At 37.6% G+C, this 130,716-nt stretch overlaps 3 protein-coding genes across 4 annotated transcripts; all 3 read right to left on the bottom strand.

The window, feature by feature from the left end:
- Positions 1 to 14,057: 14,057 nt before the first annotated feature.
- LOC105194724 (cytochrome b561 domain-containing protein 2) lies at positions 14,058 to 63,509 on the bottom strand. Of its 2 annotated transcripts, XM_039454929.1 has the most exons (4): positions 63,207 to 63,509; positions 22,163 to 22,421; positions 16,062 to 16,374; positions 14,058 to 14,503 (listed from the first exon to the last, which is right to left on the bottom strand). In XM_039454929.1, exons 2-4 carry the CDS (start codon positions 22,415 to 22,417, stop codon positions 14,343 to 14,345), a joined length of 729 nt encoding a protein of 242 aa, XP_039310863.1. In that variant the 5' UTR covers positions 22,418 to 22,421; positions 63,207 to 63,509; the 3' UTR covers positions 14,058 to 14,342. The 2 variants fall into 2 exon arrangements, with proteins under 2 accessions (XP_039310863.1, XP_039310862.1); XM_039454928.1 differs by lacking the exon at positions 14,058 to 14,503 and having other exon boundaries at positions 15,760 to 16,374.
- LOC120358955 lies at positions 39,355 to 40,455 on the bottom strand. The gene is made up of 2 exons (XM_039454930.1): positions 40,213 to 40,455; positions 39,355 to 39,782 (listed from the first exon to the last, which is right to left on the bottom strand). Exons 1-2 carry the CDS (start codon positions 40,420 to 40,422, stop codon positions 39,528 to 39,530), a joined length of 465 nt encoding a protein of 154 aa, XP_039310864.1. The 5' UTR covers positions 40,423 to 40,455; the 3' UTR covers positions 39,355 to 39,527.
- Positions 63,510 to 91,349: 27,840 nt separating the features above from the next.
- LOC113004437 lies at positions 91,350 to 93,020 on the bottom strand. Its single transcript, XM_026137701.1, is given in 5 exon segments — positions 91,350 to 91,486; positions 92,132 to 92,324; positions 92,459 to 92,544; positions 92,547 to 92,623; positions 92,905 to 93,020. Coding segments are annotated over 5 exon segments (609 nt in total).
- Between the last annotated feature and the right edge of the window lie 37,696 nt (positions 93,021 to 130,716).

Genomic DNA, 130,716 nt, shown 5'->3' with positions numbered 1-130,716 from the left:
CACCATCCCATGGGAGGCGGCGTGCGTGCTAGCTGGCTCGACCCCCTGGGTGTACATAGCTCATTTCCTAACGGAAATGTATGAATGGAAAGAAGAGCTCACCCGGAGGGGCGAGCCGGTCACAGCCTAACCTGGTGGCAGCGAGGCGGGAGGCGGCCCGTCTAGAGGAGATCCGGCACTGGCGGGAAAGACTTCCCCATGCCAGGGCCGGACTCAGGGTGACCGAGGCCTTCGGGCCCGTCCTTGAGGAATAGGTTGGGAGGGGGGGCGGGGGTCTCTCGTTCCACACAACGCAGGTGCTCTCCGGGCACGGTTGCTTCGGAGAGTACCTGCACGAGAAGGTTGGGCGGGAGGCCTCCACCAAATGCCACCACTGCCCGGGGGAGAGGGACACGGCGCAGCACACGTTAACGGAGTGCCCCGCGTGGGCCGAAGAGCGCCGTGCCCTCACCGACAGGGTAGGGGTGGACCTCTCCCTTCCCGCTATAGTGAGGAAGATGTTGGGCGGGCCCGAGGGCTGGGATGCGGTGTCGCCTTCTGCCTCGCTGTCATGAGGCGGAAGGAGGAGGCGGAGAGACAAAGGGAGAACGACCCTCTGGCTCCGCCGGAAAGGAGACGAAGGGGGGGGAGAGACGGAGGAGGGTGTATCTGCAGCAACAATAGCAGGTTCACCCCCTCCCTCCCTCTCCAACCCACCCTTCTCACTGGGTAGAACGGGGGCAGGAAGAGGGTGGGCTCCGCCGCACTGTCCCTGCTCACTAGATTTCGCCGGCGTCCCGGCGACGGCACTTGTCGCGACGGCAATTGTCGTTGCCGGGAGAGTCCGCCGGCGCGGCTCATCGCTCCCCTCACCTGATGGTTTGAGTCGAGCCGAGAAGGAACAGTAGGGAGAGGAGACTCTCCCGGACAGAGAGCCCTACCGTCCCCACTGTTGAGGAGGTACGCCTCGGGCGGAATCAGCGGCGGGGTAGTTGCCCGGCTGACCCGTCTCGGGGCTTGGGATGCGGGAGTGCGTACCTAGGGTCCTCTCCCAGGGGGGTCCGACGCACTCCCGGCATCCCGGTTCGGGTGGCTGAGGCTCGACTTCGGTCGAGCCCTGGCCGCTAACTTCGGAGGGGGGTTCCTGCTCTCGGACGGGGACCCGTTTGGGCTAGGACGGATCGCGGTGCATGCTTAGTTCGATTCCGTGATCCGTCCCGAGCTCAGACGCCGGAAAAAGTTGGGTTTTAGTGAGTATGTCGGTTACTAGTTAGGTCAATGAGTCTCACATATTCCGCGTTCCTGTCCCCACAGGATCGGGGATCCATAAAGGCGTTTCCCAACTATAAAAAAAAAAGAAAAACGGAGGGTGGCTTTAGGAACGCGGCCGAAGATTCTGTGGCTATCTCCCACGTCCCAGTGATTTGGTGAAAATATTCTAAACGGGGCGACTGAAGCGCGTTTTTCTTATGCAAAGAACATCTTGAGACAGACTAATCTTCGGAGATTGGAGGAGTTTTCCTCACATAAATATTACGCTGGATATGAACGGAGGAAATATTGCCCGGCCTGCATGCGATTCCACCACAGCATGGCGGCGACGGTTTCGGACAACTGTCTAGAGTGCTGAGAATATCTAATATGACAGTTACTCTTATAATATCATATGCTGCTCACTCCGGAAGGAGTATATTATAGTTGGGACGCATAGGAAAACTATGGAATTAATGTGATAAGTGCAAGAGACAATTATGTTAAAAGTGTCTGCAAGATGCGCAGTAGAAATCTGCGCACACACTACAAGTGGTTGTGCTCCGTCAAAATCAGTCACTGACAAGGGACAACTGATAACTAATATTTAGCTTTTTCTTCAGATGAAGTGAATCTTTATGTGACGGTAAACATACGAGGTGTTTGGAGTCCGCTCCGAATTGAGTCCGGCTCAATATTTATTTTTACCGGGAATAACAAACACGTGTGTAGAGACAGTGCGCAGTGTGCCAGCGCGCATTTCTTCTCGGAAGTGGCTCTAGGAAATGCCAAACGCGTGATATTTCCGAGACATTCAAGCCTGCACATCAGAATTGCAGCTGTTCGTTTGTGCAACTTACGCGGAGTGGAGCATAAGAGACAATAAGAATGCGTATTTTAAGTAAACTGGCTACTGTATGAATATTGTTTTCTTTCTATCCATAAAATATTCATTTAACGGAAACATGTGGCCATTCGGGTGGAGACGCATGCGCGTGCAATATTGTGTTCTAGAGATTTGCACTTCACAGTGTACTGCTTTTTTGGGAAATAGGATTATTTATGCCGCGTAGCTTTGTTATGATAATGCGGATGGCGCAGCGAAGTCCAGGTCTTGTGTTAAATTGGATATATTAGTAATAGCGCGTTGTTCGGGATGGATTGGCTGAGTGCGGTGACTTCGGTGCTGCACTCTGCTGTACGATTCATGTTCCCCCCGTGGAGGAGCATAGTCTGTGTTCCGCGCCTTTTCTGGGTAAACGGCAAAACATAACGGGTGTGAGAAATGTGACTTCGAAATTTATCCTTTTGTGATATATGCATAGGATAGTTAAAACAGAATGAAATAGTACATGTAGTACACATGTAAAATAAATAAAACGCTTTTGGGGAGGATTAGATATATCGTATAACAAACACCTAAATCTATTTCACACTTACATTAATTTAATTTAATTAAAGACATATAGATAATTTAAGTATATTAAGCTTAAGCTTAAACATATTATGTAAATAAGTAAAACTTTTTCCAATGACATTACACTTCTTAGCAGCTGGTTTACATAATGCACTTGTGGAACATAAAAAATAATGAACGTGATGAGATACTTTTTATCACCTACGAAGATAACTGATTATAAGCCCGAAAGGATGACTACAATCTGGCATCCAATTACGAATCCGAGAACATGTAGCAGTCCAAGGTCTTCACTCAATAAGTAGTGACGATAAAGTTACTTTATAAGCAGGGAAAAAAGTGAATTTCATGAGACTTGCGAGTATGAACTATATGTCAGGAAAGGTGATTTGCGATTGTAACATTTTGTCCGTCAATCACTAAATCATTAAATCATTAAATAACAACATATTCATAATTTGGTTAATTTAAGGAAGATCTATAATTTTGTAACAGTATAATTATGATTAGTGATTTTTAAATATAGACAACAGAAAGAAACTTAATCAAAAAAACCTTGACACTTGCTGTAATAATAATTAAAGCATTACATATTACCTGCTATCCGCTGAGGGACAGCCCAAATCAAGGCCAATTATCCTTGTTAAAACTTATGAATTAATCAATTAAGTTAATTTAGTAGAGAGTTTAAACTTTTAAGTTAGTGTTGTACTTATCTTGCACAAATCCGTTATACATGTAATGTATTGTGATTGTCACGGAATGCGATAAAAATATATGAACCAAAAGTGAAATCTATATAGAACCTTGCTTGAAAGTCGAAGTACTTTTCTACTTTAGAGAAACGGAAAATTACTACTGCTAATAATATTTACGAGAGTTAAAAACAATTTGCGTAAAGTGAATTTGTAGTCTACAGAAATAACTTTGAACTTAATACTGATTTTAGTTATTTGTTTTATCTATTTGATTAAAATTCGAGTTCAAATTAGATCAAATAAAATAAAACTAAATTAAAACTAAAATACATTATGTTTATTTAAAAATAAACAGACTGTCTGGATATATAGAGATTAGATAAAATAAGGTGTCGGTAGTCCGGAAGATAGAAGACTCAGCACTGAAAGAAAGACTATTTTTCGTTAATCTGTTTGAGAAGATCTATAGAAGCCCATTTTCCTTCAATGGAAAACATTCTATACCGGGAGAATAGCGGGGATGTCAAAAATTACCCAGAAATCTGAAAGTCAGAAATTTATATTAGGAGTACAAATTGAAAACCGTCGTTTTCCAGTAGATGGCGCCAGCGGTAAATGCAGTGTGGCGTTCTTACACTCTTTCACTTACACTGTTTATTCTTACACTTACACTTTCTACACTTGTTACTTAGCAACACACTAAACAACTTTTGTTAAAAACATTTACTTCTTTATTAATATATTGTCTGTCAAGGAATGAACACGTTTATAATAAATATCTTTCAATTTCGAATAAAACTAGTGATTTATACATTAAGTCGCTACATTTTGGGTGACCCCGACGTGATCACGGTGTGAGCTGAAATATCTCTTGACGCGGGAAGTTTGATTTCCGAAGTGCCATTTGGTGTCTACAAGAATCTTCGAATTTTGATTTCTGGATCGTCTTGGTTCTTCTCTGGAAACATCAGTTTAATAAAATGCCTGTGGACAGAACTCCTGTTAAATCTGAGTCAACTCCGTCAACTTCTACTACTTCAGCGTCAACCGTGAGCCTACAACAACAGGTCGGAACAGAGATTTTAAATTTATCTTCTGGTTTTGAACATCAGTCATCGGGTGAGTCCACTCAGATCCATTCAAATGAATTTCGCCTTTTGAAACTTCCAACCTTTTGGCATAAACAACCTAAGCTGTGGTTTGCTCAGATTGAGAGTGAATTTACTGTATACCGTATCCGTTCTGAGGATATTAAATATAGTTCAGTTATTCGTCATCTTGATGAACAAGCGTTAGTCGCGATTTCGGAGATTGTTGAAAATCCGCCTGAAATTGATAAATATAATCAGTTAAAGAAAGCACTCATTCATCGTTTCACGGATTCTGAAAAAAAAGTTTGAGACAATTATTAGCCGGTATTGAGTTAAATGACAAGAAGCCTTCAGAACTTTCACGTGAAATCCGTTAATTATCCGGTGGTTCTTTAGCAGATAACATTTTACATTCGATTTGGCTACAACGTTTACCATATAAAGTTCAAGCGACTCTTGCAGTGGTTGAAAACGTACCTTTAGTCAAGCTCTCGGAACTCGCGGATAAAATAGTTGAACGTGATACTGGTTTTCAAGTCGCGGACGTTAATACGCAATCAACCTCTAAACAATCTGATTTTGCTGATTTGGAACAAAGAATCGCTGCGCTTGAAGTATCTCATCGTCGTGGCAGATCTTTTAGCCGATCTAGAAGCAAATCAAAATTCAGATCAAATTCACGAAATAAAAGATCTAATTCTAAAGATCAGTCAATTTGTTTTTATCACAAAAGTTTGGTAATAAGGCAAAGAGATGTACCATTCCTTGCTTGATGTCAAAAACTCTTACCGACTCTCAGGAAAACTAGAAGCGCCGTTGAAGATTGAGGCTGCTTACAACGGTTTACCTTGCCATCGCCTCGTAATTTTTGACAAATCAACTAATTTACATTTTCTTGTTGATACTGGCGCTGATATTTCCTTAATACCTAAGAGAGTTTTGTTTAAACCATTATCAGCTAATTTTAAACTTTTTGCTGCCAATGGTACACAAATTCATACTTATGGTTCTAAAACTCTTTCTTTGGATCTTGGCCTCAGGAGAAATTTCCGTTGGAAATTTTGCATCGCGGATATTCAACGTCCCATTTTAGGTGCAGATTTCCTTGGATATTTTAATGCATCACAATGGGGGATATTCCCACACCAAGACAAGGAGGAAGAAGAAGCAATAAACAGACCTATGAGCACTAATTAGAGACGGATGGAACTTAAAGGAGTAAGTAAAAATAAAGGCCAATCAAAAACCAAAAAAGGCCAGAGGAAGGAGACCAAAGCCGCTCCATATGCATTATTAGACGCGGCAAGGATTCCTAAAACTACTGCGGTGACAATCACGCGCGGCAAGGATGCTCCGTCATACGCAAGCTTGCTTAGGAGCGCAAGAGACAAGGTATCACTCAATGATTTAGGGATAGAAAATACTAAAGTTAAAAGAGCAGTAAACGGGGGCATTATTATCGAGCTCCCAGGAGAGAACATGACAGACAAAGCAGATGAATTCGTCAAGAAATTAAAAACCGCCTTCGGAAAAGAGGACGTTGTCGTGGCTCGCCCAACGAGGAGGAGAAAAATAATGGTCACAGAATTTGACGAATCAGTTAGTAGATTCGAGCTTAACTTGGCAATGGCGGAAATTGGCGGATGCCCAGAATCAGAAATCAAGACGGGGCAAATCAGACCTATGAGGAACGGTCTTTATTCTATTTGGTTGAGATGCCCGATCGAAGCGGCGATTAAAATCGTGGAGAAAGGGCACATTAAATTGGGATGGTCATCGGCAAGAGTGACACTCTTAAAGCAGCGGCTGCTTCAGGTGCTTAGCGCTTGGTCATACCAGGAAGCGGTGCCCTTCCACCGTGGATAGAAGCGGATGCTGCTTCAACTGTGGAAGCGACACGCACAAAAGGCATCAATGCAAAAATACCATAAAACCATCGTGCCCCGTCTGTGAATTAAGGGGGAAGAAGCATGACCACAGACCAGGCGACGAACAGTGTGTTTCCGTTCCTCCCAGAAGTCTGGGGGACGGAAGCCCTAAAAGTAGGATTCCTCCAGCTTTCCGAATAGGGGCGATACGCGAGGAACGTGTATATAGTATTGTCCGTCCTACTAGCCAAATATACGTCAATTTAAACCATATCTTGCGTGTAGTGTCTTAAACCGCACCGCCGGCCTTCCTTTTTACCGCGTTGAACCATTTTCGCGGTCTAGCACCGAAAACCCGACGAGCTGATCCGTGCGCGGAAAATCGGTAAATTAAAATGAGTTTAAATTGTATATAAAATAAAATATGTCGTACGATTCAACTATGATCTTGAAAATTGTGGATACGCGCGATTAAACGTTTGCACTTGCAACGGATGTCTTGAGCATCGTCACAAATGTCGGCAAGGTACAGCGTATTACGATGCACGCTACGGGCTGAGAGCTTGTAACAAGACATCGGTATAGCTGACGACAGTGGTACGATGGTGAGCAATGATTCTCTCATCGTGTTACATTTTCCTATTACGGATCAATTGATAAAATTTTGTACCAGGTAACCGTTAAACTCTGGGAAAGGAGTTTGACACTCCCGAGAATACCGTCATAGCTATAAAAAGAGTGCGTGTGGGCGAATTAAACGGTGAGAGGAACTTGACGCTAATAACGTCTTTCGTAATTGTCAAGGATCCCGACCTTTCCAAAGCACAGAGGTAGCGTATATTCAAGTTGACTCTTGATTAGACAATACTCGCGACTCGTTGAAATTACAATTGCAATTTATCTTTAGAGGTGTAACGTTTTTATTCTTTAATTTTTCAATGGTATCCTTCGAATGTCTAAAGATTCAGAAACATGTAACGGTTACACGGGTTAAAATTACGCAATATTTTTATGATACGTCACGTTATACATTTCAGATTGCGCGCATGGTACGCTACAGGCCATTCGAAAACTGGTGAATCCTTGTTGTAGACTACGTGCAACTACCAATTCAAAAGGGAGACCCGTTTTATACTTTCCAGGAAATAATCGATGCTCGATTGGGACAGAGGAAGCTGGAATCGTTCACAGTAGTAGCAACCATCCTGCAAATTATGCAAGAGGATTGCTCATATAAATCTTGTTCCCTAGAAGGTTGCATGAAAAAAGTAAATAGTACGCGAGACGGATTTATATCAAAAGTCTAAATGATGATTCGTCACGTTTCTCCAATCGCCATTCAACGCACGATACTCGTTCAATTTCTAATTGCCGATTGGGGCAAAGAAATCTTTAGATGCAAACAGTGTGACAAGTACCCGAATTTCACGTATCGATTAGTAGTGAAAATACGTATCGTCTCCGTGATGTATATCTCGTTTCTTATTATTCGAAAGTTCGTTTCGCGATGTCGGTTGAGTCAAAATTGTCCATTGTAACTATTTTCAGATCGAATTGGCTGATGAAGCGGCCAGTTGCTGGATAACCGCATTTGACCGAGAGGCGGAAAAGATAATTGGAATGTCCGCTCGAGAGTTGAGGGAATTGAGCGAGAAAAATAATATCGTGTATGAACAAAAAATGGACGAGGCTAAACCAAAGGTTTATCAAATAATTTCAAGGCAAGGCGCGTGTTATTCAAATTACGGTTGTACAAATCTCATATCTCGAGGTAACCTTATTTCACGTAATATTTCGATACTATGTTTCCAACAAATTTCCGCTTTGCAAAGTAACACGAGGATAAAACGCGTCTGTAGGTCGGGCCAATCGATTACGAGACTTACATTCCACATCTAATGGATTAAGTCTCTAACTTGATAAACGTCGAGAAATTGGATTTCAATTGAATAACGTTCGATCCAGTTGGATTCTAGTAAAAACGTTCGTCAAACGATTTTAATATTTGTTACGCAAAATTATATAATAACGATCTTATGTAATTTTGCGTTTCGAACTCTAGAGTGTCGCAATGTCGCGCGTCATTTTCAAATTTCGTGTACTCGAATCATTTCTATTTACACGATCGTTTGGTTTTATCTCTTAACGTAACGAAAGAAAATAGCGTTGCGCTCTCCCCAATTGTTAATTGTACAAAATTGTTAATATGTTTATTGTTAAATAAATATTTAAAAAATGCTTTTTTTGCAATATTTATATTTTTTTGGAAACTAGAAAATTTTCTGCAAAAATTAAAGAAAATTGAACTAACGTTATTAGCAACAGAGTTATAAATTTTTAAACAACGTGGTAGTCAAATTTTTAATTGTTTATATCTCAATTACCCGGGGGTTGAGCTACCTACCGGGCGCGTCTCCGGGCGGATAGGAGAACGACCGGAGGGGCCCGAGTCCCCCGGGGATAAAATCCTGTGTGGGATTAGGGTACCTCCGGTTAGTGCCGGCTATAACTGGTCTAGCAGGTGTAAAACCCTGCGTGGGGTCAGGAAGGCCGCGAACCAGCTTCCTAAGCCAAGCTGTAAGCTATCGTAGCGACGGCTGCGTGGCACTGAGGGAGCAATGTCTCGAACGATGCCTCTAGGGCGACACCCCGGAGTAAATAGCCTTACCCACGCATGCGGGGCTCTGCGTGGGCGGACCTTTATTTCCCTAGCTGCTCTTGGGACTCTTATGGACTCGTTAAATCAACTCAAAGACGTAGTGAAGGAGATGGAGGGCTCGCTGTGCGGGCCCTCCAGTGCGGAGGCGGCGTAGGGGGGTGCGGACGGGGCTCATCTGAGCTTTGGAAGCGCCACCGTCGTTGGATCCGGCACACAGGCGGAGGCGGTGAGTGCGGATGGAGCTCGTCCGGGCTCCGGAGGTGCCACCGTCGCCGCCTCAGAGAAAAGCTCCGCGCCAGCGGCGGGACTTCTTGGTAAGAGGAACCGCTCTGGTGCGGAGAAAAGGAGGGTTAAACGGGAACGAGAGAGGTTTCAGTGCGGGACCTCCTCGGGCACCGTTACTTCCCCGGTAACAACGCCAAGGGAGAGGGAGCAGCACGCCGGCGGCAAACGCCGGAAGGGCTCTACTGACACTCCCCTTTGGCGGAAGGACCTGCTAAGAAGCATAGGGCTCAACATACTGGGACTTATGCCAAAGCGGCGGACCCTTTAACAAGGGTTATCATCCCCGAGGGCTATCCCGAGGAGGAAATTATTGCTGAGCGGCTGGCTCTTTTGAAGCTGGCCGTCAGCAGGGCAATCAGTGGAATCCGGGAAGGACCCATTCCATGCTTCCGTCGCACCTTCCTTAGGGAAGGGCCCGCGGTAGTTCTTGGCAGGGATGAGGCGTCCCTAGTCTGGCTCGCTGAGCAGATGGGGAGCATCTCTCCCTGGGAAAACGCCAAGCTCAAGGTGGTGGGCCCGGAGGTGCTTCAAAGGCAGCACAGGACCGTGGTCTGGGTCCCGGGGGCTCCCGACGAACCGGCCGCGGTCCTGGAGCGGTTGGAGAGGCAGAATCCTGGGCTCAGCACCGGGAGCTGGAAGATCATGGCTGAGAACGTAGGGGCTACCAGGGATGTTAGAACCTGGTATTCAGGATTCCAGAGTCCAGCGTCCTTAAGCTTAAGGCGTTGAACTTTAAGCCCTATCTTGGGCTCGACCAAGTCACCTTCAAGGTGAGCGGTGCCCAAGGTGGAGATAAGGAGGGCGAGAAGGGGCCCCCTATGGACGAATCGTAAAGTTCAATCGTCCCGGGGTGACCTTTACTCAAATAAACTTGCACCACAGCAAAGGGGCCTCGGCGATTCTGTCGAGGAAGCAGGCTGCGGTGCACACAGCCATTTCACTGATACGACACACGAGCCATGGCTCGTCCGGGGCCGTATCAGTGGCGTGGCGGCATGCGGGAGAATATTTAAGTCTCCGACAGCTGAAAAGCCCAGAGCCTGCGTAGCGGTGAAGGGCATTGACGCCCGACTAATTCCACATTTATGTTCCAGAGATGTGGCGGTGGTCGAGCTTGACGTCGCCGATTCCTTGGGGAGCAAGAGGGTGGTGGTGTGCTCCGCGTATTTTCCTCACGACGAGGGGGCCCCGCCGCCACCGGAACCGGTGACCAGACTGGTAGAGTACTGCCAGAATGAGCGGCTTCCCCTGATAGTGGGATGCGATGCTAACTCGCACCACACGGTCTGGGAAAGCACGGTAGAGGGAAGCACGATAGAGGTAAAAGACTGTTGGAATTCTAGCGTCGACAGACCTGGAGATTCTCAACAGAGGTAACGAGCCCACCTTTTGCACGGCGGTGAGGAGAGAGGTTCTCGACCTTACTGTCTGTTCCAGGTGTATATCGAGGGACGTGGTCGGATGGAGGGTCTCGCGCGAACCTTCTCTGTCGGACCATAGGCAAATCACCTTCAAGGCAACCATGGGCATTTTGCTCGGAATTGAACCACTTCACCAGATGGTGGTGGGGACGGCGGCGGTCGCTACACACCGACTAGCCTGCGAATTGAAGTGGAAGGAGGGGACTGCGCACACTAGGTTCCCCAATGGCGTGCTGACCATCTTTGGAATGAGGCAAGATAGGATGCTAGCAGTTCGGGCCCTGAACAGGCGCTTTAAAGTGCAGGTCACAGGGCTCGTGGACTGGAAAAAACCCGGAGCACTGGTTCAGGCCTGGGACGGGGACGTCTGGTTACAGATGGCTCCAAGACGGGTACAAGCTCCGGTGCGGGCATTGTTTGCCGACAAAGGAGGGTGGCGGAAAGCCTGCCCCTGGATGGGTACGCCACAGTTTTCCAAACGGAGATCGTGGCGATCCTAAGATGTGCCCAACTGGTCCTGGAAGGGAAGGAGACAGGCGGGCGCGTGAGAATATGTTCGGACAGTCAAGCTGCTATCAAGGCACTCAAAGCTCCGATTTGCACCTCGCGGCTGGGACTGACAGAAATGCACTGGATAAGCTGGCGAGGGATAAAGAAGACATCGTGACCTGGGTCCCTTGTCACTCGGGGATTGAAGGCAATGAGGAGGCCGATCGGCTCGCCAGGGCCCCATCAAGAATGGAGGTGTTTGGGCCGGAACCGGTGCTGGGGGTCCCTTTCTGTCTTGGCAGGAGGAGGCTCCGGATCTGGTTACGGAACGAGCACCTCGAGTTTTGGAAAAATGAGCTGAGGACCAAATGTCGACAGGCCGGGGCTCTACTGCGGGAAACACCTAGTGAGGGCCTAGTCGGGGACATAAGGTCCTTGAGCAGAAGAGACGCTAGGCTAGTAGTGCAAATACTGACTGGCTATGGAGCCCTCAATTACCACATGCATAGGCTGGGCCGATCTAATACGGCCGATTGTAGGGCTTGTGGGGAGGAAGAGGAGACAAGTCTCCACATTCTTTGTGATTGTCCGGCCTATGCGGGGCTGAGACTAAAACTGCTAGGCTCGACATTTCCCGAGCCAGGGCAGATTAACAGGCTACCTATGAGAGACCTGAGTCTCTTTTGGAGGGAATCGGGGCTCCCATAGGTGGCAAACGACTGGAGGGTGACACAATGGACAACAGTCTGCGTGCCGTAGGCGGATGGACCGAGGACCGCCCCTTCAGTTTTATTATTATTATTATATCTCAATTTTGTAGTTAAAAAAATTCTTTGTTATAAAATTTCAAAAATTATAAACCCAGAATACTATAAATGCACAAAATTTTTAAAAATTTCTGAGAAATGACTGATCTACGGAATAGCCCTATACTATAGAATAATTAATATGTTCATTAATAATAATAAATAAATACGCAAAGTGCCCAATAATGATCAAATCATCACTTGTGGACTAATAGAGCTGGTAAAATTGAGCAGAAATTTCTTCTACTTTTTTGCAAACTTTGTAATAATTAACAAGATATTAATTACTAAAGATAGCCGAATTCACCGTTCTACTGGCAAACGCAATGAAGTACGTCCGATCAATGATTATCTTTGTTTTGCGCAAAGAGTTGTTTTATTTTAAACAGTAGCACGCTATGTGTATCTATTGTCGCTTGTAATAAATATTTCTTTGCAACCTTGAGCGCTGACGATTCTGGCCGTTTTCCAGTTAGGACATTCTGTGTTACACTGTGTTATATCCTGTAAAGTACTTGTTGAAACGCAGTTTAGTTTCATAGTGTAACACAAGATTGCATTATAGTCTTTCATTCTTATTTTTACAAGCCCATCTATAATAGATTTATCTGCCAGGATAAACTAATCTTTCAAAGTTGACAGTTTTTGCACTAGGTTTCAGTAATTACCTTACGCCCCTCCACCGTACCGCTACTTCACTTCGGTCCAAACATCCGACCATTGTGCGTAAACCGAGCACGTGCGTGCAATCGGCTAACCTCACCGCGATCACGTGCTTCCGCGCGCGCCCGGAGTGCCAAGCGCCGCGGTCGGCAAGCGTTCCGGCCGGCCCGGTCACGCGCGCTGGTTGATGCGTTCAACCGCGCGGACCGATATATACTATAAACCGGCAATGGGAAGCCGAAGTCAGATCACTCCGAGCCACCGATCTCGCACCTACTCCTTTCCAGTGCCGGGTATTCTCGACGCTTCCTATGTTGGGCATTCTCGGTCACCTCCTCGGGAACAAGTATTCTCGTTTCAATTACCATGCGACGGGCATACTCGTCGTTCCTAGCGGCTGGGAATCCTCGGTAAATCCGATCCCTCCTCTACGACGGGAATTCTCGTCGTTTCCGCGGCCGAATATTCTCGGCCAATAGGATCCGTCTGTTCAGTATATGCGTTCCCAGGAATTCTAGGGATTAATACCGTTGTCAAGGATACTCGACGCCGTTCTCTTGTGTTCGGCTCTTCCGTAAACCGAACTCCACGGGGTGTCTACACCCCATGGAGTGAGATCATTTGAATCTCCATGCCGACCGCCTTCGCGTATCGCAGAACCGTCCTTTGCGTCACACGTCGTCGATTCCGCAGTCGCGACGGGTCATCGCGCGGACCAATCACAGCCCGTTTAACTGTTTTTGAGTTTGCCGCCTCAAGGCAACTCCGTTTACGTACTTGGAAGTAAATTATACAAGTCCGCCCGCTTGGTCTCTAAGTTGTTTATTCGCGTCCGTTCATTTTTGACCAGATTATTAGTTAAATCATTTATTTATATCTTTTGTACAAGTTCCGTTCCTTTTAGAGTTAGATAATTAGTTTGCGCAGTTATTTACATCATGCATAAGAATCCGTACATTTTTGGTTCGATCGTTAGTTAATCGTTCACGCGAGTTCGTACAATACTTATATCTTATGCGAGTCCATTCATTTAAGTTTAATTTCACGTATGATTTCCGCGAGTTAGTACATTTTTGTTTAACGTCACCGGACACACTGTTTGTTTATGGAGTTATTCTGTTTTTGAATTATATTTAGAAAATATATATTTACACTTTTAAATTTCTACATCACATTACAAAGTTATTATTTCTAAAATCCTGCGGCATGCGGCGTCACTCGGATTCAAATCTCTGCATGGTCAGGATACTTACTAATCCATCTTGCTTATTTATAAACAATTCAAATAACTATATCATATTTGTTTTATTATTATATCCCTCTAAAAAATTAAGAAACCCATGAAATACAGGGCCCATTGAAATATACAGGGTCATACTCATTATTAAACACAACGCCAATTAAAAGCAATGTATTCTCTTTTATTCTGGTACTAATTTTTGATAAAAACTTGTTATACGAGAATGTACATAAATATAAGGATGTACATACTATATTTATTATCGCACTAAGGTAGTATTAAATCGCAAAAATACGGAATAAGTAATTATCACGAACCCACTTAAAAAAAAAAATTATATTAGCGGATACAAATAAAAACACTAAAACTTAACGTAATAAGTCATTTTTCGCACAAAGTCTAAGGCTAACTAAACTTAACCTAACCTAACCTAACGGAAAAAAGCAGGATTTTGAACAAGAACCATTTAATCTAATTAATCTAAGGCGGGAAATTCAACACGCAACAAGTAATAATAAAGATGACATTTATTAAGACGACGGAAATAGAAATTAAGACAACAATAGAATATAATTGATATCGAACGTACAATAATTGATGCTAGAAGTCCGGTAAAGAATTTTTCAGCCTTGAGGCCTGCAAAACGTAAACAGAGTTGAAAAATAAATTATGTACTTTAATATAATATAAAATTATATAATATTATATATACAGACTAATAGACTCGCACACTGTTATATTCTATGTTATATTCTATAGTATATACGTTTTCAAAAGTTTGAACACGCACCTGTATAAAATTGATGTAATCAATAATAAAGATGAAAATAAAAATCAAAATATGATTTAAAAAATTTATTGCACATAAAGATTATATGTGAACATAAAATTAAATAAAAAAGAGCCATACGGTCATAACAAAATCTTGTTGTTAAAATAATATTTCACATGCAATTTTCTATAAAGATTCCAATTCTTTCAAATTGCGCGCCGTTACTTTTGATTTCAAACACAACTCTCAAAATGAATTAAAAAAGTAATATTACAGAATTAAATTCAGAATCAATTTAATATTACCAATACTAACAAACATTTCTGTATTTGAATATGATTTAAACCTTTTCCTAAAAAAACTACGTAACAAAAATTAAAAAATTTTCAACAATGTTTCTCCGAGATTTTACCACAATAGCAAATTGATATTTGTTTTTATTAATTTAAGTAATTTTAATAATAGAATAGTTTACCAGGCAAAATTTTAGCCTTAATTATCTTTTTAGGGTCTTTTAGAGCCACAAAAAGAGTTGTTTCTTTGGTCGAATCATTCAAATGCGTCTAACTCAACTCAAAAAAGTTCTGTAGGGGTTTAAATTTGACGATTTAGGAAGCCAGTTTTATGTTTTGAGCTCTTTAATTTTGACGCAAATTTAGGATCATCGTCTTGTTAAAAAACAAAGCCCTTATCAACTCAACGAACTCGTTTTTATTTAATGAATAGAGAAAATCACGTGGTATGTTCACTTTTGATCGATACTTGTGTGCGTATGCATGATTTAAATATCTATCTTTAGCTTTCTATCTAAATAAATTGTGTGTGCGCGCGTGCGTGCGTGCGTGCGTGCGTGCGTGCGTGTAAATATATGTATGTTTATGAATTTTCTAAATCTCGTAGAATGAAACGTCACCCTATAAAAGTAAAAATTAAATTTGTGCAATTTTTCGAGTTATTATTTATATTTTTTAATAATGGAAAATTACTTTAAATATCAACTACAAGAATATATAAATCATAATTAATATTTATTTAATTGACATTTTTATGAAATTTAAGATTATATACATATTATGTAAATAAACCGTATAAGAAAATGTTACGCCTATAAAGCCATTAATAATTATTTACAGCATTTTAACTAAAAATAAATAATAAAAAATAAATAATATGCGTAATGATTTCTTACACGAAGATTGTGGAACAATAATTATCGCATATATTAGGTGAAACTTAATTTTATGCAATCGCTAAATTGGCTATAGAGAGAGCGAAGTGCACCTCTTAAGGATAATAACATAATCAATATCGTGAGCACGACTAAAGTATCGTCGGCGTGTTTTATTTTTGTTACACTGTATACCCATCTCTTTTCGTAACCATAACATTGAGAGATCATGCCAATAACAAAACCAGCAATACCCAGAAAATTGTGAAGAAATTTGATGATCACTGGTTTTACAAATTTGCGAAGTTTCCATGCAATCCATACTGGGTATCCGAAGATTGTCACTACAAGGACGATTACCAGTGAGGTGAAGCCTGTAATACCATGGATCGAGAGAAAATGCACCGATTTGACGTTGTACATCATGCCTACACCGACCAAATTCAGAATTAGCCCAACAGCTTGTAAAATCCAGTGAAGGTGTTTGTTGGCACGACGCGATAAAGAAGTAGTTAGCATGTTATCATTCGTCAGGGTGATAATGGCCTCCGACATCAACAGAACATACTGAAAGAACGAGATACATTCGTAAATAATTCGTAAAAGAAATTTGGTTCAATTCTTTAGAAATTTGTTAAAAATTCTTTGACCATCTTATTTGGTTTAATCTAATGCTCGCAAAGAAATGTACATTATGAGCCTATTTCTGAGGCGACATTTACTATTTTCCTATTACCGTTTGTGATTCGATGACTAAATCGCCGATTGAACATAGAGCGTTGTACCCTTAGAAACGTTCCGTCTCAGAAATATACCGAGTATATAACCTTTCCGCCAAATTATTATTTTAAATAGCTATCAAAATAATTTATTTTCATATATTAAACTTTAGACTTTCTATTATTAATCATCTATTATGTGTTTCATATAATAATATAAATGTGACAATGTATAATAGGTATAAGAGTTTTAACAATAGCTTTCTACATTACCTATGAAGTTGATGTACTTTTTAAAAAGATTTTCTCAGTAGGCTTATTCTATTTTAACAAGAAAAAAATAAACAAATATAGATTGACATGAAAGCTAAATTATATATTGAAAAATATATTTTTTATAGAAACGAACGAGAAACCAAAGTAAGAAAAAATAAAAGCAATCAATTTGCATAAAAATATTAATTTTTTTTTTTTAGTGTTGTTTACTTGATTGTACTACAGATGGCATGTAATATTGGAAAAATTTTGCATAATGATCTTTGCTGATGTGCATTAATTTTTCTAAAATTTCTGGATATACTATCTTTAATCATGCAATCGTGCAAACGTTATAAAAGAAAATTAATATTTTCATGTAAATCGAATATTTTTGTTTCTTTCTTTTCTTTCGTTTCTACACATCTAATATACAGGGTGCTCCAAAAATATGCGTAAAATTCTTGGAGACACTCTTCGCGTCAAAACAATAAAAAATGTTCCTATAACCATGTGTCCGCAAATGCGCTATTTCCGAAATAAAGGGCGTCAAAGGTGAAATCGTGAAAATGTGATACAATATTTATTTATTTTTAATTAGTAGTAAAAATTTATTTCATTTTATTTTTTATAAAGTAAATGTTAAAAGTCGCCAACGTCGATCTCCTGCGACGAAGAATTATAGATGGTTGTCAGAAGATTAAGAACACTCCAAAGATTTTCAAACGAGTTAGAAAATCCATGATTCGGAGATTTCACAGATGTATCGAGAGGAGAGGTGGCCACTTTGAACATTTGTGAAATAATTAAACTTTTTCTACTATTTAATAATAAATAAATATTATATCACGTTTTGTGGATTTCACCTGTATCTCGGAAATAGTTCATTTGTGGATACATGGTCATAAGAACTTCTTTTCTTGTTTTGACATGAAGAGTGTACCCTTGAGAATTTTCCGCGTAATTTTGGAACACCCTGTATATTTTGCAATACAGAATTTTATTTTTCTACAGAGTCATATTTGCTTATCTTCATTTTATTGTAATAAGTTTACTAGAAAAACTATTATACTTTAAAAAAAAGCATTAACAATAATATGTGATGCCTTAATATGGAAAGCTATTATTAAAACTCTAATTATCATATTGTCGCAATTATATTATTATAAAAAACACATAATAAATTAATAATAAAAAATTAAAATTTAATATATTAATAATAGAATTAATAATAAAAATTTAATATATGTTTAATATATTAAAATAAACACTGAAAAAAGTATTTTATTTTTTAAGTGGTACCGTCTCGATTCTAAAGGATTTTTCTCTTATATACAGCCTCGAGAAGATACTCTAAAATGTAGAGGAATATCAAATAAGCGTGAGAGGCTAGATTTAAGACAAATCTTCTTAATGCTAGAAAATATTTCCTCTTTTAACAAATAACGTGCAATAAAGAAAAATTTTTTTTTCTTACTTTTTCAATACATCTTATTATTTTTAGAGCTTAATCTGCATTGACCGTTTTGCATGTAAGATTTCTATTTCACTAATTACAATTATGTGTTATTTTACAATTTTTGAAAAACGCATCAGCGCCGGCGGGATTCAAACCTAAGGTTTTGGAACAGTAATCTAATACGCTAACACTGAGCTAATCGTTCACTTGTGATATCTCTAATAAAAAGTTACATTTAAAGTAAAGTTGATTTCAATATAAAGGAACTTGCGTCTTAAGTACTGCCCAAACACTCTCACGAGTTCTTTGATATTTAGCTTTAGATATTTTTAATATAAATTATATAAATGGCAAATATTAAGAATACCCTCACCACCTTCGATTTTGATGAAATTAGACTACAGTAATCCACGTGTGATCGCAATTGAGTCTAAAGCGATAATAGGTTTCGTCTCAAGCCCAAAATATATATTTTGTTGTGAGCATAGGAGGGGGGGGGGAGAGTCGTAAAACTTTTTCTCTAAAGCTTAAACTTAAAAAATAAAAATTTTTATTAGAGAAGAATCTCTGAAGGCCGCAATACCGGTCTATTTCTTATAACGCTTGAATCTCCTCTCACTCTAACAACTTCATCCATTTTTGCCCGGAATGTGAATTACAAGTCTATTTTGAGATTGTACCGTTAAAATCGTATCTCGTAAAATAGATGTATCCGTGCTAAAATCAGTTAGTGGGAGCAGACTTTTTACTGTAAAAAGTCTGCTCTCCCTACTATATTTTAGCACGGACATAAACCACATTCATTTTACGAGACACGATTTTAACGGCAGGTCACAAAATATGTTCTGTAACATAACATTTTAAGTCGTGCACGACATAGGATCGCACAGGATCAAACAGGTCCAAACAAGTCAGACACACGCACATACACACATACACTCACGCGCACACGCATTCACACAGCCGCCGATCCTTCACGGAGGATCGCGGCGAGACGGAAGCAACGCGATACGTTGCGTCTCTCGACGTTACACCCAATCACGCGGCACGCAGACGGACTCGCCAAGGGATTCGCTATCAGCGAAGTGGTGGGATTTTGTAGCCCTTCGTGGGTATACAGGATGATTCAGAATAACCCGTTGTCTTTTAAGGGACGTATTCCTGGTCGAATTCTAAGACGATTTTTTTCTTTGCCAAAAATTTGTCAGACGCTTAGATTTTAAAATATCAGCCGATTAAGTTAACGTATCACGGGTCGAATACAGATGGTACGCAGGGGCGGCGCACTCACCGTTACCCGCGGGTGTGTCGTGAGGTGCCTGTGCGCTCAGCTGATACAACACACAAGTCTTTCTCCCTTCTCACGCACTCTCTCTCTCTCTTTTTTTCTCTCTCTCTCTTTTTTTCTCTCTCTCTGTCACATCACAATGCTAGCTTTAACTTAAAAATGTTATTAATTTTCTTCTGAATTTTAATGATTTTAATAAGAGAAGTGCCAGGAAATTTTTTGTACAGTTTGTACACATTAAATATTTATTCAGTAAAAAAAATGATAGTTAAATTACATTAGTGATTCTTGTATTAAAGAAATATTTAATTACATTTAATAAATTATGTCATTGGAAGTATTCAAACAAAAATTTATTAAAATTCAATAACTTTTTTTTTCAGTGTAGAATCTCTTGATATAAAAAAATAATTTTAATAAAATAAATAAAAAAATATTTTTTAATAAATTTTATTATTAAAAGCAATATTAATCACTACTTTACTTTTAAATTGCCGCGTTCTAACTTCTGTTCGACCAATCACGCATTCATATTCGATCATAACATAACCCATAAAATCAGTCGGCTCTTTCCTGTTGTCGAGTAAACACATGTTGTCTGTTCGTCGCGCGTAAACACGAGTTTTATCGGGCTACATATTTTCGCACACCGAATGACTAATAATTATTTGCAGTGATTGTTACTCGAAATGATCGTTAATTAGTTACTCAAGTTTTATCGATCAAGTGAATGAATTATGTATTATGATACTAAAGTGATAATTTACGAAGGGATCAACGAAACTTTAGTCTGTCTCATCGTGGAGACAACTAATTGATCGCTGTACAGAATAATACGTCAGTAAATGCATGTCCAAACTTGTTCATGCAAGCACGCGCGCGCTGGCTCTCTCTCTCTCTCTCTCTCTGTAACAAAACAAATACTACTGTTTCTAAAATCTTGAGATGTAAATACTTTTCTAGATTTCGTGCAATTCTTTGTTCGATTCTTCGACTGTATTAAGAATTTCCTTGCACTTCTCTTATTAAAATCATTAAAATTAAGAAGAAAATTAATTACATTTTTAAGTCAAAGCTAGCATTGTGATGTGACAGAGAGAAAGAGAGAGAGAGAGAGAGAGTGAGAGGGGAGAAAAACTTGTGTGTTGTACCAGCTGAGAGCAGCAGGCACCTCACGACACACCCACGCGTAACCGTGAGTGCGCCGCCCCTGCGTACCATCTGTATTCGACTCGTGATACGCTAACTTAATCGGCTGATATTTCAAAATCTAAGCGTCTGACAAATTTTTGGCAAAGGAAAAATCGTCTTTAAATTCGACCAGGAATACGTCCTTTGAAAGACAACGGGTTATTCTGAATCACCCTGTATAAGCGAGCGTTTATCGTCCAATTAGCTCTCTTGATCCGTGATCTCTTGATCCGTGATCTCTTGATCCGTGATCTCTTGATCCGTGATCTCTTGATCCGTGATCTCTTGATCCGTGATCTCTTGATCCGTGATCTCTTGATCAGTTCATATCAAAAATTGTTCTGTGTGCGTGCGTTAAAACCGATCCTTGGCTCAGGGCGTACGATCGACCCTTAGGCGTTGCCACATCGATTTAGATCTAGACTTAGGGCATACGACAGCCCCCAGGCGTTGTCTAGATAAATTCGTATACGCGAAATTACCTTTATAAACATTTATATAATTTTCTTTAAGAAAATAAATTTATTTTAAATCGGAAACACGGAGTGACATTAACGTTGATCCCTTCGACTAAACAAAATAGACACGACTTGTAGTTCACATTCTTGGCAAAAATGGATAAGGTCATTAGTGTGTGAGGAGTTTCGAGTATTGTAATTATTAACATATAGAATGGACTGTTGATGGTAGTGGTGGGAGTAGAAAAATAGGTAGAGTGAAAAGCAGATAATTAGAAGGAACGTTCCTTCTTTGTTTACTAACAGAGGGAGACATGACATTTCACTCACCAATTTTAATAAAAATTTATGAATGTAGAATATTCATTTACATCTTTATTATAGTAAAGCAGTTATCCTAACATAGGAATAGTTTTTAGTGAAATCTAAATGTCAATTATATGTTTACCTTTTCCACTTCAACAAACGTAAAAAACCATTTTAATCAAAAATATCTGTTCAGGTATTAAAACTGTGATTTTCGATTGTCTATGTCCAGATCGGTACTACTGTGAGATGCTTGCAGTGTGTAACAGCTATTTATATGCTAAATACGAGATGTGGACAAAAAGTTCGCGCACTGAATTTTTTCTACTAATTAAACGTTAGAAACTATTTATAGAGAGTCTGCCATGAAGCTTAGAACTGTGTATAAGTGGGTGCTACTCATGGGTACCCAAATTATTCTACAATTTCACCCGGTGGATGTATAATTGAACGCTACAAAATAACACTCCGCTGGAATTTTCTACAAATAATATTTCAATTAATTATTAAATTTACAGAGATTATCTTGATATTTGATTACTAGGGCTTGTGATAGTACTGGTCGTCTACTATACAATAATTGGTTTTATGCGTTACAATGAGTTATGATATTTGAAAAGAAACTGGATAAAAAAACAAAGATTAAACGTATATTTTACGGATGAAATAGAATACTTACACCAAAAGTGCAGAGGATTACGTGTATATTTGTTACGGAGTATTCCTTCGCTGCGTGATACACAAGATAAAACGTCACCAATACAATCAATATATGATTAATCGCATCCATTGCAGAGATCAATATGTGTTGTGCGGTGCAATTTGGCTTTCTATCCACAGAACTTATGATAATCTCAGTAGAATCGTTACGCGGAAATCCTGATTTAGATCTTGTTGATTCGAGTGAGAATCCGCCATTGTTTTCGACCACCATTGTTCTGTAATATTTATAATTTGTTATCGGTAATATAATTAGAAATCAGAGAAAGAGATTCGTGTCAAAAAAATTTGTGTAGAACTTAATTTTTGACTTTTAAGTCCTATTTTGATGTGATACAATACTAAACACAAAAAATAAATTTTTAATTTACGTATATTTTTATTCTTAAGAAGATGCTAAAGTAACAGAAGAACTTTCTCGACATCGGTACTGCAGATCACTGCAAAATATTTTTTGAGCAAGACCAAGCTATCGCTCTTTGTTTATCGCATAAATATTTATTTTTCGATTATTTCGCCATCTGCAAAAAGATCTATCAACTACTGTTGGGTACTATGCTGCTCTGTTTATGACAGTTCAGCTTCGCTAAGCAAAATATGCATATAGTAAAAGCACATTAGCATATCTTTTTTGTTAGGGGTTTAGTCGTAATTTCACAGTGTTATTTGTGCATGTTTTCTGAAGTGCGCTCTACTATCATTTTGTACGGACGAGCTACACAACTTTTGTATTAAGAGAAAGTTAACCTCATGTGACGGCTATACAAGTGAACATTTAATGATTTATTAATTTTTGTTCGATTTTCTTGTAAAATTGACCAGAGCGCATTTTTTTACGCGTATTTCAATTCTAAAAAAAGTTTTTGTGATTATGTAACGCCAATTTTGAAGATATTTAGTTGACTGTAAATGTCGGTAATTTATGATACTTTAGCATCCTCTTAAATGCTATTTGTTTTTATTTAAACATAAAATATTGTTTTCAAATACAACTGTTCACTTGTATCTATAATAAATAAATCTGCGCAAAGTATATTTTATTCTTAATATCGTATTCTTTTTTCTAATATCATATTGTTCTTACGCAAACTCAGTCACATTATTTGAAAGCTATTTATTATAAAACACTGGCACGCTTGGCCCATAAGAGTTTTACAGCCTTGGTTTCTGCGGCAAAGTCGAGAGACGCTGCTTGGGCCGGCGATTCTGAAGTAGAATCGGTCAATGGTGGTACAGAATAGGGATGGGCGATGTTTGCCGATTAATCAAAATAATCGATAGTTTTTTTCGAATAATCGATTAATCTATTCGATATTTTCCTCAGCAATGCATTGATGCATCAATTTTTTATATGTTCAGACATCTGTATTTTTTTTTATTTTCTACCTAATAAAGACGTGACAATAAAAAGAATAAGGAATAAGAAATAAAGTACTGTCAACCTTATTGTTCGACTGTGATTGTCGATTCACTTATTTCTTATTCTTTATTTCTTATTTCTCCCATTGTATCATGGCCTTAAGGTAATTGTAATAGGTTAGCTGCATACGCAGCGTGTTCATTTCTACATCATACTGCGCACATCGTGTTATCCCTTCCATCATGAGACTACTAAACTAGAGGCTTGGGCGTCGATTGTGTATTATAAAATTAGAGTGAAAATTACAAAAGTAAACAAATTTACTAGAATATTTATAATTTTGTTTGTCATTACATGTTACAACACCTAATAAATTTGCTCACTTTTGTAATTTTCATTCTAGTTACATGATACACAATCGATTCCCAGGACACGTATTATGCATTTGTTTGGAATTGATTCTAATCGGAATTATTTCGTTTTTCCTAGGAAATACAATGAAAATCTAGGAAATAACTAAATAATTCCGATTAGAATCAATTCCGATCAAATGCCCTGGGTTACGCGTTCCAAAACTGTACTACAGTAACTAAAAAGCTATAAGGTAAAAATGCGCATTAGGAGAGCAGCCTCTGACGATCTTGACATATGTTATTAACCCTTAAACACACCAATCCTGTAAAATACGAAAACACATTTTTGGGTCTGAGAGACTTTTTCAACTTGGAGAAGCTATAACTTTGATTACAATCAATATTTTTACACGATTTTTTTTTTAAACAAAAGTTCAAAATCTCAGGAGCGTGACTGCACAATCGGCATTGCCGAAAAATAATTTATTGTGAAGTTATAAAAGGAAAACTATTAAGCAAAAATGAGAAATTGGTCAAAAATCCATTTTTCCAACAAAAAATCATATCTTCGCAACAAAAAACGTTTAAGGACTTTTAAGTACGGCGTTTTAAAGCTAAAGAGTCACACTTTCAAAATAAAATTTGGCAAAGTCATTCCTTTTGAAAAATATAATTATGTAACATAGAAAATACGAGGTATTTTTGAGCATCTAAAAATCCACTTTAAAAAAAAAATCATATCTTTGTAACAAAAAACTTTGAAGAACTTTACAATACGGTGTTTTAGAGCTAAAGATTCATACTTTCAAAAAAAAATATATATATCATTGTCATTTCCATTAAAAAATATACTTATGTAACAAGGCGAATATGAGGAATTTTTGATTAAATCGTGTCTAAAATTGAAAATTGATGTGTTTCATGATATATTTCGGAAAAACTCCCTTTTCTACAGCATTTTATAGTATTTCAACTTTAGACAGAGTATATGCGAGTAACATCCGCAAACCGACCTGTTCGAACGTATTTTGTCCAGCTTTTTTATGTAAAATACTCACAAAAAAAGTTTCACTTACACACTATATGGGTCGCATTGACCCTAATAAAACTTTGCTGCCGAGCCGTTCGAATTTTAGTTGATCAACCATATCAATCAAAAGAGATTTCAAACTTTTTTTACGTTTTGGTCCGAACCTCCTATCTCATTCCGTCTTCACATAGCAAGCAGTCAAAACTTTATATGGGGTCTCTCAGACCCACTTACGTGTTTAAGAGTTAAGGAGAAGGTACTGAGTGACTTACAAAAAGTTTTGAATAATGCTCACATCTTATTAAAAAAATACTGGAGAAAAAAAACCGAATAATTTTTCTTAATTATTTAAAAAAATATTCATTTTACAAAAAATATGTCAAAAAATAAAGCTCTTTAAATTGTATACAATAAAGCTTTTATGCAGAATTTTCGTAATTGCAACGGTATACGCGTAATCATACTTTTAAATAGGGCATGCTTGTAATTGTGCGAAAGGTAAACCTTCGAAAAAGCGTCTTCCTCGCAAAAATGAATAAAAATATCTAATTCTTATGTATTTTTGATTTCTGAATACGAATATAAAATTTAAAAATAACGGTCAAAACCGAAAATAACGCAAAATCGTAAAAAACTCAAATTTTCACATTGTATCTCCAAAAATACTGATTTTAGAAACAAAAGTTTCAGACAAAAAATGAAAAACTTATAAAACTTTACAAGAAAAGTTATATACATTATTTACATAATTTTTTTTATTTTGTTGATAAATTGAGAAACCCATGTGATACAGAGAACGCGTAAGCGGGGGAGGTTAGAAAATTACGAGGAGATTAGGGGGCTCTGCTCCTCCCCCCGCACCCCCTCCCTGTAATTTTCCTAACCCAACCCAATCCAACCCTATTTATTTGGTCAAGTCATAAATAACTTCCGTTTTATTTTACTCCTAACTTGTTGACTTTCCCTAATTTCTCCATGCGGTGGCAAACAATTGATTGTGATGTATTCAATTTTCTTATTATATCTCTTTTTGATTTTGTTCCATATTTTATTAAAAGTTGTCAAAAAGGTCGGAAGAACGTGTAACAACGCATGCACGTTGCATGCATTATTCCCGACGAACACCAGACGGAGGCCGCAGTTTGGCTTTAAACAACAGAAGGCGCGTTTGCGCCTACCTAAATGCTGCCACGAGGACAACACCGTTAACGGCCAAAGGCGGCCGTTAACACGAAGCAAATCCGTGCGCGAGAGAAAGACCGTGCGCATCACCAACCAGCCGCAAGAAGAAATCCCCGCAAAAGCGCGCCTGTACCAGCAACCATGGAGAAATAGGAATCCCAAGATAAAATCTCAAGGGATAACGAAAGCGTACGGAAACGAGCGAGTGTGCGAGCCAGGGGGTATAAAAGGCCTCCGCTCGCACGCTCAACATCCATTCCGCGATCCTGATCCTTATCCAAAACTCCGGCGAGAACAAGCGGTAAAAGTACTTTGCCGCTGTCAAGGTACTTGACAGAGCCGACGCTCGAGAGAGCGCAGTTTCCTCTCGCACAACCACCCCGGAGGCGGTAAAGGTTCTTTGTCGCCACCAAGGTACTTGGTAGCTCCGGGCGCTTCAGACCAAAACCCGCGAACCCGCAACCTTTGCACCGGCTATTAAGCCAGACGCCGCGAGCATGTTTTTTCAAAGCGTTCAAGCGCACCGGGCTAGCCCGTCCATTCGCGCCGTCAGCGCGCCGTACACTCCCAAATACCAACGCAACCGCGCCTAGAAACTTGGCCAGCCGGAATAGTCGGAAACGCCAGCCCCATTTCCGAAAACCGCAAAATTTCCGCTCGGCTTTGCGGTCAAGTCCGTCCGTATATGCTTTGTAAATAGTCTACCATATCTGTCGTCCGTCCGTAAAAATTAGATTCAAAACCATTATATTCTTGCCGCGCTTTTTTTATTTCCTGCTTGTATTATCAATAATATATATCTGTGTCAAAACGTAATATTAAGCAATAAACTCAAACTCATGTAGCTTAAAAGCCAATTTATTTTCTCTCTCTCGCTTTGAACCTATTACAATAAGCTAGCCGCAAACTAAATCCGCGCATATGAACGGAATAACGGTTGTTTCATGGCGCCCGAACAGAGACTGTACCGGTAGAAAGAAAATAACAGGACAACATGAGCCGTTCGTGGATATAATTGCGGCGTCGAAGCGGACTGATGGAGGAACTAGAAAATTTCGGGCTAGACACCGAGGGTAGATGTTCTCCGCCGCCGTCTGAGCGATTATGTAGATGCACACCCCGAGCAATTCCGCTACGTTACAGACCACTGCAAACCAGATAAATCGACACTACCGTCACCACCCATTACGCGCCCACCGCTAACACCCCCACCGCCGCCGCTACTCCCCGTACCGCAACTCCAAGACGTAACCGAACAGTCGCCCTCTAAAGCGATGTCCCAGATGCGCAAATAGGGCCTGCACTTTGACGGAAAAGACCCCTAGGGGTTCTTGGAACGCGTCGCGGAACTCAAAGAAGCCTACGAGTACACCGACCAACAAATTTTAGCCGGAACTGCTGAAAGGAGACGTTCTGCTTTGGCTTCGCAACTCGCGAAAAGGGTGGGACATTTGGGCCGACTTTTTGGATGCCTTCCGTGACGCATACCTTTCCCCCCCAGAGTCGGCGCCTACCTGTTAGACGAGATACACGCACGTACTCAAAAGAACAGGGAAAACTGCCTGAAATATGCAATGGCATTATTATCCTTGATGCGTCGAAATTCACGCGCAAAGAGCAAATCGACCGCCTATACCGCAATCTATTACCGGACTACCAACTGTCCGCCGGTCCGAAAGTCCTGCCGGATTACTCAAACTAGCCGCCGAGTTCGAGAACATCCAAGAGCGACGCCAAGCACTCACCGAGAAAAATAAGTCGTGCAAAGCACCGATCAGCGTCGCTGCGTACAACCACACTGAATGTTGCTAGTGGTGCAAACGGTGCACACCCGCTTCGAGTGCCGCCGGCTGCTTCGTCGTTTCTGCTCGCAGTGCGGCAAGGACGCGGTATTGACGCAGGAATATCATCCGCCGGCGAGAAACGAAGCTCGGACCAACGAGACACCGGTCACCCCTCGGTCCATTGAATAAAATTTACTCCCCGGCCGCATATCTCCGTTCACCTCGGAACCCACCCGATAAGCGCCCTCAATTTGGACTCCAAAGTCTCGTTTATAAACCAACAGACCCTCCAGTTAGCAAAGAAACTCGGTTTTTTGCCGCGATACGAGACAACAATACACCTTGCCGACGGGCAAACGTCCGCAGTTCCCGGTCAGATCCGCCTGGCACTAAAACCGAACCAGCGCCTTCACTGGCACACCTTTCGGATAATGTCAAACATGCAAAACGAAATCCTGATAGGCGTCAATCTGTGGGCAAAAATGGGCATAAGAATACCCGTCCCGCCCGCCCAAATAAACAGAACGGTGGAAGGCCACAACGCCACCACGGAACAAAAAAAATATCGAGACTAGACGCAAAAGAGAAAATAGAATTACAAAGTTTCCTAAAGGTCGAACTACCACAGTTCGAATCGGTAACCGGACCCACGCACCTAACGCAGCACAATATTAAATTAAAAATCAGAAGAGAGCCAATCAAGCAATGCTACCGCCCATGGAACCTGGCAATGCCAAAAATAATTTATACCAAAGTAAAAAAATGACAGTTGAAGGAATAATAGAAAAATCACAAAGTCCATAGAGCTCGCCCGTGGTACTCATCCGCAAGAAAAACGAGAAACATAGATTTTGTATAGATTTTTGACGCCTAAACAACGCGACCGAACCAGATGCATACCCGTTGTCCCAAATTACCGCCACTCTAGAAAAATTACGCGGGGCATAATTCCTGTCAACATTGGATCTAGAGAGCGGGTACTGGCAGGTACCGCTCACAGCAAACCGATGACTGCAATTATCGTACCCGGGAAAGGCCTGTTTCAATTTAAAGTAATGCCATTTGGGCTACACTCCGCACTCGCCACCTTTCAAAGACTACTAGACACGGTCCTGGGACCCGATCTCAAGCCAAACGTCTTCGTCTATTTAGATGACACAATTATAATAAACAAAACTTTCAAAGAGCACTTGCAAACCCTCCGAGAAGTATTCCGACGACTATGCAGAGCAAAACTACAAATAAATGAAGAGAAATGCCATTTCTGCGTAAACCGCTTAAAATATCTCGGACACATAGTTGACCAAAACAGAATCAGAACCCCAGAAAAAGTAAAGACAATAACCGACTGGCCACGACCAAAAAGCGTCAAACAAATACGCAATTCTTAGGAGTCGCTTCCTGGTATCGACGTTTTATTAAAAACTTTGCTACCGCGGCCGCACTACTAACCGCACTAACGCGAAAAATAGAAAATGCGTTATAACAATTATCAGTCATTAAGTATTAATATATTAACATCACTAAAATACGGCGGACTACTAAACAAATAACTCGATAAGCAATTGATATAAAACGTCACCTAATAATAAAAACAATAAGGGTAACTATATTATCAACAGTAGCCATAATACCCTTTTCTCCTCTATCACAAACGAAGAAAAGAAAATGTGATTCTAAATATTTTAAAGAAAATTCTAAATCGATTGGTGAAACTCTCTAAGTTTTAAAAAAAACTCCATGTATGATTTAAATAATGATTTAAAATAACAGGGTGTCCACTCAAAATTTATAAATCAATTTCATGAAAATCCAGGATTTTCCAGGAATTTTTATTAAAATTCCAGGTAAGATTTGAGAATTTTTGAATATAGCTTTGAAATAAATTGATTTTATTTCACACTTTTTAACATACTTTTTAACATACTTTAAATATGTATTATATAATCACAAAAAATATGTAACATAAATCTCTTTCAGACCAAAATAGTTCAAAAACTACATAAACATAAACTTATTAAAAATTGTAATAACAAACGTAACATATCTAATAAAAAAAATAATATTTATATATAATTAAGTAATTGAATATTTAGTAAGCACAAAGTAGTTACATACATATAAACATATATCTACGTTTTTAAAGTTTCAATTTGTTTTTTAAGTGCATTTGCTTCTTTCTGAGCATTTTCTAGAATTTTTAAACGTTTGTTCTCCAATTCTGTTACTTCTAAAGTTTTTTCCTTTTCATAGACGCTTCTTGTTCTACAACAGATGCTTGCTGTCGACGTCGATTAAGATCTTCTATGTAACGGAAATGAGCATTTCGAACAATAAGCAAAAGAGCTTTAGGTATTTGTAAAACATCAATACCTTCATGTAATACGGCATCATATATTTGACGACGCACAACTATGGATGCTTCCCCCATATTTTTAAAGATATTCAGCATTTACTGAAAAACCTCGTTCTACATTTGCATTGCCATGTAAAAGACAACAAATCATTTTTATTACATTCATGAATTCCTTAAAATCTTGGCCTACAATATTTCGCCAAAAGTGATCTAAGCGTTTTTCATTACGATTATAAGATTTCATGGTATCCATGATGTACGGTCGCGATATAAGGTCTCGAAACTGTCAAATTACGATATCAGCTATTGATCCAGCTAAACGATTGTTTTCATTAATACTACATAAATTGTGTAAACGTCTCTTGGCTAAATTTAAATTTGAAGTTATGAGACTTGGATCTAAACAAGTAACAGCTTTTGTCAAAGTATATGTTAACGGAGATCGTGTCATTAATTTGGAAACAAATTTCTGGAGACACTTTTACAATCTTGTCGAAATTGAAGAAAATCTACATTCTTAATGTCGACTTTTTTTATTGCTTTTAGAGTATCAAATCCTAATATAATATTTTTTGCTGAAAGTAGATTTTCTTGTGTCTGAACATCTTTTAATGAGATTGACGACATATTGTCTATTATTTCGGGTTTCATTAAACGTTCTAATATGTTTTTCAATATTAAACAAAGATCACTATGTAAAAAAGGAACCAAAGGTGCGTTTGACTGGAATTCCCTTAAAAAAGGTTCTGTATCGGAAGCAAGAGATTTGAAGAAAGCAAGCTTTGCACATAATAAAGGATCTTGAATGCATTTTGGAATTATCTTATAACTTTCACACGTTGGTTTAATTTTGTCTCGTTGTAAACCTTCTACAAATTTTTTAATGCATTGTGTAACATCAATTGTTCTTTGAGCTACTGCACAATTTTCCAACTATCTTATGGAACAAAATTTAAGTGGAAAAATATCAGAACCAGAATAATGAATGTATAAAGCTCTACGAACTAGCACATCTTTGAAGAGATTATACAATGCTCTCATGTATGAGATAATGTTTCAATCTGTAGCACATATACCGGATTTGAATGTACAATGCAAAGAATGGAGACCGCAACTTCCAATATCAAGTAATTTGCTGTTTGAAAATTTTTATTTACAATTTATATTATTTTAAAAAAGCCTAATTTACGTTTGGTCCATCCATAGATATTTGCAGCAATTTTTCTGTCAGATTTCCAATACCTTCTTTAAATGCTTCAAAAAGATCTGTTGCTCTTGCGTCGAAGAAAACGTGAAGTATCGTGTTTCTACTTCTTCTTTTTCTTCATCTTACCAAAATCTTACATTTATATCCATTTGTTGACGTTTTATAACTTTGTCGAGAGATTCGTGAAAACCAACAGCAATAAAAGTTGCACGGTTTACATTTTCTATTAATTTCTTATTAAAGAAAGGAGCGATGCCGTACATAATAATATATCTAATTTTGGTTCTCATGAGTTGCATTTTTTGAGCAATGTAATTATCCGTAAACATTTTCTTAAGGACACGTACGTCTTTTTCTGAATCACGCAATGATTTGTGGGTCATTACAGTTTCTATGCACTATAGTACTTCAGCTTTTATAATATCATCTTTCAACAAAAATGTTTCAATACCATGTTGCATCGATTGATTAGATAAAAATTGATTAGTATAGAAACACGTAGACGAAGATTCACCAATAGGATCAGGAAGATTCAGGATTTACTTGAGCTAATTCAAAGAAAGAAATAGAAGAAACAGCTGAAGCAGAATCGTCAGCTGTAGCTAAAAAATCTCTTAATGATATGGAATTACATCGGTCAATGTGTTTCTTGCTCTTCATGTGACTTACAAGAGCTGACTTTCCCATATTACTCAAAAAAATATTGCAATAACATAAAATGCAGCAAGCATAATTTGGCTTCTCTGTTATAGGCTGTAACCAGTTTTGAAATTCAGAGTTTTTAAGCCAGATTTCTTGAAATTTTATTAATTTTGACATCATAAAAGCCGTCAATCTGTACATAATAATCAAATAATAACTTTATTATTGAATAAAAATTAACAATGTAGAAGTTTTGATTCTATAATTTAGATCATCTTCAGTACAAAAATTAAAGTGATAGTATTAATAATTACGGTAACTATTACAATTCCTACGACGGGCGCATTCGAGGAAATTATAATAGTCACCGTAATTGTTAATACTGTTACTTTAACTTTTGTATTTTTGTTACTGAAAATAATCCAAACCATAGGAACAAAATTTCTACATTGGATAACGAATTATACGGGCCTTACCTCCAATTTTGATAAAATTAAATTTTTTGCTCAAAATGAAAGACGATGACAGAAATAATTGTTGCTCTGTCCCCCGAAGTGAAACATCAATTGTTAAAGTTGACGAATTTAGGTTAGGAAACCTGTCAGATAAGGTACATATAGCGATATAAAGATGCGCCATGACAACATGCGCATGCTCTATGGTATATGAAAAGTGCGCAAATTTGAAAGACGTATATAATGTAATATTTGTGATTTCAATGAACTAAATTTAAAAAATGTAAAAAATTATTTTGTCTAAAAGATATAAAATTTTAGAAGTAAAACTTCAAAAAATTCAAGGACTAATGATCAAATTGATGAAATTTCCAGGAAAATCCAGGATTCCAGGGGGCATAATGTGAAATCCATGACTTTCCATGACTTTACAGGTTTTTCCAGGTAGTGGACACCCTGAATAAAATAATTATATATAAAATGAAATATATATTGGGTTGGCAACTAAGTGATTGGAGATTTTAAATAAAAAAAAATTAAAAATTTTTGCTCAAAAATATAACTTTATTCAATTACGTATTGTCCGTTTTCGTCGATGACCTTTTGCCATCTTTCAGGCAGTGTCATAATTCCATGTTCATAAAACTTTTGATTTTTGTCAGCAAGAAACTGAATTAAATGTGATTTTACATCATCAGCGTCATTACAAATTTTACCATTTAATGAGTTCTGCATGGAACAAAATAAATGGTAATCTGAAGACGCAAAGTTAGGACAATATGATGGATGTGACAACACATTCCAACCTAGTTCCAATAATTTTTGGCGAGTGAACAAAAATGTGTGGGGCTTTGCATTATCATGCTGGAAAATAACACCCTTACGATTTGCCAATTCTGGCCATTTTTCTTGAACTACCTTGCTCAGTTTGGCAAGTTGTTGAACGTACACGTCTGAATTAATCGTTTGGTTTCTTGGTAAAAATTTAAAATGCAGAATTCCTTTATAATCCCACCAAACTGACAGCATAATCTTTTCTTGGTGAATCTCACCTTTTGGTGTCGTCTGGGCTAGTTCATCTTGCATTACCCACTATCTTTTCCGATTAATGTTGTTATAAACTATCCTTTTTTTTCATCGCTAGTTATCAGTCGTTTCAGAAATGGATCAATTCCGTTGCATTTTAGAAGCAAATCGCAGATGCTAATGCGTTGCGTCAAATGAATTTCCTTAAGCTGATGAGGGATCCATAAATCAAGTTTCTTGACATAGCTAAGCTGTTTTAATTTTTTTTTAATGCATGTATGCGATACATTGAGATTCTTTGCAATCTCACGAGTTGTGCTATGACGATCTGAATCGATAATGGCCTTGAGATGGATCTCATCAACTTCAACTGGACGGCCAGATTGTTGCGCATTTTTCAGCAAAAAATCACTAGAACAAAATTTGGCAAACCAATTTTGACACTGCTTTTCTTTCAAGGCTTTATTCCTATATACGGCACATAACTTCTTGTGTACTTGCAATAAGTTCTTACTTTTTCGGAAATAATACAATAAAATGTCAAAAATGCACGTCTTGTTCTTCCATTTTTAAATTAGGATAAAAACGAAACTAAATAACTAATCAATACAATTTTTTTTACTAAATTAAAGGCTGAAGTCCAAACAACAAAAAAAACAATATACGTAGATTAGGCTTTAAACACGTTGACAAAACAAAAGAATGTGCTAAGGTTATCTATTGACAAAATCTGCAATCACTTAGTTGCCAATCCAATATTATACCCAGATAGCCAAACATGACGGGAGCACAAAATAAAAATTTATGATACACATTATGCTGGCAAAAATGAAGCAGCAGCCACGCATGATTTGTTGTTTCAGTTAACGTTAGCAGAAAAGTAGCAAAATCCCAGCAGAGACTACGTCATAATATGTTTAAAAAAATGCAGCAAAAAATGTAGCAAAACTTACTGACATAACGTAAACAGAAATCGAGCATTGTATGTTGGCATAATAAAACAACAAAAATAAGCAAAATTTATACATACTAAATAAAGTCGCATTCAGTAGGCAAAATGTAGTTGAAAATCTATCATAAGAACTGTCATATTATGACAGCAGAACCGCGGTAAAGATGCAGCACGATATGTCTCATTAAGTACTGAGAGCAAAAATACAGCAAAAATCGAGCACGACGTGCCGTCATGGCGTGACGGCGAAAACGCGGCAGATATGAAACGCGATCTGCTTTATCAGTTGTTGATTGCAAAACTGTTGCAGAAATCGAGCACAGTGTGCCGTCACGACATGACAGCTAAAACGCGACAGATATAGAACACGATTTGATTAATCAGTAATAGACGGCAAAATCGCAACAGATATCGAACACAAGTTGCTGTCAGAAGTAATTGCAAAAATGAAGCAAAAATTGAGCAAGAAATGACGTATTAATAGCTTTTAATTAAAATTTTTTAATTAAAATTTAACCTTAATTAGGAATTAGGGGAATAAATATAAATGTTTCTTATGTGAAAGGATTTTTATATGTATATATATATATATATATATATATATATATATTTATTTATTTATTTATATATTCTCAAAAATATATAAACATAATTTATTTATTACATTTAATTTGAATAAAATATGCATCACAATAATCTTACCGACGAGATACGTATAATTATTACTGATGCGGTACATATTACAAAAACACATTGCAATAATATAATATTGTACAATATATTACAATAACCTATCTTAATAACATATCTTAAGACAGGGGCCTTATTCTTGAAAACATGCGAATAATTTGTACATACGAAAATGGCAAAATAATCATTGGGAGAATGCCATTGAATAATTCCATTGGCTATTCTGCCACTTTGGTATACGAAAATTATTCGAATGTTTTCATGAATAGGGCCCCAGAATTGACTCCTAATAGTCTGTTTACAATGCGCACAGTAAACCTTCCAGCGAGAGACACGAAAAGACAGTGCAACACATACTACGATTTACGCTTCATCATTAATCGGATTTAATAATAATTGTAGTTATAAAACTGACCAATCACGAGTATTCCTTTGAAGAATGGAATGACTGTAATTGGGCAATTTTATAACTACGAATGTTGATAAACCCGATTAATGACGCGTAAGGGTTGGTTTATAATAGCCGTTACCGTAAGAAATTCACCAATCGTAGTTGATTATTCTTCTATAAATCGACTATGATTGGTTAATTTCTCATGGTTACGGCTATTATAAAACAACTATAAATGTAGCAACAGTGATTCATTTCATCCTTACTTAATATTAACAAACAACAAGGATAAAATAATTCACTGTCAGAACTGTGCCGCTTAATGAGCTTTCTACAATAAGCTATTAGTCGGTGTCATAAGTCGTGAGCCGTAAAACCTGGTTTATGCAGACTGTAACCGCTAACTTATGCCGGAATCTGTAAGAAATTGACCAATCATAATCGATTTATAGAAGATCAATCGACTATGATTGCTTAATTTCTTACAGATTCCGGCATAAGTTAGTGGTTACGGCCTGCATAAACCAGGCTTAAGAATTGATCAATCACAGTTGAATATTCTCTTCATATTCGACTGTGATTAGTCAATTTTTATGGCTTACAACTTATGCCATCGACTAATGGCTTATTGTAGGACTCATAATGACAAGTTTAATGACGCCATATGCTAAAATCGTTCAATTAGAATTTAGAAATAGAGCATGTTTTAGAGCATTATTAATCCAACTCGGGTTGGGTTAAAACCCGCTGCAATCGAAAACGCTATTAGCATTTTCAATTATTTTTAGATATTTCCGTGTTTCATGAGCGGAAGCTTACAGCGGAACAGAACAACGCGATCAATTACAACCGCAGAAAAGAAAACCAAGCAATTATTGTACAATTGTGATTGGTTACGCTATTCCTGTAAATTTCCGCTCGTGACACATTAGCCTCAGTGGCCGGTATTCATAGTCGATTCTTATTTCAAGATTATCTTAAGTAATGTCTTAAGATGCTGATACAGCTTTCTGATTGATTGATGACATCTTAAGATGATACTTAAGACGATCTTAAATATAGGAACGGACTATGAATACCGGCCAGTGATTGGTTCTACTTTTTCTTATTGTGAATGCGCTCTAATGCGCTCTATGCGCTGCGGTGACACATGTGTGAGCCATTATTTACATGAGTGATCTTCGGTGATTCTGTGCGTGCGGAAGTTTATGTTAGGTTAGATGTTACTTGAGGCTGCGTGCATCCAGAATTTAAATACTGCACCTGTAAAAAGAAGGATATTGAGTAAGTAAATTGAGAAAGGCTTTCCAGCAAGTGACAGAGGCTGAATTTGGAGAATTCGCACGTTATCAGGAGTGCGTTCAGAATAAACGTCCGGGTGCAACCAGGTATCATTTTCTCCTTGTTTAATATTCAATAAACAAGAAGAATAAAATGATCTCTGGGTGCACCCGGACGTTCGTTCTGAACGCAGTCCAGCGCTCTCTCCAAAGCCAGCTAGGGTGTCCTAAAATTTACAAATCAAAACATTATAGCAAGAAAGTTCTTGAAAAATTAAGTAAAATATTATTATTTGTACAGTTTTATTTCATGCTGTAGATACAACGAAGCTAGTCAATCGCAGACCTTAGACGATTGCGCGTCATGCAGTTATAAATATTATCGAGTGACTCACGGAGTGTCTAAACGTAATACTTTGCAAGTTGGGTAAGTTAATATTTTTTTAAAAATTTGCAAATAACTTGATTTTCGAAAAAATTCCTTAATATTAAATTTTTAATCGCGAATTTCGGGACATCCTGCACATAAAAAATAGAAATTTTTATTTAAACGTCATTTTTATTTAAACTCACCATTTTTTTCTATGTTCCACAATAAGATGAAGTTAATTTGCAGCTATTTTTTTAGTCTCTCGCTACCCTCTCTCTGTACTTCATCTTCCTACTGTACAAACGCCATTAAAAGATATGCAGAACTGCGTGCATCTCCAGAGTGAGGAAACAGCATCTATAACTGAGAAAATAAGGTATGAATTATTTTGTTACTTAAGTTATTAAGAAGATGTTAAGAAGAAATTCCTTTTATACGTAACTTCTGTGATACACGTTGCAACCGCAAATAACATACAGCGTTTAATCATCACAGCTCGTGATTTTATTACATTCTTTATTCTTTTTTTTTTTAGTGGGACGTAGAGGTAGCACGCTAACCCACAAGTGGAACCCACGAACTTGCAGTATCTTTGCGTAGCATTTCCGTACATCCCCCATCCTCTTAAGAGATTAGGGGTTCAGGACTACGCACTTCCCGGAACGTCTTCGAAGCAGCCTCTGTAATTGAGAAAGAAACAATAAGGTAAATTACTATTTTTTATTACTTAAATTTAATGCTACGAATGTGCTACAGTACATTAAGAAAAGAAATTTGTGTGTGTGTGTGTGTGTGTGTGTGTGTATGTGTATACATACATACAAAATTTCCTATAATTCTTTACAAACATATATATATATATGTTTGTAAAGAATTGTCGCTAAAGAGTTACAGAATAGGCCTACTGAAAAAAATTTTTTATATACAATTATATTTAATTATACATAAAGCATACATAATTATAAATAATTATATGTATATAAAAATGTATTCCCGGGTAGTCATTACCCAAACTTTTGTGTATGAAAAAAGAAAAAATATTTTACTTACATGAATTAATCCTCTTCATCATGTGAGCTTATAATAGATTCTGCATCATCTTCTTCTACTGCATTTTCTAGATCGTCGTCGCGCGAGTCTTTCCAAAAATCGCGTTCTGTTCTGACACGTTGTTGCCTGTCACGCTGTACGTGGGTAGCCATCCTGTGTCTTTGTTTCGCCGAACGCAAAGCCTCTCTCGCGTACGCTTGGAATTCTGCTCGAGTCGGTCTATTGAAATGTCGACTGTTGCAAGCAGCATCTACATGCCCGTGAGGAAAAGAAGAAAGTATGATTATTAGAGCGAAATAAGTTGTGTGCGTGCGTGTGCGTGTGTGCGCTTGTGTCATATACACGGTTGGATAAGTTGATATTTTTTTAAAGTTAAATTTAATGGCATATTAAATTAACACAAGCACTCATATCGTACCCCTTCATTTTATAGAATACCCTCACTACAGCTTTGCTCGCACAAGTACACGGTTATTGGTAGACTCGTGCTGTAGTCAGAGGTATTCTATAAGTTTGGCATTCCGCTCTTATCGCCGCATACGGTCAAAGTTGAGAAGACTCTACTGTACTACCCAACCCTGATCGTGTGTGTATATGCGGACGTACAAATTCTTTATATTATTAAAATTAATTAATACACATTCAAAGGGTCTAGCCGGATAAACATGTGAATAAGCATTGAACTTGAGAAGATCAGATCAGGGTTAGGATCTTAATTTCAGATAGGAAGAAAAAAATTTTTCATCAAGTTTCGGCCCTTTATCCCTATTATTTATTCCTTTGGAGCGTTTAACGTGTTTTTCAGTTTTTAATTTTTTTTCTGCTCTTCTAGTTAAGTGATTCGTATGGTAAAAATTTATAATATAAATATCATTAACATACATTTTAACATCATGAATATATAAAATATATAATTAAAAAACTTTTGAATTTTTTTAAATATGAAGACAAGCTTTCAGAGAAACCAAAATATTTGTTAAAATATATGTTGATGACAATTATATTGTAAATTTTTTCCATGAAAATCGCTTAACTACAAGAGCAGAAAAAAATGAAAAACTGAAAAACACGTAAAACTCTTCAGAAAAATAAATAATATGATAGAGGGCTGAAACTTGGTGAAAAATTTTTTTCTTTCTATCTCAAATTTGGGTTCTAGCCTCGATCTAATCCCCTCAAGTGCAACTTTCACATGCTTATTCAGCTCGACCCTTTGTGATATTACCTATTATATTAAACTTTGAGATGAGACTAAGTTTAAAGAAAATAGAATAAGTTAGAGTCGTACCATAAATTGCCATTATTATACGCGTCTTGTATAAGGGCTGTAGACCCTGTTTAGAGCCAAACCAGGTGTATGCCACCATTAAACCGTCTTTGATCACTTCTTTAAAGGACATATTAATTGCTTCCTTTACCGTAAATCCTCCCACATATTGAAGATAATTCACCTATGTTACAACACGACACGTTAATTAGTGTTTAATTGCTGAAAAGATATGTGCGAGGATAACTCTAATAATTAGTCGTACTCTAAAATTGTGGCTATAATATTATAACATTGATTTATAAGCACATAATTATTCATTTTGACTGAGAGATAGACAAACATTTTTTGCTCTAAAGACATTAATAAATTTGTAAAACATTTAATCAAGTATGCATCGAGAGAAAAGACTTTTTCATACAAATACATTTAACAATATTACTTTCTTATGTAAACTGTTAAATTGACGTTTTAAATAATTTTTGTAATCACTTTGTAACGCGGTTATTTATCAAGTCATTCTCCTGTAGTACTAATTTATTCTCTCGATATGTAATTGTTGCTATTGTAAATTGAAAATTATTTTATATGTTATTGTTTTTTCGTAGACTTACAACTTCGTCATATTTTTCCTCGTCAATCGATTCAAAGGTTTGCATCTCTATCTTAGTTGAAATTGGCAAACATTTTGGCTTTTGTAATGCGCGTCGTCGGTTTTCTCTCACCTGTACACATTTATGAATACGTTCCATAGTGCTATTCAACTTTCTGTAAATAAAATATAAATGTACAATTAAATATATGTAAAGTAAATTTAATAACATCTTTTTTACATTACATACGCATATAGATATGTATGTACTACCTCAATTCCATGTCTATACGATCCAATCGTTCCTGAGTGCTATAAAAGTTATACTTAAATTAAAAAACAGTAAACGCGTATATTTTAAAAGATGTTCAGCTTATCGAACGTATTAATTCCCTGTAAGATAGAACGACATAAAATCTCAACCGGAAAGAAGAGTTCCCAAGTCTGTAGAAATTTTCTATCCTGCAGCGAATTTACACGTTTGATAAATTTGTCGTACGACAAATGATATCTCAGCCTTAGACTCACCGATGCTCAATATTATTTCGTTCTGCTTGCGCTCTATATCCTGCTGTTGCCTCTACCGATTCGCCTATATTTGAATAAGGAAGCTGAAACTTATTATAAGCATTAATAATATTGTCAAACGCATTATGTTCACTCGGTATGAATGTTGTCGTAGGTCTGTGTTGTGCATAAGGAGTGTTGTTTGTAGAGTACGATATTGGATGTGGTTCTGCATTACTTGTTGATGGTGTGTGTAAAGGATACTGATAATCAATTTGTTCCACTTGATGTACCTGAGTAGATGTTAGCATAGGTGTTTGCGGTTTATTATGTATTTGAGAATTTGTGTTATTGTATTGTGTTGTTAATATATTATGAAGATTATGTTGTGTGTTAACGTCATTAATAGTCGAGGAATTGTCCTGTATAGTTCCTCTTAACTCCCTCATATCTTCTTCCATCGTTGTCGCCGTATCTATCTCCTGCCCGCCAGTTTTAGATGTCTTGCTGAAGGGAGCTTCTTCAGAAGACGTAGTCTGGTACCTCGATGGTTTTACTATCGGTCTTTTTGGACGGCTTTCTTTCAATGTAGTGGACATCCTTAAATACATTTTTAATATATACATAATAATTATGTAAGATAATTGAAGGGTTTTTCTGCGCGAGCGTGCGACAGTGTACTTTTTAAGTGTACATTTTTTAACAACAATACAATAACACAATGAATACAATGAAGATAATGAACTTTAAAGTTAATTACGACAATTAACTTTAGAGTTTATTTTCTCCAACCATCAAAAGCAATTTATACTTAATACTTTAATTATATTTTATATAATTGGAATGTGAATTTTAACTTTTATTATGTATTAAAGCAGCTACTATATATTGAGAAGTTTGCGTATTATTTTCGTCATCACTACTGTCATCATGAAATCTATGATTCCAGAGAGGCATCCTGTAACATTTCACACGTATTTCACTGATGTGAACGGAAAAAATGTCGGAACTCAATTCAGAACATTTAAAGATACCTAACGCAGAAGATGAAATACCAATATCATAAAAGTCATGTACTTGTAAAAATTTATTTACTACCAAATAATAAGATTCATTGGCCATAAAAATATTAATAATGGTGCAAATAGATCCGTCATTCAAAATGCAACAGTTATCACGTTTGTCTAAAGTGAACAAAATTCCTTTAAATGTAATTTTACGGTACTGAGAAGGATTATAATCGAGATTACGTGGCAGAGGACCTGAATTATGCTTCATGGATACAGCAATATTAGAATTGTTGTTGCCACGATCAATAATTTCATGTGCTTCCATTTCAGCAATTCTGTTTGCAAATTGTTGAAGAGGAAGGCCAGGTTTCCTGCACAATTTTCTAAATACTGTCATGTTATTTTCGTATGGAAAAGCAGAAAATGAATCGAGAGGACCTAATTGTCGCACGTCATTAGTAAGATGAATGAGACCGTGTACATTGTACGAATTAAATGTTGGACCATAAAAATTTTCCGATCTAATAACAAATTTTTGCAGTGCACAATCTGCGAATTTCAAATACGCTTCCGATGGTGATGTGGAAGCTAAAATTCTTATTGCTGCATGCAAAAATAAGAAATGTACGTACATTTCCTGTTTCAATATACCGTTTGTTACAACTGGACCTGTATATAATAAAAATTGACGAAACTCTGTCGCTTTATATTTTATACACGCATTGAGTGATCTAGGCCGTCTGACAAAATCGGATGGACAGTAAGTTGCAAGTGTCTCCAATTGTTCAGACATAGAAAGAATAGCTCTTGCTGATAATTTTGAAACTCGTGAATATTTTCCATGTACCCATGCAATTAATAATTTTTTCATGACTCCTAGGCATACGAGATGCATATATTCAAACGGAACCTGTGTAACCATTCCTATTGGTAACGCCGACAACGGACTCTTGCCATCTTTATGATGATCCTCATCTAAACGCGCGACATATTCGTCATCTGTGCGAAGAGAATGATTAACACCACGAAAAATATAACGGCTATCACATCGTATACCACAAATTTTACATTTGGAGCATGGTTGGCTGGATGTATGGCCTCGATGGTTGAGAATGAAAGCACGAGCAGGCGCGTCAGCTATAAAACATCTAAGACGGATTGCTATTTTGCTACCACGGTAAGATACACCCCCCTTATTCAATATTCTTTCAATATCTGCGACAAATTTTTTAAAAAATAAATTTGGATCATTTGGTTTTGTAGAACCCTTATATATTCCTACTATTATTGGTTTTGAATGACTGATATTTACTAGCCGACATTGAATTGGCCAAATGTGAATACTACCTGATCTATCTAAATAACAACCATCGGTATTAAAATCGATGTCTATTTGATTGGGAAGTGATATAACCGAAAAACGCGAGAGAACTCTACAAATTTCTACTTCTAAATCAAAATGTAAATATTCACCTGGTTCTATTTTATATACAATGACTTTTCCTCGCGGAGTATTTAATAGTGTTCTTACATCTTTAGGTAAATTATGAAAACAAGGATGTGTTCGAAGAAGAGATAGAACGTTATTAGCTTGCACATGATTCAAATTATTTTCGACAATACAGGATGCGAATGTGACTCGAAATGATGATGATTCATGCGAGGAAACACTAACAGAAGATGAAGTATCGGAAGTATTGTTACATGAATCATTATCGGAAGGAATCTCGTTACTTTCAACATTTATATACGTATTACTCTCCTTATCATTGTCAATATCGTTACCAATACCATCGTTAATATCAATATTACCATTTATATTGTTATTATCGTTAATATTATCATTGTCATTATTAGGAATGTTAGAAGCATTACAAAAATCTAAAATGTTATCAATTTTACAATGTTGTTTAGTGCTATTTCTTACCAATTTTTTGCTGCGGATATTATTTCGAATTTCACTTATTATATTTCTGCGTTGCCTTTTACATAATTTATAAAAACATTTACGCGAAATTGAACGTTTTAAATAAACAGAATCCATATAGTTACGTATATTATTCCTTTTTTCGATAATATCCTCAGTCGTTCCAGTATCCTTATTCCTCCTTATATCTCTTTATATCTTATTCTCCTTAGATATTCTTATTATTACTGACGCTTCCTTCTGCACCTTAAATCCGTAGGGATGTTTTTCATCGATGATGGATGGCCCACTTGAGAAAGTACAAACAAGATCAATTTGTATATCGTTATCGAAAATATTCTTCAACATTTACAATAAATATATTATTTAAATAACTCGTCCAAGAGCTAATTGGCTGTAATTGAACAGATTATAACGATTTATTGTAAATATTACATAAAAATATTTATAAAATATGTAAAAGTATTACAATAAATATTTATTTTTTATTTTCCATAAATATTGTACAAAATGTCTAGTCTATATTTTTACATTTAAAAAAATGTAGATTTTATGGTTTTTCCTTCGTGTATATAAAATATTTATTTAACAGTTTAAAAAAAGTAAATAGTAATAAGCATTTATCACAAACATATGTGCTATCTCAGATATTCTGCATCCGAACTCCAAAATGATACAGAATAATGGTCAAGAGCATCGCTTGGAACATTTCGGAGTAACGCTCAGGATCTTCACCCGAAATATTTCAGAATAACGCTGCGGAGCATCACCGGGAACATTTCGGAGTAACGCTCAAGACCATCACCCGGAATATTTTAGAGTAACGCTGCGGAACATCACCCAGAACATTTCGGAGCAACGCTCAGGACCGTCACCGGGAATATTACAGAGTAACGGTGCGGAGCACCGTCTGGATCATTTCGGAGCAACGTTCATGAGCATCGACCCAGAATGATTCGCCATAACGCTCGATCACGAGCAGCACTCTGAAAGGAGTCGGAGTAATGTCCGAAAGCATTCGTTCGCTGTATTAGAAAGAATATTTCTTACCTTCTGCTGTATCCTGCCGATATGTTTCCTCTTCTGCACACGCTATGTGAGATCCGTACAAGATACACACTACATCACAATACAGCAAAACGATCCTGAGGACGCCGTGTAGCGATGCTCAATTAAAAAGTTGCCGCTCGGTTTCACGTATCCTTCTGCTGCCTTCTGCCAATCACGCGCTTCCTCCTCCGTGAGCACCAATCATCACTATGCATAAGCACAGTTTTGGGACGCATTGCATTGCATGCGCACATTTACGGAAATGCGTCCAAAAACTGTGCTTATGCATAGTGATGATTGGTGCTCACGGAGGAGGAAGCGCGTGATTGGCAGAAGGCAGCAGAAGGATACGTGAAACCGAGCGGCAACTTTTTAATTGAGCATCGCTACACGGCGTCCTCATGATCGTTTTGCTGTATTGTGATGTAGTGTGTATCTTGTACGGATCTCACATAGCGTGTGCAGAAGAGGAAACATATCGGCAGGATACAGCAGAAGGTAAGAAATATTCTTTCTAATACAGCGAACGAATGCTTTCGGACATTACTCCGACTCCTTTCAGAGTGCTGCTCGTGATCGAGCGTTATGGCGAATCATTCTGGGTCGATGCTCATGAACGTTGCTCCGAAATGATCCAGACGGTGCTCCGCACCGTTACTCTGTAATATTCCCGGTGACGGTCCTGAGCGTTGCTCCGAAATGTTCTGGGTGATGTTCCGCAGCGTTACTCTAAAATATTCCGGGTGATGGTCTTGAGCGTTACTCCGAAATGTTCCCGGTGATGCTCCGCAGCGTTATTCTTAAATATTTCGGGTGAAGATCCTGAGCGTTACTCCGAAATGTTCCAAGCGATGCTCTTGACCATTATTCTGTATCATTTTGGAGTTCGGATGCAGAATATCTGAGATAGCACATATGTTTGTGATAAATGCTTATTACTATTTACTTTTTTTAAACTGTTAAATAAATATTTTATATACACGAAGGAAAAACCATAAAATCTACATTTTTTTAAATGTAAAAATATAGACTAGACATTTTGTACAATATTTATGGAAAATAAAAAATAAATATTTATTGTAATACTTTTACATATTTTATAAATATTTTTATGTAATATTTACAATAAATCGTTATAATCTGTTCAATTACAGCCAATTAGCTCTTGGACGAGTTATTTAAATAATATATTTATTGTAAATGTTGAAGAATATTTTCGATAACGATATACAAATTGATCTTGTTTGTACTTTCTCAAGTGGGCCATCCATCATCGATGAAAAACATCCCTACGGATTTAAGGTGCAGAAGGAAGCGTCAGTAATAATAAGAATATCTAAGGAGAATAAGATATAAAGAGATATAAGGAGGAATAAGGATACTGGAACGACTGAGGATATTATCGAAAAAAGGAATAATATACGTAACTATATGGATTCTGTTTATTTAAAACGTTCAATTTCGCGTAAATGTTTTTATAAATTATGTAAAAGGCAACGCAGAAATATAATAAGTGAAATTCGAAATAATATCCGCAGCAAAAAATTGGTAAGAAATAGCACTAAACAACATTGTAAAATTGATAACATTTTAGATTTTTGTAATGCTTCTAACATTCCTAATAATGACAATGATAATATTAACGATAATAACAATATAAATGGTAATATTGATATTAACGATGGTATTGGTAACGATATTGACAATGATAAGGAGAGTAATACGTATATAAATGTTGAAAGTAACGAGATTCCTTCCGATAATGATTCATGTAACAATACTTCCGATACTTCATCTTCTGTTAGTGTTTCCTCGCATGAATCATCATCATTTCGAGTCACATTCGCATCCTGTATTGTCGAAAATAATTTGAATCATGTGCAAGCTAATAACGTTCTATCTCTTCTTCGAACACATCCTTGTTTTCATAATTTACCTAAAGATGTAAGAACACTATTAAATACTCCGCGAGGAAAAGTCATTGTATATAAAATAGAACCAGGTGAATATTTACATTTTGATTTAGAAGTAGAAATTTGTAGAGTTCTCTCGCGTTTTTCGGTTATATCACTTCCCAATCAAATAGACATCGATTTTAATACCGATGGTTGTTATTTAGATAGATCAGGTAGTATTCACATTTGGCCAATTCAATGTCGGCTAGTAAATATCAGTCATTCAAAACCAATAATAGTAGGAATATATAAGGGTTCTACAAAACCAAATGATCCAAATTTATTTTTTAAAAAATTTGTCGCAGATATTGAAAGAATATTGAATAAGGGGGGTGTATCTTACCGTGGTAGCAAAATAGCAATCCGTCTTAGATGTTTTATAGCTGACGCGCCTGCTCGTGCTTTCATTCTCAACCATCGAGGCCATACATCCAGCCAACCATGCTCCAAATGTAAAATTTGTGGTATACGATGTGATAGCCGTTATATTTTTCGTGGTGTTAATCATTCTCTTCGCACAGATGACGAATATGTCGCGCGTTTAGATGAGGATCATCATAAAGATGGCAAGAGTCCGTTGTCGGCGTTACCAATAGGAATGGTTACACAGGTTCCGTTTGAATATATGCATCTCGTATGCCTAGGAGTCATGAAAAAATTATTAATTGCATGGGTACATGGAAAATATTCACGAGTTTCAAAATTATCAGCAAGAGCTATTCTTTCTATGTCTGAACAATTGGAGACACTTGCAACTTACTGTCCATCCGATTTTGTCAGACGGCCTAGATCACTCAATGCGTGTATAAAATATAAAGCGACAGAGTTTCGTCAATTTTTATTATATACAGGTCCAGTTGTAACAAACGGTATATTGAAACAGGAAATGTACGTACATTTCTTATTTTTGCATGCAGCAATAAGAATTTTAGCTTCCACATCACCATCGGAAGCGTATTTGAAATTCGCAGATTGTGCACTGCAAAAATTTGTTATTAGATCGGAAAATTTTTATGGTCCAACATTTAATTCGTACAATGTACACGGTCTCATTCATCTTACTAATGACGTGCGACAATTAGGTCCTCTCGATTCATTTTCTGCTTTTCCATACGAAAATAACATGACAGTATTTAGAAAATTGTGCAGGAAACCTGGCCTTCCTCTTCAACAATTTGCAAACAGAATTGCTGAAATGGAAGCACATGAAATTATTGATCGTGGCAACAACAATTCTAATATTGCTGTATCCATGAAGCATAATTCAGGTCCTCTGCCACGTAATCTCGATTATAATCCTTCTCAGTACCGTAAAATTACATTTAAAGGAATTTTGTTCACTTTAGACAAACGTGATAACTGTTGCATTTTGAATGACGGATCTATTTGCACCATTATTAATATTTTTATGGCCAATGAATCTTATTATTTGGTAGTAAATAAATTTTTACAAGTACATGACTTTTATGATATTGGTATTTCATCTTCTGCGTTAGGTATCTTTAAATGTTCTGAATTGAGTTCCGACACTTTTTCCGTTCACATCAGTGAAATACGTGTGAAATGTTACAGGATGCCTCTCTGGAATCATAGATTTCATGATGACAGTAGTGATGACGAAAATAATACGCAAACTTCTCAATATATAGTAGCTGCTTTAATACATAATAAAAGTTAAAATTCACATTCCAATTATATAAAATATAATTAAAGTATTAAGTATAAATTGCTTTTGATGGTTGGAGAAAATAAACTCTAAAGTTAATTGTCGTAATTAACTTTAAAGTTCATTATCTTCATTGTATTCATTGTGTTATTGTATTGTTGTTAAAAAATGTACACTTAAAAAGTACACTGTCGCACGCTCGCGCAGAAAAACCCTTCAATTATCTTACATAATTATTATGTATATATTAAAAATGTATTTAAGGATGTCCACTACATTGAAAGAAAGCCGTCCAAAAAGACCGATAGTAAAACCATCGAGGTACCAGACTACGTCTTCTGAAGAAGCTCCCTTCAGCAAGACATCTAAAACTGGCGGGCAGGAGATAGATACGGCGACAACGATGGAAGAAGATATGAGGGAGTTAAGAGGAACTATACAGGACAATTCCTCGACTATTAATGACGTTAACACACAACATAATCTTCATAATATATTAACAACACAATACAATAACACAAATTCTCAAATACATAATAAACCGCAAACACCTATGCTAACATCTACTCAGGTACATCAAGTGGAACAAATTGATTATCAGTATCCTTTACACACACCATCAACAAGTAATGCAGAACCACATCCAATATCGTACTCTACAAACAACACTCCTTATGCACAACACAGACCTACGACAACATTCATACCGAGTGAACATAATGCGTTTGACAATATTATTAATGCTTATAATAAGTTTCAGCTTCCTTATTCAAATATAGGCGAATCGGTAGAGGCAACAGCAGGATATAGAGCGCAAGCAGAACGAAATAATATTGAGCATCGGTGAGTCTAAGGCTGAGATATCATTTATCGTACGACAAATTTATCAAACGTGTAAATTCGCTGCAGGATAGAAAATTTCTACAGACTTGGGAACTCTTCTTTCCGGTTGAGATTTTATGTCGTTCTATCTTACAGGGAATTAATACGTTCGATAAGCTGAACATCTTTTAAAATATACGCGTTTACTGTTTTTTAATTTAAGTATAACTTTTATAGCACTCAGGAACGATTGGATCGTATAGACATGGAATTGAGGTAGTACATACATATCTATATGCGTATGTAATGTAAAAAAGATGTTATTAAATTTACTTTACATATATTTAATTGTACATTTATATTTTATTTACAGAAAGTTGAATAGCACTATGGAACGTATTCATAAATGTGTACAGGTGAGAGAAAACCGACGACGCGCATTACAAAAGCCAAAATGTTTGCCAATTTCAACTAAGATAGAGATGCAAACCTTTGAATCGATTGACGAGGAAAAATATGACGAAGTTGTAAGTCTACGAAAAAACAATAACATATAAAATAATTTTCAATTTACAATAGCAACAATTACATATCGAGAGAATAAATTAGTACTACAGGAGAATGACTTGATAAATAACCGCGTTACAAAGTGATTACAAAAATTATTTAAAACGTCAATTTAACAGTTTACATAAGAAAGTAATATTGTTAAATGTATTTGTATGAAAAAGTCTTTTCTCTCGATGCATACTTGATTAAATGTTTTACAAATTTATTAATGTCTTTAGAGCAAAAAATGTTTGTCTATCTCTCAGTCAAAATGAATAATTATGTGCTTATAAATCAATGTTATAATATTATAGCCACAATTTTAGAGTACGACTAATTATTAGAGTTATCCTCGCACATATCTTTTCAGCAATTAAACACTAATTAACGTGTCGTGTTGTAACATAGGTGAATTATCTTCAATATGTGGGAGGATTTACGGTAAAGGAAGCAATTAATATGTCCTTTAAAGAAGTGATCAAAGACGGTTTAATGGTGGCATACACCTGGTTTGGCTCTAAACAGGGTCTACAGCCCTTATACAAGACGCGTATAATAATGGCAATTTATGGTACGACTCTAACTTATTCTATTTTCTTTAAACTTAGTCTCATCTCAAAGTTTAATATAATAGGTAATATCACAAAGGGTCGAGCTGAATAAGCATGTGAAAGTTGCACTTGAGGGGATTAGATCGAGGCTAGAACCCAAATTTGAGATAGAAAGAAAAAAATTTTTCACCAAGTTTCAGCCCTCTATCATATTATTTATTTTTCTGAAGAGTTTTACGTGTTTTTCAGTTTTTCATTTTTTTCTGCTCTTGTAGTTAAGCGATTTTCATGGAAAAAATTTACAATATAATTGTCATCAACATATATTTTAACAAATATTTTGGTTTCTCTGAAAGCTTGTCTTCATATTTAAAAAAATTCAAAAGTTTTTTAATTATATATTTTATATATTCATGATGTTAAAATGTATGTTAATGATATTTATATTATAAATTTTTACCATACGAATCACTTAACTAGAAGAGCAGAAAAAAAATTAAAAACTGAAAAACACGTTAAACGCTCCAAAGGAATAAATAATAGGGATAAAGGGCCGAAACTTGATGAAAAATTTTTTTCTTCCTATCTGAAATTAAGATCCTAACCCTGATCTGATCTTCTCAAGTTCAATGCTTATTCACATGTTTATCCGGCTAGACCCTTTGAATGTGTATTAATTAATTTTAATAATATAAAGAATTTGTACGTCCGCATATACACACACGATCAGGGTTGGGTAGTACAGTAGAGTCTTCTCAACTTTGACCGTATGCGGCGATAAGAGCGGAATGCCAAACTTATAGAATACCTCTGACTACAGCACGAGTCTACCAATAACCGTGTACTTGTGCGAGCAAAGCTGTAGTGAGGGTATTCTATAAAATGAAGGGGTACGATATGAGTGCTTGTGTTAATTTAATATGCCATTAAATTTAACTTTAAAAAAATATCAACTTATCCAACCGTGTATATGACACAAGCGCACACACGCACACGCACGCACACAACTTATTTCGCTCTAATAATCATACTTTCTTCTTTTCCTCACGGGCATGTAGATGCTGCTTGCAACAGTCGACATTTCAATAGACCGACTCGAGCAGAATTCCAAGCGTACGCGAGAGAGGCTTTGCGTTCGGCGAAACAAAGACACAGGATGGCTACCCACGTACAGCGTGACAGGCAACAACGTGCCAGAACAGAACGCGATTTTTGGAAAGACTCGCGCGACGACGATCTAGAAAATGCAGTAGAAGAAGATGATGCAGAATCTATTATAAGCTCACATGATGAAGAGGATTAATTCATGTAAGTAAAATATTTTTTCTTTTTTCATACACAAAAGTTTGGGTAATGACTACCCGGGAATACATTTTTATATACATATAATTATTTATAATTATGTATGCTTTATGTATAATTAAATATAATTGTATATAAAAAATTTTTTTCAGTAGGCCTATTCTGTAACTCTTTAGCGACAATTCTTTACAAACATATATATATATGTTTGTAAAGAATTATAGGAAATTTTGTATGTATGTATACACATACACACACACACACACACACACACACACACACAAAATTTCTTAATGTACTGTAGCACATTCGTAGCATTAAATTTAAGTAATAAAAAATAGTAATTTACCTTATTGTTTCTTTCTCAATTACAGAGGCTGCTTCGAAGACGTTCCGGGAAGTGCGTAGTCCTGAACCCCTAATCTCTTAAGAGGATGGGGGATGTACGGAAATGCTACGCAAAGATACTGCAAGTTCGTGGGTTCCACTTGTGGGTTAGCGTGCTACCTCTACGTCCCACTAAAAAAAAAAAGAATAAAGAATGTAATAAAATCACGAGCTGTGATGATTAAACGCTGTATGTTATTTGCGGTTGCAACGTGTATCACAGAAGTTACGTATAAAAGGAATTTCTTCTTAACATCTTCTTAATAACTTAAGTAACAAAATAATTCATACCTTATTTTCTCAGTTATAGATGCTGTTTCCTCACTCTGGAGATGCACGCAGTTCTGCATATCTTTTAATGGCGTTTGTACAGTAGGAAGATGAAGTACAGAGAGAGGGTAGCGAGAGACTAAAAAAATAGCTGCAAATTAACTTCATTTTATTGTGGAACATAGAAAAAAATGGTGAGTTTAAATAAAAATGACGTTTAAATAAAAATTTCTATTTTTTATGTGCAGGATGTCCCGAAATTCGCGATTAAAAATTTAATATTAAGGAATTTTTTCGAAAATCAAGTTATTTGCAAATTTTTAAAAAAATATTAACTTACCCAACTTGCAAAGTATTACGTTTAGACACTCCGTGAGTCACTCGATAATATTTATAACTGCATGACGCGCAATCGTCTAAGGTCTGCGATTGACTAGCTTCGTTGTATCTACAGCATGAAATAAAACTGTACAAATAATAATATTTTACTTAATTTTTCAAGAACTTTCTTGCTATAATGTTTTGATTTGTAAATTTTAGGACACCCTAGCTGGCTTTGGAGAGAGCGCTGGACTGCGTTCAGAACGAACGTCCGGGTGCACCCAGAGATCATTTTATTCTTCTTGTTTATTGAATATTAAACAAGGAGAAAATGATACCTGGTTGCACCCGGACGTTTATTCTGAACGCACTCCTGATAACGTGCGAATTCTCCAAATTCAGCCTCTGTCACTTGCTGGAAAGCCTTTCTCAATTTACTTACTCAATATCCTTCTTTTTACAGGTGCAGTATTTAAATTCTGGATGCACGCAGCCTCAAGTAACATCTAACCTAACATAAACTTCCGCACGCACAGAATCACCGAAGATCACTCATGTAAATAATGGCTCACACATGTGTCACCGCAGCGCATAGAGCGCATTAGAGCGCATTCACAATAAGAAAAAGTAGAACCAATCACTGGCCGGTATTCATAGTCCGTTCCTATATTTAAGATCGTCTTAAGTATCATCTTAAGATGTCATCAATCAATCAGAAAGCTGTATCAGCATCTTAAGACATTACTTAAGATAATCTTGAAATAAGAATCGACTATGAATACCGGCCACTGAGGCTAATGTGTCACGAGCGGAAATTTACAGGAATAGCGTAACCAATCACAATTGTACAATAATTGCTTGGTTTTCTTTTCTGCGGTTGTAATTGATCGCGTTGTTCTGTTCCGCTGTAAGCTTCCGCTCATGAAACACGGAAATATCTAAAAATAATTGAAAATGCTAATAGCGTTTTCGATTGCAGCGGGTTTTAACCCAACCCGAGTTGGATTAATAATGCTCTAAAACATGCTCTATTTCTAAATTCTAATTGAACGATTTTAGCATATGGCGTCATTAAACTTGTCATTATGAGTCCTACAATAAGCCATTAGTCGATGGCATAAGTTGTAAGCCATAAAAATTGACTAATCACAGTCGAATATGAAGAGAATATTCAACTGTGATTGATCAATTCTTAAGCCTGGTTTATGCAGGCCGTAACCACTAACTTATGCCGGAATCTGTAAGAAATTAAGCAATCATAGTCGATTGATCTTCTATAAATCGATTATGATTGGTCAATTTCTTACAGATTCCGGCATAAGTTAGCGGTTACAGTCTGCATAAACCAGGTTTTACGGCTCACGACTTATGACACCGACTAATAGCTTATTGTAGAAAGCTCATTAAGCGGCACAGTTCTGACAGTGAATTATTTTATCCTTGTTGTTTGTTAATATTAAGTAAGGATGAAATGAATCACTGTTGCTACATTTATAGTTGTTTTATAATAGCCGTAACCATGAGAAATTAACCAATCATAGTCGATTTATAGAAGAATAATCAACTACGATTGGTGAATTTCTTACGGTAACGGCTATTATAAACCAACCCTTACGCGTCATTAATCGGGTTTATCAACATTCGTAGTTATAAAATTGCCCAATTACAGTCATTCCATTCTTCAAAGGAATACTCGTGATTGGTCAGTTTTATAACTACAATTATTATTAAATCCGATTAATGATGAAGCGTAAATCGTAGTATGTGTTGCACTGTCTTTTCGTGTCTCTCGCTGGAAGGTTTACTGTGCGCATTGTAAACAGACTATTAGGAGTCAATTCTGGGGCCCTATTCATGAAAACATTCAAATAATTTTCGTATACCAAAGTGGCAGAATAGCCAATGGAATTATTCAATGGCATTCTCCCAATGATTATTTTGCCATTTTCGTATGTACAAATTATTCGCATGTTTTCAAGAATAAGGCCCCTGTCTTAAGATATGTTATTAAGATAGGTTATTGTAATATATTGTACAATATTATATTATTGCAATGTGTTTTTGTAATATGTACCGCATCAGTAATAATTATACGTATCTCGTCGGTAAGATTATTGTGATGCATATTTTATTCAAATTAAATGTAATAAATAAATTATGTTTATATATTTTTGAGAATATATAAATAAATAAATAAATATATATATATATATATACATATAAAAATCCTTTCACATAAGAAACATTTATATTTATTTCCCTAATTCCTAATTAAGGTTAAATTTTAATTAAAAAATTTTAATTAAAAGCTATTAATACGTCATTTCTTGCTCAATTTTTGCTTCATTTTTGCAATTACTTCTGACAGCAACTTGTGTTCGATATCTGTTGCGATTTTGCCGTCTATTACTGATTAATCAAATCGTGTTCTATATCTGTCGCGTTTTAGCTGTCATGTCGTGACGGCACACTGTGCTCGATTTCTGCAACAGTTTTGCAATCAACAACTGATAAAGCAGATCGCGTTTCATATCTGCCGCGTTTTCGCTGTCACGCCATGACGGCACGTCGTGCTCGATTTTTGCTGTATTTTTGCTCTCAGTACTTAATGAGACATATCGTGCTGTATCTTTGCCGCGGTTCTGCTTTTATAACGTGGCATCATTTAATGCTGTATTTTTGTTGTCTTTCTGCTGTTAATTCCTGATATTGCAGACTGTGATCGATATTTACTATGTATTTGTTGTCACGACGTTGCAGCAGATAATGCTCGATTAGTGCTGCGTTTCTATTGTCGTTCTATGTTGACAAATTGTGCCGTTAGAAACTATGCTTAATGAGGAAGCAGCAGCTTGAAATCTGCTGTTAATTCGTGATCAAATTTGTTGGCAAACTGACGGCAAGCTGCTGGCATTTTGCTATCTGGGATATATGATACACTCTAAAACAATAATTATAGTGCAAATCACGTATTGATGCTTTCAGCAAAATAAAGTCCTTCAAAGATTAGTGAAAGATTGAAAAACAAATATACAGATATCAGAAAACTAAAACTTATGCTCTTGTGGGTTAATAAAGTAAGTCATACTGAGAAGAAAAGTCCTTTATCATTTTTCATTATTCGCAATAATTATCAAAATAAAATTTTGTAAAATTCGTCAAATAAGCGTGTATTTTCCCTACCCACCGCACGCAGACTGCTTATCCGTCGCCAAACCATAGACAGCCGCGCGGCAGGCGGCACGGTGAGGCGGGTGAGACAGCCATTGCTGTTTCACCGCAGACGGGCGGTCTACGCATATGGTGGGTTGGGAAAATATACGCTCATTTGACGAACTTTACTAATTTTTATTTCGATAACTATTGCAAATAATGAAAAATGGGACAGAACTTTTCTTCTCAGTATAACTTACTCTATCAACCCACAAAAGCATAAGTTTTAGTTTCTAAACACCATGTATAATAATAACAAACACAAATAACAAAATAAGTAAAATATAAATAAATGAAATAAAATAACATATATATAATAATAAATATAATAAATATATATGTACATATATAACAATGAAAAATATATTTTTCCAGAGAGCGGACAAACTGCAGATAGAGTAACATTTTCAATTATGTATATGATTGCTGTTGATAAGCTTCTTTTTCTTACTGTAAAAACGAAGAGATTCAAGTTCCACCATTATATAACATTCCAAATAAAAAGATCATTACTAATCTAAAGAAATCAAAGTATCAAATTATGAAAGAATAATTTCGAGAAAATTCAAGAAGCATCATCGTATACTTTAACATGTGACAACTGGTCTGATGTTACCAATCAGAGTTATCTTGGCGTTACAATTCATTACCTGGAAGCTGATTGTGAGATGAAAAATCATTGTTTAGGAGTTTTACTGTTAGACAAAAATCATAGTAGTGACTACTTACATGATTCTTTATTAAAAATTACGGAAAATTTCCAAGTGTATTTAAACAAAGTCATGGCTGTTATTAGTGATAGTACAGCAAATATTAAAAGTGCAGTTACTAAATTGGTTGAAAATAATAAACAATTAGTTTGTTTTGCGCACTTTTTATCTCATTTGGTGCCAAATGCATTACAGTTCATCCAGTTTACTATAGAAATTATAACTAAAGTAAAAGATTGTGAACCGTACCAAGCACAATATTGTTAATGAATTAAAAAGATTGCAGAAACGTGATGGAAAAACCAATAGAACAATATTGAAATTTATTTAAGATGTTGAAGTACGATGGAACACAACTTACTACATATTAGAGGGTTTTTTGGTATTAAAAGATTATGTTTATCCAGTAATGTTGAAATGTGCTAATATGCCAGATATGCTCTCAAGAATTAAAATTTTAGTTTTAAAGGATTTGGTAGCATTGATGAGATGCTACCAAATCAGATACACTGTTACAAGTGTAATTACCGAGATAAGTTGGGAAAACTATTCCAGCTATTGCAGCGTCATAATTCCAATTATCCATTGCATGACAGTAGCTATTACTAATTACCTGATTACAACAGAAATTGCCAACAAGTTTCAACAGAAATTACTCAATCAGATCAACAAAAAATTTCAATAACTGAAATCAACTCGAATTATCGCAATTTCAACAATTTCAGATTCTTGCTTCAAATGACTGCATTTTAAAAATGCTTTAGCAGCTTCTCAAGCAATTCAAGATATTGACAATCAACTGAAAAAGATCTCCAACCATTCACGTAAAAATATGGAAAAACAAAACAATCAAAATGCTAATAATGCAAACAATTCAACTTCAAATTTGTGGTATTTGCATGATAATCTTGTGGTGATAAATAGAGAGATGAACGATACAGATAAAAGTTTCAGTTTGAAATTGAAACAATATTTACATAAGCCAGTAATTAAACGTTCAAAGAATGTTTTCAAATATTGGGAATCATTGAAGCATGTATTTCCAACACTATCAAAATTAACATTGCAGTATCTAAGTATTATTTCTACTTTAGTACCATGCAAACATTTATTTTCAGACGCTGGAAATGTGAAAACTAATAATCGCAGCCGTCTTACTGGTGAACAATGTTATCAAAATGTTATTGTTTTTGAACAATCTGTGAAAAGAAAACTGGGGATTTAGATAAAAATACTATGATTTTACTTGTCTCTGCTCTGTGATTTTTATGTTATATCTTATCTGTTTTATCTTGTTTATTTTTGCTTTTAATTTGTTTAATTTTTTTTATTTAATTGCGAGATTTATCTTTTATTAGAAGGCCTTCCTTAATTTATTCACAAACATTTATTTTATTTAAATGTAATTGCGTACTAATTATAAGACATTTATGTAAAATTGTAGATGCTATAATTACGCATTACTTACAATTAAACAGAACTTCTCTTTTAAAAACATAGCACACTATTTTGTTTATGCAATCCAATCAATGCTATCATTACAATATTTGCATTTATGGCTTGCTATGAAAGCATGTATATGTTATATAATAAGCAATAATAATATAATTTTGCTAAAAATTATTTATAGTTTCAACAACCTGTAAAGTGCATTACATTTCGGAAACCTGAGAATTTTAATAGAGAGAGGAGGGAAGAGAGAGAAAAAACAAAATTAAAATAAATTATATGTATAAATTTGTGTTATTCTTTTATAAAATTATCTCAATCATTTCTACAACCAAAAAGCATTTCTTTCAAAATAACTGATTCATCAATATTTTTATAAACAATCGATTATTCAAACATCGCTCGATTTATCATCGATCTTCTTTTTATACATTGCCCATCCCTAGATCACAGTGCTCACAACATTTAGATTACGTCAGTGCTAAATACTATACCGAAAACCATATAGGTTTACCTTGTAAAGCGGGAAAACTATTGAGGTTGACTTCGAGCGCCTTAATATTCCCTTCTTGATGCAATTTTAATCACGAGAAAGATTTTGCTCGGTCGCCGCATCGCGGAGGCAGCGCGAACTAACGTTTGGGAAGCGCCCGCCCGGCGAACATATGCAGTGCCGGCGCGCGCAATGGTAGCGCCTGGTGAAACGGCTGCCACATTAGCTATCGTGTATTGAAATATTAGCGCCATAAAAAATGGCAGGCTACTAATTCAATAATTCTATATACAATTATTCCTTACTTAACAACGAAAATAATGCAGGCGTAGCCATAATGTTCACAATAACCGTAATACTCTCTTTTCCTTTATTCTTGGTGTTATTCTAAGCATATAATATTCTTGAAATAAAGCATGTTTCCATTTCTTTAAAAATTCATTTTTTGTGTGTAGTAATATGAATCATGTAAACAAATTACACTAGCCTGCAAAATTTTGGATGTAATAAAACTAAATGATTTTTATAGATTTTTTGCGTGCTAAACACGAATCCATGTTTTATCAATATTAATACAGTGTAACATTTAATTTCTGAAGAATAGAAGAATGCCGCTTTAGAAAGAATAGCATTTGCAATTTCTCTCTGAGAAGCTCGCGCGGACCGACTCAACTATTTTCCCGCAAAAAAAAATAGTTTTTGCCTAGTGGCAACTATAAATCTATAATTTTTTGCCTAAAAACATGTTGCGCGTACATTCAGCTATCATACCGTGCTTGTCGCATCTAAATATCTTAAAACGCAGAAGGTTCTTTACCCGTTTCGCGGCACTTGCTCGCGCGACTACCTCGCGCCTCTCGACTTCCGCGAGAGCCAAGAAGCGTTCGCGTGCGCTGATTCCTAAAGTTTATTCAGACACAAAAAAAAATAATTTTCTTATACTAGCAATAAAATCATAAGTTTCAATCTTGTAGTGCGCTTACTCCGCTATCGTGCACATGAAATTGAGATAACAAAAAAATTATGAGCGTTAAAAATATTTAAAGAATAAAAATCGTTTTCTCTCAAAAGCAATATTAAAACTTTAACTTTTCGGCGACACAATAATTCTGCAAAAATACTACTACAGTGCCGCATACTCAAAAATAAAATCCCTTGAAAATTGTATTTTATACTAAGTTTTAAAGTATCAAAATTTGACTTTAAGGTCATACGCCTCACACCGCGTCTCGCAGTTCTCGCGAGCGCGAATAATGGCGCGTGCCGTGGTGCGCGGCAAGGGGCGGTATTAAAAGCCTAAACCATATCAAAAAACTGACAGAAAGTGGAAACAAGTCACTTGTAAGCAGCGCTGTCAGAAATACCGAATTATAACAATCGAAAATTACTCGTATAGTGACTACAAGTTGCCACAATTTTTTATCCATGGTTTCGGTGGTCTTCGTCGTGATCTGGTGTTATAGAGAGAGCTTGCTATCTCCTTTATTATACACGGTGGAAAAGCTATACCACGGCTTGTGCAAATCATGAGTCACTCAGCCGAATATCGGATCGACAATGGCCGGACAAATTAACTGTTACGATTATATTATGTTAGTCAAAATTTGTGTTATGTTGAGAATGACTCCAAAGAGAGTCGAAACGTTCATTTTGTTTGTTATTGACATATAGAATAAACTTTTTCTTGTGCGCACTGATAAGCGCTGACTCTCATTAGCTTTGACAACATTTTTCGTTTAAATTAAATAAATTTAGAAAGCGAAGAGAGAGAGAGAGAGAGAGAGAGAGAAAAGAAACACATAATATTTAAAATAAGCATTATAATAAGTACAATAGATTTAACACTTAAACGAGCGTGCTTCCCGACCGAACGTTAGTAGTCGCGTGCGGCACTGACATGAATATATACATCACAAATTTATTATTTAAAAGTTATAATATTTAAATAAATAATTGTAGAATTGTCATAAGAGCAAGTAATATATCACACAAATATCAACAAACAAAAATGAAGATGTAAATAGTTATTCTCCTTCCCAACATTATTTATTCAAATAAATCGCGAGACTAGTTTTTATTAGTTACAACCTAACTCGAGCTTTTCAATTGCTTAAACAACTAGTATACAACTTATAACATTTATAGTTATTAAATTGATTATTTTGTTCAATTTAGAAATGTGGGATCAAAAAATTATTTAGCGCACAGTTTCGTGAATTTGAAAATGTATATAAAATCACACATTACATATCAGCACTACCATCCAGCTTTAACTTATAAGGCTATTGTTTAATATTTATTTTATAACATTTGCATAAAACTTTTTCTACTCAAATAAACATTTATAAAGTTACAGATAAGTATTTAGAATAGAAGATGCCATGCTGATGACCTTGATCTTGACATATGTTGTAGAGGCAATATACAGATAAGGACCTTGTTTTGCCCAGAAAGTTGTAAAATCATGTAGAATAGTATACTATTCATTATATACAAGATAACATGTAACGAAAATATAATAAAATTTCTAAAATGAGACTTATGTAAATATATCTCGAAAATAATATGAGACTGCCGATTAATTTATAAGAAAAGTACTTGATCAGTACGCTCTCTTCTATAACGTACGTCAAGGTTAAGGTCGTCGACGCACTGTTACCTAATCTCAATGTTTACCAATTTATGAGATTAAATCTTAACGTCATCTAAAGTAATTTAAAAACTCAAATTTCACTTATAATTAAAATCGTATTAATTAACATTTTCTTTACAATTTTATGCTGCAACTATCATATAATATATTTTTCCTTATAATGTCCATATGGTCCTTGTATAAAAATCCACGAATAAAGTGACTTTGTTTTAAATTTATCACGTTTTTTATCAATGCAAAGTCCATAATTTTTGGTTTTTGATCCAATGTACTTGTATTTGAATAATTTGTTTTTGTTCGTCTTCAGCCTTGTTGATATTTTTTTTTATTGTATTACATTAACAAGCAAAATATTAATATTGTAATATATTAATATTAAAATTAAATATCAAAATTGAAATACAATATTAAAATTTTGTGTTTATTTTCTTGTGAAATCAAAAGTTCGGTTAGACGTAACTAAAAAATTAAAAATAAAATGATTGTTTCAAAATAAAGCAAAAACATTAATTTAAAATCAAACATAAAAAAATATCAATGCTCTTACTGGATAATAATATAAACTTTTTAAAATAAAATAATAGTAATTATAAATAGTCAAAGTTATCTTCCTCCATATCTTTCAAGTACTTACTCATGATTTATTAGAATAGTTTTAAAACTTATGACAGGAAGAGACAAAGATTTGTCCAGGATGTCACTAAAAGTGTTTCTAAATTTGTTTTGTCTGTGCTGTTTATTTATAATATTAATGTATTCTAATTCTTATTTAATTTGTTTCAAATTAAAAGTAGAAAAAAGAAATATTAAATTTTAATGCAAATAAAAATGAATTAAAATGTGGGGAATGACTTAATATTTCGCATTATTACAACTACATGTATTTATATATTAGTAGGAATTGACTTACATTTTGAGAGGCGTTGACGATATTTCGTACCGCTAAACGTATCTTACTGATTTTAGAGTGGATAAAAGACTAATCACTTGATAGCAAAAATGCGACAATCACGTTATTTTATGATTGAGATGATGAAGAATATAGAAGATCGGTAATAAGAAAAAAACTTGAATTATTAATGATAATCAATTTTTTGAAGAAACACCATACACACACACACACACACACACACACGAATTTTACTTAATGCGCATGCTAAAGTGTTAATAAATATTATATGTAGTGATGTTTCAATCAAATGTATGAATACAGTAAGACACAATAAGATAGTCAAAATTTGCGTGCTTTTATTTGATCTTACTGAAAATTTTTATATTCTTTTATTTGACTGAAACTCTATATTTCAAATTGTGACAATAGAAGTAAAAACTTATTAAGATTCGAAATCAGAGAGTGGTTCAGTAGAGCAAATTAATATATTTAAGCGGCTCTGAGTGTACGTGCGAGATTCATTTATTAATTATTTCAAATTTTAACAATAGAAGGCTTATCTATTGTTAAAATTTTTAATTTACGCGAGCCTAGAAATGCGTACTTACATTTCATTTTTTGAATTTATCAGAACACATTTTGGATATAGAACCTGTCAAATATAATTAATAAATCTCGCACATTTACCCAGTGCGACTTAAGTATATTAATTTGCTCTACTGAATCACTCTCTGATTCTCTATATTTCATTGCAATACTTATTATTAAGAATCAGTATAACATTACCAACAGTTATTTGTACGTCCAACGAAAATTAGTAACAGGACACTTAGTCCAATATTTTTGATCCGTGGAAATTCTCGGGAATTAGTGGAAAAATCAATTTTTTTCTTTACTATATCTTTCTAGTTTTTTTCTTTACCATATTTTTCTAATTTTTTTTTAAGATAATGCCACTTTTATTGTTCTCTACTTTAACGACTTTTAAAACTTTTAAAATATGACATAAGAATATTCTTAATAGATAACATAACAATATAAGTAATTTTTCAATTAAGTCTACTATCGCTATTACGATAGTACGTTTCGGCAAAAGAAAAAAAATGAAAAAAGCTAGATTTTCCTTCAAATTTTCTGGAAAAATAGGAACACTAGTACCCCATTTTTATAGTTATTTTATTCCGTATATTTTAGAAAAAAACTTGGTTCTTTCCTCAATTTTATTTTTCTAAAAAATTAAAAATACTAACCCTAAAAGGAGATGAGAAAAGAAAGAGTATGTAACTTACATAAGTTAACGCTACAAATTCGTAGGCAAATAGCACTTTTGTAGTTGATTCGAACAACAGATCAGTGATTGTCTGCGAAAAAACTGACTACGCAAAATTTTTCCTTGTAATATATGCCAGAGACCACGCGACGTGTGCGATTAAAGCGGATGGCGCGCACGAGATCGATCGCGAGCGAAGATCCTGCGAATCAAGATCGACGTCGGCGGCAACCGTAAGACTGTATTCGCGTTAGTTAAAGAAATCTTAAGTAAGCGAAAAAAATGCGGGACGTCCCCAGCGAGATTTTTGCGCTACGAACTGTTCCGCGTCCGATAAGCGCGCGACGGTTGTCATTACTTACGCAACTCCTGTTGTATTAATAAGATGAATGAGGCACGTATAAATATTATCAATAGTCTTCTGAGACGTGTCAATAACGCGACATCAACTTTTATCGCACGGTCAAGTACGCTTTATGAGTTACATCGGCTAAAGATACAAATAAAATACAGATGAATTAAATGGATGTCATATTAATATAATAACTACTTAATTTAAATCATTCAAAGCATTAACTTGATCGTCGGAATTATTTAAATTTTTACTTATTTAAACATAGGAACTATATCTTTCCATAAAGAGCCTATACTGAGAAAAAAAATTACTTCAAGCAAATATAATAACTTAAAATCCATTTACTTGAATCAAATAAATAATTTATTTAATTTAAACAGATTGCCCTGCTTCCAATTAAATATTTACTTGCGGTTAAGTAAATTATTTCATTAATAAAAATTTACTCACTTTAAGTTACTTAAACGTTATTTAAAGCCAAGTAATATTTTCTTACAACTGTTAAATAATTTTCTTAGATGAAGTAAATACATTTACTTAAAAGTAGGAGCCATTTTTTAAGAAATATTTATTTAAATTTAGTTTTTAAAGTAATTGAATAAAAAAAATATTTATTTATTTTAATAAAACCAATGTACTAGTATTAAATATTGCTAAAATTTCAAATCTATTAAGAATATTCTTATGTAATATTTTAAAATCATTGAGGTAGAGGACAATAAAAGTGACATTAACTTACAAAAAAAGCAAGCATATTGTCACTTATAATAACAAAATATTTATTTTGATTTTCTAAATTTTTCTTTATTTGAAGTTATTAATTTATTAAAAATAAAGGCATATTTGAAATATATATTTACCTGATTAGAGTAAACTAAAAATAAAAACTTTGTTTTTTGAAAAATTCAATTACAAAATCATTTACTTAATTTCAAAGAATATTATCTTAAACTAAAGTCGTGGTGTTTTAATCCGTAATAGTCACACAAAGTTCAAAAGACTCCACGCGTCCTTCTTCAAACTTTAAAGGTAGACAGATCATTCAAAATCGAACAACCTTCTATGAAACTAATTTTTATCTAAAAGTATACTTTCTTGAGAACATACTCCTAAATTTTTGTTGAATTATCTCAAAAATTAAAAATTTTATGAATATTTTTGTAAAAAATGTCAAATTTTGCAATTTTTTTTATTTGAATTGGTTTATTACATTAAATTTATCTGAAGGCACACTATTTTGAGAATACACTCCTAAATTTTTGTTGAATTACCTCAAAATTAAAAATTTTATGAGTATTTTTGTAAAAAAGTCAAATTTTGATGTTTTTTCTATTTGAACTTTTTTCACTATGTTAAATTTAAAAAAATATGAGATGATAATAAAATATTAGATGATAAAGAATAGACTTCAAAGTATGTTCAGTAAAATTTTTGCGACGAAATATCAAAAAGCTGGCAAAAGGCAACTGATTTTGTGCAGGGGAGTTCAGTGGACTCCATGTGACCATTATGTTATTATTTGGAAGTGTGACCATTACGGGTTAAAACCAAGAACATATTTTTTTTTATAATTGTAAATAAATATTTCTTGTAATCAAAGGTATTATTATTTTGGAATTAAAAAATATTTATTTTTATTCTCAGTAAATAAATTATTTACTATCTATATGTGTATGTGTGTGTATGTGTATGTATGTGTATATATATATATATATATATATATATATATATATATATATATAGGGTGTCCCATTTTAAAAAAACTCACCTTGATAATTCTTCAATAAAGCATTTTCAGCAAAAATGTTTTAGACAAAAGTTGTATGGTTTTGACAGGGACATAAGATGGTCATTAATATGACCTTGAATTGCTTTAAGGTCACGTAAAGGTCACCTTCAATTTTTTGAATGGAACTGCCTACTTTTTATTGCATATTCTCATAGCTTATCTCGAGACTTTTCCAAAACAATATAAATTAATGTTTTTTCGTAAAGTATTTTTCGAGTTACAAGACTTGAAAGTTACACATATATATATATATATATATATATATATATATATATATATATATACATACATAATATTTATTTGAACGAAAGAAATTATTAATTTGACATTAGAAAATAATAATTTCAATCTAACAATTATTTCATTCAGTACGTTTAAGAAGTATTTATTTATTCTAATAAAATGTTAGCTAATCACACAGTTTCTGGTGTTTTAAAACCAATATTTTTTTGCCATTAATAAATAAATATTTTAACAAACCATAGAAATCATTTGTTTGAAGCACACAACAAAAATTTACTTTATTCAAATAAATAAATTTGGAGAACAAGTAGCGCGGCGCGATCGACAGATGGCGCAAACGCTTTCTCGAGAGTCAAATGCAGTCTCTATGATTATATAAGGAGTGAAGCGAATTCGAAGTCTCGGAGCCTTTGCGCTCGCGAAAGTCTTTTCTCCCCATCCCATCTGTAAACTCTCAATAATCTAATTTTTACATTTTTAAAAACATTGATATACGTATTAAGTTTGATGCGCAATTATGCTTTAGTACAATTGCGAAATATTCACTATAATTAAGCATTCATTAATTTTCAGTTTATCAATCAAAATAATTTTGCATTGTCGAGTAAATATTTATTTTTTTTTAGTTATTTTTATTAGATTCAAGAAATGCATATTTTGAAACTCGATCTAATACTTTTAAGTAGCGACCTTTCGTCGCGAACAAAATTAGAACTAATAGACGTGAAACGTGACAGATTGATGAAGAGATGATGTCATGTACGTCATTTTGTTATTAAGTGTTTTATTATGAAAATATGACTTGTCTCGTATTTACCAAATTCGTAAAAATGGACCACAAGTAAAGTTTCTTTGACATAAAAGCATATTTTGCATTTCTTTTAATAGCTATCCGTGTGTTTTCCTGTCAATAATCAATTTTAATGCGAATTTGTGAGTGTTGAAAAGAAAAAATTAGATCTTTATATTTATACAGGGTGCCATCCCTGAGCACGCAAAATTCTAGCCCTGTTATTCGTAACTTTTAAACTGTTGCCATTTGAAAATTATTATAGCTTCAACATTTTGGTATTAGAATTTTCGTCTTAAAATTTTCCAAAGAATCCATCATTAAAATATTTATCGTTGGTTTAGGAACATCTTGTATAAATATAAAGATGTAATTTTTTCTTTTCAACACTCATAAATTTGTATTAAAATTGATTAAACTCACAAAATTGAAGCTATTTAGTAAAAATCTCATATTATTCACTAATTTTATATTATAAAAATAAGCATATAGTATATTCATGTTGCACAATTAACATTAAATTATGGATCCAAACCAATGGAACATTTTTTAAATAAAAATATAATCCTTTAATTCCTTTTTTGAATCAGTTCTCTATGATAATTTTTAAGAAAGTTATGATTTTTCAAAAATTACTCTGCGTTTACTATAACTTTGTTCACATATTTGCTAAAATTACATAGTTTTATCGATTTGTTATTGTCATTTCACTTTTTAATCTTATACTAAAAGGTTGAAACTAATTGTAAGAAAAATTACGATTAGAAACCATCGCATTACGGTGTACATACAGTGGTGAACAAAATAGTTATGACACTTTTTTTCAATGGTTTTTGAAATGTAACCTGCTCACCGAGTGATTGAACATAATTTGTTATGTGTGAATCCAAGCAATTACGTCCACCGTTCGATGAGTAAGTCAGTGTTCTAAAATCCATAAAAAAAATGTCACAATTATATTGTCACCCTGTAATAGACTACACTCTTCAATAGAAGCGTAAAATGCGAGTGTCACCACGATGGTTAGTAAAGAACGAAAAATGGCTAGTAAGTATTAAAATAAAAATTTTATTCTTACTTAATTTATTTTAATATTCCCATAAATAAAATAATAAAAAGAAATAAAATGGACGTTAAGTGTTTATATTAGCAGATACCTTATGGATGACCTTTATCTTGATATATGTTATAGAGGTGAGGATACTGAAGAACTTTTCCTTATAAAATAACCGGTCTCGTACAGTTTTCGAAATATACACGAAACTCATTTTTAAAATTTTATTACTTTCCTTATGTGACACCTTGTAGCTTCGCACAGAAAATTATAAACTCATATGGAATAGTACACTATTCATCATATTCAAGGTGTTAAATAATGAAAATAATGAACTTTTAAAAATGAGTTTTATGTAAGTATGAAAATTATACTTGAAAATTATACGAGACTGCCGATTAATTTATAAGGAAAAGTTCTCTCTTTACTTCTATAACATACTATACGTCAAGATCAAGCTTATCGGCGCAGTGTCCTCTAACGTAAATAAATAACAAATAAGCTTTATTCAGCTCATAATAGTATAATTTATACAGTTAAAGTACGTTTTAATATCTTTTCAACAATATGTTGCTAGAATGATATTTAATGACGACATGTAACGTTTCTGAATATGTAGTTTGTAATGTTATATACAACGTTATTGTAGGCAAAGCTTGACGCAAATCTAAAACTTTTAATAACATTAAAATGAGAGTTATATAACATTGCATGTGATGTTGCATTGATATTTTTCTTATGTTACAACATTTAAGTATAATTAATAGAATGATTCTTTTTATTCATTAAAGAAATATTTATTTTAGTATTGTGAAAATAGTTTTCTGAACATTAAATAAAATAAAAATAGAAATATTTTTTGAAACGAAAAAATATTCGGAAATTTTTTTGGGAAATTTTTGGTCGGTTATCCATACAAATGATAACATTTAACTTTCCTTGACTTCTGTCTACCGGAAATAATCCATGAATAGGTACTTTATTAATACGTATGCACTACTAATAAATCACTTTAATATACGTTGTCAAACAGATAAGATATGTAATTGAAGTGTATTTTTTTCTAAATATACATATATAAAGTTGTAATTTTTTATTGACTTTATATATATATATATATATATGGAATAGCGTTGCGCGGAAGTAACTTTTCTACTATTCGTTTAAATAAGTACATAACCAAAGAAATCAATATGACACTATAATTAAATTAAATATAAAGAAATTAGTTACTTTTGATCGTTATTACAAATAAATAATGTAAAATAAATATCAGATAAATATTTGTTTAAATCATTACTTTAAATGAGTTATTAATGTAAAATAAATAAATTAATGTAAAAAAATGTTAAACGGTATTTTTTAAATAATTATTTTAAATGAGTAATTAATCTGAAGTAAATATTAAATTAATATTAAATATATGTTAAATAAACATTTTGAAACATTAATTTTATATAACTTTTAAATGTTCTTATATAATATTTTAAAAGTGTTCTTAAAATATTATTTAATGATATATTTTTTAATGTTTAAAATATATTAATAATATTATTCTAAATATTTTATGTTTTATTTAATATTAAAATAATAAGTATTTCTTGTTTTAATGTTTGTATTATTAATTTGTTTAATTTTTATATAAATAAATAATTTTGTCGAAGTAACAATATGAATAAAACGTTCAATATTCCTTACTTATTAAACATAATATCTTTCGTCTTTTCTTAATTTTTTTCTGCATTTATATTTTTTTCGAATATTAATAAATTAATTTATTTAAACGCTATTTAAAATTCTTATCAAATTTAGTAAGGTAATTATACTTATCTTAAAACGTGACCTTTGCAAGATAAAAACAGTGAAACATATTTTAGATGTACTAACATATTAATTAGGACTTTATTGGTATTATTATCATGTTGATTGAGAAGATATGATTAACAAGTACATACACTCACATATACTTAAAGCCTATTGTAGATAAGGATAATCATTTGGATTTTACTGATGCCTTCTGTTGATTATGCAATTTTATAATATTATATATAGAATTAATACATTATGACGAAAAGAATATTAATTAAGTAATTGCATCATAGAATATCCCACGGAAAGTTGTTGAAATTAATTAACTTTTATTGTGTAACAGAATGAAAAAATACACGTTTGATAGAAGACATTTGACAGTTTTATTTTAGCGTAATATTCTGTACAATATAAATTGTTTACTTAATTTTAATAGATTAATAAAAGAAATTTTGTAGAAGACGCAGCAAAGATTTTGAGTATTTAAACTAGTTTTTTAATGAATTAATTTGGATTTTTGGTAAAACTTTATAAAAGGGGAGCAGCCTCTGATGACCTTGACATATGTTATAGAGGCAAGGGTACTGAACAATTTTTTCTAATAAATTAATCGGCGCTCTCGTAAAGTTTTCGAAATATTTTTGGTGAAAGAAAAAACAGTTTTTCTTAATTATTACAGAAAAACCATTTTTTATTTCACTTAGTATATCTCGAAAACTGTACGAGAGCGCCGATTAATTTATAACGAAAACTTGTTGAGTATCCTCTCCTTGATAACATATATCAAGATCAAGGTCGTCAGAGGCTGCTCCCTTTTTATAAAGTTTTGCCAGATTTTCTTTAAAATAATTAATTCTCTACATAGTTTATTGGTTCTTCTGTCATAGTTATTCAAAAATTACATATATAATTATTTTTATCGGCTATAAGAGGGTCAAAATCGTATTAGAAAAATCGCACTGTACATAAATTTAATCAGTGAATTAAATAGAATTTAAGAAGAAACCCCGTGTAAAATCGATTTTTTTCACATTTTCTGCTTTTTGCTGAATTTGTTAGGAAATTATCTCAATGAAAAAAAACATTAGAAAGTTAGAAACGACATTATATTTTGTTGATTATTGCGTTCAATCTTTTATAAATAAGACATCCCATATAGCACCGATTATTGCAGAAAGCTTTCTGAAAGGTTTCAAAATCATTTCAACCTTTCACATTGGAATCTTCCACGTAAAAATAATTTTTGAAAAGTTTAATTGAATTATCTTTAAAACATTTCACTTTCATTATTGAAATAAAAAGCACGTTGCAAAATTAATTATTCAACAAATTTGTTTATAACAATTATAACAACTTTAATAATTAAAAAAGCGTTATATATATCTTTCTTTAATAATTTTTCCCGTTGAATTGTTTGGCGCAATCAATTTTCCATTATAGTCAAGTTTTAACAATTTGTTTATAACAATCAGTTGCAAAATTGATTTTTGCAACGTGTATTGTACGTCAATAATGTTTTTTCATATTGCGGTACTATTTCTAATTGTTATTTTTTTACTATCTTTACTGGTTTGGTCATGGGCAGGAACAACTTTTAATTATTTATATAATTTATATTAAAAATATTTAAGGTTATGAATAATCAGGGCTAGTGAAAGTGTTCGCGTGATACAAGATGCAAGTTCCTTCCTGTTTATATCAGCTTTACTTCAAATATAATTTTTTACTGCCGACATCCCAATTATACACTTAGCTTAGGAGCTAGCGTATTAGGTTATTGTGAAATCTTAAGTTCTTAAGTTCGAATTCCGTTGATGCGTTTAAAAAAATTTTAAAATAATGCGTAATTTTAATTAGTGAAATAGAATCTTATATGTAAAAGAATAGTAAGATTTTGTTCAAAATCTAATCTAAAAAAAGTTTTTTTTAATGTTTTTTATATCAATGCTGGCTAAAATATCTTTGAAAAATTTCTGAAATATTTTATGTAAGGAATTGAAACATTGCAAAATGTTTTTGCAACATCTCTGAGACAGCTCTGAAAGATTTCAAGTGAAAGAATCGCGGACATTTTGCTATTGCAGAGCTGTCTCAGAGATGTTGCAGAAATATTTTGCAATGATTCTGAGATGTTTCAATTTTTACATGAAATATTTCTGAAATATCTCTGAAAAATTTCGATGCTCTATAGGACGCTCTTTTGCATAGGGCGTGCTTGGACAAATCACGGAATCGAAACAACATATCGGCCACATATCGAACGGACCAAGTCCGCATAATCACCGTGGAATTACCTATTCTGTTAGTTACGCGTCATCTCGTTTTCCTTTACTTAAGAGTTATTAACACGAGTCAGTAATATTTCATATAGCTTATTTACGAGCTATTGTTTTCTCCGTTATAACTTTTCCAATTAATTTAGTTACGAGTTCTTGTTTTCCGAATTATTACGTAAATTTATTTACATTCTTTTCTCTTCGCGTATACTATTAAGTGCTTTTTTTTGTTTGCGGCTTTGCTAAGTGACCATTACACTTTTGGTTTGTTTTATTTTGTCAACGGCTGCATGTTATTCTTTAACTGAATAAATCAATTTACATTTTTTTATCAAACAAATAACCGGGTACGATTATTTCGAGTACTTGACCAAGCGACCAACCGGATTGATCTCGAATTCCCGCACCGTGCGAAACCGCGTACCGTTACAACACTAAGTTATGTATGTAGGCTTGAATTATTGACCATTTTATTTATTTATCTCTTATAATCTTTTCCCCTTTTTTATAACATGGGGAAATCGATCATGGATACCTTCTCCGGGAAGAGGGGGAAGTTATGTCGGACTCCTACCAACTAAAACTCCATGGTGGTGCTAAGTGCATAAAGTATCGTAATTGAACTAGCAAAGACTGAAAGAGTTAAAAGTCCAAAAATTTATTAGTATATATAATATTTTATTTTTGAAATTATCAATAATATCGATAGTTTTAATGTTTTTTTGCACTATCATTTACTATGGATACTTTTTATTATTTTATCAAAAATTGTCGACGTTTAAAACTATCAACGTTTATATTCATAGGCCCTCCTTAAGAAATGAGAATTTCTTGTTTTTGTCTGTCTTTATTTTGCATAGGGTAAAACATAATACATGAGACAAAGACAATAACAAGACTTAAATAATAATTTCTCGTTGCTCAAGGAAGAACTATGAATACGGTCGTTAGTCTTCATGTTGCAATCACTTGTTGCAGCAGCTCACGCCTCTCTTCTTTCTGTTGCTGTGGTCTCTGTCTTTCAACATGCAGTTGTCACTTGTCACTGTATGGCAACAGCTTGGAAAGAGTCTGCTTTGCAGGAGAGTCCATTTGTCGTACCAGGGACCCTGCCCGAAATAAAATTTTGGTCCGGTTACGGTTATGGTCAGAGATAATATGCAATTTTCGGTTTCGGTTTTGGTTTTGTAACTGATAACGATTACGGTCACCGTTTTAATTTCGGTTACGGTTATAGACGTACAATTACCTATTGTAAAATTTAATAACGTACAAAAATAATAATGTATAAAAATAATACAAATATAAATATCATACTATAAAAAATTCCTGTTTATTGTAAACAACACTTGTTTAATATAAAAATGTTTAAAAATCATTGGAGGTTTTGGGTCCTTCAAAATCTCATTCTTTTTGTTTTTATTTTACTTTAACATTCTCAGCAACTTGCAGCGTTATGGGTTATTTTTTTTTCTGGTATTAATGGTAATTTTTCTCTATAAAATAACATAATAATCTTAATCAAATTATCATAATAAAAGCAAAGAAATAAATAAGTAACCCTCTGTAGACACCCTGTGATATCGTTATTTATTGAAAATCTAGAAGTAAATATCTACGGTCTTAAAAGTTCAATTAAAATTGTCTAATTTTTTCGGTCCTCTAAAAGAACCGGAAAAATTGAAACATAAATTTAACTTTAAAAATTTAGTTTTAACATTACAAAAATCTTATTCTTTTGTGTTCATTTTATGTTCACAAATTAAAAGAAAAATTAATTTTTAAAATCAACTGCATATTTATGGAGCGTTAAAAATATTTTGAAATAAAAGATGAAATCTAGATGCCGTGTATCTTTTTCTTTTATTCTTATCTCGTAGAGAGGGAACGTTGCATGTACTTTTTCTCCTTTTTTACCTGATATTCAGTATGATCTTTAATAGCATTTGAAAAAATCTGACCGAAAATCTGACCGAAAATCTGACCGAAAAAACCGGAAAAATATTTTTGGTCAGGTTACGGTTACGGTCGATTAGCCTGCACAATATTTCGGTTTCGGTCTGACAAAAATAACGGTTATGATCTGGTCATCGGTTTCGGATTCGGTTCGGTCAAGGTCCCCTGTCTGTACTTGCATCCTTTTTTGCAGGGAACGACGTTCCATCCCCGAAGAAATCATTGTTATAACAGCATCGGAGATCCTATTTGCATCCTGGACGAATCTCCAAAAATGTTGCACTCTCAGCTCCCGCGCACACTCTCACTCGCGATACGCATACTCGCGAAAGGAAAGAGGAGACTTTTCGTATTAGAACAGTTTTAGTTAAACGTTGATCTTATAATAAGAAGCTTTAACATACATATGACAGAACTTAAGCCCGAGTAATTACAATATTCGTTAGAAAATGCGCTTATTCTTACGTTTAAAAATTTATGTATTGATTTTTCGAGGCTAGTTGTACTAACAACATTAAAAGAGGCACAACAATATTATAGATATTTAATAAATATTTTACTAATATTGTATGCTGTCTGGGGAAAAGATTTATTCAAAACTTCTTTTTTAAAGAAGAATTATATACTAATGCATATGAAGTATTACCTTATCAAATATGGAATGCATAGAGATGTGTGCGAAAACTCTAAGAAGGTTAAAAAAGTTTCATTGATTATATAATATAATATAGATTTAAGACATGATTTGTATATAACAAATTAAATAAAAGATCAGCCAAACAGTCATAACGAGATCTTAATTAGTACTACAATAATATTTCATATGTGATATTTACATAGTTTCCAATTCATTCGAACTACGCACCATTACATCCGGTTTTAAGCGTAGCTCTTAAAAACGAACTAAAACAATATTATCACATAATTAAAATGAAAATCGATTTCAATAATATCTATTTGTTAACTAGCATCTCCAAATTCCCCAACCTGCACATCGAAAAAAATGAAAAATTTGTTTCGAAATTATTACCTCGACCAAAGTTTGATGAATCATCCACTTATTTGCAAAAGGTGTCTTACCCAGTTTGATCAATTGATAATATTTTTCACAAGAAGTAACATTCAAAGAACATTTTGTAAGGATAACGTGTAAAGACTTAATCAAGAGACGTGGCAGCAGCTTGCGCCATGTATATTTTTTTTGTCCTTCCGTTTAAAAGACGCTACCGCATCTCTTGGTATGCGGTAGCGGCTCGCGCCATGTATATTTTTTGTCCTTCCATGTAAAAGACGCTATTGCGTATCATTTACAGGAAGAAACACAATTTTTTACAAATAAATGGTTGTTTTTCTTAAACAAATTAATCCTATATAGAAAAAGGCATGTAAAGAATATATTGAATGTATCGAAGTTATTGATGTCGCTTTTCCGAGATGCTGATTGGTTTTCCCGTTTTGCTTACTTTGTGAGCTCCTATCATTGCAGAGATCGCGTTGATAGTTATACTTAATCGCATTGAGAGTTACACGCATAATAATTGTCAAGAAGTCAAAAGTAATTGCAAATTTATTGTTTCCTGCATCTAAAGATTTTTCTTTTTCTTTTCCCTTAGACGACTATATGATTATTTCAGATAAATTTTATTAAACGTTCTTATATTTATGGTTGTAAAAATTGTCATTATAAAAAATTGATATTTTGTGTTGTACCACATTTTCAGATATCAATTTCGTTTAATATTTATTATAATATTTTTATTAAAATGCTTTTTTGTGTACAAACTTTGTGAGGTTGGATTAGAAAAAGGATAAGAATGAATTAATAATAGAAGGAAAGAAAGAGTAAAAGTTTTGAAATGGGACTAATATAGAAAGGAGAAAGGAATTTAAGAAGGCGGAGAAGATAAAAATTAAAAAATTTTTAAATAAAGGAATAATAGGTGAATATCATGGGTAAATATATCGAATAGGGGAGGCTGCCCCGATGACCTTGACCTTGACATATGTTGTCAAGGTCATAACCCTGAGTAATGAACCCCGACCCGAAACCTCGGGGAGAGTTTCCCATGGGGACAGCGCCGGGGCATCCACCGCCGCTCGGACCTAAACCCGGATCAATTCCGCGCGGCCCGGAGACGGCCCAGCCCGACAGATACGGAGACTCCGAGATCCTGCCGGCCCGTCTACTTCTCCGGGGAACCGACTCCCCTCATGCCAGGACGCGAGCCGCGAGAGCGACACCGTCCCCAGACACAGAGGTCATCGGCCCCCCTCTTCTCAAGAGGCCCTTCGCGCAATGCGTCTTGGGCTCTGCGTTCGCTTTCAGACTGAAAGCGAACGCTTTCGCTGGTGATCTCTTAGACCCTTTTTATTTTTTTTTTTTATAACGGAGAGGAAATGCGTTACCGCATACCCCAGGCCCCGGGGGTGGCCTGGTAGTTATGTGGGGCTCTTCCCCGCCGACGACGTGTCGGTGGGGACATACCCACTAAAACCTCCGAGTCTGCCCTGGTCCGTGACTGGGGGCCTCCGGGAACGCGTTCAGCATACTTCCGGAGCCCCCCGGACCCGGTCGGCCTGAGCCGACTCGGCGCGCCAGGTATTTCCAGAGGTGGAAGCACCTGGCCGGGCTTGAGGACCTAGTCTGCCCTAGGTCGGGGGAGGGGGACACCATCCCCCCCCGCCTCTTCCCCTGGTGTTTCGGGGGTAAAGCCCGGGGTATCCGGCCCCCGCCGTAACCCCGGGCCTCTTCGCGCCGCGTTGACGGCAGCGCGGTCCTCCCTACTACCCTGGGGGGGGGGGAGAGAAGATCCTTTTCTCTCCCCCCAACCCGGCGAGGCAGTGGGGGGAAGCGACTCCGCGTTATACCGCAGGGTCGCCCCCCCCCAGACCGTCAGGTCGGATCTGCCTCGCCGGGCTTACCACCGATGTGAGGGGCCCTCCTCCCACGGCTGCGCGTCCAGAAGGCGGGGCGGCAGCCGCTGGGGAGGAGGGTCGCCCCCTCTCTGTGTTAGCGCCGTCGCTCTCCTCCTCCTCCCCAATTGTGGGGAAGGAGGGGGCGACGGCAACTGATCGCCCGCATCCCCGCCGCCTTTTGGCAGACGGGCCGCTGCGGCCCGGTGGGCGGGAGGCGGACCTCATTCTTCTTCGGGGCGGCCGGGGAGGGGGAGCCAAGGTGGGTCATGGCCCCCGTCCCGGCCGCCCCTGTCGTCGTTGTTGTCGCAGGGGGGCATGCGTTCCCCCGGCCTCCTCTCCCTAATGGTTTCGGCCTCCACCTTCTGCCGCATTACTTGCTCGCAGAAAGAGAAGACCGCGACCCAAGCGCTCTCCCTACGGACCATCTGGCTGATGATGGCCCGCAGGGAGAGGTCGTCTCCAATTTCTCTTCTCAGGACTCCGCGCAGCTCCTCCCACACTGGACAGCGTGTGCTACGCGGAGTCCTGGTTGGCCTCATAGTGGTGGCACTGCGGCGTTGGTTCCTTCCTTATCCTGCACAGGTACTCACCGAAGCAGCCATGCCCGGTGAGCACCTGTGTCGTCCGGTAGGACAAGCCGCCCCAAGGGCGGCCCACCCATTCGTCCAAGTGGGGTAGAACGGCCTCCAAGATCCGGGATCCTGCCGCCGGCGGGTCATTGGCGAGACTCTCTCGCCAAGAACTCATGGCCCGCCGGCGAGCCCTCTCTCGCAATAGCGCGGCGACCCTGGGGGTAACCACACCCCCTGCAGGCGGACGGCCTTCGCCCTGGCATATGACCATGCCAGGGCGTCGGCCGTAAATTCCCCCGGGGGGAGCCCCGCCAGTACTAAGGTCGCCGCGCTGGGGGCAGTGCGATAGGCGCGCACGATTCTCCGCGCCAGCCGCCGCTGCACAGCGTGCAGCACATCCCTTATGCGGCGGCTGGCCAACGCCTCGCGAAACCAGACCGGAGCCCCGTACAGGGCCCCGGCCATGGCCGCGTAGGCTTATGCGCGCCTCGCACCTACTTCCGGACCTCGGAGGTTGGGCATCAATCCCAGGAGGGCTTCCGTCATTTTGCCCAATTGCTGGGCCAATTTGTCGAAGTGCTCGACAAAGGCCCATCGACCGTCCAATTGCAACCCCAGGTATTTGAGGGTTGCCCCCACTCGGATTTGGGTGTCGTCCACCCAGACGAAGGCCTCGGGCGGTACCCCGGACAAGCCATCGTGCAAGAAGATGGCTTCCGTCTTCTCCGGGGCTACCCGCAGGCCCAGGCTCTTTATGGAGCCGACGACGCAGGCCACGGCCCAGTTGCCCATTGCAACTGCTTTTCCCCAGGAGGCTCCCCTAGCTACCTCGAACGTGTTGTCCGCGTAACCAACGACATGGCAGCCAGGGGGGAGGGCCACACGGAGCACTTTGTCGTATGCGGCGTTCCATAGCAGGGGGCCCAGCACGGACCCCTGCGGAACACCGCACGACATGTCCCTCCGCCGCTGGAGTCCGGTTTTATCCCGGAACTCCAGCACCCTGTCCCGCAAGTAGTCCCGAATGATAGCGACGAGGTAGGTTGGCAGGCGAAAGTGTTCGCTAAGCGCCGCCACAACCTCGCCCCATGGGATGCTATTGAAGGCATTGGCGATATCCAAGGATATCGCCAACGCCACCTCCCCGTCCCCCGTGATGGATTCCGAGAGGGACCGGTCTTATAGAATCGACAGTCGATCTCGCCTCTCGGAACCCGTATTGTGCGGGGGACAATTCGGGAACGTACCGGAATATATGCCGGATAATGCGGTTGGCAATGATTCGCTCAAAGATCTTGCCCGCATCATCCAGCATACAAAGGGGTTTGTATGTGGAGGGACTCTCCGCTGGCTAGCCCGCCTTTTTGAGGAGGACAAGCCGGGCCTTCTTTCACCTCCTGGGGAAAGTTCCTTCACGGAGGCACTTCGTGTACGTGACACAAAGTGCCTCCCCGATAATCGAAGACGCCTGGGCCCAGACTTTGCTGTATATTCCGTCCGGCCCAGGCGCCTTCGCCTTCCGTCCTGTTATGCGGGCGAAGGCCGCGACCATTTCATGCCTGGACACCTCCAGTTCCCCGGTCCAACCTGGGGGAGGGCCTTCTCCGGAATGTCCCTCCCCCTGGTGGGGAACAATGCGTCCACCACCGCTCCGAGGAACTGGGGGTCCAACGCATCCGAGACTGGAGGCGCCCATGGGCGGAGCCTTTTCGTCACTATCTTGTAAGGTCTCCCCCATGGGTCGCGGTCCAGTTCGGAGAGGAGTTCCTCCCAGGCCGCGGCCTTCGCCCGCGCTATGGCGGTCCTCAAGGCCTTCCTGGTTTCCCTGAGGACCGCCTCGGCGTTACTCATCGCGTCCTCCATGCCCCGCCGCTTGGCGCGTGTGCGCGCCCGCCTGGCGGCCAAGGTAGCCCGCCTTAGCTCGGCGAGCTCCGCGGTCAGCTCCTCCCTCCGGCCAAGTGGTGGCGAGGTGGCTGTCCTCGAGGGCTTCGGAGTCGAGTTTCCTCAGGACCCATCGTTTTCCAGCTCGTGTGCGGCGGCGTTGCTCGCGCACCTCCGCGGGGGGGGGCAGACCAGCTCCATGGAGATGAGCCTGTGATCTGACAGCTCACCCAAGGAGCCGATCTCCACTGTCGTCCAACCTTTGACCCTGTTAAGGGCCCCGGGGGAGGCCCATGTCACATCGGCAATGGACTCTCCCCCGGCCCCCACGTAGGTGCTGACCCGGCCTCGGTTCAAAAGTACCAGGCCGAGCCCCGCCGCAAAGTCCCGGGCCAGGCGGCCTCTGGAGTCGGTGCGGGAGCAGACCCAATCCACAGCGTGTGCATTGAGGTCTCCCCCCACAACGACTGGCCTGGGAGAGCGACTGAGGATTTCGCTCTCCATGCCATCCAGAGCCTCCTCGAAATCCCCCCTGCTCATGCTAGGGGGGAAGTAACAGCCCAGGACATCGATGGGTCCGTACTCAACCATTACGAAGCCCTCACCGGCCGATACTGGGAGCATCGGCGGATTGCCATCAACATGTTGGCTGACCATCGCCACCCTCCCCGAAGGGTCCCCAATCCAGTTGGGGTTGCCCTCGGGGATCCTGTACGGATCAGCGACGATGGCCAGCCCGCCACCCACCTCCGCCAGGCACTGCACAAGCATGTCTTGTGCAGCCTTGGCGTGGTTGAGGTTGGCCTGGAGGAGTCTACGAGGCATTTCTTGGTTGCTCTCGAGGCTCTTCTACCTCCTGCTTCTCAACGCAGTTTTCCGCGGTCTCTGTTGTTACTCTCCTGTCCCTTTGCGGGAGAGGAGGTTCTACCTCTGCCTCCGTTGTGGGGGCCTCATTCTGGGGAAGGGTCGACGTTGTTGTCGGCCCTCCCTCTTTACGGCCTTCGGTGCTCAGGGGTGCTTTTTGCCCTTTATTGGCCAGGCACCCCTTTGCGCCAATACGATGTTCGGCGGGCTTGCCCGCGTCTTTGCATACCGGGCAGCCCGCTTCTCCTTGCAGGCATTGGCCAAATGGCCAATACCGCCGCACTTGTAGCAGCAGCCGGATCTATCGATCCGGCTGCTGCATTTTGCCTGGACGTGTCCCAGGGCTAGCTACTTATGGCACTGCAGGCCCCGAGAGGGGAGCAGTACCGCGCGGCAGCTCGACCATCCTACCCGGATTCGGGGGGCGGCCAGAGCTGTCTTGCCAACCCTAACGGGGCATCGCACTCAACATGTGCCCAGCCCATTGGGAGCCTCACGAATGTCCCCCACTTTAATGTCGTGGGGAGAACATCCGCCCATGGCTCCCAGGACTTTGGCCACTTCGATAGAGGTGACCGAGTCGTCCAGGCCTGTCAGTCGTAGCTCGACCGTATTAGACGGTCGAGCTACTTTAACATCATCTCGGTTGCCGAGTGCAGCCCTAATACTCTCGGCCAGGGCATCGGCCTTGGTGCCGTTTTTGGTGCCCCTGACCTCGAATATCAGGGCTCCGGTTACTGCTCAGCGTGGGCGCAGGTCTTCAATCCCGAGGGTAGAGAGATCCACTTTCTCCCTCGCGGTCTTAAGGACCTGCGCGTAGGCTGTTGGGTCGGCACATGTCACCGTGACGGCCGCCTTTGTCGGCGACCTGATTTTGATGGCTGTCTTGGCCGACCCTTGGGCATTGTTTTTATTACTCGGGGGTGACCCTCTGGGTCCCCCCTGGCCCCCTCCACTCCCGCCCCTTTTCTTCTTCTTCTTCGATGAAGAAGTTTGTTGAGGGGGGTTTTTCGGGGGTGGGATTGGGAGGACCCTTATCGGCCTCTTCGCCGGGGGAGCCGTCTTCGCCGCCTCCTCGGCGGCTTTGGCGGCCCTTCTTTTGGTCTTTTTCGAGACCACCTCCGTCCATAACTGTAATATGGAGGGGGAGGTGGTCTCCTTCCCTGGAGCGGGTTTTGCAGTCGTAACGGCTGCTTTGCCCGCTCCGCTTTGGGGGGTAGCCCGGGATTGGGTGGCAGTATTGCCTTGCCCCCAGTCGGGGGTGCCCTAGGCTTCTCCGCAGCCTTATTGGCAGGGAGCAGCCCCATCTCTTGGAGGACGGCCGAGAGGACCCTATTGAGGACCTCCCGGAGGCCGTCCTCTGTTATTCTTTTTTTCTTCCTTCTCTCTTCCCCCCCGCCCAGGCGGCACGGCCCTCTCCAGAGGGCGTGAGGGAGGCGGAAGGGAAGGGAAGGAAGACAGAGGGAGAGGAGCCACCCTAATGTCCGCCGCCTTAGATAGCGGGTTTATCTGCTTCCTGACTCCCCTTAGCGGCGGACAGAAGTAGGGCTCCTTGAGCGTCTCCATAGATATTACCTCCGGCTTTGCTCTGCGCCGGGTGGTTTGGGCTCCGCTGGGTTGGAGCGCTCCGACGGGGGGTCCCTCTGTCGCCGTATCCGTGTCTTCAGACGTCGGGTACGGCTGATGGGGAGTTTTCCTCGTCAGAGCGTCCATGACTTCTGCGTCGAGGTCCAGGTCCGTCTGGACCTCGACGTCAGTTTGACCTTCCACGTGTGTGCGCGTAGGGGGGCTTTGCTCGAGAAGCGCCACTCGAACACGGAGCTGTCCAATCTCCGCTTCGAGTTTGCGCTTCTCGGCCTTCCATTTGGCTCTGGCTTTAGCCAGAGCCGCGCTTTCCTCTCGGCGCTGTCGCGCCTCATCGTCCTCCCCATTTCTGTTCATGATGGCCGTCAGACCGGCCGTCAAGTCGGTGTAGGCCCGCCAAAGGTCCTTGCGGATTGGGCCCTGTATGTTGTGGGACCTCTCCACCGACTTGGCCATCATGCCCAGGCTTTCTGTCATGACCACTGCGACAGCGGCCATGGGTTGCGCCTCGAGTTCCTCGGCGCGCTCAAGGGCATCATTTTTTGCCCTTGCAGTGCGCTCAGAGGAAGGCTGAACCTCGGGGTTGAGGATGGCCTTATGGTCCTTCCTTAGCTTTTTGGCTTTCTCTTTTTCCGTTTTTTGGGCTAGGGCCTGCGCAGTCAATTGCCCCTCGTGAGAGGGGTTTTTGGTAGGCCTGTCACGTCCCTTTTTTAGGGGTCCTTCATCGGACTCCGACGAAGAGGAAGTGATGAAGTACCTCGTAGTCGGAGTCTTGTTGTGGGCCCTTTCTTTCCCCGCCCCACCGATTCCCTGTCGGTATCTATGTCCATATCTACAGACACCGAGGGGAGGGATGGGGAAGGAGGCAGAGAGCCTTTCTTCGATTCCGGGCCAAGTGGCCCGCGAGCACTACCCGACTCGAGGCCGGTAACATCCGGCCCGCAGTTACTGGGTTTTATCCCTTTACTACAGGCCGGGCCCGGCCTTGAGCCAGCAGAGCTCGCCTTTCCACCCTTGGGCAGAAAGTCCTCAAGTGTGATTTGCAGCTTCCGTAACTCCTTCTTCTTACGACTCCCCTGGTAGCCGGACGGGCTGAAAAGCTTCAGTAGAAGGTCCTCTTACTTATCTCGAGGCGTTTCTCCCTTCAGCGGGTGAGACGTCCTGGCTCAACAACAAGTCGGGAGAAGACGAAGATTTCGCCCCTCCCAACCCTCTACCCAAGCGTGCGCCCGAGGACGCTACGCTTTTTCCCTCCTTTTTAATATTATTGGATGTGCTCATTTCGATTGAATCTCACTCCCCGTGACGGCTGCACCGAACGGCGTATCTCCCACTCCGCCCCAATACATGTATTGAGGAGGAGTGCCCCGGGTATTCCCGGGGGGTCGGCTTATGGCGCGGGCACCGGGAATGTGACATCCGGTACACTGGCCTCCAACCCCTTACACACCCATACGGAGGAGCCATCAAGGGCTCGCCCCGTATGAGCTTTCAGGGGTCCCCCGCCTCTGACAGCGGGGGCACCGTCACGGGTGGCGCCACCCGGGGGGCCACTCGGACGGGTCGGGCAACGGAAGCGACGCCCCTTCCGCACCCTAACCGCCGTGGCGACCAGCACGTCTACCCAGGGGGGTGACAACTCCCCTGGGGGGACAAAACTCCGGCCTGGCACCCGCTTCGGAATGGACGCCGTCGCGGAATGCCAGGCCAGCCAACACCGCCCCGGGTCCCGCCTCGGAATATTTCCGAGCGGCCCCAGGATCAGTCCAGCCCGTGACCTCAGGGAGGGTTTCCCACGAGGAACGCGCTGAACCGTCCTCCACCGCTCCTACCCTGCCCCGGAATTAGTACGGACGGCCCGAGCCCGCTGGGTCCGTTAAACCGGGGTCCCAGCGGCCCGTCGCGTCCGAGGCGAGGAGCTCCGTTCCGCTACGAATCCCTTCACAGAAACCCCTCGCCGCAGTCCGCGCGCGCCCTCGGCCCTGCCTCGGAAAAGTCCGAGCGGCCCAAGGGCCGTCCCAACCCGATGCATCGGGAAGGGTTTCCCACGATGCACGCGCCGGGACAACCCCGCCGCTCCGACCCTGCCCTGGAATACGTCCAGGCGGCCCGGAGACGGCCCAGCTCGGCGGGTTCGGTGACTCCGAGGTCCCGCCGGCCCGTCCTACCCTTTGAGGAGCCAGCTTTCCCCGTGCCAGGACGCGAGCCGTGATAACGACACCGTCCCCAGACACGGGAATTGCCAGCCCCTCCGCCTCTCGTACCCGCCGCGTCAACAGCGCCTTGGGCAGCGCAGCTGCCTTCCAATGGAAGGCAGATGCCTTCCCGGTGACCTCTTAGACCCTCCATCTCTCCTCGCCCGAAGGCGACTCGAGGAAGAGGGCAGCCCCCTCACCACGTCAAGGTGGGTCACCATCGAGGGGGATCTCTTAGACCCTCTCCACAAGGAAGAGGAAGCCCCCTCACCATGACAAGGTGGATCTCACCATCGAGGAGGTGCATGTGCGCGCTTCACCCTTTTTTATATATTTTTTTTTATAGTTGGGAAACGCCTTTATGGGTCCCCGGTCTTGTGGGGACAGGAACGCCGGGTATGTGAGACTCGTCGACCTGACTAGCTCACATACTCACTAAAACCCAACTTTTTCCGGCGTCTGGGCTCGGGACAGATCACGGGATCAAACTAAGCATGCACTGCGATCCGTCCTAGCCCAAACGGGTCCCCACCCGAGAGCAGGAACCCCCCTCCGGAGTTAGCGGCCAGAGCTCGACCGAAGTCGAGCCCCAGCTGCCCGAACCGGGATGCCGGGTGTGCGTCGGACCCCCCTGGAAGAGAGCCCTAGGTACGCACTCCCGTATCTCAAGCCCCGAGACGGGTCAGCCGGGCAACTACCCCGCCGCTGATTCCGCCCGAGGCGTACCTCCTCAACAGTGGAGAGGGTAGAGCTCTCTGTCCGGTCTAGCCGGCGTTGTGAGAGTCTCCCCTCCTCACTGTTTCCTCCCGGCTATCTCTCGTTCCCCTTTCGAGAAGGGGGGGAGGAAGGAGATTCAGCCGCGCCAGCGAAGCTTTCCCGGTGACGATGACACATCGGCGATCTCCTATTATAGGCTGGGATAGGGCGACGGGTTCATCCATCCCTGCCTAGTTCTTCCCGCAGGGAGGAGAGGGAGGAGGACCTACTGATGTTGTTGCAGGTATACCCCCCTCCTCCGTCTCCGCCCTCTTCGCCGTCTTCCAGCGGGCGCGTTTAGGTCGTCCTCACGCGCCCGCTCTGCTGCCTCCTTCTGCAGCATCACAGCCCCGCAGAAGGAGACGAACGCGTTCCATTTCTCCGGGCTCTCCAGTACCTTTCCCACTACCATGGGTAGGGAGAGGTCGTCTCCCACCACTGCCACGAGGACACGGCGCTCGTCAGCCCACGCAGGGCATTTTTCAAGAGTGTGTTGCGCCGTGTCCCTCGGCTCCGGACAGTGGTGACACCTTGTGGTGGCCTCCCGTCCAGTCCTCTCGTGCAGGTGCTCCCCGAAGCAGCCATGCCCGGTGAGCACCTGCGTCATGTGGAACGAAAGGCCCCCGTGACCCCCCCTCCCCCCACCCACTGCTCAAGTATAGGCCCGATGGCCGTTGAGACCGTTGTTGAAACTCTGAGTCCGACCCTGGCGTGAGGGAGCCTCTCCTGCCAGTGCCGGAACTCCTCCCGTTTAACGCGGGTTCTTTTCTCCAGAAACGGCTCGTCCGCCGCCGGCCCGATCCCGCGGGGCATGCTCCTCCCTCCAGTTGTAAAGCTCTTCGAAGGAGCACGCCACATACGCACACGGGACCGAGCCCGCGAGCACACAAGCCGCCTCCCGCGGCACGGTGCAGTACGCTCTCGCAACCCTGATGGCCATCCTGCGCTGCGCTCCGTGGAGCAAGTCCATGTTTCTAGCGGAGGCCACCAGGGGGCCGCACCACACCGGCGCCCCGTACAGGGCAATGGAGCGCACCACCCCCATATAGAGGCGGCGCGCTCCCTCGCCAGGACCGCCAAGGTTGGGCATGATGCGGCTCAAGCTCTGCACTGCTTGGCCCAACCTGGCAGCCATCCACTCCCAGTGAGGCACAAAAGACCAGTGCGAGTTGAGGATAAGCCCCAGATATTTCATCTGGGGCCTCACCTCGACCCGCGTGTCGTCCACGGTGAGATGTGTCCATCCGGGGCCCCTCTCTCGGGGATCCCCCATCCACATCACCTCGGTTTTGTGGAGGGCCATCTTAAGTCCGTGCTGGCGGATCCTCCTCAGGACCGGTGCCAGCCCTGTCGCAACTCTGCGTCTCGCCTCCTACCAGTCGCTCCCCTGGATAGCCATCAGGGTGTCGTCGACGTAACACACCAACGACACCCCGGCGGGGGGGGGTGCAGTCTTAGAACGTGGCCGTAGCCAACGTTCCACAGGAGGGGTCCCAGCACAGAGCCTTGCGGGACCCCCCTGCTGACCGCTCTCCGCATGCACCCCCCGTCCCGGTCACCGCACACTATGGCACGACCACCGAGGTAGGCCCCGACTACCTCCTGCAGATAGGGAGGAATCTCTTTTTTGCGGAGACCCTCCTTTATCTTTTCCCAGGGCAGGGTATTAAATGCATTGGCAATATCAAGGCTTATCGCTAATGCCATCCCGCCCCTGGAGACTGCCCTGTCGACCAGGGATCTCAACCGCCGGATAGCTCCGACGGTTGATCTTCCCAGCCTAAAGCCAAATTGGCAGTGCTCCATATCGGGGCCCACCGTCGACATGTGCGACATGAGGCGAGACGCAATAAACCTTTCCAGTATTTTGGCCACCTCGGGTATGAGGCAGATTGGCCTCTTAGACGAGGGGTCGTCCTCCGGCCGTCCGGCCTTCGGGATCAGCACCAACCCTGCCTCTTTCCATGAGGCAGGAAATTGACCCATTTGGAGGCACCCGTCGAAAAGGCGCCTCAATCTGTCACCAAAGACGCGCAGGGCAATGGACCACACCTTTGCCGGTATACCATCGGGACCCGGGGCGGTGTTCTTCCTAAGCATTTTGTCCACCGCCCATTTAAGCTCCCCCTCGATGACTCTGAACTCCTCCGTCCAGGCCGCCCTTTGCCTGATCGCCTCCGGGTCATCCCGAGGCCGGGTTTCCTCCTCCGGATCCGTTAGGAAGAGAGCGTCGACCACTTCTCTTAAGAACCATGGATCAAGGATCTCCGTCAGCGGGGGGCCCGCACGCCGGAGTTTGTTCCGGACAATGCGGTATGGACGCCCCCATGGATCCCTGTCCAGGGTCCCCAATAGTTCCTTCCAGGCGTTGGTCTTTGCCTTGGCGATGGCCGCCTGAAGGGTCTTTTTCACCTTTCTGTAAGAGTTGTTCAGACTGGCTTCCTTGTCGCGGTCGATCATCCCTCTTCTCCGGCGGTACCTGGTGTACTGGCGACGCACGGAGTTGCAGCCCTTCCTTAGAGCTGCAATCTCCAGTATCCACCAGTACGTCGCCTTCTTTTGGGGACCTTTCCCCCGGCGCCGAGGCATGGAGGCGTCGCAGATCTGCGTAAGTGCTACGCAAAACCACTCTGCCTCCCCCTCGACGTCCATGTTCTCCTCTTCGGGGTGCGCGCTTAACCTAACCTAACCTAACCCATAATTTCAAATCTAATATTACAAATTTTGATAAAAAATAGGGGTTAGGTTAGAAAAAATACGGTGAGGGGGTGCAGGGGAAGGGCCAGAGTCCCTCTCCTGCCCACACGTTCTCTGTACCATATTTTTATGTGTATATGTGAGTATATGTGTAGTTATCGCTTTTAATTTTTATAAACTTTTTATGATTATAACTTTTTAACGAAGGGCGAGCGACGGCTAACACTTGTTGGACGTTACGCGGGGTCATGACCTTGACAACATATGTCAAGGTCAAGGTCATCGGGGCAGTCTCCCTTATTCAATATATTTACCATATCATGTAATATTTTGATATTTTTGTGTTATAAAAATAAAAATTTCTTTGATAGAATATTATCTATTTTATTAAAGATTTGTAAAAATGCGTAGAAAAAGAAGGTAAAGAAAAGAAGAGGAATAGAATATAAAAAGGAAGAAAGGAAGAAGAAAGAATCGAAGGAATGTAGAAAGGAAATAAAATTGAAAGGAGAAAGGAATTGAAGGTGTTGGAGAACGTAAAGGTTTGTTAATAGAATAAAAAGTAAGGATACAAAGAAGGATCAGTTTGAAGGTTTCTTTTTTAATAATGGGCTAATATTACATGACATTTTGATATTTTGTGTCGTATTTTGTGTCATAAAAATAAAAATTTCTCTAATAGAATTTTATCTTTTTTAGTAAATATTTTTTAAAATGTGAAATAAAGATAAAGAAAAAAGAGGAATTTAATATAAAAAAGAAGGAAGGAAGGAAGGAGAAAGGCTCGAAGAATTTTAGAGTGGAAATAAAATTGAAAGGAGAAACGAATTGAAGGTGTTAGAGAAAGTTAAGAAGGTTAAAAGGTTAAAAAGTTTAAAGGTTTTTTAAGGTTTTTTTTATTATTATTTTTAAAGGTTTTTTTATTTTTTTAATACCATGTATCACTTTTTAATAATATGACGTATTTGAACCAAATAAATTGATAGCGAAAGAAAAAATATTAGATTGATAATACATGTAAATTAAAATGATCCTTAAATAAACTAATGTATCAGATAGACTAATCTATTAAAATTATACTCAGAATTTGTCTGTGACATTTTGTAAAGAGTGACCTATAACATCGTGATAAGATTTGCGATGAATACCTAAGATACCCAGAAAATGTCTACACAATTAAATCAGGCATAATAGACACCCAAGTAAATGAATGATATAAAAATAAAAACTGCAATAAAGATTACATTGATTACAAATAAAATGAAGATAATAATATGTAAGGTATGATATACCTTACGTGGAACATCCCCACCCCATATAAACACGCATTATATGGGGTGGGGATGTTCCGCGGCCACAGCGCCGTTCCGTTAGGAGATTGATTCTAACGCCATTGAGGAGCACGCCGCGAGTGAGTGACGCGAGTAATATTGATATGTGCCCGTGACGATTGTTCTCACGGTGATCGAGTATAGTTAATCCGCGTTTCATAGTGCAATTTCTTTGTAATTAAAACCATTCATTTTGGTAAGATTATTCCGGGGTCATTGGAACCCTGAGACGAGCCCTTACCTGTTGAATAACGACATCTTTTTCTTCGGCTTCTCCAGGTGAGGACTCAACCACGTGTTCATTATAGTATTGGAATTATTAATGTTTAATTGTTGATTCGGACATATTTGTATCTTCTCATAAAATATATTACTCCAGAATTTTGGAAGAAACACCGAAGTTGCACGTTATTCTACAGTGATTGAATCACACCCTTACAATATATCTGTGTAATCTGAAGATTATTCCGTTGCATATAATTAAACAAATGTAAATCAACTTCAATTTCTTTTTGCATTGACATTGTGTGTTACGTAGCTCGTATTTGGAGTTATTATTCTCATATAATATTCTCAAATTAATTATTTAATTTAAATTATTTATTATTTATTTATTATTATTTATTTTTTAATGATTAATGATTAATTATTAATTATTTATTGATTTTAATTATTTATGTTAGACGTTACCGCCAGTACTTCCTTAAATCTTGTATAAAGCCAAAATAATATTACAGTCGGTAATTTCTTTCGTAGAGTACAAATCTGGTTGAACTATTATGATTCACTTTGTTGCTGCAAAATTACAATTTTTTTTATTCAGTTATTTTCTCCATGGGTAATAAAACTTGGACGGTAACATTAAAATTGCAGTTTTTAATAAAATTTGAGTATTATTGAATTTTAAATATATCTACATTTTGGTCTTTAATACTATTTTGTTGGGTAATATATTTTTGTCATTTTTTTATAATAGAAATACAATGTTATTTTGTTGGGTAATAATATATTTTTGTCATTTTTTATAATAGAAATACAATGTACCACATTTTAATAATTATGTATTTAAACCAAATGAATTGCAAGCGAAAGAGAAAATATTAGATTGATGTAAATTAAAATGATCCTTAAATAAACTAATGTATTAGATAGACTAATCTATTAGAATTATACTCAGAATTTGTCTGTGACATTTTGTAAAGAATGACCTATAACATCGTAATAAAATTTGCGATGAATACCTAAAATACTCAGAAAATGTCTACACAATTAAATCAGCCATAATAGACATCCAAGTAAATAAATGATATAAGAATAAAAACTGCAATAAAGATTACATTGATTACAAATAAAGATAATAATATATCTGTGAAATGTGAATATTGTTCCGTTGCACATAATTAAATGTAAACCAAGTTCATTTCTTTTTGCGTTGATATTATGTAAACATGATATCACATTAGTAACTTATTTATAATATTGCAGTTGGTAATTTTTTTCGTAGAGTAAAAATCTGGTTTATTTATTACGATTCACTCTATTGCTGCAAAATTACAATTCTTTTCATTCAGTTATTTTCTTCATGGATAATAAAACTTGAACAGTAACATATTAAAAGAAAAACTGTTTTTAATTTATATACATTTCTATTTAGAGATTTTTTGTGGTATCTGAAATAAAATTGGTTAAACTTAATGATGTAATGCTGCATAAAGTTTTAAGAATCTTATATAAGATTTTCATTTTAACATTACAATATTACAAAAATAAAATATTATAATAACGGTAAAATATCAGTTTTGTATTTTATTTATTATTTAATTCGGGAGACGGGGCTATTCGAAAAATGGAAATATCTTTTTATGGGTACATATTAAAACTTTACTTTAAATATTGTAAACGCGTCCTAATATAATGATGCTGCTAACAAAGTTTTATTGGAAACGGCGTCATAATGAAGTTGTAGTAGTGAAAAATGTGTTTTGCGACAGTCGAAGTAATTTCTGATAGTCAGTATTTCTTCGAAACTTAAGTAAGATAAATAAAATTTGTTTTGAAAATTTTGAATGTATTGTGTCCAGTTGAATGTATTTGAAATATTTCGTGTTTACTTTTTGCTGTGTGATGTCTATTTTTGTAGATCATACGTAATAATGCGCACAATTTATAAATTGTTTAATAATAATAAAATTTTTATTTTTACTTCTTGTGATGTACTTTCATCATGTTTTCTTTTAGGTGTTTGGACTCCTTTTAATAATAAAGATAATGACATCCGTCCGCTTAATTTTTGTATATCATTTATATTATTAACTATTAAATAAACTGGATCCGCTGTTAAATTATGGATAATTAATACATGATTCTTTAAGTAATTTATAAATATTAATACATGTTACCTGTTTTCTGCATGGTGCCTATTACTTTTATTTTGTCGCATTTGTTTATGTTTAATGTTAAAAAATTTTCTTGATGAAAATTTACTATGTGGGTCACTATTTTATACATACCGTCTGTTAAAGATCCACACCCAATTACTTTGTTTAATTTATTATCATGTACTTGCACAAAAATAGTTTTTATATAGGCTTCCAATACTATAAAATATATAAATATTATATATCAACATTAAAATTATTTATTATTAATTATTCCCTGTATATAATTATATAAATATTAAATTAAATATTATATAACTTTGTTAATTTTAGAAAAAGAAATAATATAATATGTTAAACTACAGTATTGGTTTTGTTCAGATATTGATGTAATGTATAATTAGTATTTACCATTATTTATTTAAAATTATCTATATAATTATCTAAACAAAGAAATAACTTTACTTTATCTTTATCTAGATTATTATGACAAGAGAATTTTTCAAAGTGATAAAAACAGGGTGATAAGAACACATTTCGAAATTCATTATCAATATTAATAATCTGTAATATATGTATAACGTGAACTATAGATTTTTAGTATAGGCAATGTATATTGGAATGCAACCAGATTGTACAGACCAGTAAGATTAAATATTAAAATTTATTTCAAAAATTGTAAGTTCGAAAATTTTTACAAGAAACTTTGTCAATCGTTATATAATGTAAGTTGTATCCCAGATAGCCAAATAATTGCAAGTTATTGTCAACTTGCCACAAATATTCTCATAGTTGCAGCAAAGCAACACAAGGGGGTATTCTTTTATCAGTACGTTCTTGTCAGCAACAGTTTCTAAAATATAATATTGGCAAGTTCCCAACAACTTATCGGCATTTTAATTATCACAGGTTATAAATGGGAATTGTTGTTCACATGTTGTTGCCATCTTGCTCACAGATTATTATAAACAGTCTTCAAAATATAATAATGACAAATTCTAATCAATTTATTGGCAACATACTTATCACAGATTGACTTCAATAATTGTTCTACACTTACTTGACAATAAAACTCAGCATATTGATACTGAATTGACTAAAATATGTTTGTTGCATTAAATAAAAGACAACATAGTAACAACTAACAAGCAATTTAATCTATGCAATGATTTGTTTTAGATTGAGTTATCACGTCTTGTTATCAAGGATATTTCTTCTAATTTTATTTTTAATTTTTATTTGTATATTGATTTTCAAGAGGCATTCTTTTGTCAGATTAAATTATTTAAAAGACTTTTAAGAAATAAAGATTTAAACATGAAAATATGATATTAATTAAAAATGATCTAAAACATAATTATATCCTTTATTTAAATAAATTAAAATTAAATCACTTTTATTTTATCTAAGATGTATTTATATGTAATTTATTTTATTTTTATCTATATAATTTTAAATTATTTAAACGCAACACTACAGATAATAAATAAAAACTTACTGATGCGATCAGTAGCATTGGCAATATCAATTATTTTTGTTGGAATCGGTTCACTGAACGTATTTTTAGGTTCATATTTACCCACATTTTCAATTATAGTATTTGAGTGGATTAATAATTCATACGGAACATTCCCATTATTATAACTAGGATTTCTTGGTGGTCTCGACTGAGCACCATCCAAGTGAATGATCTAATAAAATTATAACAAATATTATATAGTTGACACATTTTTTATATATTTCTTCTATTTACGAATAAATAAAAACAAAGTATTACTATACATTTCTAATAAATTATTATTTAAAGAAAGACAAAAATATTTACGTTATTCGGATTCACATGAGATAAGACCCGTTCAATTTTGTCGTTCCAACACAAAATTTATATTCTTTTTCCATCGTCATTATTTAAAATTTAAATACATTATATTGTTTTTGATCGCCAACAATACGTGGCGAGTCAATTCCATCAATGTATCCAGTTACTTCTCTAAAAAAATTAAACATTTAACAATACCTAATATTAAGAAATTATATAATATATTGATACTATTAGATAAGTATAATTATTGTTATTATTTTTGCTATTATCATTATTGTTATTATTACTATTATTACATATTATTGAATAAAATATGTGATAATATTAAATTATATTAAATTAAATTATTATATATTATATCATATTTAAAATCTTGATTTAATTTTTAAATTATATAAATTTATTTCTATTTTGAGTATTTTAAACAATTTAAAAATAAGAAAACTTACACAGTCCTATCATATAATTTTATAGATTCTAAATCTTCACTAGGTGTAAATAAAACAGAAAGATTTATTTTTTCTATCTCTCGTTGGAGATTCGTGCAATCAATTTTTTCCGTCATTTTTCAATTTTTAAGATCGATTAATAGAGCGAGAAAGAAACTGAAAATGAAGGAGCGGAGTTATTTATTGGCTAAGCGATACTTAAATATGTCTGTATTTAGTTATTTAAAAAGAAAGATAATAATAGATACACGTTTAAGGATGTTCTGGCTATACAATCTCGGACAAAAGTTGCTTAAATTTGAAATTGATGAAATTCCACGTTTTTATAAATTAAGACATACACCATATGTGTATGTCGTATCATGTATAGGATTTAAATAATGCCAGGTAACATGATATTTGGCACTACACATGAATATGTTTGTATATTTTACAATTTTTGCGATCATCAACAGAAAACTTTTGGACGTGAATTTTACTAGAAATCAACTGTAAGTGTTGGATTATAAAAACAAATAATTCATTAAAAAAAAAAAAAAATATTAAGGTTACCTTTTGAATCTTACAGATTTCCAATTTAATACATTTAGTTAATTTGTTTGTCATATGTTAGCTTTCATTCTTTATCACAATTTGTATAACAGAACCCTTTTATTTTTCTTTTCTAATTATCATTATAAATCTACCTTAATACTACACTTTTGAACACCTACACTCTCGCTAGCCATGCCTACTCTTTTTTACACGTTTTGTGAACGCACTCTACGCTTTTCCAATAAAAGCCATGTTGTTGTATCGTTCGCTATCGAAATAAAGATTGAGTATATTAAACCTGATATCTCGTTATTTGGAGTGAATTTATACGGTCACCTTCTAACAGTAAGAAATAAAAGAACTAGATGTTTATTGATAACATTTAATGCAATTTAAATGTAGTTATGTAGCGTGGTTATGTAGTCCATTCGGAAATTTGATATTTGAAATTTTGCGTCGTTATATCATTAATATCTTAATAACGAGTAAGTAAATCAATATAAACTTTTTTTTAGAAGTATTGCTCAATATTTTATTTACTCATAAACAAAGTTTTAGAATATTGGCAATATTGCTTCTTTATAATTTCGTTGATATAAGTGGAAATGTAGGGGAGAGTGGGGCTGGTTGGCCGCGGAGCAGGTTAGCCGACTGGCTGTTTGAAAATGATAGGAGCGACAAGTGGCGCCCTCTCTACATTATTAAGTGTGTTAGTGAGAGATAAATACGTGACTGTGTTTTTGTTTATTTATGCTGCGTCGTTTTGGCAAAACCGCAATTTGTTTATTTTCGAGAGTGGTGAGTAAATATATACAGTAAGACATTTTTATGGTTATTGAATGTACTTATTGTTATAATTAATGGAGAGTATACATATTTTAAAGAGCATTCTATAGATTTTCTAAATTATCATTGTTTTTAAAACTAACCTCACTTTTGGTATTCGTAAAATGTAAAAATGTTTTGCTCGTGGCGTTTGGGGCAGGTTGGCCGAGTTGGGTACGAGGCAGGTTGTTTCAGTCGTAAAATATGAAACGGGAAACAGTTTTAATTATATGCACTGTGCGGATAAACAATAATATAATATTCATGTTAAACGGATGAATATTTCATTTCAAGCAATAAACTATGTATTGTTAGTATTAAATAAACAAAAACCTAATTTTTGTTAGAATAATACCACTGCAACAAAAGCGGGTGTACAAGCGAAAGAGCGAGAAAGAAATGACAGATAAAGAGGTTTTAAAGAAAGCTGTCAACGTTGTCGTCGTAAAAAAACAGAAAATAGGAGCTGTTGCATTGCAGTGTAACATTCCTAAGCGAACTTTGTCCAGATATTGTTTCAAAACGCGAAACAAAAACCATGAAAATAATGCGGATACATCATTGCAAGAAAATATTGCTAATCTGAACATTGGGTACCAGAGAAATCGACAAGTAAGCTGAGAATAATTGTCTACTCTTGTATCAAAAGTAAAAAAAAAGCAGTTTAATCAATAAAAAACATTTTTTTGATAGGTTTTTACTGCTGATCAAGAAAAAGCACTGGAAAAGTACCTCTTGCGCGCATCGGACATTTATTTTGGTCTGTGCCCCAAAGAAGTTCGAAAACTAACTTTCCAATATGGAAAGGCAATTCCGGTTACTATGCCAGAAAATGAATTGGCCGGGAAAGATTGGTTTTGCTCATTCCTTAAGAGAAACAACTCATTGCGACACGCACTCCAGAAGCAACTAGTCTTGCTCGAGTTTCAAGTTTCAACCCTATAAACGTTGCTCGATTTTTCAACAACTTGAAAACAGTCTTGAAACGATTCAATATTCAAACAAGCGACATATGGAACGTAGATGAAACAGGAGTTACTACAGTCCAAAGACCAAACCGCATTGTTGCTCGAAAAGGATTCAAACAAATCGGCAGAATCACATCAGCTGAAAGAGGAACTTTGGTTATGGTTGCTGCCACAGTGTCGGCATCGGGAAATACAATTTCCCCATATTTCGTTTTTCCTTGAGTGCATTTCCACGACCATTTCATTCGCGATGTTTCCACGGGCAGTGCTGAATCGGCGAATCGGAGTGGTTGGATGACTGAAGATATTTTTGTGGAGTATGCAAAACATTTTATTCGCCATGTCAAGCCATCTCGCGAAAGAAACGTCCTTCTGTTGCTCGATAATCACGAATCGTATTTGTCTATTGAAGCGCTGGATTTATTCAAAAATAATGGTCGTTTTCTTGAGCTTTCCACCTCATTGCAGTCATAAACTGCAATCACTGGATCGGTCTGTTTATGGACCTTTCAAAACTTATGTCAATACATTCATGGACCCATGGATAACTAATAACCCAGGGAAGAGGATGACGATTTACGATCTTCCTAGCATTGTTGCTTCAGCATTACCACTTGCATGCACGCCGCAAAACATCCAATCTGGATTTCGAGTTTCAGGCGTGTGGCTTTTTAATCCTAAAATTTTCCGTCCTGAGGAATACCTTGCTGGATTCTCAACCGATCGTCCAAATCCGAATACTGAGGCAGATCCCGTTCCGACTTCATCGGAACGTTCTCAACAAGTCATCGCTTTGGAAGAAATCCGACCATTTCAAAAAGCCGATTCTCGCACATCAGATGTGAAACAGCGCAAAGGCAGAAAGTGGAGATCGACAGAAATTTTGACCGACTCGCCATTTAAGAAAGCTCTGGAAGAAGAAAAGAAAACCTCGCGAAAAAAACAAGCGAAAAACGCAAGCAAACTGAAGCAGCGGCAAAAGAAGCGAAGAAGGCTCCTAAAAAACAAGCAACAGTTCCTGTACATAAATCAACGAGGAACATAAAAAAACAAATACAATGAAGCAATTTTTAAATGTGCACAATTGATTCAATATATTATTGAATAAACAATCGTTTAAAATAAAATAATTACTGCCCTTCTTTATTTTCACGAAATCGGCCAACCTGCCCCGCTGTCGGGGCAAGCTGACCGCTTTTCCCCGCAGCGTTTAATCATTTTTAATTTTTTACAACATAATTTTAAAAATTCTAAACTTTCTGTATATGTAGTCACAGGTTGTACCTTTGAAATGGTCAATTCGGTTTTTTTTTCAAAGGGCCTGGAAAATATAAAAAATCCAAGAATGAAAAAGCGGCCAACCAGTCCTACACTCCCCTACTGCTACACCATAAAAATACATGCAAAATTTAATATTAAATAACTCGTGAATCAGTCCAAGAATCAATTTCAAATTTTAAACATGGGTTGAATTAATGAATAGAAATTTTCAAGGCGTTATCAATGTTAAACATTAGCGCCAGTACACCCTTAAATCTTGTATAAAGCCAAACTAATATTGCATTCGGTAATTTCTTTCGTAGAGTAAAAATCTGGTTCAACTATTACAATTCACTCTGTTGCTGCAAAATTATAATTTTTTTTTATTCAGTTATCTTTTCCATGGGTAATAAAATTTGAACGGTAACATTAACATTGCAGTTTTTAATAAAATTTGAGTATTATCGAATTCTAAATACATCTACATATTTGTCTTTAATACTATTTTGTTGGGTAATAATATATTTTTGTCATTTTTTATAATAGAAATACAATGTATCACATTTTAATAATATAACGTATTCGAACCCAATAAATTGAAAGTGAAATAGAAAATATTAGATTGATATATATGTAAATTAATGATATATATGTAAATGATATTTAAATAGACTAATGTATTAGATAGACTAATTTATTAGAATTATACTCATTTCTTTTTGCATTGACATTATGTAAAAATAATATCACATTAGTAATTTAAAATATTTCTCTCTCTCTCTCTCTCTCTCTCTCTCATTCATTCATTATTAAATTACAGTTTTTAATAAAATTCGAGTGTTATCGAATTCTAAATATATCTACATATCGGTTTTTTATACTATTTTGTTGGGTAATAATATATTTTTGTTATTTTTTATAATAGAAATTCAATGTATCATATTTTAATAATATAACGTATTTGAACCAAATAAATTTGAAAGCGAAATAGAAAATATTAGATTTATATACATGTAAATTAAAATAATACTTAAATAGACTAATGTATTAGATAGACTTATGTATTAGAATTATACTCAGAATTTGTTTGTGTATAATTCTAATAGATTAGTCTATCTAATACGTTAGTCATTGACATTTTGTAAAGAGTGACCTACAACATCGTGATAAGATTTGGGATGAATACCTAAGATACCCAGAAAATGTCTACACAATTAAATCAGGCATAATAGACACCCAAGTAAATGAATGATATAAAAATAAAAACTGCAATAAAGATTACAAATAAAATGAAGATAATAATATATTTGTAAACTCTGAAGATTATTCCGTTGCATATAAACAAATGTAAACCAAGTTCATTTCTTTTTGCATTGACATTATGTAAAAATAATATCACATTAGTAATTTAAAATATTTCTCTCTCTCTCTCTCTCTCTCTCTCTCTCTCTCTCTCTTTTGTTCACTCATTATTTGTATGTGCTCTTTTTGACAATTTATATGTTTTGATAGGCATCTCCACCTCGAATTGTAAAAAAAAAAAATTAATTGAAAAATATTATGAATGTATTTTTAAATATAAAAATATTTTTAATAAAGTTTACGTTAATTAATATGTAACTTATTAGAATACACAATGTATGTTTTGCATACTAAAACGATCTATAGATGTACCATACTATATACTAAAAGTATTCTAAATATGTACACAATAAAAGTCAAATAATGTAATATATATTAATGATTAAAACATTTTTATATATTTTTTTTTGCTTAGGTAGCCGTTCAATTATATTCTCCGTACCTTGATACTTTTTCGTTTCCTCTTTAATGCTTTAAGTAACCATCTGTGAGAGAATGAAAGAGCGAGAGAGCGCGCGCGCGAGAGAGAGAGAGAGAGAGAGAGAGAAGATGACAATAAAAAAGCAGAAATAAAGGAACAAGAGAGCGTAAGGTTCATAAAAATAGAAGTAATGATTAAAAAAAGAAGATTTAAAGAAGTAAAAGGATTAGAGAAAATATTATTAAAGTATAGATTTAAAAAATGAAAAGGATATGAATATATATTTTACCTTTGTTTATAAAAGATATATTTTACTAATGTTTATTAAGTTCTTCTGCAAATCAATAAATCTTTTTGTTTATTAAGTTTAAAGATATATTTTATCTTTGTTTATTAAGTTCTTCTGCAAATCAATAAATCTTTTTTTTAAATTCTGGAAATTGAATAAACTTAAACAAAACTTCTTATAACTAAGCAAACTTTCGCTCTCTTCTTGTTTTACGTGTCCGAAAATACATCAATTTTCACACTGCTCATATCACCGTCTTCGCTGATCCTGATCGCAAATCGGCAGCGCGGCTCATCCCATAAGATGTTGCTTGTATGGGTCGATTATAATTTTTTTTACACTTACGAATGCTTATAATTTAAAAAATCGGTCACTTAAAGTATATCTGTGACATCTTAAATAGTATCGTATCGTATATACTGTATTATAAAATAAATTATTAGTTTTATTATCATCTATCAATTTTATATTAATATCATTGTACTGCAATACAATTTTAAATAGCATTAAAGAAAGAGTAATACCACATTTAGTCCATTTCTTGGATCTCGAATTTCAAACTTTTTTTATGCCAAATAGTATTATATAATGGAACATTAATTCCAGAGAAATTTTAAGATGAGTAGGGTAGGGCGGGGCTTAAAGGTCCGCGGGTATAAAGGTCCACCCGGGTATAAGTATCCAAAAACCTAGTGACGTATCGTTCTTTCTAACCATACGAGCGGTAAGAAGGGCGCGCGCGAGGTATAACGCGACATCGCTGGCAGTCGACCGACACCGCTAGTAGGAGATAGATGACCGCATCTCAAAATTTTAACGTAAGTAAATTTTTTAACTATTATTCTTTTTAGTTTCGAGCAGTGTTATTTCGTTTACCATGCCTAAACGTAGTTTATTAGTATATGTGATTTATTTGTTTTTCACGATTTATTATTAGCTAATTTGTGCGGAAATTTTTCTATAACCTATAAAAATACTTACACGTGGTTGGGGTAAAAAGGTCCAATGTGGACCTTTTAGCTCACATTGAATCTTTCTACCTCACCATTAATATATTGGTTATTAAAAACTTTTTTTTGTTTCAGTATGCGCAACTATAGAAGAAGAACTGATCGTGGCACTAAATCTGTAGAGTTGATGCAACGTGCAGCAGATTTGGTTATCAATGAAAATAAATCATTGAGGCAAGTATGTCGTGACTATGAATTAAATAAAACTTCATTGTCAAAATTTATAAAACGAATGAGGAATGATCCTGTCAACTTAAGATTTGGCTATGGTACTCCAAGACAGATATTTAATAAAGAACAAGAAGCCGGTCTCACAGAATACTTACTCAAACTTGCACAAATTTTCCACGGCATAGGTCCTAAAGAAGTTCGTCGCATGGCTTATGATTGTGCCATTAAATATGAAATAAGTGTACCGGAAACATGGCATAGCAACAAAATGGCCGGTAGAGATTGGATGTCTGCTTTTCTTAAACGAAATGCAAGTCTCTCCATTAGAAAACCTGAAGTAACAAGTCTCAGCAGATCTACGTCGTTCAACAAATCTAATGTGCAAGAGTTTTATACGAAATTAACAGAAGTTATGGACCGATTTAAATTGACAGCTTCTTCCATGGAATGCAGATGAAACTGGCGTATCGACTGTCACCAAACCATCAAAAATAGTTGTTGCTAAAGGAAAGCGAAATGTTGGTTCAGTAACATCAGGTGAACAGGGAACTAATGTAACCCTATTAGTAGCGGTTTCAGCTACAGGTTCGTCGATTTCACCTACGTTCATCTTCCCTCGCAAAAAGTTTCAAGACCATTTCATTCGGGATGGTCCTCCTGATTGCATTGGTGTTGGAAATTCTAGCGGTGGGATTACTAATGACGAGTTTCTCATATTTATGCAGCATTTTATCAAGCACATTAAGCCTAGTAAAGAATCACCTGTTCTGTTGGTTTTAGATAACCATTCTTCACACTTATCTGTAACAACACTAGATTTAGCTAAAGAAAATGGAGTGGTGATGCTCTCTTTTCCTCCACATTGTTCCCACAAATTACAGCCACTTGACGTGTCTGTATATGGACCTTTTAAGAGATATCTGTCTTCAGCTCAAGATGCATGGATGCGAAATAATGCTGGAAAAACAATGACTATATATGATATCTCTGGAATTGTCCGCACTTCTTTACCTTTAGCTTTGACACCTACTAACATAATGAGTGGTTTCGAAAAAACTGGCATATTTCCCTTCAACCAAAATAAATTTAACGACGCTGATTTTTCACCTAGTTACGTAACGGATCGCCCTATGGAAACTGACAGTAATGAACCAGCGCCATCGACATCGTCTACTTCTTTGCCAACAGTATTGTCTAATCCACCTTCAACGTCGTTAGGCCCGCAGCCATCAACATCGAATGATGCACAGATATCAGCATTAGTTGATCTACAGGGAGATTTTTCGCCCGAAATGGTACGACCGCTACCTAAAGCCGGACCACGAAAGTCAACTATAAATAGAAAACGCCGTAAAACTGCTATTTTGATGGATACACCCGAAAAAGAAAATCTACGTAAAGAACAAGAAATCGCGAATAAGAAAAAAGCTAAAAGTGCAAACAAGAAAAGCAAAGCGAATAAAAAAGTTGAGCAAGTGAAAAAAGCTTTTTTTCAAGACGTTAATTCTGATTCCAGCTCTGATGATGAATACTTTTGTTTGATTTACTGCGAGAAGTACAGTGACAGTCTTCCAGGTTGGATTCAATGCAATTTTTGCAAACAATGGACACATAAAAAATGTGTTTCAAACAAAGGTTGCACTTACTTTGTCTATAATAATTGTGATTCAGGAAATGATGAGTCTGATTAAGAAAAAATAGATAGATACCAAATACTGTTAGTTAAGTTACTATGTTGTAATAATTAATCTAAAGAAGAATTTAATATTTGTTTTATGTTTAAAAAAAATATCTTTTGTTTTTTATAAGATTGTTATAAGACTTTAAAAGATTAAGGAAATTGTTATAAGATTTTAAAGTCAAGGCAGGCTATGGTAGAATTCATAAAGAATGTTCTTTTGGTGTTCCATTCAGACTGATTAGTGATTAAACAGTTATAAACAACGTTAGAAATTATTAATAAGAATGTTGTGAAAAAAAACTTTTGTTTTCCAAAAAAATACTTTGGTTTGTAATAAAGACTGTACTGTTTAAATATTATGAAACATATATATTTTTGTTAATAATTACAGTACTTTTGACTTTTTGTTTTTGAAATAAAAAGACTTTTGTATTTTATTTATTGAAATGCTGTTATTATTTCAAAAAACCTTTTTAGTATTAAAATTGCTGGACCTTTTTGCCTCCAGGCTGTCTCTTTTTACCCCTACTACAGGGCAAAAAGAGACAGACGACAAGACCTAGAAAAATTGTCAAATGACACATTTCTATGATGATAATTGATCCAAAAATTGAGTTAAACATAGTTACATAACTATTTATTTGATTAGTATTCTTTATTTTAATATAGTAGGCTCGGTTTTGACAAAAAAATTCGAAATAGTCAAACTGGACCTTTCAGCCCCGCCCTACCCTATAAGCGCGGTTCTGGAAATATAGAGTTGAAAGTGATGCTTTCTTATAACACAGGGCGCCGTTTTTAAACTTCTTTCTATTGTTTGAATAAAACTTATCATTTCCCATATATTTTTACGCGCTGAACACGAATCTGGTAAGCAAATTGCTCTTTCACGTCAGATTTTTTAGAAAAGTGTCAAAAATGATTATTTTTACCTCACCATAGCGTTAAAAAAATCTATTTCTATCTATCTAAAAATCTATCAGTTACATTAAAAAACCACCTCAATCTGTGAGAGGCAAAGGAACTCACATTAAAAAAGGACCCCAATCTAGAGGTAAGGGGACTCTCAGTAGAAAAGCATCTCGAAAGACGATGTCACGTGTCACTTCAACTCCATGTATCTCGGAGAGTTTGTATTAGACGAAAACTAAGTCATATTTCAATCCGGGATAAAATCCATAAGAAACAATGTTTCACTTCGTTATATATATATATTTTTAGATAAAAATAAATGTTTTTTAACGCTATAATGAGGTATAAAATGATCATTTTTGACAATTTTTTAAGAAATCTGACGTGATAGAGCAATTTGCTTATCAGATTCGTGTTCAGCGCGCAAAAATACCTGGAAAATGGTAACTTTTATTCAAACAACAGGAAAGAAGTCTAAAAACGGCACCTTGTGTTATGAGAAACCATCACTTTCAACTCTTTATATCTTCAGAACCGAGCTTATACTTATCTTATACTCATCTTATACTCACCTTATACTCATCTTAAAATTTCTCTGGGATTAATGTTCCATTATATAGTATTATTTGGCATAAGAAAAAGTTTGAAATTCGAGGTCCAAGGAAAGTGCTAAAAAATGTGTTTGTTTGGCATCACTCTTTGATGGAGTTTATAATATAATCGACTTAAGATGGTAGGACCCTTTGGAGGGTCGAAAAAATCGATTTTTTTATTGCATTTTATTTAAGTACATACTTTTAAGAATCAACACTTAAATTTTTATTAAAAAATTTGAAAAATTACGGAAGTTGTAACATTTTATTCGATGCGATAAAAATTTTTACATGTATTTCTTTTTGATTTTGTGCTTACCATAATATTTGCTCTTTTGAAACGAATAACTTCTTTCTTTTACATTATACTTTTTTTAACCGTGCTAGATGTTATTTGCAAGAATTATGATGTGTTTTCAATGACCTCTTGCAAATAACACGTTGCATAGCTCATAAGCCTGATTATTATTTATATTTTTGATTTTCTAATTTTTTCAATAAGTTAAAATATTATTTTTATATTATTTAATTAAAACGTAATTTTATTCTGTTACAGAAGAATTCCAAATTCATCTATAAATTTGGATGGGAGAGATGCTAAGTTAAAGAATTTAATGGAGGGTAAACTTTTAATGTAAATATTATTACTATTATTAGAATAAAACTTAAAAGGATTTATATATATATATATATATATATATACACAGGGTAATTCAGAATAACTTTATGTTCTTGAAGAGACATATTCCTGAGGTTATTTTAAAACAACTTTTTTTTGGCAAAAATTTGTCCAAAGCGTAGTTTTTAAATAATAAAAAGAAATAGTTATCCAATAACCGGGCGCATATAACAGTGAGGCAGGGCCGGCGCAACTTACCGTTCGATACGGATGATTGCGTGAGGCAATCGCAATGATAAGCTGACAGCTAGAACACTGCTTTCCCTCCCTTCTCCCTCACTCTCATTCTTTGTCAAAATCTCTATCCCATTCTCATTCTCATTTTTTTCTTAATTATTTATCAATTCATATGCATTAAAATACTAGAATAGCTTAAAAACAATAATTAATTATTTGATGTCTTCTTTTTAATAATTTTGTACGAGTACAAAAATATTCTTTTTAAGTCAAGTCATATTTAAAATAAATGAATGAAAAATAAAAATGCAGAGTAAAAGAGAAAAACAGAGAGAGAGAGAGAGAGAGAGAGAGAGAGAGAGAGGAGAGAGACGAGTTCGATCAAATTTGAACGTGTATACTCACTTATCACCCTGCACAGCAATCAGCTTTTATCTTTACAAAGACAAAATATTCATATTAAACTCGTGTTACGTCCAGAGTTGAAGTAGGATAGGTAAGACATGGAGGGAGAAAGAAGAGACGTAACAACTTGAGAATGTGCCCACGAGGCACAGGCAGGCCGCGTCGACAACCCAGAATATATGGGTCGATGGGCCCACGGCGGGGGGCCCAATGACAAACATTCAGGGTGTTCCGCGTCCCTCGGTCCTGTTTTGAGGCAGCAAATTTAATTGCTTTACCTCGGGATCGGATCTAGTGCTTGGCTCAATAGAGCGAGGGATGATGAGTCAGGTTGAGAAATTAATCAAGTTTCTTATAATCAATCATCGATTTATTTAAAAAAAAAAAAGGATATATAAAAGATAAATATATTTTATATATACAAGAGAAAAAAATTAATTTTATGTAAAAGTAATTTATTACAATTTAGAGCTGATAGGAGCGCAATTTATAATAATAAAAAAAAACAAAAAATCCGCAGACTCGTGATACAAAGCTCGAGGTTAACAATTACGATTATATATACATTTATATATACATATATAATATTGTATACTAGTGTAACGAGTAGGGTATTCGCACGTGTGTATGTGTGCCTATGTTGGGACTTCATTCAATACGGCGGTATTGGGGCGGAAGTGATTTAAAAATATTAGTTTGGGAATTAAATAATATTTTGGATATATATGGGGGAGATACACGGGGACTGGTCCCTCCATCGGGAGGAGACTGAGAAAGGAAGACACGGACCGCTTCGAGGTCAAATTCTTCGGGGCCGATAGAGAACGCGCCAGGAGGGAGTGGGACAGAAGAGATCGGAAACATTGAGAGAATTAACTCTAGCGATTGAAGAGGACCAGGGGCAAAATAACAACGTGGGGGAGGTGGAGGTAGTTCCTCTACGATCTCTATACTAAGCGCGGGGCTAGGAGAACGATCCTGGTCCTCGAGATCATGCGATCCGAAGGGGTGGAGCAAGGTTGCTCCTTCTCCTCGTGGGGCCCTACGTTTGGGAAATCCGCAGGAGGTTGGTCTTCCTCCAAATCGTGAATCTCAGGGATCGGAGATCCCTGAGAAAAGAGCGAAACGGAAGAGTCCGGGAAGATTCTATAGGTTATTTGAGAATCGGGGGAGTCGGCGCGAAGAAAATTATCCACGGGGGAGTCGGCGGGAGGAGAATTATCTAAGGGGGAGTCGGTGCGATAAAAACTATCTACGGGGGAGTCGGCGCGAAGAAAATTATCTACGGGGGAGTGGGAGAAAAATGCGAACGGGGGAAGTCGCTCTTCTTCCGGTGCGACCGGCGAGTACGAGACAGGGGGGCAAAGTCGATTGACTTGGGCGGCGATCCGGCGGATTTCCTCCTCAATGGCTTCGAGGCGGCGGATTCGGCAATTGCGGCGATTTCGGCGGCGCTTCGCGGCTGTTCGTGACCGGTTTTTATGAATTTTGGGGACTTTATTCACTAAAATAAAAGAAAATACTCCGTTTCTCTCTGTTTGGCGAAAAGTTAAAATTTAGACAATCTCTCGGGTTAACTCGAGTGGAGTTCGAGTGAAACCGAGGGAAAAGATCGGAAGTAATGAAAAACAGGGTTCGACAGAATCTAAGGGGAGAGAAGGAAACGAGAATTCTTACGAGAAAATCCCTAGAAAGGAAAGGATTTAAAGATAAAGAAATTCTTTCGGATTAACTCTTACGAGTTAATCCCAGGAAAGAAAAGAATTAAGAATAAAGAGATTCTTTCGGATTAACTCTTACGAGTTAATCCCAAGAAAGAAAAGAATTTAAAGATAAGGAGATTCTTTCGGATTAACTCTTACGAGTTAATCCCAAGAAAGAGAAAAATAAAGAGATTCTTTCGGATTAACTCTTACGAGTTAATCCCAAGAAAGAAAAGAATTTAAAGATAAAGAGATTCTTTCGGATTAACTCTTACGAGTTAATCCCAAGAAAGAAAAGAATTTAAAGATAAAGAAGGAGAGAGAGTATGGAGAGGAGCATGGGAAAGAAAGAGTAATAAATATATTATGTTCAAAATCTTTCGCACTAGAGAGAGAAAGAGTGTTTGAAAAACGAGAGCGAAACAAACGGTTAATTCGGGACTTACTGCTTGCAGATTGTAGTGTGAGTGTCGATGCAGGTGAATGCTATTCTCTCAGAGCCGCAGGGCTTCAAACTGGGCCGCACTCGGCGGGAGATAGTAGGTCCGGTCGGAGGTGTTCCGGGTGCAATGGACAATGGTCCGCAGATCCCAACCGGGGACGTTTGAACTGACACTTTTTCCTCTCGACCGAGACTTGCGCCGCGCACGAGTTTAAAGGCCGCGGATCCGAGAGTCGCAGAACTCGGGCATGCAAGATGCCACGGAACTGCGATTCGGATGAAGACGAGACTAGGCTGAACCGAACTGTACGGTCTGAAGTGAACAGTGAACTGCGTGAAGCGAACTGTGTACTGTGTGCTCCGCTAGAAGACGCACCTATTTATATTCTTTTTCATCTATGATTTCCTTTGTCCCTTCGAGGGCCGTGTGCACCACTTTATTCATTAATACACCCACGTGCAATATTTACTTTTACGACTTTTTTATATTCCTCGGTAATTGTTATCCGAGAAAGCGGCAGGTTTGACAATTGAACTCTCAGAAGCATTAAATGTCAAAAAATTCTTTGATTTGTTGCTATGCGGGTGTCGAGCATCAGAACTCAAAGGGATGCACACGTGCGTCCTCCAGCTCCCTGATTTTACTATCTTGGGTGTTTCCGGTATCGAGCAACGATGTCACCTCAGATCTCCTTAATTGATGAATTTATAAATACTTAATTCGTGACATCCGGTTATTGCCGTGAGAGTCACCGTATTCTTGGGATCGGGGTGAGATCACCGTCGCTCGCCCGTTAATTAGAATATCCGCTGGTTGCGAAGGAAAGAATCGTTACTCTGCAGGACGTAACACTCGAGATTTTTCTCTTTTCTTCTTAAATTACATCACTTGTCACATTTACTGCAATCATTCTCTTGATCGAAAAATACTAACGCATCACTTCATACAAATCACTATCGTCAATTACTATTAGTCGCTACTAATCACGCGTGAGAATTACTCAAAAAATGAAACACGTACATGTACCGTAATCTCGAAGATTTCAAGGTTATCCCGGTTTTTGACGGCCGAAAGACTGAGTTTCATATGAGATAAGTAACAGTCGCTCGAGAAACGTGAGCCGTAAACGCGCCGTGAGTGCAACTTGGGGTTCGTCCAGAATGACCGTGAAATCTTGGAGTTTATGGTCACAGGAATAATACACGGGAGCAACTGTATTTTTAATTTTTAGTTATCGCGTTCTAACTTTTAGAACGTCAATCACGCAGTGATACGACGAACAATAAAATTAGTCGACTGCTCGTTCGTGATATAAAGAAGATATAACCTAACCCAACCTCTTTGTTGTAAACACGTGTCGCGTGTTTGTCGTGTAAACACATGTTTCTTTCTTTGAGTACTTCTCACGCGTGATTAGTAGCGACTAATAGTAATTGACGATAGTGATTTGTATAAAGTGATTAGTAATTTTCGATCAAGACAATGATTGCAGTGAATGTGACAAGTGATATGATTTAAGAAGAAAAGAAGAAAATCTTGAATTTAATATGGATATTCTGTTTTTGTAAAGATAAAGCTGTGCAGAATGATAAGTGAGTATACACGTTCAAATTTGATCGAATTCGTCTCTCTCCTCTCTCTCTCTCTCTCTCTCTTTTTCTTTTTCACTCTGCATTTTTATTTTTTATTCACGCATTTTAAATATGATTTTGACTTAAAAGAAGACGTCAAATAATTAATTATTATTTTTAATTCTAGCATTATTATAGTACATGAATTGATAAATAATTAAGAAAAAAATGAGAATGAGAATGGGATAGAGGTTTTGAGAGAGAATGAGAGAAAGGGTAAGGAAGGGAAAGCGGTGTTCGAGCTGTCTGCTTATCACTGCGATCGCCTTACGTGATCGCTCATATTAAACGGTGAGTTGCGCCGGTCCTGCTTCACCGCTATATGCACCCGGTTATTGGATAACTGTTTTCTTTTATTATTTAAAAACTATCTTCAGACAAGTTTCTGCCAAAGAAAAAGTTGTTTCAGAATAACTTCAGGAATGTCTCTTCAAGGACATAAGGTTATTCTGAATCACCCTGTATATATATATATATATATATATATAAATCATTTTCGCTCTCTCAATTGCAGAACGCAAGGAAGAAATTCCTTCTAATTGAAGAGTGCGTCTCAAAAATCCGTCAGAGACTGCGATAATAAATTGAGCACAAGCAATTTTGTCGCGCACTTCTTAAGGACACTCCGGATAAGCTAAACGTGATAATCGTTCTAAATCGGCTCCCAACGAAGCTAAATCTTCTCCAAATTTTTGTTTACGATTCGTAAATTGAGCGTAAAAAGTTTGAGATAAATGACCCTCTCCAAAACGTAATTCAAGCTTTGATTTAATTTCTCCATAACTTAAATTTTCTAATTCCGTTATTCCGTCTAAAACTGAACGCGCTTTCCCCCGCAACTTCGAGGCTAACGCAACCGTTTTCGTAGAATCTTCCCAGTTATTCGCTTGTGCAATCAATTCAAATTGTGTAAAATATTCGCGCAGCGGAACACTCCCGTCGAAAATATCCGGCTTTAATTTAAAATTGACGCCCGCGTTTCTGAAATCCCGAGGAATCTCCGCGGTCGGAGGACAAACAGAAAAGGCAACGACTGGCCTGAAAAATGTTGCAGCCGCTCCTCTAGACGCTGAAGTCTCTCATCGCGTTCCTGGAGCAGTGCCTGCATTTTCTCCTCACGCTGCCGCTGCCTTTGTCTCTCAGCACGAAGCTGACGCAACTCCACGGCGACCGCCCGAAAAGAATTTGCTTTGGTAGAGAGTCGAGGTTTTGCAGTCGAGGTGTACGGGGACCCATTCTCTTACGAAGAGGACGTTTCTCCGCTCTCGCAGGAGACGCTGCCGTAAAATTTTCCGAGATGTCCATTACGTGGTCCGAAATCGGACGAGCCCCCAAAATGTTATGTGTGCAACCAGACGAGCACACAAAAACACTCGCGCGAGCACACAGCACGAAATAACTACACTTTCTCTTTTGTACAAAAGAACACTGACTTTAATTAAGTAATTATATACAATTTACTGAAAGCGGAATTATCTAAATGTCGCTTGACAGCTACGCGTCCAGAACAGAACAAAAGCCGGCCGCGCTTCTTTTGTCCACTCGATAGATCTTCCTTCGACCAGCTTCTCAAGCCCGGCCGAACGGGCACAACAATACATATATATTGTCACGTATTTTTCACGTCGCCGGAGAGCTACGGCAAAATACGCGATCAAACAAGGACAAAAGTTATACGCGAAACGTGCGCGAGAGTGACTAGTGACACCAACACCAACTTGACGCTAAATCATAAAAGTTGGACGCCAGACGCGATTATATCGCTTGCATCTCCGGATTCAATCTATCACACTAAACACTAACCTATGCTACGCGATAAATTACGAGACAAAAACGCGAAATCGTCGCTCGCACGCGGTCAACTCCTCTAACAGGTTAGGGGGCGGGAAAACGGAGACAGGGACGAAACGGCTTTTGTACGGAAGGACACTGGTAGGCAAGACGTCACACCAAACAAAGAAAATGCTAAGGCCGATGTAACAAAACATGAATAAAATATTTTTTAGTCACGGATAGCATAAAAACGAAAAGAAGCAAAATTAAATGAATCGAATACAATTAAGGTGAACAAGGCTGACTCTACAAAAATACAACGGATAACGAATGTGAGCTAAATTACAAGACGATATCACAAACGTAACCCGAAAACGCTAACTTTACACGTGGAATCAAGTACAGCTTTGATTGAACGAATCCGATAACAAGGCTTACATTAAGAGAATACTCTCGGTTCTGAATTAGCGCGAGAAAAGAGACAAGATGACAATAACGCGATTGTTGTCCGCCAATCCAACGAAACACGGAATTCTAAAGCGCGTTATTCGGAGAGACACCGATGGACGCGGCGGCCGTGCAATCACGGCCGTGACACTACTCACAGATGTGCACGATGGCTTTGCAACTTCCCGGCGCGGCCGATTGTCCGCGCGTTTTTCACGGCGAGACAGATACGCGGAGTTCGGCAGCCGACAGCTGGACGGTCCGGCAAATTCTCGTACTTGAGGTCGATTTCCAAAATCACTAAATTCCGTGCGTTCAACCACCTCGCGGTGAACGTAACGCAGACACCAACACTAAGAAAATGGAGTCGACCGCAGAATACGAGGTTACCGTCTTAGTCAGCTTGTGGTTTTACAAGGTCGTTAGAGGGTCACCTCGCCGATACCGTCACGATGCTCCTGGCCCTCTCCGATCCTTGGGCTCTTGGAGGAGGTCACGTTCGGGACAGGGACTCGTCCTTGCTCGCCGAAATCCGAAAAGTCGAGAAGTTACGTTCACTCTTTTGCTTGTTATGTTTCGCTCGCTATGGCGCACGCAAAAGCGGGAAGATCGCTCGATGCAAGTTTGATGGAGGGCGCAACCCCCCTAACAGGGTGCGCGATATCCTTGTGGGGACAGGCACCACTGCTTTCCACTAGCGCTGCAGTGATTACTTAAGTGACTCAAGGTTGGCTGCCTGTGAGGAACACCTTGCGACACACTTCTTTCATGGCGCTTGCACACCCAACGTATTTGATTATGTACATGGGGAAATTTTCCAAACTGAGAAGTCACCACATTTCTTAATGATCACAGTCCATGTTTAACGTAACGTCACAGCTTACGGCCGATCCGGCCGCTTACGAGCGCATTTGACAACATTTGACATAAATGGGGTCAAGTAACCCAAAATACACCAGAGGTAGACATTGCTAATTTTTTTAAACATAAATTTTTCAATTAGAATTATAAATTTAAATGTTTAACTAAAAATACAGATATAAATAGATAATAACATATATGGTATAAATATTAATACATAGTACAGTATATGTTACAGTTTACTAAAAAATAAAAAATAAAAATATTTTGCAATTTGAAATTGAAAGAAAACTTTTAAGGAAACGATAAAATTATATATTTCATGTTGTTTTCAAGATACTAATGGCGAGTTCCAAGGAAAAGGCTTATAAGGGAATTGGATGAATGTCTGTCAACTATGTCCTTGTGATTTTTGGAGGACAAATAGCATTGAGTTTTCCAAATATAGTTTCTTAATGAAACTATGAACATGGCAGCGAGCGCTGGTCTCACAAGGCAAGAGGTGCTGATGCTGTTAGCAAGATTAACGTGCGTTGCCGCAATCGGCTTTTTCAGCATGAGATGGCTTATCAGTCAGCTTGATCCTACTAGGAGTACCAAGCAAAGAGCAAAAAGGAAAGTACGAAGTCATACATCTTTTCAAGGAAATTTTGGAGTCGTGAATTGTCTATGTTTTGTTAATAAAGTTTTAAATCTAACTAGTGGTTTTGTACAAAATTTAGGCTCAGGAACAGTTACATAAATTGGCAGAGAGTGATAGATACGCATGCTCCTTTGACATGGACCAATTGACGGATTATGAAATGATAATAGCTAATCATCTAGTAGATCCAAATGATATCAAAGTATTGTGGAGCAGCATTGCTGGTTTGGACAACGTCATTCAAAAACTCAAAGAGATAGTTATCCTGCCTATACAGAGAAAATAATTATTTAAAGATTCGCAATTAACTCGCACCTAAGAAATTTATCATTATGTTAGTCGTTGTTTGTGTGATTGTTTTCTTGGCAGTTTTGTGTGTGTTACATAGATGTTACGACAACGATGACAGTGATATTCTGCTTCATCATGAAACTATACTCATCAATATTGTTGAATGTGGTTTCCTTGTTGTAAACGTTTAAAATTTTTATGAAGATATGTAATGTTGAAATAGCGCAAATAGAATCATTGCGAACGAAGTTTATAATTCCATCGTAAAGACATAGAAGAAAATTTTACAATAAGTCGAAACAAGAGTTTCCTTCTAGACATGTTGTATCAAGCATTTGATGATAAAACCTAAAATTTGTACAAACCACTAGTTAGATTTAAAGCTTTATTTGCAAAACATAGACAATTCACTACTCCAAAATTTTTTGAAAAGATGTATGACTTCGTACTTTCTTTTTTGCTCTTTGCTTAGTACTTCTAGTAGGATCAAGCTGACTGATAAGCCATCTCATGTTGAAGAAGCCGATTGCGTCAACGCACATTAATCTTGCTAACGGCATCAGCATCTCTTGCCGTGTGAGACCAGCGCTCGCTGCCATGTTCATAGTTTTATTAAGAAACTATATTTGGAAAACTCAATGCTATTTGTGCTGAAATGTTCAACATAATTACTTTTAGCAAGAAAGCACAAATACGAGGTGTGTTCAAAAAGTATCGCGAATTTTGTGTTTTTTCAAAAATTATTTATTTATTCATGAATATCTATTTTGTCCCCTTCAAAGTAATCCCCATGAGATATTATACACTTGTGCCAACGGTTTTTCCAATCTTCGAAGCACTTCAAAAAATCATTTTTTTTTATCTTGTTCAGCTCCTCCTTCGATGCCGTCTTTATCTCGTCAAGCGTAGCGTAACGTCGTCCTTTCATGGGCCTCTTCAGTTTAGGGAACAAGAAAAAGTCACAGGGGGCCAGATCTGGGGAATACGGTGACTGCGGCATCATTAGTGTGTTGTTTTTGGCCAAAAAGTCGCGCACAAGCAACGATGTGTGAGCAGGGGCGTTATCGTGGTGCAAAAGCCAATTTTTGTTCTTCCACAAATCCGGGCGTTTCTGGCGGATTGCTTCGCGCAAATTGCGCATAACTTGCAGGTAATATTCCTTATTGACCGTTCTACCCTGTGGCAAGAACTCATGATGCACCACGCCCCTGCAATCGAAGAAAACTGTCAGCAAAACTTTCACATTCGACCGAACTTGGCGCGCTTTTTTCGGTCTTGGTTCGTGCGGCAGCTTCCATTGAGATGATTGAGCTTTGGTTTCCACGTCATAACCACAAACCCACGATTCGTCACCAGTTATGACCCTCTGGAGCAAATTTGGGTCGTCGCGAACAGAGTCCAACATCTCATTAGCAATGTTCATGCGATGCTGTTTTTGGTCGCAATTGAGCAATTTTGGTACGAATTTCGCGGCGACCCGTCTCATGCCCAAATCATTGATAAAAATCGAATGGCACGAGCCAATCGATATGTTTAGGTCCTCAGCAACTTCTCTAACGGTGATTCGACGATTGGCCAATACCATTTTCTCCACTTCATTAATTTTTTCGTCTGTTGTTGAAGTGCTCGGGCGTCCGGCACGCTCTTCGTCGTTCACATCTTCTCGGCCTTCTGAGAACATTTTGTACCATCGATAAACGTTGCTTCGGTCCAAGGTAGCTTCTCCGTATGCCACAGTCAACATTCGGAATGCATCCGCGCACTTAATTTCGTTTTTCACACAAAATTTGATACAGGTTCTTTGATCCATTTTTTTGAATAGGTAAAAATCGAAGACGATCCAAAACACGTGCAAGCAAAGCAGCTGTCAACAATTAAGTGAACATTCAAAATGGCCGAGCTTGTCGGCATAAGTGAGAGACATGAGTACCAACATAACGCCACAAAAAGATCGAAATTCGAATATACGTAACCCGCGAAAATTCAAAATTCGCGATACTTTTTGAACACACCTCGATATATATATATATATATATATATATATATATATATAAGGTGTACAACTTAATTCGTTCTGTATACATACATACATATATATGTATATGTATATATATATAGGGTGTTTTAAAATTACCTAACACTAAATACATTACGAGATTCCTTACATAAAAATAAGTAATAAAAGTCCTTGGAAAAAAAGTTGAGACAATACTTTTTGAATGATGAGCTGTTAAATTTGACCAATTACGGAGCGGAACCATAGGGCGCTTAAGCACGGCGCGCGGCGCACTTGAATAGACGCGAGACGCGCCTGCGGTAATAATTCAACGAAATGTTTAAATATTATTATTTTTTATTTGTTTAGTTAATACATAAAAATTAAGACATAAAAGACATTAACTAAAGACTTAAGAAAGTTTCCCAATCAGAACATAATATTTTGTAAATGTTTTTTTTACATTTATTTAATATTAATTATTCATTGTACAATTTATTATATAATATAATGAATTGAAGGTGTTGCGACGTTCTTCGAATTCAAGGGTGTGGATCATTTATTCTGAATGGGGCATGATGGATTTATTCATACTCCACAAAACGCAGCGAGCACTCGAGCTTGATATACTAGCCAACAGTCATCCAGTAAGCGTGCCCGTTGGAAACCCCGTAGAGGTAGAAGGTATATTCGATACGGTTAGCTACTTCAAAGGCGCTTCCATTCTTTATATGTTGATAATAGTTTTGTGCGAAAATGTTGCATTTCACGTAGTCAACGTCGCTCTTTATATCAAAAGTCGTTAAGTAAAACGTATATTACTTGTCTTAATATCTCAGTCATTTATAGAAGAGAGATGCTTCAAATGCATACATTTTATTAGACACATAAATTTCAATGTAATTGTTACCATTGGTCACATTCAACCACACTTCCAGAAGAGATTCCATCGGGTCATCCTTATCTGTGTAACATGTCAACGGAATGTATCACTTGTAGTCAAAGGGTAACTTGGGTTGCGAAATGTTTACTTCATCTTCTCGCAGCAAAGCAAGGAATCTTTTCTGGGTCATCGTGATAGTGCTATCTTCATGGATGATGGTAACAAGTGGAAAGCCCATTTGTTGGATCCAAGTATTCATTATGATCTACCAAAGTGTTTTAACTTTAATAAATGCGCTCAGCAAAAACGCACAAAAATAATTACATTTTTACATATTGCACTTACGTTTATGTATTATTAGACGTACGACTAGAATGTTTTGTGAGAACTTCCCATAGATCGTTGGTCTCCGTATTTCTGAACGCGTACTGATTTAAATAGTTGTTTAAAAACATTTTTGCACAAAACTATTATCAACATATAGAGAATGGAAGCGCCTTTGAAGTAGCTAATCGTATTAATCGAATATACTTTCTATCTCTACGGGGTTTTCAACAGGCACGCTTACTGAATGACTGTTGGCTAGTGTATCAAGCTCGAGTGCTCGCTGCGTTTTATGTAGTATGAATAAATTGTATGAATGAATATTATGTCCAATTCAGAACAAATGATTCACGCCCTTGAATTCAAAGAACGTTGCAACACCTTCAATTCATTATATTGTATAATAAATTGTACAATGAATAATTAATATTAAATAAATGTTAAAAAATCATTTACATAATATTATGTGCTGATTAGGTAGCTTTCTTAAATTTAAGCTTATTCATGTATATTAACGTACATAATCACGTACCACATATCCTGACAGCCATCCAATGTCTAAGAATAAGATTATAGTGCGAATACATAGAGCGCAAATGTGCGAACTTACCCCAACCCATCAGAATTCACGAGCAATTACGTGACGAGTTGGCGAGTCTCTCTTTATAGGTTCTCTAATAACGCGATCCGTGACTCTAGGACCTGAATGCGCTGTGTCGTGAAACATGTGGAAAACGCGATTGCGTAGTGATGCTGGAATGTGAGGCCGGATGGTTTCTCCGGTCATTTCGCAGTACAACGTAGTGTGTGCGGGACCCCACTGAATTGTTTCCAAGGAGAGTGGAAAGTCCGGCGTGTCGCGGATTGATTGCAACTTGTCATCACGCTCTTGCTGCTCGGCGAACTCGTTTTCGACGGGCAAACGAATCGTTTCGACGCGAGAAAGCAAATCGACAACAACGTTGTCGCTACCAGAAAGGTACTCGATACATGTGGTAAATTGCGAGATGTATGATAGTTGCCTCTGTTGATGCGGTGAACCTTTTTCGGAACGCTACAAAAACGCGTAGATAAGAGATTTATGATCTGTCATATCTTTAAAGTCGCGTACTTCTAAGAGGTGTCAAAAATATTTGATCGCTTCGTAGATAGCTGTGAGCTCGTGATCGTATCTAAGTTGCGCTAGAGAAAATTTGCGCGAAAAAAACAAGAGTAGTTTCCAGACGTCGAGCTGTTGCTCGCGAAATTAAAAGCATCGCTGACCAAATGCGTTGGTGCGGCATCCGTCGGATGCGAAAGTATCACTGCGTTGGCCAGGCTTATCTTGCATTTTTTGAATGCTTTCTCAGCATCGGCTGTCCACACAATCTTTTTTTTATTGTTCTTACGAGAGTCGCGGAGGTATTTGTTGAGCGGAGCTTGATCGCTGGCGGCGTTGCGCAGGAGTCGGTGGTAAAAGTTAATGAGTCCAAGAAAGTGACGCAATTCCACGATCGTCCGCGGTTTAGGAAAGTCAAGAACGACTTGAATTTTAGAGGGAGTTTTACATTCTTCACTGTTTATGACGAAGCCGAGAAATTCGATTTCTTGTTTGCTGAATTCGCATTTCTCGACGTTAAGTCGAAGATTATATTCATTTAGACGCTGCATGACAATACGCAAGTGGTTTTCATGCTCCTTGAGAGAGGAAGATGCTATTAAAATGTCATCTATGAACGCGAAAACAAATTCTAGATTGCCAAGCGCACGGAAGATATGGCGTTGAAACGTCTGACTGGCATTTCTAAGGCCACAAGTCATGTATTTGAATTCGAAGAGCTTAAATGGCGTGATGACCGCCATTTTAGGAATATCTTTCTGCGCGACCGGAATCTGGTTATACGCCTGGTGAAGATCGAGTTTAGAAAACACGGTTCTACCCCGTAGGTTGGAGGAGCAATTGAGCAGGTGCGGCACGGGGAACCTATCTGGCAAGGTTACCGTTTTGAGGCGCCGATAAACCCGCAGATTCTCCACGTTCCGTCCTGTTTTTTAACCATGTGAATGGGATTTGCCCACGGACTATCGAATGGTCTGCAAATACCGTGTTCCATTAATTTTTAAAAATCAGCTTTCGCGGCTTTCAATTTATCTGAGCTTAATCTGCGTAGACGTTCAGTTACCAGATGGCCTTTTGTTAAAATATTGTTACGCCCGGTATACCGGGCTACCGGGTTGAGTTTGCCTCCGAGATAACAGACCCGTTTATTTCCCCTTACCATCTGAATCAGACTTGTTTTAGAGCCATGAACATGGAAGTTTTTCTGTTTCTTTACACGTGCGCGCCTGATCCCCAAACGTTTAATGCGGCCAACAGACTCTAAAATGTTTGCTGCTGGATCGTTCGCAATTTTTATTCGGTCTTCCTGATCTGCTCGATCGTTTGATCTGAGCCGTGATGGCTGCAAGATCAGCGGCGAGACAGTCGACCTTGTTTTCTAAATTCAACGATTGCGATCCCTTGGTGGACGCGGCTGCGCACTGCACAGACTTGCTGGACGTTTCGGCAATTTTATCTGTCATTTTAGCACGACAAAATTATTTTGCTGCACGACAATGCTAGACCGCACGTCGCAAAGCCAGTGCAAACGTACCTGCAAACACTGAAATGGGAAGTCCTAACCCACCCGCCGTATTCTCCAGATATTGCTCCTTCGGATTATCACTTGTTCCGGTCGACGGCCCATGGTTTGTCCGCGGAGAAATTTACTTCTTATGAAGAATGCAAAACTTGGATTGATTCATGGATCGCCTATAAGGACGAAGCGTTTTTTCGACGGGGTATCCGTCTCTTACCCGAAAGATGGGAAAAAGTTGTGGCAAGCAATGGAAAATATTTTTAGTAATGTATTTTTATATTTAAACTTAGAATAAATCGTTGTTTCTCTCTAAAAAAACGCTACGAATTAATTCCAACACCTAATATTATATTTCGTATCGACTGAACGCTGCGACGCTTACCAAAACAAAAACGAGTTGAACGCGTTGCGTTGTTTGTACTGCGTGATACGTGGCGTGTTTCAATTGTCGCGATGCATGCACAAACTTGCACAAAACTGTTTCAACAATGGCGTCTGCTGACACGCGTACCGGCGCGAAAATGGAAGATTACAAATGGCGGTCGATACGCAACGCACTTGACGAAAGACGAAAGGCCTACAAACGGTTAATGCGCCGCGTTACAAAATGGTACCTCGAATACAGATTTAATTATGGTGAGCCTTAACTGCTACTGACTGCGATGCCCTGGCTGTGCTGCAGGCGGAACTGCGAATCTGCTTGACGCCTCGTAGTTGATGCCCCATGCTCGCTGGTTGCTGCCCCCGCTGCTGTGCTGAGAGTGCTCGTACCGCTTGCGCTCTCGGTGGCGGCGCCCTGGATCTATCGGTGCCCTTAGCGATGATGAAGCCGGGCCGTTTGTACCCGCTGTAGAGATGCCTCTTTTTGCTTGTGTTCTTGGTGATGGTGCTTTGTTTGGCCTGCATCCTCGACAATGCTGGACTGTCACCCTTGCTCGATCGCGCCTTTGTTTGAAAGCAATGGCTATTATGGTTTACGTCCATGGCGACGATGCTTGTACTTTGTGCCTCGTGTTTTTTTTTGAGATTACTCGGCATGTGGTTTTGCCTTGATCGGCCGGCGGCCAGAATTCTGCTGTTTCCCTTCACGAAAGCACGAGGGTCACCAATGTGGGATGATCAGGCTCGTATCTGCTGCCTGACGAAACCACGTCCGTCATATGCGTGCGGAAGGCCGATTGAAATGATAAGGAACACAGCTTGGATGTAAAAAAAAAATAATTGAACACGAGTGCGACTGTATTGTACACCCAACGTGTTTGATTCTGTCCATGGGGAAATTTTCCAAACTGAGAAGTCACCACTTTTCTTAATAATCACAGTCTATGTTTAATGTAATGTCACAGCTTACGGCCGATCCGGCCGCTTACGATTGCATTTGATAACATTTGATATAAATGGGGTTAAGTAACCCAAAAATACACTGGAGGTAAACATTGCTAATTTTTAAACATAAATTTTTCAGTTAAAATTATATATTTAAATGTTTAACTAAAAATACAGATATAAATAAATAATATATAGTATAAATAGTAATACATAGTATAGTATATGTTGCAGTTTACTAAAAAATAAAAATAAAATATTTTTGTTAGAATACAGAGCTTTTCTAACACAAAATATACGCGCTTGAGAGATGGCGTTAAGAGCTCGAGTACTGACCCCTTTTCTGCAGAGGGCGGTCCCTACGACTCGGGGACTAGAGCTTCACTTGCGCCTGAGCTTGCATAAGAGACACGTCGTGTAAGACAGAATAAAGAGCGTTAAAATAAATAAAGAGTGTGTTGTGTTATCCTTTTCACCGTCATATCCTGCACTAAGTTGACAGGTTATGGGCCCAGGACACGCCTCCACTGCGCGAGTGCTAAAGTGAAAATTTAAGAGTGAATCCAGAGAATTCCAAGAGTGAAGCTGAAATCGCGCGCTCTATAACGCACCGTGTGATTTCTACCTAAAATCAAGAATCAGGATCCCGGTGAAAAGCTGCAGCATGCCAAACGAGAGTGATAAAGAGAACGTCCCCGGTAACGGAGACGAAACTACACAGAAGGTGAGCCTTTACACGGCAATCAGGCAAGTAGAAAAGTGTATTATTAAGAGAAGGAAATAAATAGGCGGCCTTGTGCTTGGCGACTGCACGTGCATGAGGGAACGTGGGATGCCCACGGCGTCGTACGCATGTCCCTGGAATACGCACAGAGTCAGACACGTGGCGCGGCCATTTTACTCGCATGGCAACCAACACGCGTGGTGGCGGCTGAACAAGCTCGTGCGTGAACAGCGCGATTTTGTAGCCAAGCGCGTCGGAAGCCATCTTGTTTCCATCAAATAGACAAAAAAAAGAGGAGGTTTGAATAGCAGTTGAACCACGCTTGACTAGAGAGGGAGAACAAAAGAAGTCGTCCATCTCCCAAAAGTCGACATTTTTGGTAGCCATTCAATCTCGAGCAAAGAGTACAGAAAATTTATGATTAAGAAGAAAGAGAAACTTTATTTAGAATAAGAAGGATGGAACAAGAAAAGAATAATTTCAGTCAAATAATTAATTCTAAGACGAGGTTAATTATTAATTGATTGAATTTAAGAATTTTGGTTTTAATTGAGTTGATTAAATATGAAGAAAAATTTAATTATTACCAATGGTTTAATCAATTCAGAGAGTTGTTGCTTTGGTTAAATGATTAAAATAGAGAGGTTTTATTAGGAATACAAATTGAAAACCGCCGTTTTCCAGTAGATGGCGCCAGCGGTAAATGCTGGCGCCAAACGTTAGATCAAAAATTTTAAATGTAAGGTTGGGCATCTGGCAACAATTCCTTATCATTGCAGTTGTGCATTTTTATCGGCGTTATATATTTTTTTGTGATCAAAAATGTCGAAATTTGTGCCCAATAAGCGTCATTTGCGGGAAGTTTTGCTTTTTGCCTTCAATTCGAAAAAATCTGCGGCTGAGGCGAATCGAATGATTGTAAAAACTTATGGTGAGGCTTCCATTAGTGAAAGAACGTGTCGAGAATGGTTCCAACGCTTCAAAAGTGGTGATTTCGGCGTAGAAGACAAGGACCGTCCCGAACAGGTAAACAAGTTTGAAGACGCACAATTGGAAACATTACTGAATGAAGATTCATCTCAAACGCAACAGGAGCTTGCAGATTCATTGGGCGTGATTCAACAAGCTATTTCACATTGTTTGAAAACCATGGGAATGATCCAAAAGCATGGACACTGGGTGCCATACGAATTAAAGCCGAGAGACGTCGAACGGCGTTTTTTCGCGTGCGAACAGCTGCACCAACGGCAAAAACGGAAGGGTTTTCTGCATCGTATTGTAACCGGCGATGAAAAGTGGATCCATTATGATAGTCCAAAGCGAAAAAAATTGTGGAGCTACCGCGGCCATGCATCAACATCGACGGCCAAGCCAAACATCCATGGCTCGAAGCTCATGCTGTGTATTTGGTGGGACCAGCTCGGCGTGATTTATTATGAGCTGTTGCAACCGGGTGAAACCATCACAGGAGCTCGCTACCAAACACAACTAATGCGTTTGAGCCGAGCATTGCAGGAAAAACGGCCACAATATGAGCAAAGACACGAAAAAGTGATGTTGCTGCACGACAACGCTCGGCCACATGTTGCTCAGGTCGTTAAAACCTATCTGGAAACATTGAAATGGGACGTCTTACCTCATCCGCCGTATTCTCCTGACATCGCCTCTTCAGATTACCACTTGTTCCAATCAATGGCGCATAGCCTGGCTGAGCAGCACTTCCATTATTACGAAGAGGCCAAAAACTGGTTCGATTCGTGGATCTCCGCAAAAGACGAGCAGTTTTTTTGACGCAGGATTCGTATGCTGCTCGAAAGGTGGGAGAAAGTAGTAGCCAGTGGACAATACTTTCAAGAATAAGTATGTAACCATTTTTCAACAATCAATCCTCAAATTTTGACAAAAAACGGCGGTTTTCAATTTGTACTCCTAATAATTGTTAACTAATAAAGCAAAAATAAAGTGTTTTAAGAGCTATTTCAATCAATTGACTGGAATTACACAGAAGCAAAGTTAGCTTTGAAATTTTATAAAGGTAAATAAGAAATGCTGTGCATTGAATTTACTTTATTAAAATTAAATTTATGCAACTGGGATGGAGGGGTGCTTTGGCGCAGCAGTTATGCACGGTCGCCCGATAACGGACTTATCTATCAACTTTGAATGGAAAGGGTCCGGATTGGGGTGTGACGGCTGGTGCTGGGTGCCACTACTGTCTCTGGAGGCAGTTTCTAATTAATTGCTTGATTTGTAGTACAATCTTGCAGATGGTGAAAATAACTAGTAAATAATTGGAAGCAATAAAATTCAGATGAAAGGTGTCTGGATATGTATATATCTATGCATATATTGCATATAAATATTTATTTGCAGAGCAAAGCTTACGATAAGATGCCAACTGAAGAGGATATAAGCGATCACGAAAATGAAGATGCAGAGCTTAATGAAGAGATAAGAGCAGCATTCGATGAAAGAAACAAGGCCTTTGGACCCCTCATGGACGACAAACAAATGAGTAAGAGTGACTGTAAAGAATCAATTAAGAGTAAGAGGCAGAGTAATTGGATCCAAAATTTAAAACATTATTCAGAAGTAAGAGCTAAATCCAGACATTTATTACCTAAACTTTTTACAGTCGAGTTTCAGCGAGCAATGAGGGATATCTCGAAGAGCAACTTGGCGATAGCCAAAGCCTTTGAGGTGGCCACCACAAACCAACGAGATATGGCCAAAGACTTGAAAGAGGCGATGCGCTATGCTTCAGTAACAACTGAACTGGTCAAGGATGCAGTTAAACATGCATCGATCATTATGGAGGCTAGTCGATCAACAATCAGACTCCAGAACGAGGCTCAGCAGGCTCGTCAACGGCCTAAACCAGGAGTAAGCAGTGAGCCTTCTGCCACCTCTACCCCAAGAGCAATTCAGAGTCAGCCAATTCAAAATAGGTCCCTGTTCGCGGACGGTCAACCAGGAATTCAAAACAACAACTTTGCTGGTCAAAACATTGCAGATCCAGAGTTAACGAGAAATTTTTCAGAGTTAAGAAAAACATTACGAATACAACAAAATTCCAAAGTGAATATTAAGAGAGACTACAAACTGACAGCAAAAGTGGGACTAGAGTTCTGGATGGATTACCTGCGCTCAGAGTTGGGAACAAATGGATTATTATGGGTAATAGACCCCGCGGTTCAAGCTAATGAAACACTGGACGAGGAGACTCGAGCCTCTTGCAAAGAAGTAGTAAGAGACATCATGATAAATCACATGGACGAAAATTACCATAATAGAGTCAATGGTATTAGAGATCCGTGTGAGATTATTGCTAGGTTAAAAGAGGTTAAAAGAATAGAGAACAATGTTACCTCTTCGTCAGTAAGAGCACGGCTCTATCAAACAAAGATGAATAAAAATGAAACAATGTTTAATTTTGCTGAGAGATTCGAGGCAGTAATAAGAGAATACGATAATTGCGAAGGAGCTGTGCCTCTTGGGTTAGAAGAGAAACGCGCTGCCTTTTACCAAGCAGTCGTAGGTCAAGTTAGCGAACTAAGAGTAGTGAACTTGTTCAATAAAAAGATGAATGGCACAGATATGTCATATGAAGAAATTAAAAATTATGTTTCACAGCTTGAGGCCGAGAAAAAGAGTGACCAAGCCGCATTGACATCCAGACATCCAGTTCCAAAGGTGCAGATGGCCAAAAAGGGCAATACGACCCAGCGTGGAACTGAGTCAATAAAATGCTATAACTGCAATCAGCTGGGTCATATGTCGACAAGGTGCCCACTGGCAGAGCTGGGTTGGTCATTCTGTTACTACTGCAACAAAATAGCACATCACAAGGGACCCAATTGCCCTAAGAGACTGTCTGACGGCGCTGGAAGTTCCAAAGGAAGGAACTTGGTTAAAAATAAAAATTCAGAGGCTAAGGGGAAACCAGAGAAAGAGGTGGCAAAGGTTTACACTGGGGTGAAGGGAGGCAAAGTGGAGAAGTCTAAAAAGCCTCAGAGCGCCAAAAACCTCAATCGGTTCAAGAAGGACAAGTCACAACAGCAGAAAGGTAAGAGAGCTTTGTTGATTAATGTCCCGAAACAAATTAATTTTATAGCCGATTCAGGTGCCACGGAACATATAGTCAAGAACAATCTGATTCTCAGAGACTTTAAGAGGACTGAAAGAGGTGTAATTCAGAGTGCAAACAAAGATAGAAAAGCCGATATAAAAATAGATGGTAAAGGGGATCTTTACATTTATGCAAAAAATTCAGAGTTGAATAAAATCAGATTGACTAATGTTCTGGCTGCGGAAGAGATCTCAGAGAACTTAATATCATTGAGAAAATTTGCAGAAGCAGGCTTTAGCATCTATCTGGATGACAAGTCACTGAAAATCTCAGACAAAGAGAATGGTGACATCTTGATAGAAGGAGAGTATGTCAGACCAAACTGGACTATAAATATGATAGTTGAACTTGACACAGAGAATACAGAAGAGCCTGTATATGAAGAGTACACTTGCACAGCAAGAATAGTAGGCGGAGATTCAGAATGGGCTGAAAACCAATGCTAGAAAAGGATAAAGAGTACAATTCAGAGGGAGTAACTCTTCCTAAATCAGACTTCGAAGGGAGTATACTCAATCAAAGATGCATTCAGACGACAGATGAAAATTCAACAAAGATACTTGAAGAGCTAATAAAAAATCAAAATGAAGTTTCAAGCATGGAGCCCAAGAAATTGAGTGATGGAATGCTGTGGCACAAACGACTTGGTCACGTCTCGCTAAGTTACTTAAAGAAGTTGAAGAAGATAAAAGAAGAATTGAGAAATGTAACGTTTGACGATTCGATACTTGATTGTGAAGTGTGTATAATGGCGAAAATGAAGAAATTGCCATTTGGAGACAAGAGAACTAGAGCAAGAAGACCCTTAGAAATAATACACACTGACACAATGGGACCGATTACACCGAAATCATATCCTGGAGGGTGTCGTTTCATCACAGTGTTTGTGGATGACTACACAAGGTTGGCAAGAGCATACGCTATGAAAACTAAAGAAGAGGCCGGTAAATTTCTAGAAAGATTCCTGATTTCGGCAAGGAACCTGCTGGGAAGAGACGAGAAAGTCTGCTACATTAGGAGCGACCAGGGGACTGAGTTTACTGGAGGTAAATTTTCAGAGATAATGGAAAAGGAAAAGATAGAAGCAGATTTCTCATCACCCTATACACCAGAACACAATGGCACTGCCGAAATGTACAACCAGACAATACAACAAAAAACGAGGTCGCTGATGTTGGACTCAGGTCTGCCAGAGAGTATGTGGGAGCTTGCGCTTGAAGTCGCTATTCACTCGTACAACAGAACGCCGCATAAATCCATAGAGTACAATATTCCAATTAAGATGTTTTCACCAGAGAGCAAAAGACACTTAAATAAAATCAAAAGGTTTGGCTGCATTGGATACGTCAAAATACCCGTTGCGAAATCCAAATTTTCAGAGAAAGCACTTAAAACTGTGCTAGTAGGGTATACAACGACTGGCTACATCCTGTGGCATCCAAGCTCGAGAAGATTTATAGAGAGTCGACATGTGCGCTTCAACGAAAAGGTAGTCTACAAAGAAGGGTTCGCAAAGATGAATAATTCCGGAACACAAAAGGAAATAGAAGAAGATGCAAACCACGACGACCTTCCTGGGAAAATTAAAGAGACAAATACAGATGAAACCAAAAGGAGACGGGGTAGACCGACAAAAAAAAATTGGAAACGAAAGAACCCAAAAGAAAACAGCCCAAACGAGAAGCGAAAGATCAACACTCAGTTGTAAGGGCGAGACGAGTGGTAGATACCAGTTTTGCTTTTTGCACTGAACCCGTGAAAGATCTAAGTAAAATAGATTTCAGAGAGAATCCAGGCGAATGTGGCAAAGATTAGTTGGAAAAAGATAATGTAATGTTTGCAATGTTAGCAACAATAAACAGAGATCCAACTTCATATTCAGAGGCCATGGCGTCCACCAAACAGAGGGAGTGGACAGCGGCAATTAATGAAGAGTTACAGTCTATGAAAGACAACCATGTATGGAAACTGGTACCAAGGCCAAAATTTTCTAAAGATGGGCAAAGGCCTAACATCATTGATTCCAAGTGGGTTTTCAAGAAGAAAACAGGTGAAGATGATGGTACCAAATATAAAGGAAGGTTGGTAATCAAAGGGTTTAAAGACACAAATGTGTATGAGCTCAAAGAAACATATGCACCTGTGTCGAGACTGCCAGTTGTGAGAGCTGTACTGGCTATCGTCAATAAATACAATTTAGAAGCAATTCAGATGGACGTGAAAACTGCTTTCTTAAATGGTACAATAGAAGACGAAATGTACATGGAAATCCCAGAAGGATTGAAATGCACAGATAAAGAAAGAAAAACTAAAGTCTGCAAGATAGAAAGAGCTATCTATGGACTTAAAATCAGTCCGAAGAGATGGAACATGAAATGTTCAGAAGAAATGAAGAAGGTTAGGCTAGAGAACGACCTACATGAGCCTTGTCTATTTACATGGAGAAAAGAAGGCAAACTGGCGGTGTTAATCCTGTATGTCGATGACATTTTGATTGCGAGCAATTGCAAAAAGAAGCTGGAACAAATTAAAAAACACCTAAATAAAACATTCAAAATAAAAGACATGGGAGAGCTCAAAATTTTCTTGGGAATTCAGATCAAAAGAAATACTTCAAAGGGAATAATGACGTTGAAACAACCAGATTATATAGAGAAAATTTTGGAGAGATTCAACATGAAAGAGAGCAAAACTCAGAGCACGCCAATGATCACCAGACAGGTTGCCGATAGAGCAAATAGAAAGAGAGTAGAAGGTGCAACGGAACAGGAAGCAACAAAAGTTCCTTTCAGAGAGGCAGTCGGTAGTCTGATGTACTTGGCGGGCACTACCAGGCCGGATATCTCCTATGCAATCAACAGCCTCTCAAGAAGGCAAGTGAATCCCACCGAGGACGATTGGGCAGATGTGAAGAGATTGCTGAGATACTTAAGAGGCACGTCTGAAATGGGATTGACATTCAGAGGAAACTCAGATGATCTAGATGCAATGACAGATGCAAGCTTCAGAGATCATCTGGACTCAACGTCCACGGGAGGCTACGTAATTCGTCTGTTCGGCGATCCAGTAGCGTGGCGAAGTTACAAACAGTCATATGTGACTTTGTCAACTTGCCAGTCAGAGTATCTTGCCATGAGCAACACCTGCCAAGAAATCATTTCACTGGACAAAGCAATCAGAAATGTGGTGGGAAAGACGTTCTACCCTGTGCAAATATGGTGTGACAATAAGGCAGCAGGTGATTGCACAGAGAAGGATGGCAGCCATAAGTTGAAGAACTTCGATGAACCCGTAGGTCAAATTAAAGAGTACTTAGAGGAAAGAGAGAGATCTGGGGTCAAGAAGCATATGGCAGATACTCACGGGGATTACATAAAGTCATGTGTTTCAGAGGGCAAATGCAAAATCAGTTGGATTGCCACTAAAGAGAACGTAGCGGATATAATGACTAAAGCGCTTGCCAGAGAAGCACACGAGTGTCTAAGAAATAAAATACTAGAGCTTTAAGAGGAATACAAATAATTCAGGAGACTGAATATTAATTGATATTTGTTTTGTATGTTACAGATTAACTCTCAAGACGAAACTTACAGAGTCAAATTCAGAAGAACCATAATCAAGACTGCTCAGAGGAAATAAGTTACCAAAAGTATTCTAGTTAAGCTGTGGAATATTGAGCCACAGGAATTTAACTTGCCAAAGAGACTGAAATTAGCAAGTAAGAAATCGTTTATTGTAACACCATAAGTGCCATGAGAAATAGAAATTTTATGACTATAGATAGCTTAGGATATAAAACTTTTTGTAACTTTGAAATATTTTGAGTTTGAAAAGAGAGGGAGTGTTAGAATACAGAGCTTTTCTAACACAAAATATACGCGCTTGAGAGATGGCGTTAAGAGCTCGAGTACTGACCCCTTTTCTGCAGAGGGCGGTCCCTACGACTCGGGGACTAGAGCTTCACTTGCGCCTGAGCTCGCATAAGAGACACGTCGTAAGACAGAATAAAGAGCGTTAAAATAAATAAAGAGTGTGTTGTGTTATCCTTTTCACCGTCATATCCTGCACTAAGTTGATAATTTTGCAATTTGAAATTGAAAGAAAGCTTTTAAGGAAACGATAAAATTATATATTTTATGTTGTTTTCAAAATACTAATGGCGAGTTCTAAGGAAAAGGCTTATGAGAGAATTGGATGAATGTCTGTCAACTATGTGCTTGTGATTTTTGGAAGACTCACAGGCTATTCATCAGATGGTGAGTATAATCCAGCACAATGATTTCTACGTGTATGTATGTATATATATATATATATATATATATATATATATATATATATATATATATATATATATTAGGTGTACAACTTAATTCGGTCCGTTTTTTTGCTTGAAAAACGCATTTATTTAAATAATAAAATGAATTAATACCTTATTCACAGTATTATCCATCGCTAGACACTACTTTTTTCCATCTTTCTGGCAATTTATGGATTCCGTCGCGGAAGAAGCGTTCATCTTTTGAAGCCAAGAATGAATCGAGCCAATTTTTGATACCCTGTTCTGAAGTGAAACGTGTTCCAGTCAAAACGTTCTGCATCGATCGAAACAAATGGTAGTCGGAAGGGGCAAAGTCTGGGCTATAAGGCGGGTGAGCCAGAACTTGCCATCCGCTATTTTCCAAATGGTTTTTAACCAGAACAGCAACATAAAGCCGAGCATTGTCATGGTGAAAGATTATGGAGTCGTGTCTGGACGCGTATTCTGGACGTTTTTCGGCTATAGCTCGCTTTAAACGGATCGATTGTTGCCTGTAGAAGTCTCCCGTGATGGTTTGGCCAGGTTTTAGCAGCTCATAGTGGATCACATCTTTTTGATCCCACGAATTACAGAGCATTACCTTGGCACCATGGATATTCGGCTTCGGCATTTATGTTCCCGGTTGGCCGTGCTTTACATACGATTTTTTGCGTTTTGGGTTGTCGTAGTAATTCCATTTTTTGTTTCCGGTAATGATTCGATGCAGAAAAGATTCCTTTTTGTACCGTTCAAGCAACATTTCGAACATGCAAAATCGTCGTCCGATATCTCTCGGTTTCAATTCATATGGGACCCAATTTTCTTGCTTTTGGATATATCCCGCGGCTTTGAATCGTTTTGAAATAACTTATTGAGTAACTTTCAATGTTTTTGCGAGCTCTTCTTGCGTTTGATACGAATCTTGATCGAGTAATGTTTCTAATTCTTCATTTTCAAACTTTTTCGTTTGAGCCAAACGCTCTTTGTCTTCAACACTAAAATCACCACTTTTAAATCGTCGAAAGTATTCTCTGCAAGATTTATCCGATGGTACAGATTCACCATACACTTTCATAAGTATTCGATGAGCTTCAGCTGCACTTTTCTTCCAATTGAAACAAAAAATCAAAACTTCCCGCAAATGGTGTTTATTTGGAACGAACCTCGACGTTTTCAACTCAGTAAAAATTAAACTTGTTGTGTGAAATTCAAAGGCTTGTAAACAATATTTGGTTGACAGATGTTGACACTTCACGATACAGCAAAAATCAGCTGTTGCCGTCAACCATTTATAGCACCTAGAGCCATCTTTTTAAAACGGACCGAACTAAGTTGTACACCCAATAATAATAATAAAAATATAGAAAGTTTAAGAATAAAAATTAAAAAGTTAAAAATTTAAAGAAATTAAAATAAAGAAATAATAAAAACTAAAAATTTAAAAAAACAATACTTAAAAAAACAGAACTTAAACATTATAAACAAAACTTAAACAAATTTAAGGAAACAAAAATAAAAACTATAAAAAATTGCTTTAAAAATTTGAAATAAGAATTAAACTAATTATTGAATTAAATAAATAAAACAATATCTAAATTAAATCTAATACAAATACTTGACATTAAAAATTTTTTTATTTTTTATTAGTTAATAAATTAGATTTAACTGACAGTCGGGAGACGCCGTGCTGAATACACAGATACAATATTATCCTGAATAGTTATAACATTCAGCGTAGCGTCTCCTAATTGCTAATTAAGTTTAATTTATTATGAAATAATAGAAAATAAAAAAATTTTTAATGTTTACAATGTTAATAAATTTTTAACTTTTTAATTTTTATTCTTAAACTTTTTTCTTTTTTATTATTATTATTAATTTTTATTCTTGAACTTTTTTCATTGTTATTATTAAACGAACTTTTGGCAGCAGTCGGAAATACTTTTTTTTTTTAATATTATTTATTAGTAGTCTTGATTCTGAAGGATTTATCTTTTATATACGGCCTCGAAAAGATACTCTAAAATGTAGAGGAATATCGAATAAGCATGTGAAGCTAGATTTAAGACAATCCTCTTAATGCTTAAAAAATTTCCTTTTTTAGCAAATAAAGTGCAATAAAAATAATTCTTTTTTTAATTTTTTAACAATCTTATTATTTTTATAGCTTAATTTTGTATTGATTGTTTTGCATATAAGGTTTCTATTTCACTAATTACAATTACGCATTATTTTACAATTTTCAAAAACGCATCGGCGCCAGCGGGATTTGAACCTACGATTTCGTAATAGCAACCTAATACGCTAACACTGAGCTAATCGTACACTTGTAATATTTTTAATAAAAAGTTATATTTAAAGTAAAGCTGATTTGAATAGGAAGGAACTTGCGCCGTGAGTACTGCCCGAACACTAGTCTTTCGTTTATAATTGTTT

Source organism: Solenopsis invicta, chromosome 11, assembly GCF_016802725.1.
Source record: "Solenopsis invicta isolate M01_SB chromosome 11, UNIL_Sinv_3.0, whole genome shotgun sequence".
Lineage (NCBI taxonomy): Eukaryota > Metazoa > Arthropoda > Insecta > Hymenoptera > Formicidae > Solenopsis > Solenopsis invicta.
This window is presented reverse-complemented; position numbering and strand designations above follow the sequence as displayed.

Excerpts from the sequence above, each read along its gene's own strand:
- LOC105194724 (XM_039454928.1), bottom strand. The coding sequence starts at position 22,417 with ATGGTGGTCGAAAACAATGGCGGATTCTCACTCGAATCAACAAGATCT. Across the intron at positions 16,375-22,162 it reads TAATCCTCTGCACTTTTGGT|TATGTTCTGTTGATGTCGGA; the intron begins GTAAGTATTCTA and ends TCGTTCTTTCAG.
- LOC120358955 (XM_039454930.1), bottom strand. The coding sequence starts at position 40,422 with ATGTTATTAAATTTACTTTACATATATTTAATTGTACATTTATATTTT. Across the intron at positions 39,783-40,212 it reads AGGAAAAATATGACGAAGTT|GTGAATTATCTTCAATATGT; the intron begins GTAAGTCTACGA and ends GTTGTAACATAG.